General features: G+C 40.7%; 3 protein-coding genes across 11 annotated transcripts in view; 2 read left to right on the top strand and 1 right to left on the bottom strand.

The window, feature by feature from the left end:
• The window catches only part of nkx2.2a (NK2 homeobox 2a), a 15,583-nt gene extending 6,573 nt beyond the window's left edge, over window positions 1-9,010 (top strand). For 4 of the 5 annotated variants that reach the window (XM_033643607.2, XM_033643605.2, XM_033643606.2 and 1 more), the window contains exon 3: window positions 1-6,904. This exon is cut by the window's left edge. In XM_033643607.2, coding sequence (XP_033499498.1) covers window positions 1-433 — 433 coding nt within the window. In that variant the 3' untranslated portion in view covers window positions 434-6,904. Of the gene's footprint in view, window positions 6,905-8,562 lie in introns of those variants that run through there. The other variant, XM_078174990.1, reaches the window with a different exon arrangement.
• A 13,937-nt stretch (window positions 9,011-22,947) lies between these two features.
• Window positions 22,948-91,360, bottom strand: kiz (kizuna centrosomal protein). Of its 4 annotated transcripts, none has more exons than XM_033642936.2 (15): window positions 91,204-91,360; window positions 90,607-90,669; window positions 89,876-90,038; window positions 88,477-88,551; window positions 86,533-87,148; window positions 86,191-86,449; window positions 83,109-83,228; window positions 82,245-82,409; window positions 80,953-81,103; window positions 78,765-78,921; window positions 78,236-78,298; window positions 76,828-76,914; window positions 75,638-75,707; window positions 68,679-68,725; window positions 67,451-67,766 (listed from the first exon to the last, which is right to left on the bottom strand). In XM_033642936.2, the coding sequence occupies exons 1-15, from the start codon at window positions 91,350-91,352 to the stop codon at window positions 67,690-67,692; spliced, it is 2,262 nt and encodes a 753-aa protein (XP_033498827.2). In that variant the 5' UTR covers window positions 91,353-91,360; the 3' UTR covers window positions 67,451-67,689. The 4 variants fall into 4 exon arrangements, with proteins under 4 accessions (XP_078031114.1, XP_033498827.2, XP_033498829.1 ...); XM_033642938.2 differs by lacking the exon at window positions 91,204-91,360 and adding an exon at window positions 90,758-91,054; XM_078174988.1 differs by lacking the exons at window positions 67,451-67,766; window positions 68,679-68,725 and adding an exon at window positions 22,948-23,021.
• Window positions 24,382-26,834, top strand: nkx2.4a (NK2 homeobox 4a). Of its 2 annotated transcripts, none has more exons than XM_033642335.2 (2): window positions 24,382-24,886; window positions 25,473-26,834. In XM_033642335.2, the coding sequence occupies exons 1-2, from the start codon at window positions 24,517-24,519 to the stop codon at window positions 26,132-26,134; spliced, it is 1,032 nt and encodes a 343-aa protein (XP_033498226.1). In that variant the 5' UTR covers window positions 24,382-24,516; the 3' UTR covers window positions 26,135-26,834. The 2 variants fall into 2 exon arrangements, with proteins under 2 accessions (XP_033498226.1, XP_033498225.1); XM_033642334.2 differs by having other exon boundaries at window positions 25,446-26,834.
• Window positions 91,361-127,500: the final 36,140 nt, after the last annotated feature.

Raw genomic sequence — 127,500 nt, 5'->3', positions numbered from 1 at the left:
GAAAAGGAGGGTGTTGTTTTCCAAGGCGCAGACCTACGAGCTGGAGCGCCGCTTCAGGCAGCAGAGGTACCTGTCAGCCCCGGAGAGGGAGCACCTGGCCAGCCTGATCCGCCTCACCCCGACCCAAGTGAAGATCTGGTTCCAGAACCACCGGTATAAGATGAAGAGAGCCCGGGCCGAGAAAGGTATGGAAGTGACCCATCTCCCTTCTCCCAGGCGGGTGGCCGTGCCCGTCTTAGTCAGGGATGGAAAGCCTTGTCACACTCTTAAAGCTCAGGACTTGGCGGCCACTTTTCAGGCCGGGATCCCCTTCTCGGCTTATAGTGCCCAGTCACTCCAACACATGCAGTATAACGCGCAGTACAGCGCCGCGGCCACGCCACAGTTCCCCACAGCACATCACTTGGTGCAAACGCAACAGTGGACTTGGTGAGAGAAATTATAGAGACTTGGCTTGGAGGCACGATAGGGAGTTTCACCACAAAGCAAAGAAAAAAAAAATAAAACACAAAAAACAAAAGACTTTTCATTTTTGCAGCTTGACTCATATATATACTACCATTTTTATTCGGGGCTCATGTGTGCGCCGTGTTTACATGTTTTCGTTAAGAGAACTGGGTCCGAACCTCTCCCTTATAGATTTTATTAAGAATGTCAATGCTCTTCTTGTGAAAATTTTTTTGTAAAGTATGTTGTGTGTTGGTTGTAGAGATGTTTTCCTCTTTATTTTTTTTTCTTTTGTCCCTTCGTGTTATTATCAGCACGTGCAAACCACTTTATAATTATAGAAATTTTAATTTCTTGCTTCTTTTATGGACCGAAAAAAATATTTATGGCCATGAATAAACACTGGCAACTTTGCAGCTATTTTCCCTTTTGTTTTTATTTCCTGTAAATAATTTGTGGCAAATGTTTTAGAGAGCTTTCGGGTGCGTAAAGCTGAAGATCGGCCTCTACATAGGCTATTTACACATTTAAAAAAAAACAATGGGGGAGTTTTTTTTAATTCTTGCTTTCCTTTCTTTTTTTATTTTTTTTATTTTTTGGCAAAACGTTATGGCTGCCGTGTCAGATCACATATGTAAATAAGCGTGTGGCCGCGCGGTGATGGCTAAATATCCCAAAATTTTTTATAAGGATTTTAAAATAAAATGCTGTGTTTTGAAATGGAGGTTTTTGGTTTATATAAGTGTCCTAATCGATTTGGTCCTCTCTGAAAAGACACCGCTAAACACCACAGTGAAAGACGAGGAGCTAAACACTATATTGTGGCACAGAATGGAGCTTGACTCTGGGAATAAATCTCCAGCGCACTTCACTCCTTTCTTTTTTAGGGCAAATTTAATCCGGAGAATATTTTTTCTCAATCCCAACACCTCACCAAATAAAGAGCCTAAAGTCACTTGTGAAATGGGACTAAAATCCACTCACTTAATATAAGAGGGCTTCTTCACATAAGAAGCTTTTGAGTCAAAAGCTCTCCTTTTTGTCAGCGTCCCCAGCCACTCCCCACCTTGGGTGCAAAGTGGTAGGCTGTGGGGGGAAAAATCGTTTAATGCAATAAATGTTTTGTTATCTTGTTAAGCGCTAAACTGCAAATAGAGCAGGAATAATCAATGAGTCACCAGCCTTCTTTGTTTAACCACGGCCAACGGTCAACTAAAAATACGCACGGCTTTAAGGGGCTTTAACCGCCTAATAAAGTTATTTTTCATTTGATCACATAACCTGATATTCCGCATTAAAGCACACTTTGCCACATTAGTCACCATCTTCTATAAGGTGGAACCAAAACAAGCACAAATGGCTCCCCCAGTGATCCGTAGCGCACTGCGGATTATCAGACTCCAGTCAATATCTTGGGTAAATATGATAACCTAGTAGAAAAATCTATGCGTCGTGTTTGTCCCGGGACAAAAATCCCACAACAGATGTTAGAGTCGCCCCTATCATCACTGAACAAACAGCCAAATTGGGCAGATTTGCTAATTATTTACAGAATTGAGTCTCAAGGGGGCTACTGCTTTTGTGGGGCGACACAGACTCAATTTGTCCCAGACAGAAAGGTTTTGTGTTTCACCACTGGTTGAGCTTGTAGGTCAAATAAATCAGCAGTTTGTTTATAGTTTTCGTTTTTGATGCATTTGTGGGGAAAGAAGGAACACGCAGCGTTGCGTATGGCGTGCCAATAATCGCTTAGAGGTGTGAGGAGAAATGTGATATTATAAAGTGATTTGCAGAATAAATTGCTGTCGTTGGATTTAAGTGAACTCCATCTGATATTTTGGCTTCTTTAGAATAAAACTTCACAAACTAGACTCGTCTTAAGACCAATATTTAAAACCTCAGCAGTAAAAGAAAAACGTAGACCTTGTTTGGCTCCTTGCCCTCAGATTTCGCCTCTGTGATGAGGCAGTTTTGTGACTCCATCATTGCATAATACAGTACACACCACAACACAACACACAGACAAAAGCCCAGGCCTGGTTTTTACTGGATGTTAGAGGCGTGCATGTTAACGAGCAGCAGGAGTGGGGCTGCAGACAGTGTAGATAGAGAGACTGACAGAGTTTCTTGGTGCTGTTCAGAGTCAGGGAGATGTATCCTTGGGCTTTTTGTCCCGCCTGTCACTTGGTGCCATTGTGATCTTTGCTACACACGTTGTATCCCATATGGGCAGCTGGGCTCGGACAAGGAGAAAAGGATCTCTCACAAGCCCCAAATTGTATCAAGCTTTCAAATAAAGCATTGTTGTCTCTCAAAGAAAAACGAATTAAAAATTCGTGCTATATCTATTCTGGTCAAAAAAAGAAGCCCCATTCACAGATAACAGGGAGTCCTTCTTCCTTGATAGAGCTGTGCCAACAACAGCCTTCTCATTTCTCCTTTCCCTCTCTCCCCCGTTCTCCACAGTGAAAGGCTGATTATTGTCTGTCCTCAAAAAAAAAAAAGTCGCTCGTCGAGGCGCAAAAACTATTTTTAATAGCAGACAGTGTTCTTCCTTATTTGCTTTGCTGCTGGTATGCGTAGGCCTGTTTCTAAAAGAGGCTCATGGAAAAATATTTGACACGGTTTGCCCCCATTAGAGTCCGGAATCTGGATTTCCGCATCAGGTGTAAAACTGAGCTGCTTGGTGACATTCTGCTCCAATTAAAGATTTGGATTTCACACCCTGGATTTTTTTTTTTTTTTACTGTAACTTATATACCAAGGCGTTGCTCGTGCTGGTAGCAATTACAGAAATATGCAAATAGTGAGATTGATTAATCTAAGAGGTAAATGTTGAAGCTGCCATTTGCATTCTAATTTTATTGTGAATCCGATGGTGTGGAAGTGATGCTGTGGGATGCAGATGTTTTTCCATGGGAACAAAAACTGGGGATGTTGGCAGGTGTCGTGGACTAATGCGCCAAGAACTACTGCCGCTGGAAAGACTGCAAATTAAGTTATGAAAATGGCTCTTGTGTTTTTAAAAATCATATTTTAATGTGTGTTTATTTTCTAGATTTTTTATTTTATTATAAATTATATTTTCAGGAGCCCCACTCCACCACCTCCAAATCTCATGCATATTGAGTTTGTTTGTCACCAAATTTATTGCAGTTTTAAACACATTTTTAAGCTCAACCCAAACAATTGATATGCGCATCCAGTCACGCTTTGTTGTGTTTGCCCCCAAACCGAAGCTAAAAAATATCACACGCGTAAAAGCCTTTGTGATAAACTTTTTACGGTGAATACCATTCGACTCGCACCCGTGTTTTGTCATTAACGCACCAGAAAATTACACCATCCCTCCACCAGCTCAGCAACAGGGTCAGATTTATCGGAAATTGCTTTTGGCTGCTCGGAGGGATAAAGCAGGCGACGTTAAAACAAGCATCTCGGCGCGCAGCATAGTTCAACCTGCGTGGATAACACTATTATATACCTTGGAATACAATACTTGAGGAAATATGCACTTGGGACACCATGGATCTTCGTCATCCTGCCCATTTGAACCTCGACATGAATGATTTTTTCCTCTATCACGCGCACATCGCCAAATAAACGAGGATTTCAAAGCTATAATAAGCGGTGCTTTTCATTTAAAGGAAGCTATCTGGGTTTTATTGCCTTAAAGGAGATCCAGATTAGATTCGCCACAGTGCCGATATTAAAGAGAAAGGGGAGTGATGGAGGGGAGGAGGAGGAGGCAGAGGAGGAGGAGGAAGAGAAGGTGTTGCGCTGAGCTGCCACAAGATGGAAGCAGAGGTCTGTAGTTGGCGTCATGCAGCGTTTACCTGCAAATGTCTCACAGTCCAACTTCAGCTAATTCCAGCACTGCAAATCACTGCAACAAAATTACACCACAACTGCTGAAATTAACGTGTTTTTTTTCCTATTTCCCCTCCTTTTTTATAATGAACAGACATCTCAGCAAACTGTCTTTTTAAGTGCATGATTGCGGTTTATGACATTGTTATGGATCTTAAGAGCATAATCATATCGCTCTTCAAAACAAAGTAGACTCAGCATAAACAGTCGACAGGCAATTAGCACAGCTTCCATTTCAAACTTAGAGACAGACACAGAGGGAGAAAGACAGACAGACTTAGAGAGAGACAGAGAGAGGCTGGGTATATCCACGGTGTGGCGCAATAGGATAGGGGGACAAATATGGTGCAGATTAATTCACTTCAGTGAAAGTGAACAATGGAGCTGAAGTGAGGTTTTCCAAGGAAAGTCTCAGCTCAATCAGTGTTCTTCACAACAAAGAAGACTCTGAGTCAAATGTCCTCAGCAATATGAAAAACTGAATCTTTATCATTTCTACTGAAGCTGATCAGAGGTGTTTCTTTTGTTAATATTTAACAAAAAAAATGGCAGCAAATATCCTCCTGGAGCAAACTAAAACAGAAGATCTACGTGGATTTAAAAACAAAAATAATCACACAATCTGCTCACTTGCAATATTTAATATGTCCATCACGTCCTGCATGTTACCCAGACTTTACTTCCAAGGCTGCAAAGTGCCCCGAGCACCATCATTTCCTCATGCGGGAGTATGCAAAGCACTGCAAAATGGGTTCAAATGACAAAATAAAAGGCTACCATCTTTATGCACCTGCTCAGTTCAGCATCAGTGAGCTTGCACCTGTAGGGGGCCTCGTTGGGTTAGACAGAGGCACCAGCAGGGGGTGGAGGGACACAGGACATGATGGAAGGAGGAGTAAGTAAAGGAGGGGAGAAATGTTTAGTCTGCAAGAGTTTTCATCACTTTGATGAGGCTGGTGTGGAAGAAAAGAAAAGATACACAGACAGACTAAACAGTTTGCAACAAATCTGCACAGGGCAGCGAAAAAACATATCCAGATACTAATATTTCAAAAGTCTGGTGCAGGATTTCTTTAGTTAAATGTTTTTGGGGGACACAGAGGTGATAAAATCTCATTAAAATATATTTAAAAGACAAGGAGTTGTTCATTCGCATGGTGCTGTGTGAAACAAAACAAGTCCACGCAGCAAATCCACAACTTTCAGTGGGACAGAGCGTCTGCAGAGCATTGTTCACACCAGCCTCCCCGTCTGCATGAGAAGATCCTGGTGAGCTGAGAGCTGACTAACACACACACCAGTGTCTGCGGTTTAAACAAGGAAGACAGAAGAGCTGCAGCTTGGTGACCGTTTTCTGTGGAGCTTAGAGGAGGAGAGGAAGAAAACTGCAGCATCTTTGAGCATCCTTGACCTCTGTGGTGTTGTGTTCATCTAATAACATGAATAAAACTGGGATGTTTTTTTTTCTGTCACTGTATCCATTTTGAAACCAGAGAGCAGTCACTTGGATGTAACACAGGAGAAGCTAGCATGCAGTCTGCAACAAGTCTGTTTATTTCATGACAAGTGAGGAGTTAAACAATCAGTAATGCAATGTATTTGTCAAATGCATTCACAATTTGTAGATGGCTTATTTATTTATTTCATGGAATAATCAAAATCTATCTGCTTCTAATTCACACCTGTCTGTTGGGATCCTGCACAAAAACTGACTGATGTTCATTTGACAATTTAGTTTGAGTTGAACTGAAAACATGCAACCGGTAAATCATAAAATGACTGTCGTGCAGTTTTGCATACCTCATATTCTACATCTGTATGACGTGTATCATTTAAATCATTTGCATGTATCCTGCAAATAAACATCCTGACAATGTTGTTTAATTGGGTTTTACAATTTTGCAATCCTGCTGCTTACTGAGGTGTCATGACACTCGCTTTTAGCTCCTTTTCTTCATCAGCCGTGCACAATGTTGTTCTTTCACGTGCAGTTAAAACACCTCTGAGAGAAAATGCAGAACCCATTTGCTTAAGTGTCCTTGTCTCCATGTAAGGTCATTTTCACAAACTTCAAGTGTGAGGAAATGTAGAAAGCAGGACTGACTAACACGCTCCATTATGACATTTCCCTGGATATTAAAATTGCTGATAGTAATATTTAACAGTGAATGAGATCTTGCGAGTGCTTCACATTGAAATAAACATTAGCTTTCTGTTCTCACTGCTTTGAACAAGACAAAACGTGCAACAGTGTTTGTGCTGAGGGAGACGCTGATGGTGCAGTTCTTAAATTGTGCTGGCACTGGGTCTGAGTTTAAAGTAGTGCCGATGTCCAGCAGCCAGTTTAGAGTCATCTTTGTGAGAAAGCAGCCAGTGTCAAGGTTCTTGACTCTGCTGAATACTGAGATTAGGAAAACAGCCGAGTCTGCAGAGTACACACAGACACTGTCATGATCTGATCTGGTAGAGTGCTCAGACAGTTTTTTTTTCCCTCCCAGGTACCTTTCTCCACCTGTCTACTAGTGTTGCACAACTGTAGCCATGTGAAAATATCATGGTGAATGAAATAAAGGACTACAGAAAACCATACTGGCTTTTTATTCTGGTCACTTTTTTTCTGCTGAGTGGATTTATAATGTGTAAAAGAGTCATTATTAAGCAAGGGCATGGGTTTTGTTTCAGGGCTGGGTGGGGGACACATGAAGTGGGGCGTCCTCTGCTAGGAAATGTGGAGTGTCAGAGACTTGATTCCTGCATTCTGGTGGATTTTTCTGCGCCAATTTTGTATTTTCTGCATTAACATGTGGTGGAAAATTCTTTATTCATCAAAATAAAACGTTAATATTTTTGCTTGGGGGGCACAAATGCACATGTTCTGGACATTTAGGGTGGACGTGTCCCCTGCATCCACCCTAAAATCTACATCTATGTTATTCAAATCTAAAACTTTATGATAACTTCATGCATGACCAGTTCCATAAGATTATCATACATTTAAGTAATATAAAGCCTGACCAGGTGTATTTATTACACATCATTTCCTCACATTCTAACAGTATCTATTCCTCTGAGAGTCAATGACAAAGCAATGTGAAAGTCAGTATAAAAAAAAAAAGAGGTTGTTGAGAGCTATTAACAACTAAATGTGTCTCAAGCAGGACTGTTTCATTCAGCGTCCTCCTGCTCTTGCTGGTGTGCAAACTCTGGTGCATTAGTGGAGGAGGAAAATTATATGAGCGTTCATACAACACTACTGAAGCTGCTTTAATTTACAAGGAAAAAGTCAGACAGGTATGGTAAGCATTAATTAGTTTTATGTCATGACCCTCCATGTCGATTGAGAGTCTTGATTTTGGGAAGTTAGTCACTGTGTGTTATTTTAAGAAGGTTTGTTCATTGTTTAAGTCTTCTAACAAATAATTCTTCAATAGAATAACAGTTCAGTTACACTTGGTGGTGCTCATACTGCTGAGTGAATATACTATAAATTTAAACAATGTTGAAACCTCCTTGAAAGAAAGCATTTAGTTTGAATGAAGGTCGCAGTGCATTATATTTCTCACACACTCTTATGGTTGGCTAACACACTGGCTCATAGTGACAAAGCAGGCTGACAGTGTCATACAAAGGACTGAGTTTTGCACAAGGTGACTTTGTAGTGAATATACACATTATAATATTAATCATAGACCGTGAGAGGTGTTCATGACACTGTTGTAATGGACTGAAACAGTGACTGACAGCAGTGACTCGATGCTTACAGTCTGCTGGATCAATCTATATTTTAGGAGATGTGTTCATGCCTTATGGTATTTTAGACTTGATGTATATGTGACGCTTTAAAAAGTGGCTACATCTTAATATTGTGCAGAAAAACTAACAAACTAACTTGTGTTTTCATCCCAAATTGTGTAAAGACATTGATATTATTGTTATTTTTGTAAATGATTTCCCCATTCAATTATTCAGTAGATGTGGGCTGCTCGAAGAAGATCAAAATACATATGACACACATGTCATGTGCTGAAATGTTAGTAATGTGGTTAGTGTAAATTGATGGGCTTTTGTTATTTCTTGCAGGCAAATGCATGATAATCAATATTTAGAGCAAACTCCTCTCAAAGTGCTCCCTCTCTTACATCTGTGAGCCCTTCCTTTAAAAAGTTGTGCTGCTGTGTTATGATATGCAAATTGCCATATGGTCTTATTTCCCTTTGTCTTCTCTTTCTCAATGTTCCATCTTAGGACTTGAATTGTCTTGTATAAAACCCACAGTCCGCTGCAGTCAGATGGGCTGGATGGGGGACAGCGCCAACAATCAGGTTCCCAGAGTTGAGTGTTTATGCCTTTCACTTAATGGATTGTCTCACCTTCTTCAGAGGATGAACATGAGGTGCTTGAGATGCCAGCACTGCAAATGGATCCTGGGGCTTTGAGCCTCATAACAACCGGCCATCATCTGTTTCAGACATGCTTCAATCAGCACGCGTGGTGATCAAAGAGCAACAGTGTGGCAGCAACGCGTTTTACCAATTCAAGTTGCCTAATTAACTTCCTGTTGAAAGAGGATGTAAAAAATGTGTAGCAAGTTGTGCCTATCATGTGTTTGTGCACTTGTGCCCTGTGATGAATTTATAATGTGTAACTTCACTGAATGGAAAATAAACTTAAAAAAAAAGCTTCTCTGTGAAAATTCTTGCTTTGCTGAATGGGTGCAGTATTTTTATATGGCAGAGCATTGTTTTGTATCGTGCATCACATTCAGTCTTCATGCTCCTTGTGATGCATGTGAAGCAATGACCTTCAGCTTATTTATTTTCTATAGTCACAGATACGATCCGCTGACCATGTATTCATCCACACAAAGAGGATGCAGTGGCACAAACAGCTGCCCATCACCCCACTGTGTTTTTGCTTTACACTGTAAATCAACTCAAATGAAATAAAAATAACCACAAAACAACTACTTTTGTCCATATTAATATCTGAAACCTCCCCTTGTTTCCCTGTGTGATCAGCTGACCAGCACAGAGGGGTACCCCAGCTGAGCCACTTAGAAAGGGGGGTATAACATTCATGGCTGCCATTGCCAAAACACACCTGAGCAAGGCACAAAACCACCACTCTGTTGCAGGGCCCCACTCAACCTCCGGGGCCCCTCAGATCCTCTGTCTACTGTCTCCTCTCCAGTCCATTGCCCCATTTAAAATCCCATGGAGCTGTCAAGCATTTTCCATTGTTGCCTGGAATGTGCAGCTTATTCTTTACTCCCGGGTCGTCTTCTGCTGCTGCTGCTGCTGCTGCTACTGGTATTTTATTCATTCTTCAACCCCACTGTACATTTTTACTTCTGGGTCTTCACAAACAAAAAATGAAGAATCTTTTATAAAAAAAAAAAATCTGTTTCTGTGTACACTGCTTTTTGTATTTATTTATTTCAACAGTGTTTTTATTGTCATTTTAATTGATCTAAATGTATTTTTAACTTATCTGTACAGCACTTTGGTCGAACTTTGTTCCTAAATAATGTACATATTGATCACACCTGTTAAATAAAATACATGCTACCATTACAATCATTTGCTGCCTTTTTTTTAAGGGTTACAAAAGTGGCCATAGGTGTAGATTTCACACAGGACATGTCCACTTCAATATTTTGAAAAAAAAAAAGGAACACATTTGCACCATAAATTTATGCAGAAATAATTAAATTTGTGCATAAAACTTCATGTGAATGCAGGAAATTAAGTGTTTGAATTTTTTGCTGAAGCACCCTAAACCCCCCATTTCATATGTGTGCCCTCAATAATGAAACAAAACTCACACACTTGAACCATTTTAATCACAACTAGATGGGTCATCTAGTACTGTAACTTTATATAATGCTAATAACAGAAGTCCCAGGTGTATTTATATATTAACATGAACTGTATATAAGTATATTTACACAAGTACTGAACATGGTATTTTTGCTTTTACTCCTCTACAGGTCAGGGTTTTTAGTTTTATCTGACAGCAGTTGCTCCTCATTGCAGAACACAATGTGCCACACACAGGATACGTTGCTGTAGTTTAAATGACTCAGCAGTTCATGCAGTTGTTAGCCTGTAGGTGAAAGGAACATCTACAGCATAACCAAACAGTTTACTCACTCATTAACACATTTTAGCACACACTGAATTGACCATTGTTTAAAATGAATGCCTTCACACGTGACACTAAAGTTGAATCAGGCTGCACATTGTTTATGTTGGTTAAAACTTTATTGCATTGTATACTGTATGTAGTATGAAGTATTTTTACATAGTGGTATGACAACCTTTACCTGTGTATGGCGTTTAAATTCTCCCTCAGTAAGTAAATGGTGGCTTTTGTAACACTGAGTTGTGTGCCTTGCTGGTTCAGTATGAGACCTCTATTCTTTTGAATTACCTGAGGTGTACACACGTCAAAAACAAACAACTCATGCTCAAGTTTAGCACCTCAAATTCAGTAAACATCTGACTCCAGGTTGAATAATATGAATATTTAAATGAGTTCCACAGAATGTCACTGAAGAAACACAGATATATAGTAGGCTATATAGTGTAAATTAGTTACTTTGGGAAATAAAGAATAGAATTTGGATTAAATGCATTTGTGTCTTTTAAAGTAATACATGACGTTCATAATCCAGTGACACTTAATTTGAGGTCCGTGGGCTACGTTTTGCCCATGACAGCAGGTGTCCCACCCACCGTTATCTAATTCACTAAGAAAATTAATTGATACACTTTTATTTTTGTTCAAAAATCAGCATCAAAAGAGAGCTTGTTTGTCAAAAACAGTGCCAGGGGATACCCACAGGCTCAGCCTAGAAATGCCCCTGCATGCATCTGACCTGTGTGGCGCTGCTGCGACTGGGTTTGCCTCTTGGCAAAGATGAGTGAGGACGTTAAAAGGTTGAAAACAGGCAATTCATTTTATTCACCGATAAATATAATTGTTTGTTTATTAACTTACCCTTGGCAATTTTGCAAAAGTGGCCTCCAGGCAAAACAAGTTGAGCATCCCTGATATAATCCCTAATGTCAGACCATATCAGTAAAGACAAAAGGCATATTAGTGTAAAAGCACAGTTATTTGAGAACATTTATTTTGGAACATGCAATGCAACTGGGCCAGCCGTCTCTAACACAGGTACATCTGTAAGCAGTTCAGATCCCTGGATGAGCTGGGAACACCTGGGACAAAAATACTCTGGTGAGAGGAGTCCCCTCCCTCTGCAGAGGCCACTGAGATGCTCTTGAGCAAGACACTTCACTTCCCCACTGCTTGATGTCCAGCAGCAGAGCACTGCACTCCTTACTCTGTGTGTGTGTGTGTGTGTGTGTGTGTGTGTGTGTGCGCGTGTGTTACCTCTCCACATTGTGAGCCAGATTGCTGCCATGTTCAAACAACTGCAGTTAACAGTAATGAATTAAAATATTAGAAACATATATTTTTGTTACATGGTGAATCTGGCTGCTTATTAGTGTTTCACTTAGCATATGAGTGTATCTAGGGAGTAATTATAAAATATACTAGGGGGACACATCATCCCCAAATAGTCACATATGCCCTCCACAATATATTGATAGTAAATATAAAGAAATCAAATTTGCTTTGACAGGTAACCATGCACTACTGCCTAAAATAATAATTAGCAAATGTAATCAGAATCATAAATAAACTAAATAAATTGCCATTATTATTACTACTGGCTCTAGTGTTACGGTGGACTGCAGTTCTGTGTGTGGTTTGTGCAAGTGCCGTTACCGTATCCTAACAGAAGCTGCCTGTCGCTTGTGGGTAGATACAATCAGTGTCAAACTCTGCACTGTGTCTCTGATTCATTACTTTAAAATGTATTATAAGTGGAACACTAGAAAGTAATATGAGTGCTAGGTAGGATACATCACTACCAACTGTTATAGTTTTTGTAAAGTGTTAGTATGTCACAAAAATGTCATTTAAAGGTGACTAAACAAATCATATATAGTGCACTTTTCATGATCAGTCATATGGTGGTTTCCTAAAATGACAGTCAGTCTTTAAAACTTTGAGAATCTTAACTGTTAAGTGTCCAAAAAATTCTTCTCGGGGGATTTTCCAACCCAACCCTCCACGGATGTCCTTCCGACATCATCCCCATAGTGTCTGTACATCCACTGAAATCAGAATAGCTAAGAATAGTTCCTGTTACCTTCGTATTGCCAGTAAGAGGAGTCTTGTGAGAATAAGAAGGCTTAAATACATGTTGACGTAACTAACTCAAATGGCAAAAGACCATGCAGGTAGTTTACACATGTGACAGGCTGCATTCTGTAAAAAGAAAGAAAAACAAAAAACAAAAAAACTAGACTTCTGTAAAATGTACCTGTCTCAAGCTGACAGACAACATTGTAACTGACATTGATTATTTGTTACAGTAATTGCTATATTATATCATACAATAAAAAAACTTGTGTAAAATAGGACCTAAATATTGTATACATTTAAGGTGAAGTTCACAGTTTTTCAAGTCAGTCTTAAAATATCAGTCAGGTGCCCATAAGAATGATGAAACACTTTTTTCTTACTGTAATTATTCCTCCTGCTCTGACTGACCAGTAAAAGATCCTCTCCTGACGTGCTCTCAGTGGAAGTGATGGGGGACAAATTTCATGGTTGTCCTTTTGTGAAAAAAAAAAAAAAAAAATGAACTCCATAGTTTATCTGAGGCAAATAAGACCCCATCTTTTACAGAGTTCATCTGTTGTTTGTGAACTGCAGGTAAGAGACACTAAATGAGATGAACACAGTCACTGCAGTGTGTGTGTGTTAAAGGGAAGGACCACCTAAATTAAGGATTCCAATATGTCATTTCCATGGCCTGTAAGTTCAGTCAGAATTTGTGGACATGAGCGACTCTCTCTAAAAGCCAGAAACCAGAGGAGTAAGTCTCAAACTTGTGATGTCATCAAGTATAAAGTCTGGAGCTGCTCCATAGCCAATGAATGGGAGCCTGATTTTTTGGACACATAGAATGTTTGTTTTCTTTTTTTTTGTATATATCTGAATGAGCTTTATTCTACTGTATTGTTCTCAACTGTGAAACAGAAAATGTACGCATATACTCAAAACATTCCCCTGGGTGCTCTCAGTGACATCTAGAACATGTTTCACCATTCATTGTCTATGGAGCAGCTCCAGACTTTATACCTGATGACATCACAAATTTGAGTTTAAGTACTGTAGTTTTTGATTTGGCACACAGATGTTTGAACAGTCTTAGACCATAGGAATAACATGTATGAGTTTTGAAAATTAGTGTATTTCCCCTTTAAAGTTCAGGATAAAGTTTGTCCAGCATGGAATCTTTTGTTTGGTTCGATGGCATTTTTAGCAGTGACTTCTGCTTTCAAGCACTGACACAGTTCACTGCACTCGACACGGCACATTTCACAGCAGACCTTTTGACTTGCCATATAGAAGGGAAAGCACAGGTACTACTGATAATATTTACAATGGCCATGACAGTGAACCAGAATGCACATTACCAGTAGCCCAAAACTGAAGCAGCAAAATGGAATAGCCATTAATATTATTTGTGTTTACACCTGTGTTTCTCCTACTGTAATATGTCGCAGTGCGCTCCATTTAAAAGGCCTACTGTACTTTTTTAGAGCAACAAAGCAAAGTTATGTATCAAAATACACAGAATTTATTTTAGTACAGATTGATTAAGTGGATTTTATTCTCTTCTACAAATGATGAAATAGTAAACATGGGTATATTTCCAAATAAGGCTACATTCATGGATTAAAAATATGCTACAACACAAGGTCAACATCTTCCACATCACCACAGTGCTTATGATGCATAACAGCATTATATTTAAAGCTGCAGAGAGAGATGTTCAGTGATACCTACGTGATTTAGAAGCAACAGAAAAGTCTTTTCTATGTCTAGTGACAAACAAAATGACCCTGCACGAGGTAAAAGCTGTTTTTAAATAACTTGTGACCATTAGATGTACTGGGATATTGCTGCAAAATATCATACACTACAGACATCAATAAATCAAATAGAAGCTTTGAGAGGTGAGTGGTGGCAGGCAGCTGAAGGATGTTTTGTGTGTTTTCCCTTTGACTGAGCAGCAGTCGTCCGAGTGGAGGAATCTTTTTCTAGCTCCTGCACACATGGCTGGAGGAAGGAGAGAGAGAGGAGGAACAGTCTGCGGCATTTTAGCACACAATTTCATGATGGTTTCAGAGAAGAGGCCAGCCAAGCATTTCAAGTGGCGGAGCAGCGAGAGGGCAGCATTGTAGAGGAGAGCAGGTAGTGTAATGATCAGGTAGACAAGATGACATCAAGCGTCCTCAGGGATGGCCAGGCGCAGAGCGCTGACATCCTTCCAGGGAGAAAGAAGCACTGAAACACGATGAGACAAAACCAACAAACAAGAAAGCCATTAGCCCCCAGGCAGACTTGTTATTACTGTACAGCTGCAGGAAGTCAGACACTTGGAGACGAAGAGATTTAAACACTGTAGGAAAACAACTAAACATGTCACCCTGTGTGTTATTGCATTGGTGGCACGACACAAGAGAACAAACATATGGGGAATACTGTGCTTTGCTCACCGTCGCCTGACAATGATAGGAGCTAACATTTACATTTTGAGTACACGTCCTTCATCTCCCAAGATTCTAGTGTCTAAAGAAGTACAGTGGAATTGTGGGAAATGTAGTATGTGTAAAAGGGTATATGTCATATCATTAAATACCTTCTAATACAAATTTAACATATAGATCTGATGGTAAATATTAAAACATGTGAATATATGAATATTAAGTGTAGCTGTGTGGTTCCACTTTTGGGACTAGACTATTACAGTGGTTACAAACAGTGGCGGATCTTCCTATGTAATATTTTGGACCTTTAAGTAACGGAACGTAAGGGAAATGGTGGAGCAGAGTGGATGTGGAGAGCATTAGACTAAGAAAAAATTTAAAATTCGTATTATTTTTTATTTCTGTTCGTAAGCTGTTTATTTACGTTGATTTCTCTGTAGCTTTAGTTCTTGTAAGCAAAATATACAAAAAATATAAAAGCCAATAATATAATGACTACTTTTTTTTTTTTTTTTTTTTAGACAGGGGTGGGGGTTGGGGGTCACTAGGGGAAGCTACCCAGGGCACCGAATAGGTTATGTTCAACACTGCTTACAAATAATTTATGTTAGTTTTCTGTTTAAATGAATAAAATGTATGTGCTTGTGATTTTTACAATGTCATAACAGATATGCGAGAAGAGTGCAGACTATACGAAAAAAAAATTATAATATCTTATGATCATATATTACCACATATAAATGCCAGTAAAATAATAACTCCAACATGATGATAATAAAGTTGGCAGTGAAACGATGTTAGTTCAAGGTGTTGACTGAAATGAATCACAGTTGAGACCATTTTACTCAACACTAACTTGCTTTGCATTATGATCAGCAAGTCATTACAAAATAAATAAAGAAAGGAAATAAAAAAGGTACCAAGGTGCACTGCTTTGCAAAAATTTAAAAAGCCTGAACACTGAGTAGAAAATTGAAGGCACTGAGCCAATTTCTTAAAGGCTTTTTAACTTTTGCAGAATAGTGGGCCTTGGTACATTTTGACTATGACTTTCTGAACACAAAGAAAAAGTCTAACCTCTATCTTCATTTTTGGTCTCATGTGTCCTTGGATTTAAGGAGCACCTTTCATTAAGAAGCACTCCTCAGGCAATCTGCCATAAAACTAAATCATATTATTTACTTTCCGTATTATATTACTCTTGCTTTCCCAAGTTCAGGATCTATTCTTTCAAATTACACCATTTTCACCAGGTGTGTTATCTGACTTTGTACATATTTTTCTCCTGCCACTTACAGGCTTTGAGCCTGTGAGCTAAATCCCTCTCCAACTAGGGCTATGAAGCTAATAGTATGCTGCGTTTAGGGACTCATCAAAAAGAAAAAAAAGGTTGCATACATATTATGTCACCTTATTTAGAATATTAACCCCTTCCCCCATGCATTGATATCATTTTAGAAACTATACTTGTGTTTTCTTTTTTTAAAGCCATGAATAAAAAGATAGAGATACACGCTATGACAAATTTAAAAAGTAGCATGACTCACAGCAAAACCAAAACACTGATTTATGTCACTGATGACATGTCACCTAGTCGTGGTTCATATTTGTGTTTCAGATCATTCAAGCCGCCATCATTTAGTATAGTTTGATACTACTCTTTTTTGTTTGCAGTTCTTGAGACTGTTCTCTGTTGCATTAACAACTAAACTGACACCGCTCTGCTTTGGCTTTTAAAAAAATCATCTTGTGTTTCGGGACAGTGTGCTCCTTATAAATTTCACCCTGAAGAACACAGATAAATTTACACCATTGCAGTGTATCAAGAAAAAAAGTTTAGATAGAGTGCTGCTGCTGGAGTTATAATAAAGGCTTCTGATATTAGTAACTTTGACCCTTTTTTCTTGCTGTAGTTCCTCTGATGGCCACTAAAGAAACAGTGACAGAATTCAGCAGGACATTGCTCTTAAATGTTGTGAAAAATTGTGTATGTCGTGAGTGTGGATGTTATAATTAAAGAAGGGAACACAATCAGACACAGCTACATGTCAGCTTTGCATTTTGACTTTAACACAAACATTTTACACAGGATCACTGCTTTTGCTTTGACTTACACTGAAACCATTAACAGCTGCTGTTTGAGGCACACATTAGTATTTTCTAACTTTGTCTTGGGGGTAAGTGAAAATATATTATTATATGTCTCCTTGAAAATAACAACAGGGTGTTGAGTGAATTTTTAACTTACGTCCAGTTGTTTAAAAAAACAGCTTTCTGACTGTCGCAGCAGTCATTTGATGATTGAAATTAAAATGTTGCTGGTTTGATTCTGTTCTGTTTGGCAAACAATGAAAACCAAATATGGCCTTGAGCAAGACATTAAAAATAAAATGTCCCACTTCCATAATGACTCATTTTTTTGTGATTGAAGTAGTAATTGTGGTCAACATTTTGAAAAGGGTTTAAGACATCAAAATTATTCTCCAGATATAAATAATCAGTGAACAAATATTGTTTGTTTTTGGGGGGGTGTTGCTGTTGATGATTTTTGTTTGTTTATTTGTTTGGTTTTTGAGAAATGATTAGCAGGAGTGAAAAGGATTAATGACCATGACTGTGGTTAGGACAATAGAATAAAAAAAATAATATCAAGTAAGAACAGCAATAATGACTTTACAAAATAATGCTGGAATAAAACAAAAAAAAAGCAGTATTAAAGCAGTGTTTGTTTTGTGAATGGCAAATATGATTCACAATTCTACACAAGATAAAAACCATTAGAAATTAGGTGGCAAAGATAATTATGAATTCAGCACACAAATAAACTATTTGTAATTAATATTCTGAGGTGATTCTGTTACATTTATATTCAGTACTACAGTTATAATTATAATAGTGATAATAATGTGCACATACTAGCAATATGATGTTAAAACTAATTTACTATATATAAATACTTCAATATATTTTGATTTACCCTCTGTTTTTACTTTTAACCATTTAATCTTTAACTCCCTGAGGTTTAAATGGCTCTCCCCCTTCAGCAGTGCTCATGTTCTGCAAAGAAATGAGCAGAAATGAAAATTCAAATCTTTTTTACACTCTGCACTAAAAAATGGGCTTTGACTTTATATTTTAAATTGCAGCACGTGGTGCGTGCTCGTACCTGTCAGGATCAATACATTCAGAATTTAAAGTAGTTCTACGATGTGTTTATGTGACTTCATCTAAATAATGGTAGGCTATCAGGTGGCCTACGGGATAAAAGCATCCCAAAGTGGGGATAAACAGACAGGTAAAAATGCCGCATTGATATGCAGCTTCTGTTCACATTTCCATTGTTGAGTTGTGGAGCCATTTAAAAAGTTTCCATCACTGCATACAGCACTCAAAGTGCTTTGGAACTTTTGATTAGAAGATGCATCTCTTGACTGATGCATGAAAACAAGCTGAATAAATGAATTCCTGGCATAAATGGACATCAGGAAACACTTGATACAGATTGCAGCTATTTGCATGCATTTCAGGTGTAAAACCACATTTGATTATTATTATTATTATTATTTCTTTTAGTGCACACAGTGCTGTGAAAAATCCTCAACTTAAATAGTGTCCAGCAGAAGTATGTCTAATGCATGAAAACTCAAAATCCCCCAAAGCAGCTGAACTAAAGAAAACGCATGCAAATTCATGAAAAGGCCAGTTTGCTTTCCAACTTGCCTACAAGCCAAAAATATGCAAAATATTAACAATAATATTTGATTAAAAACTGTCAAAATTACAACAAGACATCAAAAACAACTTTATGCCCAATCTGCTCTTAGTGTGATTCAAATTTAGCTAAAAAAAATACTATCAAACTGTTCTAATGCTGCTACAAAGGCTGCACTTTGATGCCAAGAAAAACAGTTTATATCTAAATCTATAATTTTAGCACTTAAAGACAAGTATATTTTCTTCTGCAGTGAAGTGGAGCAAATTTTTGTATCTAAATTTCAGGACGTCTCATCAAACAGGCCTCATCTTACCACAACAACTGGCTGCCAAAGGCAGCTAGACACAGAGGAAAGATTGGCAGAGACATTTTGCCATATGAGTAACTGGGTGACAAAGCTGGAGTGAGCCGTGGTTGAGTCACAACCATACTCTCTAACAGCTTTGTTTACCTGCCCTCACCGCCGCCACAATTAATGCAGCAGAGAAGTGGACGAAACCAGGTACCTTTGGAACCCTGGTAATCTGCATTGATCTGCTGCTGTGTTTTTTTTAATTGTTGTTACAAAAGAGAGCAGCGATGCTAAAATGCTGCCACTCAAAACAATGCAGAGGACAGCGGCACTCACAGAACCCTGAGTACCTCAAATTTCAGGAGGCTAAATCTGTTTCAGACCCACAGAGGTGGAATTTGCTGGCTTTTTTGTCTCCAAGTCTCAAGCAAGGTGACAGAGTATCAAATTGCAGAATTTATTTATTTATATGTATATGTATTAAGTTATTTATTCATCTATTTGATGCATGTTTACAATATGATCTATAAAACAGATCGTATTATAGTGAGAGCTTATCAACATAGTACCCAACCTGTGTTTGAGTTATAGCTTGAAGATGAAGGTTAAGGTATGATTTTCATGTCTTTATATGTCTCAGCTTGGGATTTAAATGCAACACAGTGAAATCTGATAACCCAAAAATATATAGCTAACACTTGTGTTTGCATAAGTGCAGAGACAGCTGGAATATGGCTGAATCATTTTTAAAACAAGAGAAAATAACGCCTCACCTGTGAAAGAGTATCTGTATCAGTTAGTGGCTTCTGCACACACTTGCACTTTAAAATAGTCTTAAACTCAAAATATATCATTCAAACATTTTTGATTTTTACTTTGCACTCTAGACTGATGTTTCCAAAGTAATATCAAACTATTTATATTGTGTTTTTGTGGTATCATCTCTTTCAGAAGGAGTATAACTATCAGCAGTTTTGTATCAAGCTGTGTCACATGATTTTTTCCTTTGGTGCTCTGTGCCCTTGATAGCTGAATAAATAGTTTCTTTCAGGGAAAACATAGACGGGAATTTAATAAAATTTAACAATCTGACTTTGACTGCTTCCAGAGGTTTAACAGACAGTGTGTTACACAGTAAAACTCCACTTGTTCCCAGTGGAAAAATCAGTTTGCTGCATGCATGCAACATGGCCTGTTATAAGCTTCCTCCCACAGTCAGTGCCCAGTGTCTCATTATAACACTAACTGTAACTTAATCAAGAAAATGAAGTGCTGCACGTTATGCAGTGGAAATTAAACTTCTACACTCTAATCCAACTGCAAAATTGAATTCTCCACCATTTTCCCCAACTGCCAGATTATGGTCAGCATCCCATAAAAGCCCATATTCTGTTTTTTGGCGCCCTATTAGCATCATTTCGTCCATCAAGCGACATTAATTGTGAATGAATGCAAACTCCTGCAGAAGAATACGGTCTTCAAGAGGCCTGTCACATACTTTCTCCACTTGGGAGGACCTTTAACCTACTTAGCTGAGGAACCGCAACGTTTCAAGTAGTGCAGCTGAAAGATATGCACCTGCCCGCTTTTTACTCTCACACTGCTCGGAGATTTAAGAGGAGAGAAAGTATTTGATCTAAATGGTACTACACTGACTTGCAGGTGTGGAATTTTCTCCACAAATTTCTCGATTCAGCCACCGAGCCGACCACAGTACAGATCCCAAGTTTGGAGGGAAGAAGACAATTCATTTGTGACGCAGTGTCACTGTTCAAAGTTCAAAATGGAATTTCTGCTTGACGAGATAGTAAACATGCTTGTTATATTTCGTGCGTAATAACGCACGAAAAAAATGTTTCCTTGGAAGAAAACGCCTGACACAACCACAGACATTTTGCCTTTAACTTAAATTTATATCGCTGGTAAATCGCTTACTATTTGATTGAAAGAACAGTAAATGATTTTCACTTTTTTCCATTGCCAGACATTTAATTATTTATAATGTAAAACCTGAAGGATTTCACATCTTCTTGTAAAATCAATATAATCACATTTCTCCCCAAATTTAGAAATAAAATAAGAGTCCAAAAAGAAGCCGTTTAGTGTGTGATCACACTTTTACAGAGCACATCACACCATGATTTGTACTTTGCAAGTCTAGCTTTTTTCCTACAGGAACCATATCCAAGACGTGCCGTTTTCTTTCCACGAGTGCCTGATGTATTGATAACAAATCCCTAGAAATCGAATAAGTGCACAGTGGGGCCCCAGACAATAGAATAAACACGTGCCAATGTCGTGCGTAAATTACGCATGCAGAATTACACCTTAATTTTGGTTTCATGATAGCAGTGCACTGGCATTCAGAATCTAATCTTTAACGCAGCGTGTTTTCTCTATTACTCACTTGCCAAAAATCATCTAAGCTGCACAGAGAAAAAAGAAAAGTGGAAACACCTTACCGTTTTTGGCATTTGATTAAATCGCATGTTAGAGAAACGGTCTTAAGTAAAGTTTAGGATTTAAGGCCTTCTAGACTGAATAAATCCAAATGTTTTCTGCAGTTTGTGCTCGGGCGGTGTGTGGCTGAGGTTGCAGGTCAGGACCCCGGCTCTTCAGCCATCTCTCCACATCTCTCAGGGTATTGAACCAGCAACGACGAGATGGAGAAAAGCACTTTAGTAACCAGGTGCTTTGGTGTGCTTTGGTCCATCTGCTGTGTTGTGCTAAGCTGAGGGGGGTGATGATATAGGTCGTCTGTATGATACAAACGACATAAATGGGTTGCTATTTTGTTCTGATAAACAACACTTTGATGGTCCGACGACGCGTGCACATCATATATTGGAAAATTGGTTATAATGTCTCTATAGGAAGCTCGCGCTGTTTATTTGGATAGGGCGACTTTGCACCCATAAGTCGTTTCAATAATGCAAACAATACCAGATGATTTAGTCACTGGAGGCAGGCAATGCTTGGTTCATAGCTCAAACAGAATAACACTTGGTTGTCATTCTTTTATTGCACACTTTAATTTGTATGTTAGCATTAAGTAATTTTTATTTTTCAGCTGAAATTATCGAGAAAGTTTGACAATTTAGCAGAGTCAAAGAGCAGGATTTTAAAAGCGTGTATTTACAGGTAAAAGCAAGACAAAGGAGCAAACCGTCCCGTGCGTAATTCTGGGGATAATATATATTTTCTCTCAACACTAATTCTCCTCAGGGCGGCAAAGGTCAGTGTAGGCTAATTCAAATGAATATATTGCATGGTGTTTGTCAGCATGCATCACACACGCTGATTGTATCTTGCACACACACAGCAACACGATCTACCCAGTAACAATTGTCTTAAACAGCTGCAAAAGGCTTTGTCAGTTTTAGGTATTTTCTCTGTATATGTGACAGATTTATGAACAAACCTTTGCTGGGCCTTGTCCACCTTGTCCTTGGCGCGTCCGTGTATCCCGCTCCCGCTGCTTTGGCCACATTATATTCACTGGATGTAAAAGAAAAGAAAGTTAACTTAGACTGACAACTACATTAATGTGGTGTATAAGCCCTCATACTCGTTGCATGCAGCCAACCAGCTCCAGATTTTTATGGGATCCTAATGTGGAGGGTCTGTGGACCAGGGTCCTGCTCTCTGACTCAGTAATCCACAAGGTTGAGAGGTTTGCCTCATTTACATAATGTTAGAGGTCTGGGCCGAGGCCTACCTTTCTTTCGCCCTGAAAAGACACCATGCTGTCGCTGGCAAAAGAGTGAAAAAGGCGCACGGGAGTCTGGAATATTAGAGGTATGAAATATTACTTTATATGAGAAAGGAGTTGATTTTCTTATATTGATAGGAAATTTACTTTTTTTTTTAACTGAGAGCATTTGGTTTACACCTGTTACCCGCCTCTCGTCAAACACGTTTCATTTTTGGATGCTTTTTCTACTTCGGCGTCTTTCTGACAACTCCAGCTGACTTTGGAATACGCATGCATTGTTTGGTTTACCTCAACAACAACAAAGTCCGACCACTTCACAATAAATCCGCTGCGGAATCCAGGCACCTGGGGATCAAGACAGGGAGAACAAATGTGGGCACTGAAACATGCACAAGAACAATAATTTATTACAATCAGGCCATCAACTCCACCGGAGATTGGCATTCTTGATATGTCGCTATAATTGATGGCTGACCATGTCACGTCTTCAATTGCTCAATTAGGGTAGGTAGCTACTTGCTGCCATGCCATGCTAAATTACATTAGTGGCTTCATGGAGACGAGTGTTTCCTTCCTCCAGTAAAAGGAAGATGGGAGCACATTTCACGTCTGGAAAAAAATAACCTCGACGCACAACACCTGCTCCTGCTGTTGCTGTGAGGTGTTGGTAGTGATGCAAAACATACAAATATCATCATGATTTTATTTATGAGCAGCATGATAGCAACCCCTCTCAATTATTGGATGGTTATGAGCCATAGGCGCGGTAATATGGATCCATAAAGGACACATGTTAGGCTGTAATGGGAAGCTACATTAACTGGTGTTCATTATTGCAATTTGTAGCAAGTCTTTTCTCTTTTGACCTCCCCTGTTGTGTGTCTCTTCCTCTGATTCTTCCCCTGGCGCCAGACAGTTTGCTCAGAGATTACAATGTCAGGTCAAGACTGCAGAGTGTCATTAGTGCATGGTGACCACACTTGACGGTTTGAGGCTTATAACATTGTCTCCAAATTCAGTCAGATGAAACTGTTTTGTTTTATTTTAAAGAAATGTATAAAATTGAGATTCACCCTGAATTAAATCCACCAGCAGCAGAAATTTGGGTCAGGAAAATTGCACTAGTGGTCACTTTTTGGCAAAATATAATATATATAAATCCTGTGTATTATATTCCACAGCTGATGATGGATGTTGGGTGGTGATATACTCACAGGTTGGATCCCTATCGCCGCTCCCTCTCAGCATTTTTGTCATTTTGAGCTTATTTGGACTTGTGCCTTTCTGTTGGGGCCAAAATGATGCTTAAGAAGCATAAATGAGCCGGTCATACAACTTCATTGTGGCTCTTTGATGATACTCGGTGGCCCCTTATGTCTGTTCAAAGTGCTCTCAAAGTTTCTAGAAAGAGTGGAATTCCCTACTGACGCAAAATAGTCATATGTGGTCATACCAGCTGATGTGCAGCACATAAGGGGTTATTCTCACCTGTATATCAGAAAGGACAGAATCATAAACATGTGGCGTCGTTTTATTCATGTATATACAAGTTAATATAAAGCAAAGTGTATTTTCATGAATTATTTCCCTAAAATGTCAATGACTATTGTTTGCTGGTTTAGGAGTTTTGCTCCGCCCCCTGTGTTTGTCGTAAACCTGGCTCCTGGCTCCAATAAACCCGGGCTAAGAGCGCCCTGGGCTCGCCTCCTTCTCCAAGGCGATCAATAGGATCTCAGGCGCTCTACAAGCACTCTCTTACGTAGACATCCACCAAGGAGAGAGCCGATACAACAACACGGTTGATCTGCTCAAACACAAAAATCTACCTGCTTTCTGAATCATGTCGTTGAGCCCAAAGCACACTACGCCTTTTTCAGTGACAGATATTTTGAGTCCAATCGAGGAGACCTACAAGAAGTTTAGTGGCATGGACGGCGCAGGGAACCTAACCTCTCCACTGGGAGCCTACCGACAGCCTCAGGTGTCTCAGACCGGCATGCAACAGCACTCCATGGGCCATAACGCCACCGTGGCCACCACTTACCACATGCCGCACACCGTCTCCCAGTTCTCCCACAGCGCTATGGGGGGATACTGCAATGGAAGCATTGGCAACATGGGAGACCTCCCGTCGTACCAGGAAAGCATGCGGAATAGTGCAGCAGCAACAGGGTGGTACAGCGCCAACCCTGATCCCAGATACTCCACAAGTAAGTTCTTTATTCTATTTATGCACACTTTTCTCATTTTATTTCATTGTGAGGGGAAAGAAAAAAAAAATTGACATTTCAGGAATGAGAGAGGGAAATGCGCGAGAACAAATGTGTATCGCTTTTAACAAATATTTAATTCATGTTTGGGTGCTGACGATAAAAAAAAAGTTTATGCAAATAGTGTACATTATTTTAAGAAATCTTTCATTTAAAATGAATACTTCTGATGGTTAAACTGAAAAGGAGATCATTCTTTCAAGTCTGTTTCGACTTTTTTTTTTATCTTTGGCATGAGCAAATATTTACAAGCAAGATCTAGATATTTATTATTATTATTATGATTAATAATATTATTTTCATTATTATTATTATTATTATTTTATCGTTATTACTACTGTTATTATTATTATTATCATATGTGTTTTTTAAGCTAATGCTTTCTAACTTTAATATTTTACGCATATAACAGTCAATAATCAATAAAGACTACTTCAGGCGAAACAGTGTTCTCCTCTTCTGTTTATTGAACGCACGTATATGTATGTATATTTTTAAGTTTCTAGATTCATGGGACCTTCCACAGGTATGAACATGACCGGCATGGGGAGTCTCTCAGGAATGGCGGACGCCACCAAATCCATGCCAGCTCTCCACGCTGCGCCCAGGAGGAAACGGCGCGTCCTGTTCTCGCAGGCTCAGGTCTACGAGCTGGAGCGGAGGTTTAAGCAGCAGAAATACCTGTCGGCGCCTGAGAGGGAGCACCTGGCCAGCATGATCCACCTGACCCCGACCCAGGTGAAGATCTGGTTTCAGAACCACCGGTACAAGATGAAGCGCCAGGCCAAGGACAAGGCAGCGCAGCAGCTGCAGCAGCAGCAACAGGACGGTAACCTGTGCCAACAGCAGGCGCAGTCCCCGAGGCGCGTAGCCGTGCCAGTTCTGGTGAAGGACGGTAAACCGTGCCAGAACGGCTCCAACACGCCGACGCCGAACCAGCAACAGGTACAACAGACCCAACAACAGAGCCAGCAACAGAACGGAGCCGGAGTTGTGCTCGCATCCCCGACCAGCAGCCTCACCCAGCATCAAAGCCAGCAGCAGGTGAACGCTTTGGAGCTGGAGGAGATGTCGCCCAGCCCCCCCTCACTGCACAGCCAGCTCAACATGGCCCAGATAGACACATCTGCTGTAGATTACACCAGTAACATGGTCAGCTCAAACCTCCTCTACGGCAGAACGTGGTAGGACTTAATACAGTACTGTCACTTTTCACTTTTTCTATGTGAACCTGCGGATGAGCCCATGCAAGAGCAAATATATATATGTGAACATATGTCTATATATGTTCATACATATATGTTCATATATAAATATATATGAAGGCTGAACACGGGGGCCCTTTGGTGTTGGAGGGGACAAGGCGCACAGAGGCGCACCAGCTGATCAGGGCACATTTTCTTGACATCTCTGAGAGGGGAGTCTATTTTTGAACATTACAGAAATGGCTGCCCTTGAAAGCAATTATGTCGTTTCTGGACCTTTTGTAATCCATGTTTTGGACCTTCCTCATGATGTTTTAAACGTAGTCTATGTTGTTGAAACAAAAAGGAATGCTGCTTCACTTGAGTTCGGACTGGGGAGGGGGGTGAAGGTGGGATCAGGTTTGAAGTACACTAAGCCACCACTCCTTATTTACGGTGATAACCTGGTATTTTATCATATTAATATTGTAAACTAATGTATTCATTTAGACTTATTAAATAAAGTAGGGACTTGTATATTTGGCTAACACACAAGAATGCGTTTAACTGTATAATAATCGTTATTGCGTCCACTTTTATGTTTTCTTTATTCTTTTGTAAGTTAAAAAGGAACAAATGCGTGATGGCTGCTGTATATGTTTCAAAACCAAGTGAACGTTAACAATAAATAACTTGAAGTGTGAGAGCTATTCCTGAAGAAGTAATTTTTTAAAAGGGATCTGTTTTGGAGTGCATTTTCATTATGTTGTGATTGAGACCAAATTGAGCAGGAAAGCAAGGTCGATGAGGGAGCCAGCATTGTTCAGGTGACATTTTGGAGGGCTGCCTTTCATGGAGGATGTCTGCAAGTCTCTGAGCCCGGGAAATCACCCTTTGATAAATCCCTATCACTTCCCACCAGGTTTTATAGTGACTTTATTTTATGCTTTCAAATATTAATTATGTTTCCTTTTCGACAAATTCCCCAAACATATTGATCTTACTTTGTTTAATAGGCCCAGACCTTAATTTTGCCGCAGTGTGAAAGAGATTATTATGAATGCGAGCTTCCATAAAAAATAGACAATGACAATTATTGCAACAACGAATATCTAAAGGAATGGAGCACATGCCTCGCATTATTATGATGCTACATTAAAGTTAATTACACTCTAATCATACGGTACATTTATTATTATCATTATTATTATTATTATTATCATTATCATTATTATTATCATTATTATTATTATTATTATTATTATGCTGCACAGGCCTCAGTCGTAAAATTAAACGTTTATGAAAACAAAGGTCTCTAACACCACTTTAAAATATCACATACAAATAACAAAAGAAATGTCTCTTAATTTGTGAATTTTATTTTATTTTATTTTTTAAGATATTTAATTCAAATTGCTTAATTTTTCAGCTTTTACTTAAATTGAATTTGAGCGCAAGTTGAAGCTGGATGAGCGTCAGTTCCTTTTTTTTTGCGCACTGTTGGTGATAAAGAATATGGTATTATTATCTGGATTTAATGCAATGTATTTGTTCAAAAATGTTTCAGAACCCCAAAGTTAAATCTCAGTTATTTCAAACGTATTTCTTGTTCTGTATTTCTGACCTAATTATTGTTTGACATAAATATTTCACAACCATTATAACAAAAAGATTTTCAAGGGATGACACTAAAGTTTCAACAAACACTGCAAATATTTATGTATTTTGTGTTATATTTTTATTTTAAATGACAGATTCTTTTCTGATGCATTTAAAAGGCACTACAAGCAAAATACCCAGCAGCACTTTGCCACAGTTTCTTCACACACACACACACACACACTTACACACACTCACATACTGTACACACACACACACACACACACACACACACATACTAGCCTCATTCTGATCAATCTCTTTAGAAGATGAATGATTTGTGCAAACAAACTCCAAAGTGTTTAAGGTCATCACTTAGCATCAGTGTCGCTCCCCCTTTGCTTCTGTCCTCCTATTTTACACCAGCAGTGGCTGATAATAGGATCTAACATTTCATTTCCTGTGGTCATTTAAACACGTTTGGAAATTACTTCTCAATCTCCTTGCTGATGACACCCTGTGATGATGATGATGGCTATCAGTGTGTCTCAATGGAGACCTTGGAGAGCCCCTATTTCCAACCCCTTCACATACCTGGCAGCTGTATGTATATGTGCTATCATCCCTACACTCGAAGGAAGCATCAGAGCCAATATGCACCTGACATTTGGAATTGAGCGCGGCAACTCCATCAGAAGGGAGTTTGATAAGAGCATTAAAAAGAGAAATGCATTTCACAATGTACACTTTGATGCTGCAAGGTGTTCCTGACAGATTTTGTCTCCAAATTGAGGGCATGAATGAGCTGTCAACAAAGATTTATGATGGTGTACCACGTGAAATGAAAGTGGAGGTGAAGCCATTCTTTTCTCTTTTCAATAGCCACAGTTATGGCGCACTAATAGGCTATGCTTGGTAATCACTGGCTATTGTGCCTGTTGCTTCTCTCAGTTTATTGGGGGGTACCTCTCTTTGTAAGGATATATGAGACAGGCTGGGCACTGTAATTGGTGCTGGCATCATCATTTCTGTCTGGAAAGTTTTTTATTTTTTTTTAGGCTGCAGCCACTACTGTGTGGTGTTACTTCCATGTATGTAGTTGCAGAACACCCACACACACGTGCACGTGCATACACATAAGTAGATGTGCATGCACACGCAGCTCCACATTCACAAATCAAGCAACAAATGAGTCATACATTATCCAAATTGTACACAAAGTGGATATTTTTATGAGGGCTGGAAGGAGTCTGTGACTACTTCAATGCCATGTATACTGTTAGAATACAGCACAAAGCGGAAGGTAATCTATTTCACTGATGTAAAGAATTTTCTAGACTATTCTTTTCAGGTAATTGCAGGTTGCACCGCATAATGTGAATGTGGAAGGAAGCCTTGCTTCAGACTCTGCATCCCCCCACCCCAACTCCCGTCCTCCCCATTATTCTACTTAATATGTCAGAAGGTCTGATCGTAGAGAAACCTTTTCAAGTCCTATTGATGTGTTCCTCAATTGACCATGGCGACCTAGCAACCTAGAGAGTGCTAATTGGCAAGGGCTTAACATTATTGGCTGCATAGTTTACACAGAAACATAGGCCAAACATATAACCCTCGTCATACACAGTTCACCGTTTTTGTTAAGTCCTGCCCGGTACAACAGGTTGTTTTGTGCAGTTGGTCTTAACTAAAAAAGCAATTAAGACAGAAAGCTAAAAGCATACACTGGCCTAGTTTCTGAGTAGAATATAGTGGATGAATAAGATTTTCCCTGAAGACACACAGGTAAAGGAAGAATCATGTGGCTGCACTCTACAGAGAGGATTTTCATATTAGTAATGGTATTTTGTATGATAATGTAAATACATAGATGTGAATAGATATTAAGCCTAATATCCAAAGTTTACTCCCAAAAATTCCACCACCTCCTCTCTCCTTCCCTCCCCAGAAACAGTCCCCAAATCTTGCCCCACGTGAAATGATTAGGAGAGGCAAGGTCCGCCTTTCATTTCACTGTGCGAATGAATGCATTGAATTGGCAAGTTCTGAGAGACACAGAGCGAGATTTTTAATTAGTGTATTGCCCTCGCATTCTGCCAAGGAGAGACAATCTCTCTCCTCTTTTCTATGACAAACCTGTGCCTGCTCAATTTGTTTGCTTTCCAAAAAAAGAATGAGTCACTGCAAGTCTGCAAGTCTTTTCCCCAGGAAGCAAAAAGTTCCCTAATTCCAGTCATTTTCAAATGGAAAAAATAGCCTGCAAATAATCATCTTCCTACAGAGTGAAAAAAAAAAAACATTTCAAGAAGGTCATAGGACTCTGAAAGCAATTCTCCCTCTAATAGATTTCCATGAAATTAAATACATGAAACCACATTTTTGCTGTTGCCTTTAGTTTGAGGATAACATGAACTCAAATGAACACACACACATGCGCGCACACACACCGTTATGCTATTCCAGGACTTGGGCTGGCTAATTCCATTGCTTACTATGAATACCATTTTAGCAATATGAGGCATTGCAGGGCCAAAGCAACCTTTTGAAGACTATTCACAAATGTCTGTACTGGGGGGGGGGGGGGGTGAAGGATGGAGGACCAGGTTAGGAGTGAGTGTGTGTGTGTGTGTGTGTGTGTGGTGGGGGGGGTGCAGCATCCCTTATTAGAAAACCATGTCACATTCTCTCCTGCGCCGGCCGGACTCGCTGCGCTGCCAGTAATCCCCCCTCCAAGTCCCCCTATGCATGTTATTCAATTCGCTCATAAGTAGTTAGAGAAACTGTTTTCAGTTGCCACTAATAACTACTGACCTCCAGTGACACAGGCCAACAATAGGTTTGTCAGGCCTGAAACGCACAACCAAAGAAGCTGATTAGGAACTCAAGAGGTTTGAAGCAAGAATCAATGGCTGCTCTGTCCTGCCACGGTGCTTCCAGCATGGCACTGATGATTGTGGGACCTCCATTAGTTATGCCTCATTAAGTCCCACAAACTCTTCTTTAAGAAAATTAGTTTAGCCAATTCTAAAAAAATCTATTACGGCTATGGAGCCCCTACTGAGGTGCAACTGTGTTTAGACTCCAAGACAGGAGAGGCTGGAGAGAGATCCTGCTTTAGTGTGTAGAGACGTGTAGGAGCCTGTGACATTAAACACATTACACTCAGTCCATTTGTGTGCTCCGTCCTTTGACTTCAGTACATTTCAAGCCCATAATTAAACATTTTTGCCTCTAAATTCTTCATCTACTTCTGTTTTTCCGTCTTCTGTCATTGACAAAATATAAATGCATCACAATGAGACACAATTTAATGTTTTGTGACCCTAAAGAAAGGATTTCAAGCACAAACTAGATACAATCAGCTATGTGAAATGAGACCACGGTGACAAGTAAGGAAGGAATTTAATATATTTTATTACTTTATTATGTTTATACAAAATATCCAGCATATTTTTGTCACAAAATGAAAGATTTTTTAGTATGTATGTCATTCCATAAAGTCTAAATTTCTGTCCTCAGACGTCAAAGACCAAGTAATATGGCACAAAGACTTAACTTGCGTTGAAATGGCTGACTGCAAACATCAGTAACCAATATTTTTCATGGCATGAAGGGAAAGCTTCTGTAGAACAGATTTGTAAGCCATTCAAACTACTCCCGCAGTGTGGCCCTGTCGACTCCTATCGACAGGGCCACACATGATATAATTATACTCCATCCTTGGAATGGATTTCAATCTGCCCGCACCAACAAAAAAATTTCATGCAAGCATAAAAGGCATTTTATTGTCACCTCCAAATATGTAAAGAGTTGAAGTGAAAATGAATAAGAAATTAATTTTTGTACTCAGAAATGGGAAAAAGACATATTTACAGGACAAAAGAGTTCATCTCTGTCCTTCACAACACTCCTCTTTACTTTTGAACCAGCAAGCAGTTTTGTCCCAGCTCACCGTTGCCACAGTAATGGCCAGCTGCCAGTCTGCGGATTACTGGTTAATAGGGCCAGGGCTGAAGAGCAGTTCAATGAAAGTAGGCAATGGATAAGATCAGTGTGTGTTGGCTAGGGCATAGTTGTCTATGAGTGTGTGTGTATGTGTGTGTGTGTGTGCCTGTAAGTGTGTTACTTTGTTTTATTTCTTTTTATTGTTTCATTTCTTTTCATGGACACATTCTTAACATATTGTCAGTGTGTTTAGATACACACAATCATGCATTTTAATTTGAGATAAATAGGCGAGCATGCCACAAACACATAAAACACAAACACAAAAGAGAGTCAGGGTTTGTGCAAGTTAAAAAATGCCCTGGAAAATTCAAGGACGCTTTAAACATGCTTGTAAAAAAAACACCTGAAAAATGCTCTCAGAACTAGTTAATGGGGGGCAATGATCCAGCAGCAAACAGCCAAACACAGACACACACACACACACACACACACACACACACACACACACACACACACACACACACACAAATCGACATGAATGGCAAAAGACAACAGAAACAGCAGCCGCTCAATGGCTACGTCTGTCAAATTAAGCCCAGAAGGACATAATCGTTTCTTCAAATATAACATTCTGTAATCTGCCCCCTCCAAAACATGCAGGCGTCTCAATATATCTGTCCCAGAGGGCCACAGGGGCCAAAGAGGACCACCCACTTTCTTTTCAATTATCATCTTGCAGCAACCTGTCTCCTCTCCAGCATTCAGCAGGAGACACTGACTGCTCTCCAGAGGGAATTACAATTAGACTGCTGTTTGTCCCTCGAATAAACTTCCAGACTGTAGCTGACAATCTTAACTGTGTGCAGCATGTGACCCTGAGGACAAACAGGATTACGCCCCAAATCCCATGTTCCTCTACTCTGTCTTTTTCCCCTCTTCCTCTTGAGTTGCTGTGGCCAGGGGGTCTCAGGGTGGAGGCAGGGAAGGGAAATGTGGGCAGCTACTAATACTCTGTCTGCAAATACACAAATTACTTCAGGTGTAAGTGACATCAATGTAATCTTATAGCCATTAACTCATTTTTTATAATAACAGAAATTTCCAATGCCATCATACAAAAAGTGATGGTCTCAGGGTTCGACAATATGCATGGCCCCATAAAGTTACTCCATGGCCACCAAATTTAGGAGTTTTGTCGCTCATTGGGATGGTGCATAAAAATTTGTTATGTATCCCTGAATACACCATATGTTTACAAAGATATTCCTTAGGCCTATTGTGTTCATTTCTTTTCATTTATTGAAGTGTGTCAGTTAAGGAAGACCATACGAAGTTGCTTTAATGGCTTTTTTTTTAACATAACTTAACATTTGGGGCATTAAAACTATAATTTGACCAGGCCCATTGGGCTAGTGCTTAACAATATTAGTGTCTATCACTCGGTTTATTTTCTGGAATATTACTACAAGATTTGGCTCAATATGGGGGGTTTAAGGTTATCCGAATTTTGGTTAAGTTTATGATAAGGGTTCTGCTTAAATCTAAAGCAGTGGTTCACAACCTGGGGTCGAGATCCCCCAAGGGGGTCACATAATAAATCTGAGGGGTCATGAGATGATTACTGGGATAGAGGAGAAACAAAAATATATTTTGTCAATATAAAACTGTTTTTCTTTTTTGAACTTCTCAGATTATTTTCTTTTTTCCCTTTAGGCGATAAAAATGAAAAAGTCGTAAAAATCCCTCTCATCCACTGACGAAATAAACCTGTGACGTGGGGTCACCTTTCTTCATTTTAAGAGGGAACATGCCAAAAAGCTTGGGAACCACTGATCTAAAGGCCAACCCAGGCCCACAAAGTCCATAGCTTTTCTGCACACAAGCCAAAATGTGGCTTTTTTTTTTTTTTACACAAATAAGTGTATATGTATAAGATTGGGCACTAGAATATCCTACAAGTTTAGGAGAAACTGAGATATTGTATTCAGCTCAATGATTTGATCAAAAAGATAAAAAATTTAAAGACAAAAGCACTGTATTTTACTAAAGGTTTGGTTTATTTTAGGAGAATTGCTCCTTTAAATTTGAGTTAATAAATGATAACCTTCGCATTTTTGTCTTCAACGATTTGCATCTCCGTTGTATTTAATGTTGAAAAAACAAGAGGAGTCTCCCCCTATTTTCCAGCAGGCTAACATTAGTCTATTATTTACTTGTAACTTGTATCTTCTGTGTATTATCTGTCTGTTAAAACCTCATCAGTGCAAATAACAATCGCACTAAGAATTTGTCTGTGGGACCCCAATTAGGGCACAATTCACATGGGACAAAGGCTCTGTGTCATATGGGAGTCACACTGGCCAGTGGACCTGGAGTGTTTATTTGCCCCGCTGCAGCCAGCTGGTCATACGAAGGCACAGAAAGGGTACATTGACTCCACCCTGCAGGGGGTAGTGGCACAGCAAAAGGGAAATGGGACTCTTTTTCAACTCTCCTCTACACAATACAGCACACCCAATCAAAGAGCCCCAGACCCTTTTGTGGGGGTGGTGAGTGGACAAGGGAGGGAGGGTGGGGGTGAGTTTGGGCTGCCAACCCCTCCTCCTGCTGCTGTCCTGTCTGTGCGGCCAGCCACACTTCACAGCTAATTAGCGGTCAGATCCACTGGCCCCTAATCAGCAGGACATGTTAAAACTGCCCTAATCAGGCCTAATCCTGGCTTTGTGTCACACACACAGCCTTCTCCTGACTACTTACTCCGTCTGCTGTATTGATTAAGGCATCATTTGGGGATTTGGTGGTCAATACACTGCAATCTGCGATGGGCCATAGGTGTGTCCTGGATACCATTGTATAATGTTGTCTGATGAAATTTAAAGGTAACGCTCCTATTGGAGGCATGGGTGGCTTTCCTACCTTTCCAGAAAGGGATTCAAAATAGAAGCAAATGAACTGATGCTGTTTCATCTTCATATTAAACTTAAATAAAATGAGGAAAAACAAATTTAGTTTATAATGTAGCTGTGGGTGGTGGCCAGGAGTAGTGCCAGTCTTTGAAGCCTAATTGACATAGTGACCAAACTAAGCATTTACACCTTCGGGGTCTGTCACTTTTTTTCCATTAACTCCCCAGCACAAACACTCCAATGCTTACATTTTTAAAGGTTAACCAATAGCTGAATCCAAAATGATTTTCCCAGTCATTAAGGTGAGTGAACCCAAGACCAAGCAGTAGGGAGGTGAGGTTAAAGGAAACGTTAGTGCACTTGCTCCAGGGGCCCATTGTTGAAGAAGATAGGGGTAATTTTACACCTGGAAATCAAACTTTTTTGGCTTCATGTGCCACTTAGCAACTTTTATAGGACTGAATGGGGCCCTGTCTCCAATGCTGTATCCAGTTTTATTAATACACTCTGGACAGGTCAAGCAAACCAGGCTGTTCTCATGCACTGTTACGCTATCCCACGAAAAGTAATGGGCCAAAATTCGTACATATCCTTGTAATCACGAGCCACTATTTCATGCATAACTCACATATTTTGGAAGGCTGCGATCATGTGACCAATTCACTGATACGAGTGAAGAAAGAACAGATCACGAGCGGTTCCATATGGAGGTCACTGGGAAGTTGGTTGGGTCACGAAACACAGAACTGTTCTCCAGGGGACTGGTGTTCGGACTCAGGTGAACTTGAGTTATTTTAAGGTGTGTTATCACCATGTTTCTTTTCCTAAACCTCCACAGTAACTTGCCAAAACCTAACCTCCATAACTTTACATTTTTTATGTAATGTTACATAATCTACGTTACGTAAAGTATGGAACGTGATTGTTAGGATGCTAATTCATAGGATATCATATCTTGTATGGTGATATGTTAAACAAACACAGGATTTTGACACAGGAAACAATGGTTCGTCCCTCCTGTGGTACCCAAAGTCAGTGCTCAGTTATTTTAAGTTACACAGTGTTACGTCACGTCACGTCACGTCACGTCACGTCACGTCACGTCAGGTTATGGATTCCCAACATGATTCTTTTTTGTCTCAACCCTACCAAGACTGAACAATTCAGCTCCTTTGTGCCCACCGCCATCAGACTGTACGATAGCAGTTTAGCTTAGACTACATCCAGCCCTGAACTGACAAATTTTGCATCTGGTCAATATGATACTTTATCTGCCAAATGTCACTTTATTTTATTCAACACTTTCTCTGCCATTTTTAGTCACTTTATTCATCTTTATGTAGCAATTTTATTTTATATAATCTTTTATCTTCATTCTATTTAATGTCTTTTTTGTGTCTTGTGCTGCTGACATTTGAATTTCCCCTGTGGGGGGGGGGATCAGTAAAGTATAGCTTATCTAACGTTAGCTGCACTAATTTGTACGATATCATACAAACTTTGTGCGTTACTTTACATTAGATATCATACGAACTGCTGTACACTGAAAAAATGTTCTATCAAAAAACACAATTAAGTTAAATAATTGAACTAATGTACCTCTGCACAAGTGGAGCTGCTTTACATTTACAGCATAAGCTGCACATACTAAACTGTATACACTGTGAATGATTCTGTCTGCCTTCTGCCTTATCTCCTATTCAGCCTTAGTCCATCGGAGAATCAGCTGTTTTCACATCATTTGTGTGGAGTTAGTATGGACCATGCTTGTGCACATAACTGAATACCATATTTCCATCATAATATGAATATAAATCCTGAACACATGATGCCACATTGCATGTATTCTGTACTGTGAATGGATGAAAAACTGTTTTCTTTCCCTGTGAAACATTTTATTTAAAAAAAGAATGTCCTTTTCCCTTTCACTTGATATGGATTTAAGCTCTGTTGAACGTGTAGACCATAACCTTTAACAATGTCTTCAATAAATGAGAAGTATGTCATGGAAACTCTGTGCCAGAACTTGATTTTCTTGTTGAACTATATTCATCACTTCCTGTACTTTTTTTTTAAGTGTGCTGTTCTACTGCCTACCCAATAAAACACTTGTTTTGCTCATTCAAATGTTGTAACTACTAATTTCATGTATTAACTGAATTTCTGCACAGGCAAATTTGTTGCATAAGAGGTGCTGCAATTAATCACTTATTTTAGTCTGTTAGTCATTAACTGGACTATAGTCTTGATTAGGATGTGATGCACAGACACTCAAAGATGGGCATGAATAATAATAAGCTTTTCCTCCTGCAGATTATTCCATAGTCCTCCATGAGTAATGCCAGAGCCGACAGGATGGAAATACAACCATGAGTAAGTGAAATAAATCCAAACATCTGTCAGAGTATTTCATTCAATTTACATTCAATATGGTGTTTGTACAGCCTTTTCTCCTCATCTTAATGTCTCACCACTGACAACATAAATGACGGCTGTCCTATTTGCTTGATTCAGTCGATTCAGACACTACTTAGAAACTTTAAGCAGAAAAATGAGGTCATCAACACTGACAGTATGGATGAATTTTAATCCAAGTGCTGAACTGTGGAGAATAGATTAGGTAATTACCATACTTTTCAGTGATATAAGGCCATAAATTAAAATCTCCAACAACTTCTCAAGTGACAACTCATCTAATCAGGGGGACAATCACGGAGAGGCCTTGCTGTTTACTGATTGCTCTAATCAAAAATGGCTTCTTCAAACACAGCTAATTGGTCAGTTTACTCACGGAACGGGGAGGCAAACGTAGAGGGGCTACTGTCGTGATTTGAAGGACCCAAATATCTCCCATTTGCATTGAGTGCCACCAGAATACACTTGACTCCCACAAGTTATCAGCAAACCAGACAATTATTCATCAGGCACAAATTGGCACATCAAAGTCAAATCAGAGAATTACCGACAGGAAGACCCCAAAGCAAGGGCTGAGAGAGGAAAGGTGGCCTTTGATTGACCGCGTTGCCCTTCGCTCAGTCTACCAGCCCTATACTGCCGAGCTTGGTGCCTTCAGAGTGCTTCACAAGTAAAACCACACAAGTCAAAAAGAAGAACAAGAGAAGGAAAATCAAAGTACACTAGGACATCAAGGTGGGTGTTTGTTTCTTCTCTCTTCCCAGCAGTAACATTGAATAAACTGTATGTTGGGTCAAATATAAAACCTCTATTGCCAGCTTTTGGGAGGGGATGTGACATGACATGGTTGAAGCTCCAGTGATGTGGTGTGATATACTTAAGTACACCTAATTTATCTCTTGGACTTTTGTTTTTAATCTTTGTTTGTTAGAACACTACACAATGAAGAAGAAGGGAGGAACAGACTTTTAGGTCACATTCAATTAAACTATAACATATGGTAGATTTATTGGTGGTAATTTACTGTTTCAGTGCTCCTCTTAGCTTGCGAACATGTTTATTCCTGCTGATAAATTCAGCATTTTAACGTGGGTGTCTATGGGGATTAACTCGCTTTTGGAGCTAGCCTCAAGTGGCCATTAGAGGTACTGCAGGTTTTGGCGCTTCCCAACTGGCGTACTATTTTTCAGCCCCAGAGGCTGCCGCTTTGTCTGCAGTTCAGATGTGACTTTAAAAAATCTAAAGTTTGACAATATATATAATGATTCCATATTAAATGTTAAAGGAAGTTTAAAATCACATGCTTTAAAAGGTCCAGTGTCACACTAGTACATTAAGTGTGTATTCTTCTACTCTGAGCCAGGAAGTGTTTCCACTGGACAGATGGGGCTGCCATTAAGGGCATGGGAGAACATCACTTACAACAGTCTGCAGTTTTCCAGCCAGGCATTTCACCTGGCAAGCTCACACTTTTTTCATCTTTACGCTATCACTGGCCCAAAGACATATTCACAACATCTTTCAGCAGGATAAGAATTAGGCTGAGAAATGAACTTTTAACTCATTTAATGTCTGGCTTAAGCTCAAACTACTATTCTGTAAGTTTTCTCAAAAAGCCCCTTAACCACTGGACAAAAAAAAAAAAGTCAAAGTCAAAGTCAAAGTCAAAATTTATTTATATAGCACATTTAAAAACAACCTCGGTTGACCAAAGTGCTGTACAGTTCATCCAAAGAGTGAATGAATAGCAAAAACCACAAAAATTATCAATAAGATCAACAATAAGTTTAGACAATAAAACATCAACACTAGAGTACAGGTTAAATACAAATAAAAGCTGTAAAAGACATATCTGTCTCAACTAGAGGTGAAAGCAAGCGAAAAGAGGTAGGTTTTTAAAAGAGATTTAAAGTGTTCCAAAGTTCGGGCTGCCCTTATATGGAATGATAAAGTATTCCATAGATTTGGCGCCACAACGGAAAAGGCTCTGTCACCCTTGTTTTTAAGTTTAGTTCTGGGACAGGCCAGCAGCAGCTGGTTGCTTGATCTCAGTGCTCTGGCTGTCGTGTGAAGCTGAACAAGCTCAGATAGATAGGATGGAGCTAAGCCATTCAGGCTTTTAAAAACAAATAATAAGATTTTAAATTGAACTCTAAACTGGACAGGGAGCCAGTGCCCCCTAACATGGGGCTTTTGTATTTAATGGGAACTGTTAGAATCAGCATCCACTCCAGGGACAACTGACTATGCAGTAGTCATGGGCATTTATCAGCTCTGGCTCCAATTGGCTTCAATCAAGCGATGGAAATATCCCTTTACCTGCACGATGCAATGAAAGGCTGCCACAAATTACCATCCATCTCCATCCAAGCAGCACTCAAACATTGTTCAGAATTAGTGAGGGAGAGACTTTATAAATAAGAGAAGTAACCACTGTAACATTTTCATTGGCCTTCATATTGCTTTCTACCATTTACTAACCTGTTTTCCAGCCTCTTTATGATGTCAAATGTTACAAAAAAAACCAGAAAGTATATTTCTCTGCTGCAGAGTACACTGTTCTAGTCTGTTGACAGTGATAAAGCAGTTTGTTGCCTGTTTTTAAGAGATTTTATTTCAAAAGAGTTTCCTACTGATTCTATATTTCATTTCTGTAACAGTGCCCATACTGTCCCATAATGGACAGTTTGACAAGTATGAAAAATCATTGCATCTGAACCAGAGATGTCATCTTTTCTATTCCACACATTCTTCTTCCTTGTCAAAGCTTGGCGCCTACATTATCCACCATGCAACTCAACTGCCAACAATTTGGTTAGATATTTAGGTATATCATGCTAGTAGTGGCTAATGTAGCCTTGAGCTGCTAGCTTCAAGCAAAGATGAGGAGCAAGCTACAAAGGTCTGGTAAATTTTTTGACTCTATGCATCCAGATTGGGTTTTTTATAAACTTGTAGTCTTCAGCTCTAACTGATGGAGACTGAAGAGACATCATTTGAGGCAATTTATCAGACTTAACGCAGCTCCCTCTGAGGCCACAAAAAGCTTTAGACAACTTTTTTTACATGGTATGCAGCAGTACTCCCTAAAGCTGGACTAATACTTCTGTGTCGAGCAACGCTGTAGCCTGATGTGCTCCTCCACAGAACTGTAACTAGATGTCGCGGCGACACAGACTTTCTGTCTATTTTTGTAAGCTGAAACCATTTCCCTCAGTAGAAACAAAGCTTTTATTTCCTTTTATTTCACACATCAGAAACAATAAATTGTGAAGAAAGCAAAGCCTCCACATAGTAGCATTTTAAGTCCTGTGTGTGATTTATCCTGGCTTCATATGGGTAGAGGAAATGTCTGCTAGCCACTAGGCTGATTTATATGATATAAAATGCCATAGGCTCGTGCTAATAACATAAGTGTGTTGTATTTGTGGCAAAACTGTGTCCTGCAAAAGACAAATGCTTTGTCTGTAAATGCTACGAGTTATAGTGAAGCCGATTTGTGTACTTGTGTTTAAAATTGTCACTATTAAGCCATGTTTAATGTGTGTTTTGGGTGCATTTTAAATCAACTAAACTTTACAGGACTTCACAGAAACCCAGACACATACTAGTGTTTTGAAGGTGTAACTGAGTGACACAGACAGACCAACAACATAGACCACATGCATAGGCTACAGCATAAGCTTTACATAGAGCTCTACATACACTGAAGTGGCTTGTGAGCAAAGATGCATATATGAAAATGACAAGAAAACAGCACTGACTAAGTGCAGCCTGACTTGTACCAGGTCAGGCTGACCGGGTAGTACTGCCGTCTGCAATACTGCACTGCAAAACATAGACATAGCGCAATATGAAATCAGAATCAGTAGAGCTCACAGCGGCACTGACAGCCAGTCTGAGGCAAACAGTGCATCAGTGCTGGTGGTATAAAATAGACTGTGCAGTTAGTATGTATGAATATGGTGTATTGTGCAGTGGAGGTGAGTTGCCTGGGAGACAGTTGCGGTGGGGGGAGTGGGCGGTGGGGGGCAGTGTTATGGAAGGTGACAGCTCTGGGAGAAGAGCTGCCCCTTAATCTGAACACTTCAGCTAGATTCTCATTGAACATGTGACCTGAAGTCTTGGCAGTACTAGCTGACAAATATACAGTTAAATAGGAGAGTAAATAGGGGTGCAAACTGTGTTAAAAGGGAAATCTATCTAATTTCAACCTGTGTGTAAAGTTTATTCTGCTTCTAAATATGTGGTTATTAAGACTACATTGAACAAATTACTAAAGTATTATGCTTAGTTTAATTAAATGAAGCCATGAGGTACATTTTTAAGCACTGCATTCTGGGAGTTGTTTGGCTAATACCCAACTTTTTTCTTTTAACTGCAAGACTGATGCAGATGTGGCAAAAAATGAGCTGGGCTGCAGGGCAGCAGATCATCCTGTTGCGTTGTAGAAATAATGCCCTCATACAAATGCAAGATTTATTACCAGCTGCTTTTAGTAAAATGCTTTAAGCTTGATCGCTACTTGAGCCTATCCCAGCTGGGCGAGAGGCAGAGTATACCCTGGACAGGTCGCCAGACTCTCGCAGGGCTGACACGTTGGGCTCTAGTTTCGCAGACCTGGCGAGGCAGGGGCGCAGCGCACCTGTGCTTTGCCAACTGGGTGTGGCCAGGCAGATTTTGCAAGTTTGGCACACCGTGCGCCCTGGCGCAGCTACTCCTCTTTCCCACCTCCGTCCCTCCTACCTGCGCAAGTCGGAAAGAGGGAGGAGAGAAGGCGTGGAGTGGGTTTTAGACACATCACACCAATCAAATGAGCCCCTCTCCTCACCCTTAAATGCGCCGCGCCAAGGCGTAATGAGAGTTTATTCAATTCGCCATGGCAGAAGAGAGCAGCAGCGTCAGACGGCCAAACTTCTCCCAGGAGGAAACTGATGTTTTGGTCCGGGAGGTCCAAGCTCGCAGTGTCCGAATATACGGAACTGCGAGCAGACCTCCACGGGCTGATGATGCAAAGGTAGCCTGGGAGGAGATCACCACAATTGTAAATCAATGTTGTGTTTCTCTCGTGCGCGCGCGCTCTCTCTCTTTCTCTCTCGCAGTCTCACTCTGTTTCTTTTCTTTTGACTTTTCTAAGATGGCAGATGCTGAATATATACTCCCTATCTGATGCTGTGGCTGCTTGTGGTTGGCTGAGAGGGATGTGAACTCATTAGTTTGCAGCTGTGTTAATCAAATCAGGTTGGGTTTCCATTACGCGTGCCAAACGTGCCAAACGGTGCCAATCCCCTTTGATCTGACATCAGATGTGACGGGACAGTCGGTATAGAGATACATTTATGTGCTGATTGCAGATAGTTGCATTGAATAGTGGTTTTTGTGGCTATTTATTGCATTGTTAATGTGCCTGACACTCTGGAAACCTGCCTGTGAGGTTTTGGTGACGTGTGTGCACTGTCCGCTGGTCAGCCAAACTTCGGCTTACACCAGCTGCGCTCCCCCTGCGCTGACAGTAGACCTGGTTTCAGCTGGTGAGCTTTTAGCGCACCTTCGGCGAAGCCTTTTGGCACGAAACTGTCACTGCGCCAAGCTGCATCTGTCAACACTTCCCCCTGCTGCGTCACCACACCCATCTCAGCACACCTCGGTCTGCCAAACTACCAAACTGAGCGCGCCTTGGGTTGCGCTGCTCGAAACTAGCTCTGCGCGGGGTTTGCCACCCTGCGCCACCCTGCGCTGCGCCGGGAAACTAGAGCCCATTGAGACAGACAATCATTCACACTCACATTCACACCTACGGACAATTGAGAGTCACCCATTAACCTATCCCAGACCTGCATGTCTTTGGACTGTGGGAGAAGCCGGAGTACCCAGAGAAAACCCACGCTGACACGGAGAGAACATGCAAACTTGATTGAACCAGGAACCCTCTTGCTGTGAGGCGACAATGTTAAACAACACACCATCGTGCCGCCCTTAAGCAAATCAAATGATAATTTTAAAAAATCATAATTACATTTTTTTAGCTGACAATATGATTATAAAGACATAACTCCATGTTTGATTGATTGTTTGTTTTTTCATTTTCTTTGTCACTTTATTCAAGAATTTATTAAATATCATCTGAACTGTTACAGCAGCTTGTTCACCTTGTTGGTTGTGTAAATTATGTTACTAATGTCAACAGGGTATTTTTAGGGAAAGTGGTGGACAAATAGTTTCATATCTATGACACAGTTGGTATAAAGTCAAAGTTACTGCTAAATATTACTAAAGTAATGTAACACCTGAGACCCACTGCTGACATTTTCAGTGATATAGCTCTAATTCTGAGTGGGAGAGCTTCTGACACGAGCAATGAAGGTAAGTGTTTGTGGCACCAGGGTACCACAGGGGGGGCAATTGCAGAACATGCATACAAAATTCACATTTATTGAAAACTCAAAATCTCTACCATGATGTAACCTAACAGCAATGTAAATCTTTATTCAATATCATGGTAAACTTGAGTGTGTGCAAGAAAATAATTTTGGGGGTAATTCTTTCTTCAATCAAAACACACTAAACGCACTGTATAAATACAGAAAATGTTTGAAGGATGACCAGTTTGTTGTGCAGAAAAACATAGAATCTTGTTTATTTATTTTAATGAAATTGCAGAAATATATATACATATAAATACATATACGTATATATATTTATATAGATAGATAGATAGATAGATATATAGATAGATATAGATATAGATATACATATACATATATACATATATGTCACCTCACAGCAAGAGGGTTCCTGGTTTGAACCCATATGAACTTGGGATTGGGGATTCGAACCACAGGGTAGGGGAGCCCTGCTGTGCAGGCTTTGCATGTTCTCCCTGTATCAGGGTGGGTTTTCTCTGGGTAGTCTGGCTCCCTCCAACAGTCCAAAGACATGCAGGTTACATTAACTTTCATGATTTGGTACATTTTCAATATAGCAAAAAAGTAGAAATGCCAGAGGAATTTACTTGATTTTAAAACTGAATGTATGAAAACTAACTTCTTATTTTTGTACAAAGCAGAAGTTACAGTTCGGTTAAAACTGGCTTGTTAAAGTCTGGGTAAATCAAAATCAGTGATTTCTTTCTGCGGACTATGTTGCAATGTTGAACTGTTTTTCATCATTTCTGTGCCAAGGATTTTTTGGGTGGGCTTAAGCTTGCTTGATGACGCACTGGACCCATCCTAAACATAACCCCACCACTTCTATATAAAAACTACGGTACTACTGAAGTCAGAGCGGCAACACATTCTCACTCCAGCCTTGTCACATATCAGTGTGTGGTCTTGGACTCTCCATGTCCAGATCGGACGTGCAAGGTACCCTGGGTGCATGGGTTGTTGACGTTCTGGGAAGCCATGTCAAATTCTGCCTGTTACATGGATTGTCCTTTTTAAAATTACACTTCTGTTTTCACAGGAAATTTACCGTAAGATACAGGGCTCTAGTTTCCCGGCGCAGCGCAGGGTGGCGCAGGGTGGCAAACTCCGTGCAGAGCTAGTTTCGAGCAGCGCAACCCGAGGCGCGCTCAGTTTGGTAGTTTGGCAGACCGAGGTACGCCGGGATGGGTGTGGCGGCGCAGCAGGGGGAGGTGTCGACAGATCCAGCTTGGCGCAGTGACAGTTTCGTGCCAAAAGGCTTCGCCGAAGGTGCGCTAAAAGCTCGCCAGCTGAAACCAGGTCTACTGTCAGCGCAGGGGGAGCGCAGCCGAAGTTTGGCTGACCAGCGGACAGTGCGCACACTTCACCAAAACCTCACAGACAGGTTTCCAGAATATCAGGCACATTAACGATGCAATAAATAGCCAAAACCACTATTCAATGCAACTATCTGCAATCAGCACATAAATGTATCTCTATACCGACTGTCCCGTCACATCTGATGTCAGATCAAAGGGGATTGGCACCGTTTGGCACATTTGGCACACGTAATGGAAACCCAACCTGATTTGATTAACAAAACTAATGAGTTCACATCCCTCTCAGCCAACCACAAACAGCCACAGCATCAGATAGGGAGTATATATTCAGCATCTGCCATCTTAGAAAAGTCAAAAGAAAAGAAACAGAGTGAGACTGCGAGAGAGAAAGAGAGAGCGTCCGCACGAGAGAAACACAACATTGATTTACAATTGTGGTGACCTCCTCCCAGGCTACCTTTGCATCATCAGCCCGTGGAGGTCTGCTCGCAGTTCCGTATATTCGGACACTGCGAGCTTGGACCTCCCGGACCAAAACATCAGTTTCCTCCTGGGAGAAGTTTGGCCGTCTGACGCTGCTGCTCTCTTCTGCCATGGCGAATTCAGTACACTCTCATTACGCCTTGGCGCGGCGCATTTAAGGGTGAGGAGAGGGGCTCATTTGATTGGTGTGATGTCAATGGGCTGTGTAAAACCCACTCCACGCCTTCTCTCCTCCCTCTTTCCGACTTGCGCAGGTAGGAGGGACGGAGGTGGGATAGAGGAGTAGCTGCGCCAGGGCGCACGGTGTGCCAAACTTACAAAATCCGCCTGGCCACACCCAGTTGGCGAAGCACAGGTGCGCTGCGCCTCCGCCACGCCCGGTCTGTGAAACTAGAGCCCACAGTCTCTTTGAAAATAAACACACTACGTCGGTACAACACTGCAAATTTACTTTTTTTTCCCTAATGCACGTGGTTGGGATTAGGTAACAAAAACACGTGGTTGGGTTTAGGGAAAAAGAACAAGGTTTGGCCCTATAATCTTACGAGACACGAACAATGCTCTAATGGGTGAAGGTTGGTGTTTGTTGGACCCACTCACCACCCCTCTACCCGCCCCACTCAGACTTTCGTTGCCTTAACTTTCACACCATAACTTGACATACTATCAGTGTTTATTCTATTGCCCACTGTGTGACAGTGGCAGGTTTGCTACATCCCACAAGCTCTCTTAGCTCTTTCAGTCTCATAAATACATGTATAAACATCTCTGTAACCTAACTTTCAGTCTTTCTGGCTGAATCGGCTACCCTGTTCTCTGCTGTGGGTGTGTGCTTTGTGCTAACGTTAGCTGCTAGTAGCTGCTGAATGAGAGGTTATAGCCATGCAGCAGCTCTTGTTCTCTCGTTCAGAGGGTGTGTGTGCTGTGACTGCGTGTGCTACCTGGTCGGATCCAAAAGAGTCTGTAGCTGTGCGGTGGCTAGTTCTCTAGCTTGGTGTGTTTTTTATCCACCCTCCCTCGCCATCATCCTCATAACTGACAGTGAAACCAAAGTGGCTCCAAACAGCAGACCTGCAGGTTATTGGAGGATCTTCTATTTATAATGGTGGTGTATGGGGAAAATGCCTTTTGGGCCACAGTGATTTTTTTTTTTTTTTGCTGCAATACGACAAGTGGCCACTGGGAAAAAAGGTAGTGGATTGGTAACAGCCAAACATGTACCTGCAACCAGGGGACTGCTGTTAGCTTCCCGTGTGAAACCAAAAGTCAATGTCGTTACATGACTCTACAGACTTTACATAACTACGCAAAGTATTTTACGTCAGCTCTTTACATAACAAAGCAAAGTATGTATGTTTACATCACTTGCCTCTCATTTTTTATTTTAACCAAAACCACGATCAATTCCCGATCTCAAGTACTTTTTTGTTCTCTTGACCTAACCAAGAGTTTTTCGTTCCCTAAACCTAAATTGTGATCATTTCACAACAAATCTGCAACCGTTTGTAACAGACTTTGCATTGGCATTGCTTTTGTGTTGGCAGCATGTAATTTTAACACATTTTGTGCCCACTACTATGTAATGCATTGTAAAGAGGTGAAATATTTATGTGAGATTAGGTTGCAGCACCACAAGTAAATACACCTGGTATCAGAGGACTGATACTAATGTTTTCCTAAAATAAGATTATCGTTTTACGTGCCATGACTCAATTCATTTTTTATTTCTATGATCCTGATACAACTTGTAGATACAGATGACTTCTGTAAGACTTTACATCATATGAAATGTCTGCAAAAGATGATTCAGTTGTAGATTTTAAAATGAAAATTTCTGTCACAGTGTACTTGTAATTCAATTTCCAATAGTGGGACACCATTTCACCAGCTGTCTTTCTTTGCCACAGAATAGGAAACATTGAGTTTGAGGGACAATCAATGTCCCTGACATTTTTTATTCAATATTACTTTAATCTACTTCTTCACCAATAAATTGTCACAAACCTTGCACCTTTGAAAGATTTTTTCTCCAAATGTTATACCATTTATCCATTTTGACAAAAGCAAAACAAGAAAACTTTATTATTAGTTTGGTATTTTAAAACACACTAAACTGCATCCTTGAAAATGTGAGCAACATGTCAGAAATTAGTAATGACTTAATTCATATTATATTGAATTAATTCAATAATACATTTGACTTTAAAAAACGGATACCTCATTTGGAATGAAACAACATTTGTCCCTCAGTTTCCCTTAAAATATTGCTTGTCAACATTTGAAGCATTGCTCACTTAAACCACAGGACATGGCAATCAAGGTTAACAAGGTGGCTTTTATGAAAAAAAAAAGGACACATCTAATAACTTGTTTTGAAGAAACCGGTGAGTGAAATTAAACATTAAATTATCCTTTAAAATTCAGAGATGGAATCATTAATCGTTTTAATAGTTTACATACCTTTATATTTTAATTCTCAACCTTTATGCAGTAAATTGCATGGTCATTAGTGTCTAAGGACTCATGGGCCAAATAGAGCAGCAGTACTAAGGGACAGCAGCCAAATTCAGTCGGATGAAAGAGCTCACATTTAATATTCTGTTTAATGAATCAAACACAAAATCAATAAATGTTTTTCCCCTTTTTTGTGTTCTTGAGGCCTGCGGTGAACATTTTGCTAATATGCTTAAACAATTATTGGATGGAGTGTAGCAAAATATTTGGCAGACATTTGTGGTCACCAGAGGATGACCCGTAATGACTTTGGTGATCAACTGACCGTTCAGTTAGCACCACCAGCAGGTCAAAGCTCTCGCACATTCTCTAAATTATCTCAATATCTACCACATAGGCTGGCACAATATTTTGTACAGTACTTATGGTTCCCTACACTGACTTTGGTCCTCCCCTGACTTTTTCTCCAGTGCCACCAGGAGGTTTATATTTGTGCTTAATAAGTTACATCTTAAAAACTTTTTGATGGATTGCCATGTAATTTGCAACAGATAGTGATATTCCAGACTCAATTAACTTGAAAAACTTGATCATTTCTGTGTGCTTCTTTAACTTTCCATCTTGTGCCAGTGTCAAAAATGTGTCTCATACTTTGGTTTATGATCACATGGCTGCAAAACTAATGTCATTCCCATCAGCTTCAGCTGCCTTTTGTTTTAACTGCAAATTAGTAAATTTTAGTATGCTAACATGCTAAACTAAACACGCCAAACATAAGTGCTAACATCATCACACTAGCATTGTTATTGAGAGCATGTTAGCATGCTCTGAACAAAGTATAGTTTCACAGAGCTGCAAGCATGGAGTAGTCTGCACTTTGTACAAAATTCATTGGAAAAAATTAATCCACACTGTCAATATTTTTATGAAGCACCCACTTTACTGCCAGCGCTAATACGTAACTTTGTCCCTGTACAACCACTGCCTAATTTTAATCCTTAATACCCATTGTAACACTCTCTGGATGCATTGTAGGAATAGCCTTAGCAAAGTCTTATTTATCTCTGAGTTGGTAAATCTTGCACGAAACTCTAATTTCTTAGATTGTCTCTGTTTTTCTTGGATTAAAAACACATTCATGTTCTGTAGTCCATCTTTCACACAGTAGCCTACTCATGCATACAGAAAGATAATACTAAGACCTTGTCTTCATCGTACATGTTATTTCCAAGGTCAGCATCATCATAATCATATATGGAATAAAGTAATTAGCAGTACAGTATGGGATTTTTTTATGATGAGTAAGGGATTACAATTAGACATTCATTAATAGAGTGCTGCAGGGATGATGTTTTCTATAGGCCAACACAGAAGTTAATGTCGCCCTGGTTGCCTCATCAAAAAACTAATGGGAGTTTTCCATTGGATTTTTGGATCATTGCAGAAATTAAACTCTGTAGCAAACAACAGTTTATGATACTTTAAGGTTTGTTCATGAAGATAATCTTCATAAATGAACATAAGTTTTATGATTTTAAGGGGAAATTGCCAGAAGTAAAGGCTACACTATGGTTGCATGACTTAACGTTGCCACCACAACAAGGCTGTAAAATCTTGTTGACGCTTTGTAGTCCCATTTAGCCACTTGTTAAAATCTTCAGAATTCACGAGTGAGATATTTGCCTACGTATTTTATGTTGTAGAACAAAAGGTAAATGCCTCTGAAGCTTGTGTTAACCACAGACCTTATTTCAGGCATACAAAACCCATTCAAAAAACCCACTGATTTCGAGATAAGGGAAATGGGAGTGGGCAGCATGGTAGTGTAGTGGTTAGCATTTTCTTATAGTTTCCTGGTTCTAATCCAGGGTAGGAGGTTCGAACCCTAGGGTGGGGGAGCCCTTCTGTGCTGAGTTTGCATGTTCACCCGTGTCAGCATGGGTTTTCTCCAAGTTCACGGGCTTCCTCCCACATTCCAATGACATGCAGGTTAATTGGTGACTCTCAATTGCCCGTAGGTGTGAATGGTTGTCTGTCTCTATGTATTAGCCCTGTGATAGCCTAGCGACCTGTCCAGGGTGTACCCTGCCTCTTGCCCAATGCCAGCTGGGATAGGCTCCAGCCCCCCATGAGCCCCCTACAGGATAAGTGGTTACAGAAAATGAATGAATGAAAGAAATTGGGATCGCTAAAATGCTAACTTATTTCTGGGTTTTTAAGACTCTGTTCACTCTGTTCAGCTGCAGTTGCTAATACCAGTAAATCAAATCTGGGCGTCTGTGTGTTTGCTGTCTTACCGGGAACTGAATGGAGGGCAGACCAGGTCCAGTACATGTTAGGTTGCCGCACGTGCTGAAGGCTGCTTTGCTAACGTTAGCTATCCACAGGTAGGCCTACATTTTAGAATCACCTGGGTTTATCTTCAGGGTTGGAGGTTGTGTGAAAGCAGCAGCTTCACTGAGAGGAAGGACTTTCCCAAAGCGGGGTGCAGTCATAGGCTAAAATACAACAAGCTCCTGAAGGGCGGTAAATATATCCAAACTGTGATCAGGCTGCATATTAAGCTGAAATGTCTACTTTTTCTATTTCTACAGATGTTAAATATATATGACAAGAGGCTCTGGAGTTTTGGAACAAAAGTAATGTAACGACTAACTGTAATGAGAAATTTATGTTTCAGTTAACACTGGTAGTTAATACATAACGAAAGATATTGAAGGAAACCTCATATTTTTCATGGCAGCAGAACCTCATGAATTTCTTCTTTACGCTGACGGACCTGAGGCTGACTTTGTTAAATCCAGCAGATCCACAAGCTGCCTCCCCTAATTCTATCTTCCCTTCATGCTAATTCCAGAGTGATGATGAAGACTCTGCAGCACCATATTTTTTCAAAGGGGGATGATCCATGTCGTCCTTCTTAACATGATGCATATGACTACTGTAGACTAATGAGTAAATTCACTGATGGATTGAAGAATGAATATTTCAATTATAGTGGAGGTCATCTGATGTAGGGATCTTTGGTATAGATCTCCACCAAGCTGCCATACATGATGACATCTGCCTGCCTGATGGGAATATGCTGCTACATTGCTTCAAGATATTTAATGAGACAATATCCAAAGCCAAGAGACGGTTGCAACCGAGGACGTGGGTGGGTAAGATACTTTTCTACTGAGACAAACTTGCACATTCCATTCTCACATTATTTTGCATATTTTACATTTTCAAATATGAATCAGTGCTACACAAAAGCAAACTAACTGTGACAAATGAAGCAGTGTTTTCATATTCAATGCTGACATAAATATTTAAATGTATGAAAAAAAAACAAAACACTGTTTCAGACAACCACAAAATCTGTAAATACAGGTAATGTAGCACTCAAGGGTTTGTACTTTCTGTAATGTTTACTCAAGGACCTGTCATTAGTTTGTTGATCTGAATCTGGGCTACCTTTATTCTTACTGAATGATAAATTTGCCCATGGACTTCTTTTTCTTCTTTTCTTTTTTTTTTTGAGGGGCATTATCCCCATATAGTACTGAACAAACATATCAAAGCAGGGGGCTAATGAATAGGCCTACTGCTTGGCCTTCCTTTGCAGAATATGGAGCTTTTGAAAAGAGAGCTAACTGAATGACATACATTGCCGGTTCATGTCAGTGTTTGCATATAAAGAGCCACACTTGTTTCCCTGTGCCTGACGGACTGTGCAGCCGACCAAACAAAATTTCCTTGAGTCTGCATTTAGATTTATACATTTGTTATACAAAAGATAGTTCAAAATCATTCCCTTTACTTGGAGGTCTAAGCATCAGCTGAATAGATCTTTTAACCTGATATCACCAGTCCACTTTGAATGGAGAATGTCGGTGTGCTGAACATTAGAGTTTAACATTAATGTGAGCTTTGTTTGTCTTTGATAGAATAGACTTCTATCTGTCTAATCTATCTATCTACAGCGCAGTTGCTCAAAGAAAATGTTGGCATTGTACACATCTCTGCAACTACAGATATGCTACATTTCTACATTTCATACATATCAGCGTTTTTTAAAGCAGAAGTATATGAGCTGACATTGTCACTGGGAGGCGGAGGTGATGGTGGTTGAGACCAACAAACATCAAAACCTCTTTATGGACTCATCGCTATGTTTCCTGCGGCCTTTTAGCCAACATACTAGTTTTTTTTTTTTTTTTTAGCAACCCCACCTGCTGTGTTTCACCAGGTAAAGTGCTACAAAAAGCCTTTGTTTAACAGACATGTTGCTGCCAAGTTTGTGCAACCGAAACTGTGTATTTCAAGCCAAAACAAGATCTTTTCTTAACCATATCAAATTGTTTTTTGTGCTTACAACCTAACCATACGCTACCCACAGTGTTGCTGAAGTATGAAGTTTCAACATATTCGCTGCAAAATAACATAAAAATCATGGACTGCCTAAAGTAATGGACATAACCACTGTGATGTCGAAATGAAATTAGCTATGGAGGCCAAAACCACTTTTTTTATACCAGGCTGTTCACACATTTGTTTATTCCTTCTGTTAAGTTGGGCACTTTGGAGCCAGCCTCAAGTGGCCATTAGAGGAACTGCAGTTTTTGGCATTTTTGCACTGGTTTCATTTTTCAGCCCTGGAGTTGCTGCTTTGTACAAATTATTCTGGCAACAGGGTATCTATCTATCTATCTATCTATCTATCTATCTATCTATCTATCTGATCAACTTATATGGTAGCTCCTTTTTTGTTGTTTATGTATTTTGTTTCATAGAGGTGCTCAGTTGTCCACCCATGATACAAAATTTGAATGTAAAGTCTATGCAAATGCCCCAGATTGTCAAAATGACAATCTTTATGTTCACTTGACACAAAAAGTCATCCCCTGTGACATATTTTTTTAATGTTTAGTCAACAGATTTTGAGTTTTGACTAAAACTTATAAAGCTGATTTTGCCTAATTAGTTTAACCCTTTGAAACCTGAGCAAATTGTCCTGATTTCTTTCTTCTTTGCAATGAGCAACGAAAAAGAAATGACTAAAAACATTAGCAAGACAGTAGTGAAAAGAGAAAGTTAAACACAAATAAACATTGTCTTTTTTCCCATGTTTTTTAAAATGAATCACACCAATTTGCTCTGGGTTCAAAGGTTTAAATACTTGTAAAAGGCATCTGAAAGCAGTTTCCCAGCATGCCGTGAGACAATGTGTGTAAGGCTATAAGCCAAAGAAAACTCTTTAATTCTAAGCCACTCATGTTACCCATTACGCAATGATTATATGGAATAGAACTGAATGCTCAAACAACAACAACACAAAAAGTAATTTTATACTCACATAAAATCAGATAAGGGTCGTGTGACACATGAATTTTGTGTCAGGTGTGCTCAAAATGTTATATTACTGTATTGTACTAACTATAAGTTTTGAGTGCAAGCTGTTTCCAAAAATTATTTTAAGTTGAGTGAGCGAATTGGGCCTTACAGTGTACATGCTGTATTTATTGCAAATAATGTTCTGATGGTACATCATACCTTGTTTTTCTTTTAGGCTGTCCAAACTCTACCCTTGAGCTATGCCAACTGCCAATACGTCAGCACCTGTTACATAGGAAATGTAGTGATTGCTAGTAAATCAGTTCAATAATGCCATATACCCCCATCTCATAGTGAAGGTGTGTTACATTTCTGCTCTGTCACTTATCAAAGGAAGTGGTAGCCCTCAGTCTGGGAACAGCATGTGCGTGTATTGTGTAACAAATATTGATAGCACTCATGTTTTGATGCCGAGGGAACCAAATTCATAGGGCTAATTGTCAAAATACCTCTTCCACCTCAAGCACTGCAAGACTTGAGGGCACTTGTTTGCCTCTTCTGCACTGATGATTCAATAACTCCAAACAAGTTTGCAGCCTCAGGAGTGATGGCTCGTACTTCCTTTTATCACTGTGAGATGAGGGGATGTGTAAAGCTCTCAGCAACACTGCTGTGATCTAATAGTGCATTCTCACCTTTGTGTCACACTCACAGCTCGCAGTGTTTGTGATGCTTTAGGTCAAAATGTGTCACATGAAAAGCCAGGTTGTACATGTGATGTTAGGCTCATACCTGTTTTATAAAGCATGCGCCTTGTGACAAAAGGTCATTCCTTGGTTATGTTGTAAGTGACTTTGCATGGCCTAAATCAACTACCCACAAATCTTAGCAGAGCAATAGTTCACCTGTTTGTGTCACGACTAATAACGACTTCCAAACCTCAGCAGTAAATAAATGGTCGCAGGTAGTCAGGGGTCTGTTGATTCAAGCTGAGCATTAGCATTTCTACTCCACACTAATGGTTGACCCTTTCTTCTCCCCAGTGAGGACTAGTGAGCGTGCCGGCTCCCATATAACAGTCTGCGTTAATGACAGGGAGGTCCAGCCAATCCCCCTGCTGTGTCTTGGGCTAATCTGCTTTGATCACCTTTGCTAACATCTCTATTATCAACAGATTTCAGCCATCAACAAGGAATTACATTAATGCCACTTTCTGTGACCCAGCTGCACCGAGCATGGATGTGTGTGTGCGTAACTTTGTTAACATGTGTGTTCCCTTGGGGAGAAAGGGAGAAGGGAAGAGGTTGTGAGGGTGAAGATTCTCTAAATGCAATAACATTCACCAGCCTGACATTATGCATTGTCTTCATTTCAGAGACTCGTACGCGGAGCAGAGGCAAGAAACTCACCCAGAGATCACCAGGTTCCCGCAAGGGTAGGTATATAAGACACCGCAACAACTCCCTCAGATCATTTAGTATTATTTGTGCATTCGGGGAAAGATGCAGAGCAGGAAATCTGTGGATGTGTGGCAGGCGGGCACAGACACGTCTCTAGTGGCTGTGGGAGAGCGTACCATGAATAAATTTAGCGCTGTCCCCAGGAGATTGCCTTCAATCACGAAGCATAAGGTGTCAATGCTGCGCCCTGTGTGCATGGAGCACCAAATTACCTTCCACCAGATTGCTGAGCTGGGTCTAATAGGAATTGGGAAACGGACTGTTGAGGACGGACTGCTAATTAATGTGGCCAAAGTCAGAGCCCATGTCCTGGGCCCGCTGACAACTGGTCAAGTTGAGGCGAGGGATACATGTACTGTCAGATGAGGCAGTGTTTCAGAGATTGAGTGGATGAAAAAGTAAGCCTTGGGAGAACATACTAATGAAAGAAACTGCACACACTGTACACACGGATTTATTCATAAAAATCTTTAGAAAAAAATAATCAAATGTGTTTATTTGGTTTTGATTGTGATATCTGTCACTGTGTGGTATAAACAAAAACAGCATGGTGCATTATCTGTCCTCAAACAAATATTTGACTATGAATTTGACATAATCAAATATTTATAACCTTTGTTATGCTTTGCAAAAACTCCGAAGCTATGGTAATGTGGATCCATAATCATTAAAGCATTTTATGTCGCGTAACAGCATCAAATGTTCCCAGTGAATCCTATGGTGTATGAACCATAACATTAAAGGCCATATCCAATATTCAGCACAAGCTGAAATATTAACATCTCAATTTACATACAAATTTCCATGCATCTAAAAGCAAAAAACTCTTTACCAAGCCATTTTCCTATTTTGAATAATAGGTGGTTTTCTGAGATCCAGTTGATTGACTAAACAAAGACATGACTAGTGCATTAAAGCAATTGTTTATTGCCACTGAATCATGGCGTATGTATAATTTTGCTGTAAATGGTTATTAACTGATACAGAAACCATGGATTTGTATAATAGCTGGTAATCATTCTACCTCAGGATGTGTTTTCACCCTCATACACAGGGTTAAAGAATTAGAGTGTAGTCAATTACATTTAGCAGGTCACAGAAATTGATTTACTGCCTAAGGAATGTTTTTTTTTCCTGCTGGGCTTCGGCTCTGTGGTGGCATTCTGCTCACATAATCAAGAATGAGCGTTGCCTGTCTACCCAATCTACTACTCGGTCCCACAGGGAAAGATGACTTGCAACAGGAAAACCTGCATGAATACTAATTTACCTACTTGGCTTTAACAGCTTTTGCAAGCCAATCTCATAGGAATTTGTAGAATATGATGCCTTTCCATCTTTCCATATTAATTACCCCAACTGAAAATAGAGACAGCAAGAGATGGGGACGGAGGAAGTGTGTGTGTGTGTTAGTGTGTGTGTGTGTGTGTGTGTGTATGAGAGAGAGAGAGAGAGAGAGAGAGAGAAACATGGGAATAGCTCTAAGCAGGGACTCTCTGCTCTCCATCCTAAATGCGGTTAATTATAATGTGATTTGAAGCATCTCAAGCAGGAATCTGGCAATCTAGATTTGGAGCTCTCTGACCACAGCTTCAGTTTGGGTCTCTTCATTATGGCTCAACATAGCTGGCCCTTCTCGTCCCCTCAGCCTGAGGATCACAGAAATGGACTAGAGGCAGCAGTAAAACTGGGGCATGTTGGTTATGTCCACTCCAGGCCTGTTTGGCAGATGATTCTGACTCCTGAACTCTTACCCCTTTGGTTCATTTCAAGCGGGCAGGTGAGAACCATGCTTTTAATTGGAATTTCAGAATCCAGTACTGTAATTAGTAAATCATGTATTTTGAATTAAATAAAGGAAAAAAATGGTACTCACAGTCATGTGAAACACATACAATATAGCACAAGCAGATAAAGGCTATGTTCACATTACAAGCAAATGTGGTCTCAAATCTGATTTTTTTTTTTTTTTTGCATTTATATGACACAGGTCTGATTTATTTCAGAAAAGTGTGGACACAGAAATCTTTTTTCTCCCAACAGAAAGCCCATTTGTACGACAGCCTGTTGTCCCAAAACCAAACCCTCATTCTTCTTTTCTCCAAAAATACGCTGCACACTCTCCCAAACAAAGCACATGGCTAATAAGTATGCAGAATGACATCATCTATCCTTCCTACTGTAGTGTTCATACTGGAAATTAAGGTTGCCCGCAATTTATTTTTCCCCAATTGCCTGTCTCACAAATGTGGTGTTTTTTGTTGTTGATTCAATGTGCGTGTAACGTAATTTGTTGCGTATGGGGTGTTTCCAGGCAGAGATCTGTTCACATTGCTATCAGATACTTGTCACTTCAAAGATGGTTGTGAATGGGGTGGATCTGAGGAAATATTTGGAATTTAGCATTAAGCCCTGTGATGTTAAAATAGCCAAAAGGATGTTATCATGGCCTAACATGGCGTTTGCTTTGTCGCATGTAAGGTCATAGTAAGGTCCAATTTAGTAGCAAGATGACAAGCCAGCTGCAAGTTTTGGTGGTGTTATCTTGTCCTGCTGAAAGATGTGGATAGGTTAGATTTCCCAAACGCTACTGAAGTGCTGGTCTCCATAAAGTTTGTTTAATTGTCATTGGAAGAGCCTGAGGGACAAACATGATGTAGAGACTTAATTTATGTAGCGTCATGGCTGAACCATTTAGTCTCAATTAGTAACTATACACCTGAGCAGACTAACTTAATGTGTGGGGTTCCCCAAGGCTCAATCTTTGGGCCTCCTTTACTTAACATTTACTTTATGTATTTCAATTAGGCCACGATATACAAAACAGTAACATCACCTATCATAATTATGCAGACGACATCCACATTTACTTTGCTGTATCGCCAACTGACTAGAGTCCTTTAGATTCTCTCTGCGAGGGAACTGAACAAATATATGATCTTCCTGAACTTTCTCCAGTGAAATGCAGACAAAACTGAAGTTATTACTTCTCTTTGCTCAGGACTCAAGGTTAAACTTTTATGGCCATGTCACATCAGTTACAAAGTCTGCATTCTACCATTGGAAAAAAAAAACATAGCAAGAATCAGAGGATTCATGTCCAGACACAACTTAATCAATGCTCTTGTTTCTAGTAGGTTAGATTACTGTAATGGTCTTGACTGAGGTATCTACAGAGACAGACAACTTCATCCTATGCTACTGTTAGGATATCACACCAGTTCTCAGATCTTTTCACTGGCTTCCAGTGTGTCAGACAGTAGAGTTTTAAGTACTGCTTTTTGCCTCTAAATCTCTCAGTGGCTTAGAAACAAAATACATTTCTGGCTGTCTGGTACAATATGAGCCCTTTTAATGTTTTTATGTTGTTGTTTCTACTTTACATCTTAATGAATTATGTAAAGCAATATGAAATGCAATGTAGAAATTAACTTGTCTTGCTTAGCCTTCTGTCGGTGTCCTCCTACACTGGAGGTAACAGCTTGGAAATAATTGATTTAGTTTTACCCTAAATACATTTATTATTTTCAAGTCCAAGGAGTTGTGATTTGTAATAATTGGGCGAATAAAGTATATTTTAGTGAGAGAAAAAACTGATTGTGGTATTCATTGAAAATTTCCCTAATAGTGTGTTTTCACGCACCAGGCACTAAAAATATCTGCCTGAGTCTTCTGGATAGCATTTCTTCTGTCAGTCTCACAATAGGTAAGAAGAGTGGGTAAGTCAGAATATCCCAGCATTTGTAATAGCTTTTGTTAAGAGTTAAAGACATGCTTGAATAGCTAGTCAGGCACTGAGACAGGCAAAAACAGGTATAAGCACAGTGCAATCAGCAGCACTTTTGACTTGCATGATGACCATTGTGAATTTTTGTATGCAGTTAGCTGAATTTTGACTTTTGTCCTATAGTTTTTGTAAACTTCTGGTTGGTATGAAATTCAAAATTTGTTATCATGCATATTTTACAATAAGCTGCTGCCTGTTTACGTGAATTTAACTGAAGCAGAACTGTTTAGTAAATGGATCATTTGGTGTGGTACTGCTATGTATGATATAGGGCTGCTTTGAATGATGGATCTCATGATTCGCCATTCAATTTTTGTCTGCATGTATGTGGGGGTAGGGCCATGCATATAATAATTGCATGCATATGTTTCAGGTGTATGTAATTGAACAGTATCAAACTAAATATACCAAATAAAAGAAAAACACCAGCATCATGTAAAATATTTAAAGAATTCTGTCATATATTGAAATGTAGGTGATTCATTTTTTGTTATCAGTTTACTTATTTTTTTGCAACACAGAGGACAAATGAGATGCACATTTTTTGCACAGTGGGAAAGGTTCAGGTAAGTTTCATCTTGGTTATATATGTATATGTATATACATATATAATCTTCTTCTAATGAAAAGATCAAAGCCCTATGAACATGTAACAGCAATCCATAAAGACGTGGTATCCAGCTGTAGACAGGGGCAACTCAGAGCTTTTATATACGTCCAATGAAATCCTCCATAAAGCATCACCATAATAAGGGTTTTAGGCGTCCATGCTGAACAGATTTTCACTTGGCCCTTTGTGTCGGAGAATCTCACCTGGTCTTTGGAGTGGGGGCAGAGGGGAGAAAACCTTCCTGCCCCGACTGTGGAGAGACAGCCTTCCTCTGTAACCCACTCTCATTCACAGACATCATTCATGTGCAAATCATCCTTGGACCTATTGTTCACCCACTGCGCTTTCAGATACTTGCTGAATCAAGTGATAAATGCAGTGGCAGGGCTGCAGATATGTTCTATATAGTGAACAGGAATAATAAGACTTAATAATAATAAGCACTTGAAACTAGCTAGAACAATGGCCAACTTATTATGAATGTAATACTAATATTTCGGGTTTTTTTTGTTTATTTGGCAAAGGGGGAATACTTTTTTAGTGAAATACTGAAAAATCCAAAATGTGTAGTTTCTGTGCAGCATTAATATAATTGAAGAATCTCTGGAGTGATTATTATGGCTATTATATCAAGACACATATTGTGATATTCAGAATGATTATGACATACTGCATCAGTATACTATGACTGCTTCATTAGGAACCATATAGAAAACAGCTGATAAGGTAAAAGCTCCTTATTAATGAAAAACAAAACCTTGTCAACAACATTTGAACAAATAAAAATGTCCACACATAATAAATCAGCTGTAAAAGTAATGATAATTTAACATAACAGATAGGGAATATAACCATATCTAATATTGCATAGTGTCTAAAAGAAAAAAAACAACATCCACATACTGATCCTGCATTCAAGTCAATTGTTACTATCAGCTAAGTCATTTTGCTTTTCTTGACCATAAAAAAAGGCCTTTTTCATGAGACACTGGGTCATAGTTGGAAAAGTAGGTGTAAATAATGACATTAAGGATGGCTGAATTCCATTTAGCTCTTTCTGTTTCAGGTTTCTAGGCTGTGTCCAAAGTCACTCCATCGTTCACTCAGTCACTCTTCCCTATATGATAGACACTAGTTTAGTTTAACAGTTTACTTGTAAGAAGCAAATTGAGGTTTCAGACACTTGTAAATCATTGCAATATTGTATGAGACAGGTGTAGTGTGTCTTCGATTTAAATTTTGATTCGATCAAATGTGACACATTGCATTGTGGGATTGTTAGCAGGAAGTACTGAGCGTGTCCAGGACACTACTTTTCTTTTTTGTTTCGTTGTCGGAATGTTTGAGGGTAATATATGCAGCATACATTTCACCCTCAAACTGTGACGAATAAAATGGCAGAGGGCACATATAGTGCACTATACTATATATTCAGTAGGGAGGAATTATGGACACAGCCCGGGCATTGAGTAGACAGAGCCAGCGTTAATGTTATTAGTAACACCTGTGCTTTTTCTGCTACTTTTCCTAACAGCAGACATACTCATAATATCTGCCCTGACAAAGACTTATCTTTACTACAAATAAAGGCTGAATTAGGTCTGAGGGTGACCTAAGTGTAAAGCAGTGGTTCTCAACTGGTCGGTGTAGGTCGCGGGGTCATTTTGACTGGGTTGCGAATTCACAAATCGTTTATGAAATATTGTAACTTTTTTCCTCAAAATTTTACGACCTTTTTCTCAAAATCTTACAACTTTTTTCTAAAAGTTTTATGACCTTTTCTTAAAGTTTTATGATTTATGTCTCAAAATTTAATGATTTTTTTCTCAAAATTTTATGTTTTCTTCCTCAAAATTTTACAACTTTTTTCTAAAATTACTTGACTTTTTTTTTCTAAAAAAATTACAATTTTTTTGCAAAATATTGCAACTTTGTTCATGTAATTTTACAACTTTTTTTTCTAGAAATATTTTCTAGAAATTCTCAAAATGTTAGTCTGTATATTACATACAATAGTCAATGCAAAGATGATGAATAGACACGAATACGCGCCAAAAGACTATTGTATTTCATGAAAAAATTCATAAAATTTCAAGGAAGTGTCTGTGAAATAGATTTGAGTGGAGAGTCAAAAATTCGGGTCACGACTTAACGACTGAGGAAAAATGTGGGTCCTAAGGATAGACCAGTTGAGAACCACTGGTGTAAAGGACATGTTGATACCTAAATCTAATAGGATTCATTCTCTGTAATGAGGCAATTCTTAGGTATCTGAGACACACTGATGGTGGCTGATGAGAATCAGAGGTGTTCTGTCATGAACTGAAGAATTAGACAAAGTGGGAACTTCATACTGCTGGTACACTTAAAAGTCAGGGATCATTAAAATCATTCATCCTCTGTGGACAATAAATGTGCACTGAATGGCATGCCTTTCCAGCAAATAGTTATTTACCACAGTGTTGCATCAACAGAACAACTGACTAAGATTGTCATCCCTGCACCCATGACGCTAACATAGCCAAAAGACAAAGGTGCTATGCTCATGTATATTGCCTGTGTTTAAAAAAATGCTGTTATTTAGGATTTAGTACTGTAGATTAACATGATTTAATGTTACAGTTCCAGGTTGAAAAGATTGAGCCTGTCTTCTTGTCAACAGGCGACCAAATTGGGTGTAGCTGCAAATAAATCTCTGAAATTCATGATGTAGCAGTACGGCATGACACATGAAACACAAGCCTTGGCGACACGGCTCGATTAAACTCTGCAAACTGAATTGTTTTTGTTTCAACATCCAAGGACAAATTCACTTATCCTCGCCAAAGTAAACATTTTACCAACAACTCTGTTGATCAGTGGAAAAAGATTGTTTAACTCTATATAATGGCGCCTGATCTCTTTGAAAAAAAGCCCAAGCTTGTGTAATCAAAAGCACAGCCTTTTGTCTCTTTAACACACATACCAAAGAAGCTGCCGAGGAGGCCGCATCAGAATGAATGAATATTTAATTGAGGCCTATTGAGGCAGAAGATCAAAATGACCTTGCTCTTAATGATTATTCAGTGATAAAAATAAAAGTAGGCTAGGGGAGAATGGAAGGCGCACACTCGAGAGCCTTGGTTTGTCCAGCAGGCAGGAATATATTACACAAACATATGAGAGCAAAACCATAGAATTGTGGATGAATGTGTTTATCTTTGCTACTCGCTTTCATCTATGTGTCCCCCCACTTACTGATAAGATTAAATTCTTACTGGAACAGAAATCCCAAATGCACAAAAGACATTTTAAAATCACTGACAGCACTGGCAGACTTTTCAAAACCATTGTTAATTATTCATCGTGATTATTTATACGTGGTATGTATGAAGTCTACTATCATGGAGAGATAAATCCGCTATTTCTGTTACTAACACAAGTGTCTCGGGTGAACAATTTAGACGCATGCGGGAGAGTCGAATGTAAGACACCAATGAAAGAACAGTGACCCCTTCTTATTGGAAGTTGTCTGGACAAAATGCAGGTCAATCTGGCTTGTGAAGGAGCAAGACCCTCCTCTCAACTTTCCAGACACTCATGGCAGCAATTGGTGAGGAAAAAAAGGCTGAATTGATGTGGACCGAACATGAATGGCTTTAAGCTCGGTACTTGATAGCGTGCCAGGCTGAAAGGAACAGGCTTTCCGTACTCAAAAACAGTAGTTGTTGCGAGCTCACATTCAAAAGCATATTTGTGCTATTTTGTGTATCACGTAACCTTGTCTGGTCTCAGTTCTTTGTTCCACAATTGGTGGGATCACTGCACTTTTTATGTACAACACCAAAAAATGACATTACAGGCCACGTTTTCTGAATACGGATGGCACATCATGTTGACAATATGCTGCACTGTATGCACTGCACAGCTACAATCAACTTTGATTACAGAGAAATGTGTCATCGACGTAAACCACAACTGGAGGTGGAAGAAGTACTCAGCTCTTTTAAGTAAAAGTTGTAACACCACAGTACAGAAATACTGTGTTACAAGTAAAAGTCCTGCATTCAAAGTCCTACTTAAGTAAGAGTACACACATGTCAGCTTCAAAATATACTAAGGTGCAAAAAGTAAAAGTTGTTATTATGCAGAAAGGCTCATTTCAGAGGTATGTATGACATCATGTTCATCACTTTAATGCTGCAGCTGCTAAAGAAAGAGCTAATTCTAATTACTATATATATATACTGCTTTGTAGTTTTATCTATTAAAATACATCAGAAATTATTAGTTTAATTATATTTTCTAGTAATAATCTGGATCTGCAAAGTAACTAGTTACCAAAGTTATAAAATAGTAAGTAGTATAAGTAAAATATTGTTCTGTGATTTGTAGTGGTGCAGATGTACAGTATATCATCAAGTACATCAAAATTGTACTTAACCACAGTACTTAAGTAAATGTACTTAGTTACACTCAACCACTGAATATCACTAAAGACATAAAATTTGGCTGCAAAGAAATGACTATTTTCTGTATTTATTAATTGATTGTTTGGTATAAAAAGTGAAAAATGCCCTTAACAGGTTCTGAGAGCCCATAAGAGGACCTGTTTTGTTCCAGCAGCGGTCCAAACCTGAAAGATGGTCAGTATATCATTAAAAAACCTTTAAAAATAACAGAAAAATTCACATTTGAGAAGCTGGAATCTGTGGAATTTCACAATTTCTGCTTTAAAAATTAATCAAAAGGCTAATCAAGTATCAAAGTTGCTGCATTTTAACTTTGTCAGTCGACTTACCAGTTGATTTCTTTCAGTAATTTCTTTTAAGAGCAAGGGTTCATTCAAAACTCTGGCAATGGTGAACCATAATGCAACCACAAGATGTGAGGTTGCATTATGTTTTGAATATTGAAGGAGACATGTCCCCTATGTCCCCTGTGTCCCCCTCATAATCTACACCTTCTGGAAAATGTGTAAATTAATTAAGATAATCGAGCAAGCAGACATAAAGCAGTTCATGGTTTTCCTTCAGTTCACCAGAGGCTGAATACACTATTATTCGATATCTTCCCATTGCTGCCTGTGATGTATGGTTCACCTGTTGTATCACTACTGAAATACAGTGTTGTCAAACAGGCGGATGTGTATTTCCACAGACATTGTGTTCGTATGTTTAACAAAGCTGCATAGTGTCAGACCTTGACCTTTGTTCCATACAGTAAACGTGGAGCTCTATGGGCGCATAAAGAACGAGTCAGAGCATTTAGCAGAAACATGAGATGCATTCACACGTTGCCAATAGACGAGGTTGTTGTGCGTGTTATTGTTATGCTTACTCATTTTTCTAAAAATTCATTTCTCGACTGCTGTGGAAGCGTAAATGAGTTCCAGTACATCATTTTAAACGCTGCATTAAAAGCTCGACACATTGCTTCAGAAATCAGCTCAGTGATCTAAAACATCACTCTAAATTGTTACTGATTCAATTTTGAAGCCAGTGATGAGGAAAAGGTTTTCTCTCTCTGAGCCCACACAGCTGCTAATATGCAGCAGATTTGACAGAGACTTTTTTTTCCTTTTTTTTCCAAAGGTCCTCAAGGAAAGAGAATCTGAAGTGAAACGTTTTGTAAGTCTGACATTGCTTCTTACAGATGTTCCGTTTAGGTTGCTTTGATAATTTAGCTTTTTATTTTCATCTGAAAGGGAAATGTGCAAGTCAAGCAGTCTCTCCGCCCTTTGCTTTCACGCCGAACCAGTGGGAATCATTTCAGTGTTACACCTCTCAAGGACAGTTGAGTCTGACTTTTGTGACACCTTTGCATCTGACAAAGAGACAAAACCTTGAGTTTCTCATTTTATAGAAACACACAAGACAGTAGTTTAAAGGTATTCTTAATGGGCATGTTCATAGTGAATGGCATAAATCGTAATGAATACAATGAGATACTGAGTTTGTGGACCGTGTTTTCTTACCAGTTATTTTTAGCATGAAAATAAACATCAACATTGTCTACTGTGTCGACCTAAATTGTTTTTATATAGCCTCTCCTCATTAAGACCTGGATGTCATTTCAAGATTATAAGAACTGTATGAATTCAGTGTCCTAAAGAATGTAAGATATTTTTTTTTTTCACAACACTACAATCCTGTAACTTTCTCCAGTAACTTCTGAACATTCCAGTCTCACCAGAATTAAGTGCAGCTTAGGGGTTGTGACTGAATCATCCAAAAGGTATAGGTAGGCTATGGCAAGATTGAAAAGATTCCCATGTTCTTCAAAGCTTAAGTGTTTCCTATTATTAAGAAAAATGCTCCTAATTTAACCCTGTCAGGGACTGTATTATTTATTAGACAAAGGGGGTGGCTGGGGTGTGACTTTATATCTTCACCCTCTCAGAAGCTAGAGCTCTGGTAAGACTATGGGGGAAAATGCATGACCCTCCCTCCACAATAAATAACCTACTTTTATATAGGTATTGCAGGTATTGGAGCCAATGCAACAGTATGAGAGTGAGAGTTAGCACAAAAATAAACAGCTAATTTCTTATGCAAAATGCAAATCCTCCTTACAAACTTACATCACTGCACAAGCTGTCTGTGCACTGCAGCAGGATATGAGTGCACGACAGCCACCCATCATTGGTCCTACCACACAAAACCAACAAATCAATAAGCCTTCACAGCACGCACAGAGCTGGCACCAGCAGCATGTAATGACTGCTTTCCCAAGTAAACTGTGCACAACTGTGGCGATATCGCTAACTAGGCATTGTGAATGTTAGCCTATTAGATTTTAAAAACTCACTTTCTGATTCTTAAAAATTAGAAGTTAAAAACAAAATCCCAGAGTTTAAAAAAGCCTTGGTTTTTCAATAATGTCATGCATGCAGGAACACGGTATCGATTTTTTTTTATTTATTTATTTTTTTACAGGAACTAGTGAAAAGGGTTTTTTTTGTTTTTTTTTTTTTTTAAGAAAAATTCTAAATGTGACATTTTCAGAGGGAAGCCTTTATTGCACATGATGTGTTCAAGGACTGTTGAAAATTTGAAAATCTGCTGGTTATTTAAGTATTTACAATTTTTGTAATTCTGACAATTACAAAAAAGCACCATTGAAGCCTACCAGCTGGATTTGGGTTTGTGAGGGCATAAAAAAATACCCAATGCAACCATTTCAAGTTGTATGTCCCTCCCCAAAGCCAAACAATAAAAAAACAGAAGCATTAAAAAAAAAAATCATTTGACATTCCTCCCGTTTTTTGCACCACTTCCATCCCCTCAGAAATAACAAACAGTCCCTAAATTATTTTTTAGGATAATGAGAAGTGTTCAGCAGCAAAATTAAAAGAGAAAATTATTGTCTGCATTGAAATCACAAGTGATAACCCAGCACTATCATAAACAATATAGTTGTTTTCTGTCCTCCCCACTCACAGGCACAATCTAATCAGTCAAAATAAACATGGATCACCTTCACATAACCACTGCTGAAAGAACTGACTTTTGCCTGATGTCAATCTGAACATGATAGTTCAATTAATGAGGCAAAGCCGACACTGTAATTGAGTCAGTCACTGTAGGGATAACACCCTTTAAATGGAACATAAAAACCTTTCCACGTCCTCCTGTGACAGTCTGACTACACACGCTCTAAAAAGAACAAGCCGAATATCGTCCTCATGGTCTCTCTGGCACGGAATCAGAAAAGTTCTTTTTAAAAAATGTTATTGTGTTAGTACACATTAGTACAATATAACTCCATGAGCTATCTGTCGCACACAAGTATCTGTTGACATGCTCCTTAACATGGATATTATGTTAGGGAGCCTTTTAGCAAACTCCAAATTATTCTGCCACAGTCCCTTTTCTGTGGTGGGTCAGGGCTGTCTGAAGCCATTATTGGTAATGAATGTGGAGTCCTACTTTAAAAGGTTCAGGCATGTAAAGTCACCTAAAGCTGACTAATGGAATCCTGCTGACACTGAATGCCAGGGGCTTTTACCACATCCCAGAATGGCAGTTTTGGAAATTTACACTACAGACATAATGAACTATAAATGTAAACTTGGGAATGTAGCCTCCCACACAGCAGCTCCGAGTTATTAATAGCTACAGAGCGTTCAAAGTGCTGCAAAATGATAAAATGCAGAAGACCATTGTGTGGTTTCAGCAACAATCCTGCTACTCGTGACTCATTTGCACAATAATACAGAGGAATTTAGACATGCGTCTTTGTGCTCCTGTAGCATGAGCACAATTATTAAAGAAGCAGCTGTGAAAATACGTGTAGAGCGTTTGTCGGAGGTTCTAAATATTCTGAGTTTGTTTGCGCTGCAACACTTTGTGCCTTGGGAGATGGGCCTCTTCAGCAGGTTCACAGGTCGTGCAGCAGCGTGCAGAGTGGCCATTGTGCTTTGTCATTTCACAGGTGACTCACATCACTACACTCGAGCATGCTGGAGGTAGAGCACTCGGAGATGCTTGCGGCATTCAAAATGCATGATTTTCAGCCTAGTGCAAACAAATCGCTTTAAAAGATCAGTTTAATCTATTTCGAGCTGTTATTATGAGCTGGGAGAGTTGTTCAGATAAAGAGACTGAAGCAGGGTTAACATCAGAGTGTTGGACAACTCTTCACATACTTTACCCAGCGTGAGAGCTGTCAACTTTATTATTTGTTTTTACGATACAGTGTGCATATGATTTACAATGCAGACCACTAAAATAATGGTCGGGGGGGTGAATTACTGCGGGCCAAGCTGCCTGAAATTTTTGCAGTGATATAATATAGTGCATTTAAAAAATATGTGCAGGGAAATATCAGTCGCAGAAGTCATCATTGTCATCTTAGTTTGCGCTGAAAGGTCGAGGACGTAAGGCCGCTTCGATCTCGGAGTCGCCGTCATCTGATTCGCCCCAGAAAGCTACACAAAAGGGTAAAGAAACACAAGTTTACATTATTAGAGCAGAGCATTTTACCTTTCACGCTCTAAATGAGGTGTAACCTTTTACATCATCTTCACAATTCCTTTACCCCGTCTATCTTACACTCTCTTTATCCTCATTCAAGGTTTTAGAAAGCGCTGCATCTACAGCTTACCTTGAGTTTGATTGCACAATGAAAATCTTAACACAGCTTTTAATAAAGTGTTAAATATGTCTTGTCCACTGCAATGAAATGTATATTGGATGATTTACTTACACCTGTGAAAATGTAAACACAGATCTGATTGTAGCACCCAAAAGTCCATACATTAGAATTCAAACGCTCAAGCCATATTCAGAGGTCAGTGAAGTTTATTTATTTAACAGCACAGGGCTAAAGAAACTGATGTGATGACTGAATGTATTAAGTCCAGTCTATTTAGCAGTGAAATTATATAAGAAGAGCTGAGACGCAATCTGACATCTGTGGTCAACTGCAATCTGCCTCTGCTTGAACTGTTGGATGGTTTTGGATTCTATGAAATCATCATAAATGTCACTGCAAAGAAACATCACTAACTCAAAAATTTAGAGCAGTTGTCTGAGGTTTGATTAAGTGACGTAAGAACACATAGTCCGAAGGCAGGACTGCTTTGGTTTTTTATCAGAGGATTATGCAGTGCTTGCTGACAACACAAATCTAAGCTTTTGGTAACATGGATCTGGCTTCAAGGTCATTTTTTTGTTTACACAACTTCAAAAGGCATAGCTGCACTTACAGAGAAATTTAATCAAACAGTTGGTGCTCTTCTGAAGCTCAAAATTCACAACAATTTCATGCATGTGAACATATGAACCTGTAATTAACCTTTTATGACACATGCAATCAAAATGACTTTGTCTATGCTCACCTTTTGACTGTAGAGCAGAATGAGCCTTTGAGTTAGTCTTCTCTTTCCTTGAAACACAAAGACAGTTTTTAGCCTTGTAAAGTTATTACCTTAGGGTGTCTTTGAAAGAGAGACACTATTTTACACCAAAAATAGCTTAATAAAAAAAAAAAAAAAAGGGGGGGGGGGGGACAGGCAGACAGTGCAGCGGAGGAAGCTTCCTTGACTCCTGTTCTAATTGTGCCAAAGGACTTCCACAAGGCCCTCTTTATTCAAAAATAGTCCAAAGACAGGGTTGCCAGGTTCCCATAGCTCTGGTGATATCGCTATGTAAATGTGTGACCTCCGAAAAGGCTTTGATCTACCTCAATGCATATGCAATAAGGCCCCCCGTTCCACTTTTAAAGGCCTCCTCTTTAATTTACATCATCACAGAGCCTATTCACAACCCCACAATATAGCCTCATCATCTCCCAGGTTAGCATACATATCCATATGGCTTATTTGTTTGGACCTTCTCTATCAGAGCTGTGTTGACGCTTTTCTTGGAAATAGGAAGAAAAAAAAAAAAGATGCTGAGTTTTAAGCAGATGAGCTCTGGCAAAAAAACTGTTGTGTGGTGTGTTCCTCCATCTGCATCAATTCAAACCCATGACCTCTTTGATTGTCATCCTCTCAATCACCCTCATCTCCTCATCTCTCCCTCCGCTAAGTCTTGGCACATGTGACTGTACATTGAGTATAAGGACCAAATTACTCTGGCTGCGTTCCAACTGCTGTCTTCTAAACTATATATTGCTGCTTTGCACCACTCAAGGCAGAACGAGAGAGGGAGAGAGAGAGAGAGAGAGAGGGAGAGGGAGAGAGAGAGGGGTGGGGGGGGGGGAGAAAGATGTGCAACTCCCATTTCTAACTCTGAACAGATTGCTTGGGTGCTAAAAGCAATATACCATACAGCCAGTATAATCATTAGAATATAACCTTTATATTCATATGCTGATATGACTTCCTGCTGGAACATTTGGATGATTCTTGCATCTGTTCAGACAGCATGCTGAACCTCAGGCGCTTAAAATGCTAGCAAATCAAAAGCAGAGGCTGAGTAAGGAGCGCAGTGCCAAAAATAAAAACTGAAAGCAAAGACACAATGACGGATAATCAGCCTATCTGCTTGCAAACTGAAGGTGCGCCGCGTATGACGGCGAAACAGAGAATTTTGGTTGCCAAAATATGTGCATTATCGTAAATGTATAATCAAACCCTGTAAAATGCATGCATTTTGGAGAATGGAGAGCAGTGCAGATGGTAAGTATTTTTCTGTGTAGCTTATTTGGATTCTGAAATGATGGTAGGTACTGTTTTTGGCTTGCAATATCTCCCTACACTATGTTATGTTCAGGAATATGAGCTTCTTTACTTGGCAGAATCATTTCCTACTGACCATACTAGACTGACAGATGGCCATATACAAAATCAGTTCAGTGAAAGAAAATAATATCATAGCCACTAGTTTTTGTGACTGCACTGGTGGAGGTAACACTGAATATATGAGTCCTTAAGTGTTTCAATATGCACGTGACATGCACGTTTTTGGAAGGTGAGCATAAAATTACAAGTTGAAACTATAGCACAAGAGTCATGATTGACAGATTTTGGAATGTACAGACACATAAAAAAAGACATCCACCTGCTATCCAGCTTTTTCAACTGAATAAGAGATAAAGTACTGAAGCACAACTAAACCACGAGGACGGCTGCATCCATCCATTTACAACTGTTAGGCAACAGACCCTGCAGCAGCAAAAATACAGCAATAATCTATACGATTACTTCCTCTCCTTTGCCACAATAATAGCTGTTACGGAGAGTAAATTGGGCTTTTCTTTTCTTGAACTTCCCCCCGGGGATGGGAATGGTCTATCAGCTGTTCCACTTCAGTGAGGGACAGGACTGATTTCAAGACAGGGCTATTACCATAGAGAGCCCAGTCTGGATCTGACCCCACCAATCTAATATTCCGTTTCCATAAACATTTATGCCAGTTCATCTTCTGCTGAGTTTCCCTTAATTGAGGCAAATGATCTGAATATGTAAGACTGGGTTGGCCAGTGTTTTACAAGCTCTGGTAGACAGAGGTGAATGTAATGTGTAAAATGATGCAAATTACAGCTATTGTAATGTCCTCCTTTTTTTCCCCCCACCAAATGCCTCGCTCATTCTCTTTCTCTGGCCTTTACAATTCATATTGTTGTTTATCTCATGTTTTAACAGTTTTGTGTCTGCTATGCATAGCTGAGTCCACGGCGACCTTTAAAATTGTATGATGAGTTTTAGACACATTACAAAGTTGGAATTGGTTGTCAGTGTGGTTCTTTAATCAGATCTGTCTTGTTTGGTCAATTTACACCAAACTAATGTTCTATGAGCTGAGTTAAAGTGTCTGAATTTACATATTCTGATGTTCAAATCAGGTTGTAAAAAGACAAGAGCAGGCTGGTAATGCAGTGACATACATTGTGCAAATACCAATTACATGAATAAAAACGAGGACAATCATGTTACCACATGTCATGCACAGTGTATGCATAGAAGGCTGAAATTGGCACCACTGGTCAGGAATAGTGATGTGTTTCTTTAAGAATAACACAATGATTATTCAGCTTCCTGACAGCTAAGGCACTCTGATCTAAGTTTAGAGTTCTTTTGAGGCTATTCTCTACATTTTTAGATTGGTGTAGCACTCGTCATATTGTTCTTTGTGACAAATTTGCATTGTCTTTCAGTCTCTTCACAAAACTACTACTGTTATTTCTGACAAATACAAGCGAGATTACAGCTGAGATTACAATTTTAAATTGTGCCAAGACAGACCTGTTCAGCTGAAACAACATGCTACATTTTCACTCTCTAAACTGGGTTTACTCTAATGTCCATTTTATCACAATGTGTCCAGTGCTGTAGTTATATATTGGCAAAAATATGCAGTAGCACATGGACGTCTTCCTATAGAACATACTGCTCTTTTAAAATGCAGTCTAAAGTAAATGCCAAGCGAGACTAGGTTGTGTTTCTTGGACTCACTGAAGACAGATTTGACTCATAATCCCACAGTCACATTAGGGAATGTGAGCACTGACAGAGGAAATAATGCTTACCAAGCATTTAATACTGCCTTGCATACACAGATAGCGAGAAAAAACTGCTTTTATTTACCCCGGCGTTTTTTTTTTAAGCTCCTGCCACCCACACACAAATGCTAATAGCACAATAGCACTTTTGCGCAGCGGTGCTTGTCTAAAGGTAAAGGGAGACCCATCACCTCATCATTCCCATCAACTCCTACTCCCATCCCAGCTATGACCCCGCAGAAACATTGTTTAGGCTCCGTTTAGATGTACTCTAACGGGCCTGAATGGTAGCAGGATATAGCGCTCAGTGGGGGCAAACAGTGAGAGGCAACTGTGAGTGCACTGTGAGTGGGCACTCTCTAACATGTGAGTGCTCTCTGCTGGCAACGAGTAAGTACTGCAACTCAGAGGAAGAGGTACTGGGGGCCAATGATTTCAACACAGCGGGCTCTCCTCCTGACTGGTGGCAGTCTAGTGGAGACGGCCAGTGTAAGAGATGGCTGAAGGACGGATCATTCATCTCATGTTGCATTTTTTCTGTGCACTATAACCTGTTTGAGGGTAAGCTGATATTTACTGGCTCGTCCAAAACACACACACACACACACACACACACACACACGCATAAGTGTCTATAAATGTGGAGAAAATATGACCAAGGTATGACATAAAGTAATCAACACCCCCCCCAAACAAATGAAGCACATAAAGTGTTTGAACTCAATATCTAACAGGGCAATCAGGCATCCTTTCTGGCTTGAGGCAGCTCATGTAGGACAGTGACCTCCTCTGGTTGGAGCCTCTAAATGCTGCCTTCCTCTGCAGTCAGTCTTGTTTGACCTGCTGTGGCCTGGTTGTAATCTTATTATTAAGGCTAAAAGTGAAGGAGATCAACTAATGTAGTGTCAAATGTAAAAAGAGAGGAAACAAAACAGTCAGTTCCAAAGTTGTTGCCTGTTTTTGAGAGGATGTATTCTCCAAATCAAACATTCACACAAGTACAGACTCAGTGCTGTCACATGCACGTCTATGGATCATTATTACATTGTCTGTTAAACTGTTTACATGTGTTTCCCCACATCTTTCACTCCCTCTTTGTCCGTAACTGTCTCTCTGTCTCCCTCTATCTCCCGCTCTCTCTTTCTATGCCCCCCTCCCTCTCCAGTCCTTTCTCTCAGCTCATGTCCCTCTCACCCCTCCATCCCTCCTCCTAGTGAGCTGTCAGAGATCCACACACATCGCCTCCCCATGAGAGAGAGGGAGAGAGCTTCTGATTTTGACATTCTGAGTGATTTGAGGTCGAATGCTTGAGCACATCCTGTTGTCCAAGGCAAAGCTGTAAACCACTAATTGTTGAGTCAAGGTTTTTGTCAAGCAGGCACTAGGCACAACAATCATCACACAGGCTGATGGCTGGAGGATTCTGTTTTGTGTTTATGTGTGCGTCCGTGCACATGTATTCAAGCATTTTTGAGGATCAAAAACGGGTGTTGGGGGCCGGGAGGGGGGGAATAAAAAGGTATTAAAAACCCAAAATAAAAATAAGAAAGGAGTGGCATCTGAAATGCCTACAGTAGAAAGGAGCACAATGATTCTTTGCACGAGAGGAAGCAGTGGCATGCACTCGCATACAAAGGGGAACAAGTGGTCTTTACATGGAGTGCAGCTGCTTATTAAGACTCACTCCGTGCATTATTCCTTTCATCCCCACTCAACCACAAAGTGATTTTACTTTGCCACTCACAAAGACAGCAAAAGATTTCTAATGGACAAATCAGTCGCTTCCCCACGAGTTATAATACAATAAACAGCACATTCTATAAAAGTATCTGACTGAAAAACACTGTGTGGGAGAGAGCAAGGAAGAGAGGGAGAGGGAGAGAAAAAAGAATATGAAAGACCTCAATTCTCTCCAACGCCATAATAGTGAAATGAGCACATATAAATGTGTTAAGAGTATCTCTTTGCATCTTGTATAGACTGCATGTATTTAATCTGTAAAGCTTATTAAGGCCCTAGTCATTGCTATGCAAAGCAGCACCCAGTGCTTTTCTCTCGCTTTTCAGCCGAGTGCAGTGTTTGGCCAATAGGACTGGCCCCCCGCCTCTCATTCTGCATTCATAACATGCAACATTTGCACAATGTATCTCTCAAAGGCCCTGAATAGAAGGCCTTAATACTCATGTAAACAACTGCAAACCAATTACTTAATGAATCGGGCCCACACATAATGAGGAGCCTCACAAAGGGCTATAAATGCATTTTTTGCACCAAAGCCTCTGCTTTAAACTACAATCCCTCTGCTGTAGTCTAGGCTTAACTGGCAAATCATAATTATTGTCTAAGACAACAGAGAGGAAGCCATTTTTGTATTTTGAGTCCAGCTCCATCCTCCTTTTGATGTCACTCATCAGCTCGCTGACAAAATAAAGCAAATAATTAACAAGTAGGATGGAGAGGAGGAGGGGGGGAGGAAAATACAGGAAGACAGAGAAGAAGAGGGGCAAATAGATGGAGAAAGGGCAAGAGAGCGAAAGAGAGAGAGAGAGAGAGAGAGAGAGAGAGAGACATACACAGAGAGAGAGAGAGAGGAGAGAAGCAGGGCAAGAGCATGCTGCAGTGTTATGCTTCTGCTTAAGTGCAGGGCTTCCAGACCACTTGTGGAAGCAATAAAGCGCAAGAAGTGACTGTGCTAAGTGGAATGCTTAAATCTAAGCGTCCAGGAGAAGCAAAGAAAAGACAGGGGAAATCGTTGTATGACCATAGAAAGGATTACGGCCATGGTGACCAGTAACTCTGGGCGCTGCTCCCTTCCTAACCCCAGTGAGATTACAGTGTCAGGCATGCGCAACTACCCATTTGTCCAATTTTGCTTGTGTACACAACTTGTGTCTCATTGCTGCTCACGAACGACATTCTCGGTTTCTGTCAAATTTTTTGTCCTGCAAATTTTGTTTAATCACGTATATTGCGGGCTTCCCATGCACATTAATGACAGGAGGACAGGCACCATCTGAGAGGGTCTGGGCCCGAAATTGGCTCATGTTTATTAAAGAGGGTAGTCACTGAGGCTAGCAGTGGCAGACATCAGCAGCTATGAGGACCACAATAGAGCCAGCCCATTAGGCCCTTCCCTGGGCTAATAGGCAGACTGGGAGCGCCTGCTTGCCAGGCCAGAGAGATACAGACTTCAGCCCTTGTGTCAGCGTGGTGCCCAGTAATCACATGAAATCAGAGAAGATTATTCCTCATAACGTTTACCCAGCCATTACGACAGCCCAAATGGGTTCGCAGTGAAGAGGTGCTCTGAGGACCCGACACGCAATTGCAGATTTGATGAAGTCGTGTTGATATTCAAATGTAACCGTGATGGTGTTAGCTTCCACCAAGCTATTTATCATTAGGTCTTCTTTTCCAACCCACTTAGGGCTCTGATTTGAGCAGCCTAAATGCATTTCAAGGGTGAAAAATGAAAGGACATTTGTCCTTGTCAACACTTGAGTCTCCTTCTTCCAAAACAGTTGTCCCTGATTCTCTTCTTGACATGATCTGTTTGCCTTCTGACAGCAAGCATGACGACAGTGAGATTATGACTCCAATTTTTTTTGTTTTTTTTTTAATGTGGTAGCCGTTTTGTTTTTGATTTCTAAAACCTGGCTGAACCCGGCAAACAGTGAGTGAGAGGGGCTTTGGGGGCCTTTTGTCTTTGTAAGCGAGTTAATGGGTGGCGCCCCCTTGATCTTATGGAAATGAACAGGGAATTATGAGAGCGGCCATGCAAATGTACATCAACCACTTTGGTGTCTGGTGGCCCATTTCCTGTGGCCCGTTGAATAATAACAATGTTCTTACCGAGGGTAAGGGTCTTGATGTGAGGAGCGTTTGGCCCTCCCCAGGTCCTCTTCATGGCCATGATTTATTCCTTAAAAGAGCAAACAGGGCCAGATAAAACCATTTAATTTGGACATCTCATCACAAGCTAATCTACAATGCATATTAATAAAGAAACTTATGGTGAGGTTTACGAGAGGCCGGGCATCTCAACCTTAGTGTTGGAGTCTCTTGATGTGTACAGTAGACATGGGTATGTGAAAATACTAATATTTATATTATATGTTGAAGTCTATGATTATAAAAAATTAGAATAGGAATCAAAATGAGGTTGAGAAAACCTGGACTGATGGCTTTGGGATTTGTTTGCCATTTAGCTTACATCTATGTACAAAACATGGTCTTTCTAACAGAGGTCGACCAAATTATTGGTTTAGGTGATTAATTAGTGCCAATAGGACATTCTACAAACAACTGTTATCGATGGAACTTGGCTGTGAATGATGGAGGAATGGCGTGAATGGTGGGCCTCCTTCACCATTCACACGACGAGACGTACATCATCGATGGGAGCTGAAGAGGGGAGGGTTGTGTTAAATGATCAGTGGGTACAGCTCCAGAGAAATCAGGTCCCTTCAGCTGTCAGAGTGTGTATAAGTGTAGTGGTCTTCATTTTAAGATAAAGCTTTTGGCTGGATAGCAATGACGAAGACAACCGGGGACAACTTCCTGTTTCAAATTAGAAGTCCTCGGTTTAAATTGAAATTTTCAGCCATGTCAAATACTGTACCAATCAGAAAATACTCAAAAATAACTGAAATACATTTTTTAAACACAAGTAACAGCTGATTGTACCCGGAAATCTCATGTTGACTTTGAAGAGGGGAAAATAACAGCTAAAAATAACTCCCATCTAGATTTTTTTAACAGTTATTTTGAGTTCAAGTCGTTGTTTGTATATTTATTTAAGTATAAGTTTAAGTGATATCAGCTGATTAATTGACTATCGGCTTTTTCCTTCTCTACTATCGTTATTATTATTATTATTATTATTATTATTATTATTACATCGGCCTTTAAAAATCCAATATCGGTCGACCTCCTCTTCCTATGGTGTCCTTATGTGGTGTGAGAACATATGGCCAGTGTTGACCAAAGGTTAGGCTCATGGTGCTCGCTACTTGCCTGGTAGAGTGGACTGCATCTCTTACCTGAGAGGCCGTCATCCTCCTCCTCTTCAGAACTCTGCAGCCTTTCTTGCATGGCTGATTGTTTAAGTAACTGGTATGCTTTTGTCTCTGCTCAGGGACACACACGTGCACATGCACACACACGCACACACACAAAGTCGCTGTCAAATATTTGCTTAAAACCCAGGTTTCCAACTTTCAGAGGTTTCTGTGTTTGATGAGACAACACGCTCCAGTAGCTGAGTCTTTTGGTCTCACCGTTGCACAGAGTGGATGAAAACACCGTGCTCAATCAGCTAAGCTGTTGATTCTAGCCTACAGTATGTAGCAACAGTTTCCATGAGACAGCAATCAGCATCTCGCATTATCTCAGCATCCCCTACCAGGAAGGCAATGATTGATTTTCTGTTTTAAAAACACTCATAATTACTTTCCGGTACACTAAGGTGGGTATCATGTTTGAGAGGAGCAAAGAGAGACGGTGCTGGCAAAAATCAACAGAGCAGAAGTACATAATAAAAGGGCCGTTGTCTCAATGATGCTGCTAAAACACACTCATACCTAATCAAAGAAAAGAGCAAAACTGTGATCTTGTATGACCAAGTCCAAACATTTTTTTACTTGGTTTCATAATAAAAGTACCACTTCTAATCATGTTCTAAAACTCATGATATTTACAGTGCTTTTCCACCCACAATAGAGGCATTGCTTTTACATGTATTCTAAAAAAACCCCATTAGATATAAAGACGTGCATGTCTTGGCAATTATTATTGGCTCCAAGGTCATGGTATTTGATTGTGACATTGATGTTGCTCACCACAGCAATCCCCTTTCCTTGCAAAATCTTTAGTCATGTTTTCCTTTTTTCTTTTTTACTGGTGATGGCTCTTTTGATTAAGTTCAGCGACTGGACTCATTTTGCTGGCTGTGCACCTTAGGGATGCAGACACATGAAACACCCCGTAGGATATCTGATAGCCAAGGGTAATATATGATTGCTTTACATTTCAGAGGTGCAGCTTAGCGATGGGCACACCAACTGCTTCCAGGATGCCTTCACATCTAGTATTTTTCAAGTCCAGCCTTGCCAGAGCATTGTTTAGAAGCTAATGAGAACCGATGACAGATCTCTCGCGCTTCCCACCCTGGCGTCCTGACAATTAAAGCAGCCGCATTATGCCGGAGCCAGCGAATTATCAATTTTGCCAGAATGCCTCAGACCAGGCTGAAAACATAGCTAGTGTTTTCTCGGAGATAATTAGAGAGAACTAGCACAGCTCTTCAGGTGGGACTTTGACCCTGGATTCACCTTGATCATCCTGCCTCAGCCATTGCGTAAAAGAGCCCATTATTCACTGCAGTGGGAGGAAAACAAACCACAACATAAGGACAGTGTGAATGCTGGGGCACCGGCGATGCCTTTTTACCTCTAATAGGAACACTTTCCACAGGGCTTTCGTCCTGGCTGTCCTCTTCAGTACTTTGTAGTTCTGTAAGAAAGGGAAGCGCATAGTGAGAAGCAGTGGCAGGGAGGAAGGGAGTCCAGGGATAGAAATGGGAATGGGGGGTCTTTCTTTAGCTCTGAATAGAAGCCTGTAGGAAAACTGGGCTGTGGGGGATTAATAAAAAAGCTCTATGGTGAAATTGATTTCTTTCATAAAAGCGAAGTTTTAGTTCTCTGCAGAGGTGGTTTGCAAAAAAATAGCAGCAGTCTACATCTGTTCCTGTTAATGGTCTTGTTTTATATTACTGTGCAAAGACAGACTTATCTCAGTGTGGGATGTTTGTGGGAATCCTCTAGCAACTATAACAAAGCCCTTGCTGAGGGGAGAGTTTTTGATTGCTGGAAAATGCATCCATTCCTCCATGACAAATAACCAAAACCCAGCATTCAAGTATTTTGTAGTCTAATTAGAATATTCCTTGCTTATTTTAATACTTATGATCTTCAGTAACCTTGGATCTGTTGCTCCTGTACCGGCCTGGTGGGCTTCACATCACCGTCAGCCAGGAGAGAAGGAGGACCACACGAAGAAGACAAGTCACTCTCGTCCTCTGCTGAGGGGCACTCCTCACTGGACCGGGACACAAGTGTCCTCAGCAGCACTTTGGCCTGTGAGCAGCACAAATTAAAACCACACTCTTAATTGTTCCCATTTTGTGAAGGAAGTGTCAAATTGAACTCTCGCCGATTAGGCAAGTCATTTACTTTGGCCACGGCTGCTCGCACAGAGGTGCAGCTGTTCAAACGCCAAGAGAAAATAACTTCAAATTCTCTCACTCGTTTAACTAAAAAAAGATTATTTCGCACACTTTTGCTCCCGCTCTCCCTCTCAATCACACTTTTTTCCCTCCCTCTCTCTCTCCCTCTCTTCTCATCCATGAGATTAGAGAAGCGCCTAAAGAATGCAATCACCCTGGCGTTAATGTGCAACACGTTCCAGATATCTCCCCTCTTGGCTGAGAGAATTGAGACAAACTGCTCTCTTCCTCCCTCTCCAGCTCATTTTTTATCTCTGGGGAGATGAGGATACACAATTAAGAGGAGCTGTTCCGGGAGATGAGGAGCAGGGAGATGCCACACACCGATTTCCTTTCTCTCCGTTTTTCCCTCCCCCATATCAAATCCTGCCATCATCATCTCTCTTTTGTGATCAAAGACTGCCTCTCAGCCTCAGATGGCCATTTGCAACTTTTAATGAGCACTAATAGGGAGGGGATGATCAGGAGGATTTTGACAGTGACAAACTTTAAGTACATTGTAAGTTGTTATCAGTAGGTCGCAGTGAAGATTGACAATGTGCATGCTTTCATTTTCTTCGAGGGGAAGAGAGGCAAAACACATGCCAATCTGAGCTTGCCACTTGGTATTTGATGTTGCTGCACAATAAAAACTGTCTTGATCCTTGTCCCCGATATCCGTCTTTGTTCTTTTTTTAGATTTAGTCAAATGTACCGTGGGTTGAGGGCTCTCGCAGACCCACTGCATTTTAAATATCAATGAATGCAACTGTTAGCACTTGAATATTCAAAGGGCCTCTTTGAGTGTGTGCATGCGAGCTGCATGCTCCCATTTGTCGGAGTAGCCGGGCTGTGTGGCATTACGTGAATGGAAATTTCTGTTTGCTCTTGTGTGAGGAGAGTAAGCTGTTGTATGAGAGGACAGAGAGGAAAGAGAGACAGGGAGAACTAAGGGGAGAGAAGGAGAAATAGAGGAAGAGAGAGAGAACTAGATGGAGTAGATGGAGAGGGAGAGATAAAGGGGGAGAAAGATTTTCACTCAGGCTTTTCCTGATGCACTTGGACACAATGATGTAGATGGCAGTGCCTCTCTTCCTTTTGTCAGTTCATATTTTCAAGAGGCTCTACAGTCTCCCTCTTTGCCTCTTTCATTGCGTCGGGGACACTGGAGCAAGATCTCCGAGCCACAAGAACCCCCACAAGATGAGTCCGCAAAAAAAATTAAAAACATAAAAACCTGCATGTCATTCCTGCAGTACATTTTCTAAGAAAAAAAAAAGTGGGATTCCTGACCAATCTCTTGACATTATCTTTGGGTTTTAAGTGTGAATATTAATTGTAATTTCTTTCTTTGTTTAACAGAGCATGAGCCGCGTGGGGTCAATGAGTGGGAAATTTAAAATAATCTTGTCCGTTGAGGAGAAGGTCCAAATGGCTCCCTTATTTCAATCGGACCCAGCTGATGGCTATACTTTTGGCTAATGCCAAATTAAAAGCAAGTGTTTCTCAGATGAATACAACACGTGAGATGAAAGAAGCCAAGCAGAGGCTGTAATTTGCGATTAGCACATGGGTCAGGGTTTCCCTTCTGTCTGGGTCAACGTGTGGAGCAATCTGATGAGTCGGCAGCCAGGGCTTGGTTTCAAACACCAGACACAAAGAAGGCACTCAGTAACAACTACAGTTCTCCTCAAAAAAAAAAGAAGAAAGAAACATGCACAGAATCAAAAACACAAGCCTTCTTGGAAAGAAGAAAAAAGAAGGCATTTTACTCCTGCAGTCATATGTGTGTGTTAATGTCTGCTTGCTTTTGGGAGTGGGTGTCACTGAATGCAAGTGTGACCTCCTACTTGTGTGTGTGTATATAAGTGTGTAGTGGCTGTGTATGTGCCTCCAACGCTACCTGGTGGCCGTAGGTGGCATGGCGCTCTAGCAGCAGCGGCGTGAACAGCTGGACCAAGCGCTCAGTGCTGAGGACACGGCGCTCCTTCAGCAGAAGGGCGTGCTTGAACCAGCGATCCCACAGCCGAGCGGCATCAGGAGGGAGGCTGGTGCTGTGGTGAGGGTGGGGGGTGGTGGGAGAGAAAAAGAGGCTTTCTTATTGAATACACAGTAGGACATCTGTAAATAAGTCACAGTTATCCCTCCATACAGTGAAATATTCTTTGATTGCGAAGAAAATTGAGATACAAGTTCAATCATTATGTGAAGAAGTTAGAACATGATACATTTGTTGCACTTTTTTTTTCATAAAGCTTTCTGAAAAGGCTGCTTTCTTGTCCTTCTTAACACTTTAGAAGATATAGATCATTAATGAATTCCAGTTAACACTGAATAGACACAGACAGCAATATAGCTCCTGGTTGAAAACTAGACAAAAAGGTCAAAGAGCCAATAGGCATCGCCACAGGAAAGAGAGGGACACTGCTAGATGTGTTTCTTCAGATTGAGTACATAGCAGGGGAGGTCTCAGTGAAATCAATAGAGTAGTGAAGCAGAGCATGGATTTGGCTCACAGTATAACTACTCATTATCCAAAGGACTGGAAGTCACAGATAGGGCATTTTAATTTACTCATGACATTCACCCGTGCAGCGTTACCGCACGAGGTGACACCAAAGATGACCTTTACATTCGTGGACAAGGGAGACCGTATCAAATGGTAGTGTGCAATATCTCCGCGACTGCTGTAAGTGCGTGCCCTCTCCCCCACTGTCTGGTCCAAAAAAAAAAAAAAAAAAAAAAAAAAAAAATGCACAGGCAGCTATCCACTCTTTGTCTGAAAAGTGGAATTCACATTTACTGTAAGTCTGTTCTCTATCTCCATGAAAAGAAAAGAAAGGTCTATTGAACCCTGCAGCCTTCAGGGCATTGATATTTGTGCTCTGAATTGCTCCATTGTAGCACTACTTATTAGGGGAGTTGAAAATGCCATTGTCCATACAAAACACACACTATAATACACTATAATATATCCTATAACTATTTTTTGTAAAGTTAAAAATCAGCCCTACATCACTTGTACAGTGTTACACAAATGATCATGCCATGGAGATTCTTTTTAAAATCCCACAATCACAAGTTTCACGAGGTGAAAATAAGCACAAATAAACAAGCACAAACTACAGAATTTTTAAAAAAATTACTGACATCAGTCGTTGGTGTTGGAATCACAGAGAAACCAGGAGGCCTTACCTCATTTCATTAGGCTCAGTGCTGGACTGGTGAGCACTCACTAGATGCTGTGGTAGCAAGCAGCCCTTTGCTGTGCTCCATGACAACCTCTGAAGCTCATGAAGGATGACTGCTCCACATGCTTCAAGATCCTCGTCATTCAAGTCCGCTCCACCGTTACAAAGGCTGTCCAATATATAGAGAGCAGTCAGCTATTGCCATGGAGCCCTGACCTCAGCCTGTAGGTCAGGAGCTCAAGGAGTACATCCAGCAGCTGCTAACACTTCAAGCATGCACACAGTATACACATATGATCATACACATCTATGCACATACACACTTCTTCACATGATATCAAAGGAGACTATTTATTATACTGAGGGTCATGACCCAAGATGGCCATTCTCTTTACTACTGAAGATGCTGTTGACATCATTAACACACACTTGTGTTTGCATAGATGGGGATAAACTGGGTTTAAAAAGAGCGAGGATGCTTTAATTTGCCAGACATTTATCCGTACTTTACAACAAGAACTCCAATTATGGTAAATTAATCATGCTATGAAATATAAAAAGGCTTATGAAAAATAAGCCCGGTCTAATGAAACACATTCTCCATCCTCCATCTCCCTGACTCCCCAATAACAATTCAGCAGGGCGGTTACTATAACAATCCCATGTGTTTGAAAACCCCTCAGAAATAAAGACGTGTGCATGTTGGTGATGACACTTCATCTAAAGTGAGAGCCCTTGGCAGAAGGATAATATGTTTTCCTCATCTGCACAAACTGCTCCATGGCCGTTAAAATAAATATATGCAGAGTTTAATTTAGACAGGGAGGGATGAGATTGTAAAGTCTGAAGAAAGACAGAAAGGGCGTACCTGATAATTCTATTGAATTGTCTTCCATCAATCGAAGAATCCCCATACACTCTGGTCCGTTCACCATGGAGTCGTCCTTCGATGCTGTCTAGCAGATTAAAGAGCCCTTCCTGGGAGAGACTAAATACACATCACCCATTAACGTGGTGAAAGGAATAGAAATAGAGGAGGCCATGTGATCGATGGACCTGCTATTTGTAAATTCCACAAATCTGTGATACATTTTTCCAGGCAATTTCCTTGAGGTACTCAAGGACTGCTGGAGGAATCTGATCATTAAAATGGCACTGTCAACTAACAGGATAACAATTTAAAGTGTGTCTGGTGATGGTGTCATATGCAATGACAGGGTGTATAAGAAAAGTCTGAAACCTGGCATTCAAAACTAGTCCTGTTGGGTAAAACTTTAAATACATAAATGGCAAAATAAGCATTATAAATGTGAAAATATGTAAATGTAACATTACCACTACCATCATCTCATATTAAAAAGTATAACAAAGTAGGTTCCAAAAAAACAGGGGCCTCAAGATGATTTCTTTTGGCGAGAGATTTACACTTTAATCTGGTCCTGTGTGAGGCTGCAAAATGAGAAATGGATGCCTAATGCATGTGGATATTGGGAATCCATCTCTTTCTTGAACATTAAGCTCTGGGTGGCCCTCATTGAATTCTCCCAGAAACCCCAAGCCGAGAGATCCTGAGCCCCCTACATAAAAGGGGCCAAAAAGAATTTATGACAATCTGTAATGGGCTCCTGGGTTAGGGGTCAGCAAACAATTGCTCCTTCTTTTTTGCAGGTTGTTTCCTGGTAACATCCTGATTAAGCTGGCAGCTTGAATTATATCCATGACATTCTGTAGTGTGCAATCCGTCTGTGCTAAGTCCTCTTCAGTGTGGCTGAAGTAGCATAGGCAAAAGCTCTATCTTTTTTTTTTTCTCTCTCTCCCTCTCCCTTATCGTCAGCGTGGGCCTTGAAATAGTCATCTTTCTCTTTCCACTTTATTTGTCAATGCTCTTCAAAAAGAGACCTTTAGAGAGGGAGAAAGTGAATTAGTTGTGTTTTTCTGCAAACCTCTCTCTCTCTCTCATTATATTGTTGCCAGCTTTCATGTCAAGGTCTCCAACCTCACTTTAGATGCTGCCGTTGTCCGCATGTCGACATCATCAGGAGCCTATTGTTAGCTCGGAGGAAGGGGTCAGCCTCTCTGCAGCGATATTGCTCTACAGTGTACAGTACGGGCTCTGGTGTGATTTACCACACCGAATGGTCTCACCGTTGAGTGATTGGTGTCAGAAGAATCTCACCGTGGTGGCACCGACAGCAAATATAGCACACAAAGGAATGGAAACACAAGTAATAACAAGACATTGTGGGAAAGGATTGCCTGACTAAATCTGGGATATTCACATCTCACTACACTGTGAGCACACAGTTTACAAAGGGCTCTGTGGCAACGTGCATTAACAGCAAGACTGAATAAAACCAGGGAAGTCCACTGAGGAATCTTTGTAAATAGCTTGATGCTCTATGATATTCAAAACACCTACATTATCTTTAAGCCTATACATTTTACATCCTACCTCTATACTTGCATTGTATTTACAAGAACTTAAATTGTACGGCACGCTGTCACCAATGAGACAGAACCATCATGCAGTTCAGGGACGACACATTTGAGAGCAGGACACAGTGAGGCCATTATGATGAGTCTCCAAGAAAAAAAAAAAAGAACCTGGAGGATATTTCAGTCGTATACCCTCATTCACCCCAGCCATGCTGGAGGAGAGATATAATGGGATAATCTAATGAATTGCCCAGGCTTGTTTTTCCTGACTGTGAGCTGAATGGAGGGAGCGATATAAACTCTAACCTTAAGAGAGAGAGAGAGAGAGAGAGAGAGAGAGAGAGAGAGAGGGAGAGGGAGAGAGGGAGAGGATAGAGACTGGATGCTCTCTGAGCTTTACATCAAAGCCCCTGGTTTTCTCCTCATACACAGAAGCCCTCCGTGTTAACAATGAAAGCTGCAGCCCCCACCATCGTCTCCCTGGCGCAGGCTAACTGCAGTTCCTCTTGAGGTCACACTATAAACAGTATATTTAGACCACACAGAAACACCGTCATGAACATGCTAAACTCTCAAAGAGAAAATGAAATCCTTCATACTACTTGTGACACATTTTTTAAAACAATTTCATAAAATACACTCGACCGTGCTCGGAAATAATGTGTTTGTTTTGAAAAACATCATCGTGAGCTGATGTGCAACTGGGTACATCATCTTCAGAAGGTATTAATTTGTGTATTCCAAGGACAGGAACAACACAAAAATTAAAACACAGGGACTGTCTGTAAAAACAAGGTAAAGAAAAAAATTACAAATAAAGTTTTCTTCTTATTTTTCAAGAGCATGAGAGGTCCTGTTCATAAAATACTGTATATTGTAGGGAAAATGCAGAGGCTCCAGGCGCAAACATTCACATGGGATTTTCTGTGGCTCTAACCCCATCCAAAATGATCCTTCAACTCAGAGGCCATCATCACGCTAAGGATTTGTGGCTGTAAGTGCTGTCCACATGCCCACCCTCCAGAACACTCTATGGTGCCACAAATTTCCTCCTCCACTGGGGACTTCCTGAGGTCTCTCAAGCAGAAAATTGCTCTGTTACAGCATTATCTTGGATTATGGCAATATTGTTGGTGACAGGTCCTGAGCTCTCCCTATAAGATGCATCACTGCCACCACCACAGCTGCCGCTGAGCTACAGAGAACACGGTGGCATGGACCGTGACTCCCACAATCCTCTCTGTCAGCCTCTGATGTGATGGTGGCAAGGACTGTACGGTGTCTTCACCCGCTCCTGTCATTAACAGCCCTCTGTGGTTCAGCATGGCTATGCAGAACATTCTCCTTTCTCAGCTTGCTTAGCCTTAAATCTTAGGGGGGGGGGGGATACTGACTGCATTATGAATGTTTTAAGAAGTGTGTTGCCTTAAAGCGGTCAGAATGTTAGTATTTTTCTCCACTGACGCACTTTGAAAATTCCAGACAACAAAGTACTGAAGTCAGACATACTGTACCTTTCCAAGGTCACCACTGGAGCTGAGGACTCACAGTTTAACTGTAGTGTATTCTTGGACCTGTCAGAGTGGAGGGACGATTCAGGACTGTGTTGATCGTGATCATCACTCTCTCTAGAGGTGGCATTCATCTCAGGTGCCACACCCTCTGGTAGATCCTCATCCAGCTCAGATTGTGTCAGAGAAATGGAGAGGTCACTGGCACTGCTCTCTGACAACTGCACATCAGAGCTTGGTGTGCTGACACTGTCACGTCTACCTGAATGTAAACACATTAAAGATTTCAGTAAAGACAATACAAAAATATTACAAGGTAGTGAAGAAAGGAATAGTAGTGCAAACCTGGCATATCCTGAGCTTCTTCTCCAGAAGTAGTCTGAGGCTTAAAATGGCCGAGACCTCTCTCTCCATCTCCCATTATGGGTGAGTGATGAGCCACCTCTTGGGAGTCAGTGTGTTCTGCAGGGGAATTCTTAGCCTTCATGAGTCTACTGCTGCTGGGAGACAGATTCTTCTCAGGCCCCGTCAAGATCACCAGAGGTGAAGGTTCTTGTTCATCATCACTTCCAAAAGGCACATTGCCAGCTGCGCCTGTTAAGGCACGAACAGATGGGAGCACCGCCATCGTTCTTTCATGTTTGTCACTCAAATTACAGCCGTCAGGGGAATCGTTTGAGCCTGAAATGTCATCTGATAAATGTGCTCGGTTGCTGGCAGCATCCTCTCCGCCAACTCTGAAGTCCTTCAAAAGGCCACTTGGTAGACGTTCGCGGGAGTGCATGCTGCGATTGGGTGAACGATGCAATGCTTGGTGTGAGTGTACACTTGTGGTGCCAGCTTCAGCGTCAGACCCTCTGGAGGTCTGGCGGCCCATAAAAATTACTGCTGGTGGTTGTGTAAAATCCCTAGCTGGGTGAGAAAGGGAGTTGTCCTGGTTCAGTTTATACACAGCTTCAACCTGCAAATATGGGGAGGGGGGGAAATCAATGAAATATATTCATCTTTGGGAACAAAACTTTCCATTACCTCTTTAAAATGATATTTCTAAATAAACAGAATTCTTCAAACACTACAAATTTCTTGCTTAGGTTGAAAAAGCCTTAACAAAAAAAAAAACAACAAAAAAAAAAACCTCTAGTATGTTAACTATCCACTTTACAAATTTGAATAAGTGTAGCTTATTTGGGCCAAGGTCAGAATTCTTTTCACAGCATCTTTTAGAAGAATGTCTCCGGATCAATGTTTTAACTTTTCATCTTATTAGAAATCCTTTAGACAAGTTTTGATTCATGTCTGCAATGTCACCAAGGGGGGGAGAGAGTGAAGCAAAAAAGCCTCCCTCCAAACATAATAACAAAAAGCATGGCTTCTGTTTCTTTTCTGATAAGCGTCTTAAATACCAAACAGTTAGCTGCTTAATAACATTCACTGTAAACCATGCAGCCTGCCCAGCAGATCCACAAAGTAGGTAAAAAAAGAGGAAAAGTTAATTTCTTGGCTGAGTGATTCCATCGGTAGCTGCAGGGCAAAGTAGAAAGTGTTTCACTAAAGTAGCAATTGATTCTTCTATCAATCTGCGGCACGCGTGTGCTCTTCCAAGGAATGTATTAAATATGAAAATCATATCCCGTTATCATCTGTCTCCAGCTTTCAGCCCGGTAAGCTTCCCTTAATGAATGCTGCAGCCTGAGGGACATGCACACTGCCAGCCAATGGCTTGTATGCATAATGGAGTGACGGTACCATTTTGCTCATTACAATATCGACAGGCTGACGGGGGTTTTGCACACAGTTACAAGTGACTGCTCTAGACAGCATGCTCCAAGTTATTATGAGATGTCTTAGACATTTCATCTAAAAGAGCTTTAACTGCTTTAAGTGAAGGGAGAAAGCAGCTATGGACTTGAACTACATCGCTTGTACAGATGCACCAGCTAGGATTAGACACCTGTGCTATTACAGATACACAGTTTAAATGTAGACTCCTCTACAGATTTACCAGGCATAATGTCTACTTTCCTTTGTTATTCTAAACCTGAAAACACAGCTTGATAGAACTGAGATTTGCATAAACCTTGTAAACATTTCAAAATAGAAGGATCCAACATAAAAAAAACAAGTGCTATTTTTCAACCATAGAAAAAAATGTGCAAAAACATACATACGATGAGGTTTCACAATACAAAGTAGAAGATGTGACATGATATACAACAAAATTACTTCAAATCACAATGCTATTCTTATTACTATACTTTATATATTTTATGTTGCACATACTAGCATTACCTTTGTTGTGTCAAGTTTTTTCTCCATATTCGTCTTTGCTTCCATAAATCTGGAAATCTTTTTGACAAAGTCAGCCTGCAAGAGTAATGTAAAGACAGAACGATGCCCAAAGATAAGAGCAGAAAAATGACAGTCCTAATATTTAACTGACATGTGACAAGAAAACTGACAATGAATACAAACACTAGGAATTGTCTGTTATAATGCTGTGATAGTGTTGTTGAATATTATCTGCATGTGGTGTGAAAGCAGAAGGTATGAAAGCAAAAGTGACAACACCAAGCATCACTCAATCACAGTCAATCACAACAGGATTTCCCAAATGACTGTCCTCTGTGTAGCTGCTGCTGACACCCTTTAACGTTTATCTGACCAGCCAGACAAACTGCTTTAATCCCAATTCCAATTAAAAAGGCCTAATGGTCATTTTAAGGGCAATTGGATTAGCTGAAACATGCCAACATCTTCTCATCAAAAGAATGGCAGACATTTTAAAAGACAGCTTTCATAATTTCACATTTATCCACTCTTGTATTTAAATGTTTTGCAGAACCAACACTAACAAAGATTACGCTACAACTGTCATAAATGCATGCACTACAGCATGTGTACATGTAACTTCACTCAACATACTGTCCATCTGAGAATTAATGTTTTTCATTGTACCAAAAATATCAGAGTTAAACCAGAAAGGTAAATTGATTCAATAGAAACAAAGAGCAACAGGACAACCAAAATAACAACAAACATGCAGGACTCATAAAGCATCAAGAGGAAATAAACCAACTGCTTGAGGGGAGAGAATGACTAAACCTCTGGTGCACTTCAGAGTCTCTATATTGGGCAATTAACTCAGCGAGTCATAATTAGCCAATTTTGTTAATTTGATATTAAGCTGTCAAGCACTGTCGTTGAGTTTTAAGTGATAATCTGACTGGCTCATTGTTTTCTCCCTCGTTCATTTGCTTGTCATGATAAATTGCACAGTTTGAGTGTTTACTATTGTCACATCAAGCAATTGCAGGCAAATATTTCTGCTCTGTGTTGAAATTACAGCATGGCATTAAGGCAAACGTGTATGAACATGCTTTATTAATAATAAACATACAGCCGTTGAGAAATTACAGTACATATTGTAGGTCAGTGATTTTATTGTTTTTTGTTCTCAAGTCAGTGTACATTTGGTAACCTGTTAGAACAAGTGTTCTTCTAAAAACGCAGTATAAAAAATGAATAAATTATTATTATATTTAATTAATCATTTTAGAAAAAAAGCTTACTTGTCTAAACCTGGATAAACATCAGTGGGCAGGGTGTTCAGATTCCTCTTAATAATGCCCCATAATTAGAAAAACTACTCCACCAAACAAACGAAATTGTGTGTATGTGTGTGTTATACCTTTTGTTGTTGCAGGGGGCCATGGTCAGGACTATATTCCTTCATGCTAATTTCTATGCACTCCACATCTCTCAGAAGCTCAAGGTTTCTCATTTTCGCTTGTGCTTCCCTGTCACAGATTTCCTTGAGATAACTGCGCAGTTTGGAACACTTTATCTGTGAGCTGAAGGCAGTGGAGAACTATTATTCCAAAGAAATATTATCTTGGAGCATTGTCAAAAAATAAGAGCTAGACTTTTCACAAGAAAAGGTTAAGCACAATATGTTTTAAATTTAAATCTCATTCTCAACTCTCCTATCTACCTGAGCTTTGCTGTTTTGACCTGGCATGTTAATATTCATGAGAATCAACTTAGGATGAAAACAGGCTGTTCAGCCCACATCCAAAGGTGCAATGTGCTTGTAACACACTTGAGTGCTATGGTTGTATTTGTTTTATATCAGATCAACACAAATGCCAGGGTCTTTTTCCATTCAACCAAAGAAAAATACTACCATGATTATGCAGCTATACAGTGTGTATTCTTTAAATGTTATAGTGAATTTGCAATAGTAATTTATTTAAAATATTAGTAGTTATATAGTAAGGGCTCTCTAATTACATGTCTCATATATCAACGTCCAAGGTAAATTTGAAAGTCAATATATATGAACAAGGTAAGGTTATCTCTTTTTTATATATATATATATATATATATATATATATATATACAGTAATGTGTATAACTTACATTCTACTATCAGATCTGGAGTAAGCAAACAGTTCCCTCTCCAGCTCCTGTCTCCGTTTCTCACTGCATACAAAGTAAGAGGAGCTGTCACCCACACAGACCACAGCAGCATCTCCGTAATATGCAAGGCTAATTATTAGCATGTACTCACCCATTCACTCATTAACAAACAGTAAAGCGTGTGCTAATGTTGATATGCGAATTAGCTACGTGCGTATGTTAATGTCGATACACGAGATAACTAACGTACACACATACATACATAAAAACAATAGCATTAGCGTCTTGGTAACTATTACGCGGACGCTAACATTTCACAGTTATGTCAGGTTAGCCTTCCATTCATTTACATGCAACACCAGCCCCATTATTACTGCTGTTAACTAAAGGTAGCGTCGGAGCTAACAGGCTAATTATGCTAACTGACTAAGTACACGGCATCTCCGTCTGCTTTGACTCTGCTGGTTAGCTAAGTAGCTAGCCTGTTAACTCACTACGGCAAGCCGCAGGAGGAGAACAGCGGGCGGCGGGGATCACATCTCGAGTCCGCGGTCTCAACCAGGCCGCGCCCCGCCAACAAAAACAAGTAAACCTCACCTTTTATTCATGCTCTGCTGAAGCGACTTTATCTTTTCATAATACTGCTCCTCGCTGCTAGCGCCGCTGGCCATTTTTGTTCGCTTTGGCGTCACTGCAGAGCCGAAAGGAGGAAGAGGAGGACGGTCGGTGTTTACATTGGTTACCATGAGCACCGCTTCCCAGAAAGCCCTGCTGATAAACACAGGGAGCACGTGGTGCGGGTACGGGCGCGAGCCCCCCTTCAGTATTGCTGTTTTAATACTAGTGGTACATGGTAAAATTATGCTGTCTACGACGAAAGAGTGGTCCTGTTGACAGTGAATTCCTATTACAAGTCGGGTAAGAGAAACTGTGGTGTCTTTTTCACCAGTAAACTCTTAATATTTACGGAAAAATACCCCTTAGAAAGTGTAAAATTAGATATAGGCTACTTTAAACGGTGTTTAAATGTCATTTCTTGCTTTCCAGGGTAAGTTAAAATGAGGTATAAATTATGCTTCCATGATTAAATAGGACCTCATTGTTCAGAAAAGCCCACCGTTTGCTGACAAAAAAATGTCTGAACCTGACTGGGCTAAATACCAGCTTTTTAAAATGTCTTCTTTGTCTTTATTTGATAAGCTCCCCCCCTCTATCAGATACAGATTGATGTCTCATTTACCCAGATGGATGCTGTATCATCCCCTGATCCTATCTTACATTTTCAAAGTTCACCACTGACAGTTCCCATAATGTCATGTTTTGACTGCAGCAGCATGTCATTTTGTCAGAGCGACAACACAACACATCCTTGCTGGGATTCTGAAATTGACAGCCCCATCCAAATGCACACCCTAATCAAGCAATTTCCCCAATTCCAGTCCCATCAAATTGCTCTTTAGCTGTTGAACTGGGGAGTTTTGTTGTCCTTTTCTAATGCTAATCTGCCCTATTCAGCATCTCTCTATGAGGCTATTTGTTGTGAAATAAATCCCCTTGTTTGCCTCCTGCATGTATAATTGATATTGTTGCCAGGCTTTTTGTTTGTGCTGTGGAGAGCTGAAAGGCGGTACTTTGGAGGTGATGAAGAAAATTGGACTTGCAGTGTTGCATCCTAGCTGGGCTCAGCTGAGGTTGATGGCAGTGATCAACCTTTGGCGGATGTCATACCGTGCATTCGTGATTATTTTCAGCTGATTATGAGACAACATTCACATTCAGTTAACTCATGATGCTCTCCTGTACTTTGTGTATCAGGCAGAAACCTCATCAAGATGTACTTGCACCATGAGTGAGATTGCATCAAAATTAAAGACACTCCAATTACAGTAAATACATATTGGTGAGTATGATTTCAGTCACTTTGCATAGATAAATGCATAGAAAAACTTCAGGGCTCATAAACTATCCTTTGTCCTCTTCCACACTGTTTTCTTATCTGCACGCTTCTTGAACAGCATTCTTTTAAACTCTACAGTGAATTATCTACAGTAAAGTTCTTCCTGGTTAGAAAAACATATACAGCCCAAATGGTGCAAAACAAAAACAGTTTTGATGATACAGTAGGTATGGCCGTTTATCAGTAAAAACAAAAAAGAGCCATGCATACATTTTTTTCAAATTGTACTACATGAATGGCCGCACTGAAAATATTATTTACCCCATCTGTAGTTTTATACAGTGTTTCTGCACCGTTTCTGCCTGCTGCTCCTCGGAAGACATACAATGTGTATGGCCAATGATATGCCCTAACAGAGGTCACAATTTGCATGAGAATTAACAGCTAGTAAATTAAATTGATATTCAGTGCACATCTCCATTGAATCCTTCAGACCTTTGTTCCCCTGCCTGGCAGAGCCCATGTTCAGCCCCTAGCTAGTCAGAAACATCTGTGCAGTTAATAATTTGATAAACAGCTTACACAAATGCTAAATTATCTTCTCCGCCCCCTCCCTTTTCTTCCTCCCCTTGTGTGAGACTTGGAACAGTTGGCTCACCTCTCAGTGGTGTTGGGTTTATCTGTCTTTTGTGGCTGTTCTTCCACAGCTCTGGTTTTCATGGCTCTCCCTTCACTCCTTTCACTATCACTTAGATACTGAAGCAGTGTTTGGGGTTAATGCAAATCCTCAATTCTCATCTATGAAGAAAAAAGGCGTAGGAGTTGCCTATTGTGGCGAGTTTAAAATGAACTTGGTCTGAACATTTGTTATTCATTCACAGCCCTGCCTGGTTAGCATTTACAAAAATGTTGAAGAAGAACTGTGACATTTATCAACACATTTTAACATTTACAATGCCATTGTGCTTCCATTGAGTTAAAGCCTATTGTTTGCCCAGAACTCAGGTGACTCCCTGTGAAATTGCAAATTAAGGTCTGACATATTTTTTCCAGAGAGCATTCTACATCAGAGTGCAAAAGCTTTCAAGTTCCATGTGTTAATTCAATGGTCACTTGTTTCTATAATTGGCTGATACCACTAGCGAAAGAGATTTGACCGGGCTTTTATAATCGTTTCAAAAAGTAGGCACTTGTAGTTGGCACAGGTATGGTTTGATTTTCACAAAGTTATATTAAAAAGATTAAATGTGTCCAGATGATGATATTAGTAGTATCTGTTCAGAACCAGGTCTGATTAAAATTTTAAAAAGGATACAAAATATCACAGTCTAATCTTTCTATGTTTGTGTGTGTGCACACATGTGCCCGCATGCCTGCATATGGTTTATTTGTGTGTCTGTGTTTTGTGAGTGCGTTTTTGTCTATGAGAGGACAGCAATTAGTTAAGTGCTATCAAGTGGATGAAAAGCTGCAACAAATCCCCTTTATAATTTCATGGAAAAGAAAGCTGACAAAATAGAATGGGGTGGAGGGGAACTAGTTTCCAATGCTTGCCTTTTCATTTGCGACTTAAGAAGAAATTGAACACCAAGAGGCTGTGCTAAGCTGCGTAAAGACACATTTTGTACACCTTTTTTTTTAAATGTAGTGTCGTTTCTTTTTGTATATGTTGTCTCTGCTACCACTAAGGATGAATGAGGAGATCAGATTCAGCATGATGCTGCACTTGTTGGTTATTTGAATAAACATCAGGGCAGTCTCGAGTGCTGTCTGAGAGCACAATGCTTCAGTGTGGTTTTGAACAAAGACTCCCAGGTCTAATGACAGTGGCCTGTTGTTAGCACACACACGCCTTGTGATGTTGTAGTTTTCAGAGTGGATTCATTCTCTATTTTCTTTTTTTTTTTAAATTCTTTCTTCTGGACCTCTGCCGCTTTTCCAATCATTTTCACATGCTTGCCATCCTCGGGCAGATCCTGTCAGTGGGCGAGAGAGACAGGAAGGAGAGGATCATCTCTCAGTTTGACAAGAGTCTGTGAGCTTGGAGTTTGACCGACAGCTGATAGCAGGGGCGGTGTGGTACACAGCGGCGAATAAGGGCAGTGTGTGTGGTTGTCAGATGATGAGATTCATGTGGGCTGGACTGTTTGGGTCAGGCATCTGACAGCCAGGGCTTAATGCTTGCCCCTGTAGTGGACCTGGTTGGTTACACTGATCCCTGGCCTTGTTAAGACGGTGCCCCACCACCTCCGTGTTTACTAGCTCAGGCTTGATAGTAGTGAACCGGCTGTTGTACAGCGGTGACTTGCACTGGAGTGAACCTATTACTGATGCTGAACTAGCTTGTGTTGTTTTTGTCCTGTCTCACTGTGCATCAGTATCCTGTGTGTTCAACTATTGTCTCAGATTTTGAATACGTTACAGTAATGTTACACCTGTAGTGTAGACGTTTTGGGTCTGTTTTAAATGTACCTTGCAGCATAATTGCAAAATCATACACTGTAAAACTGCAATAATCACAGATAGGCCCGCCATGATAGCTACTTTTTCTGGATGATATTTTGTCTCAGAAATAATTGTAATAAATGATTTTATTGTCATTTGGAGACCATTTTATGCCACTTATACGGTTTAATGATAATATAGGTTAAAAGCATTGAATGCACTTACACCCTTCAAAGAGCATTGAACTTTTAATTCTTAAGAATATTCAAAGATTTTTATTTGGAAAATGAAAAACATGAGTAAATAAATAGATAACAAATTTAAAAAAGTAATTAAAGGTCTATTGTGTAGGATTCTGGGATACTTCAAGACAACATGGCGGACTCCATGGAAGACAACCCGCTCCGTCTCAGATATTAAGGGCTCATTGTATGTTAGGAAAACACAACTTACTATCAGGTGATTAATAAAAACATAGTAATGAATATTATGTACCATTTCTGCAAAAAGATGCCCCTAAATCCTACACACACAACACATTTTAATAAATACAATAAAGTATATATAAAATTTAAGTACCTATATACAATAGCCCAAAATAACTCAGTTTGAGACTAAATACAAAATTTGACCAACCGAAATAAACCAAGCGATAGCTCTTGCGATTAAAAGACAAGCTTAACGAAGCTCCAGGAACACAAAAATTACCTCCATAATCTGGCTGGTGTGCTGCAGTCGGCTCCCGGGGAAGATTTATAATGGTCAAGGAAATCCTGCTGTTAATTCTGGCGTCACGTTGGCTTAAATGTTTGTGAAATTATTATGTAAACAAACATACATGTAAACACAATGGGCCATGTTGAGGTCAGCAAACTGACTGAGGTCATGTCCATATGTTGTATGATAAATTGACAACATAATTATCGTGACAGGCCTAATGGCAGATATGATGAGCAATTTTGATACAACATCCTCCATGCAGTACCAAGAAGATCTGTTACTTTCTGTCTGAGCTACCATAATAGACGAGCAGCCAGGAATAGACAGCTCATTATGTGAGCACCTCTTCCTACACCCAAAGAGCCAATCCAGTCCTGGATGGCCCATTTGACCTTCTTCTCCAGGAGAGGCCCACGGGGCACATGTCACATCCACATTAAGGCATTAGGGAATGCTTTATTTGTTTGCGTGAGGGGCATCATCTTCCGTCTCTTCCGTGGGTCACACTCGGTTGACACTGCTATATCATTGCGCTTATGTAGGTTTAGTCTTCCAGGTCAAATTATCCTTCAATCTGAACTGAAATTGGGAATGACAGAGGCAAGGATCAGCTCGGGGCTCAGGCCCTCTCCTCTGTATTAAGTCATCACAGTGTCATAAGGCGAGTTCATAATGAACCCTGTCACCGCTACCACTGCACCAATATCCCCACAACACAGCGTGCATATTGATTGCCGATTGTCAGTGCGAGAACATGTGCGCGTGTGTGTATGTATGTAATGTATGTGTGCATGCTCGCGCAGGCTCACCTTTCTCTAGCAAGGAGCAAGGGAATCGTGTTTCTCTCTGACTGATTAGAAAGCTCATGCATAGGAAATCACGACAGAGACACTGCTCCCCATCTGCCCGCAGTGCAGGTGAAAACAATTTACACATCGGCAGGCTAATGGATACATTCATAGGGAGCACAGACAGAGGGAAAGAGGGATCAAGGGGGAGAGGGAGAGAAAAATGGAGAGAGAAAAAGAGAGGGCTTGTAATGGGCCCAGGCCGATGCAGGCCAGTGGCCCTGCTCATGCGGCCAAGCCAGATAGCAGCGTATCAGATAACACATAATCACCGGGGTCAGGGACTAATGAATGCGGTCGTGGCCCACCAGAGCAGGCTTTTGCCCGCACTAAAGACACTTGTAAACAATTCGGCTGGGTGAAACATGGCAATAATATGTTGATTCAGCAGGTAATGAGGTTCCCCTGAATCAATACCCCCGGCTAACCCCTCTCCCAGGTGGGCCAGTGAAGAGCAGAGAGCCAGGTTGGTGAGCGCACACCTCTGCCGATGACCTTTCCGTGGCAGTAAGGACACGAGGCAGTCTGAAGAGGACTATTCTCCTATTGCACAAGGCGCTGAGTGTCAGAACTTTCATTCGCAGCAAGCAAATGAACAGGCAGGCGCTGCATGCTAATGAGTGGCAGGCTATTTTCCACCTTTTTTATCTGCACATTATGCTCTTGACTTTGGAGAAGGTGGGAATTAGGTTGGACCTCAGTGTCAGGCTGCCTGATGGCTCCGCTCAGGAAAAACTGGTAATTGAAGCCGATGGCTGCCGCGGAGGAGGTCTGAATTTGGAAATAAACAGTTTCAAGCACTGCACGTCATTTCTAGAGAGATGACAGGGGGAATGGAAATGAGCTGTCTGGATCTAATGTGCTTTCGCAGCAGGGAAAAAAGGGGGCCATCTTTCAGACAACAATTCCACTCATTAGGACTTCAGTGCCACCGTAATGACGAGAGACCAAGTTGCTAAATTCAGAGAGGACAATTAGGAAATGTTGGCACCCAGACAAACCAAGTAAACAAGAACACATGGCTCTGAATTCTCCATATACTGTGCCTCGACATTGTGAGATACATCTAATGGCTTTTAAGGGGAGTTAAACAAGGAAAAGCAATAAATAGCCTCCCACTGTGTAATTCTTGTTGCAGTTGCAACTTCATTATTATTGCTTGTTTATTAGCATAATGGAAAATAGACCAATTAATTCCCCTCTCATGTGTAAAGTAAGTTGTTCATGCTTATTAAAGGAAATTGGTACAGATTAAAAGCCAGTGTTTTATGCCAGGCAGTTTGTACTCAGATTTGTTTTTAATACTTTAGAAGAAAACATCTGAATGTATACAAATACACACTGTACTGGAAACTCAGCCTCCTATAGCTCTCTTCCCATTGATCACAGTTTATATGTTTGGTTCAGTGGTTTCAACAGCTAAGCGTTTTCTACGTATTTACAAAATGGCAGATGCTAAACTGTAAAGAAGTAGTTGTAGGAACAGCAGTGATGGTAAACAACGTACACTGCAACAATAAACAGAGTGCATGAGACATTGGTAACTTGAAAGCTCATTTTTCTCTAGTACACTCCTCTGCAATTTTGGCAGATGTGGCCTCTTCACCTTCCTCTCACTTGGCTCCAATCCACTGTACCCCCTGTGGCTACCACCAACTTCTCAGGCTCTGCAATGCTCTAGTGTAGCACTGCCACGTGTGTGTCCACTGCATCGCTCTCCCTTAGGAGCCACTGCCTCTCCCTATTTCAATTTCCAAAGGATTACCAACAACAATGCATTTCCTCAACAGTTGTGCAAAGTTCCTCCACTCCCCTCCTACACCAACTCTTCCCCTGGTTGGCCAAACAAAGCCCTGAACCCCATAATGTAACTTGTGGACTTTTCAAGCAGGATTCCATGAGTTGAATTATGGTTGGCTCATTAACATCTTTTGCTGCTGGGTTGATCTCTCTCGCTGCATTAGGGTAAAGAATTTGTTTATATACTTTAAAATGACAGCAGCAGTTAATCTCTAATGCTTTTTAATGTGGCATGTAAAAAAAAAAATTGCAACCTTCCATGGACGCGGCATGCAACCTTGATGTAGCGGGCGAGACCACAGGGGTTTCTTAGACTCCGATAGCCTTCATGCTCATGAATAAAACAGGGGGTTTAGGGGGCTTCCTGTGCAGCTAATTCACAGTGCCGAGCTTCCAATCTGTTTTTATGGTACTTGGGCGGAACAATTTCTCTTCCCCTGCTTCAGGGCTGCATACAGCACAGAGAGCGGATTCTCGGCAGCTCGTACAGGGATAGTAATTTGCCATAATCAGTCATTGTGCACTGGTGAGTTCAGCACAAGCTGAGACACATGATACTTTGTGGTGTTTCTTCAATTTTATGCAAATAAACAAAGCAGCACAGCTTCTAAAATTGCCCTTCATTTCTAACATGAAAGTGTGTGTTGGCATGTAACTGCCAACACAACTTTCATGTAGCTGTTAGGTATGAGTGATTTATGTATTAGCTAAGCTCTGCTGTTCTTTTATACGATTTGTGTATTTGGCATTTCTCATGAAGTACGGAAATCTTTCATGACAAAGACTGATTTTGATTAACGCTGTATCCTTTCATACCGAGCCTCTTGCTAAAAGCAACACATTGCCATCACTCACTGCAATTAGTAATGAGAAACGCTGTTCTCTTCCTCGCAAGTCCTGTTTGCAGACTCATTACCAGGCCCTGCTGGTTTCTCCAGCACTGAGAGGAAGTTAAACAAAGCGCCACTCACGCGCAGCCCCTCTGCAGCGACAACAGGCTCCAGACCCGTCGCCAAACGCTGAGAAGTGAAGGGCCTGCGAAAACAAACCACTACGACACCCTTCACTCTTTCTTTTCCTCGACCGCACCCTGTCACCACCCAAGCCAATCACTACTACCTCGAGCTACGTTAAGAACTGAGACAACAAACCACTGGGCAATAAAGCCCCAAACCTCTCCATCTTAATTCTGCCATGCACCTCATCATGTCACAGGTAAACCAGAAGTGTTACTGCCCCTCCTTCCAGTCTTGATGTGAAATCATTTCATTTCTGATTATCCCCCATTACAACAAAAAACAAATTGTAATTTCTAATTCTGAACTTGTACAGACAAATATATGCAAATACACAGAAGTGGTTGTAAAGATAGAAGCAGATGTACATATTGATATACTGCCTGTGTGTGCACACACACACACAGTACACACACACACACACAAGAGGCAGAGGGGACCTAATTAAATGCAGACAGTGACTGTGTGGACTGGCGTACAGTGGAGCTGGGCCCCAAGCTACCACAGCAACAGTTCATCTTGGCCAATTAGATGTTGCATCAAAGCCGGGGCAGCCATAAAGCGGTGGGTTCACAGGCGACATTGTTGTGTGCGTGGTCAGCAATCAGCAACGTCCCCCGCTGAGATCTGCCGCCGTTGAAGCCATAGAGAGAGTCACCTGACAACAGCCAGTACAGCAGAGGCCTGCCTGCCTGCTGTGTGATCTTCTCCTGATGTGTGTGTGACTGAACCACAGGCCTCTGGGATGGAAGTAATGCAGTGTTAACAAAAAATAAATAAATAAATAAAAAAAATAAAAAAATTGGAACCCCCCCCTCCGGCGATTTGCCTCTGTATTGATCCTCTTTCAATCAGAATATGTGCGTGTTTGATCCTCACAGTACCTGAGTGCAATGCAACCAAGCTAAGGATAAAAAGTAACTACCTTTGCACAAGTAATTAATAATACAAAACTGTTGAAACCCAGCAGGTCTGCTCAATGCGTTACCCTGTGTCTGCCCAGGTCAAGACATCCAGCGATTAACTTCCTGTCATTCACACTCACATTTTTTGATTCAGGAGTCCTAATTTGCATGGTTAATTTTCCCTTTGACTTTAGAGAGAAAATTAGCTAAGAAAATTGGAAAAGGTTTTGTTCATTTTTTTCCACCGTTGCATTTTTGTGCAGCTGTATATTCTGGGCTCGGATAAATGATGACAGACATTTAATGTAAGTAATGACACAAGAATGCCTGGTGTAATTTTTGCCATAAAATGAAATGCATTTGCAAAGCTCCACTTATTCTCTGGCACTCATATCTCAGTAGTCAGCCCTGTATGTAGATACAGGTGATCCTGTAAGAGCCTTAAGAGCCAATAGAGTGACAGCAGAAGGAGTGTAGTGTAAGAGTCCAATGTTTAACCTGTTGATGGGGACAGGTACATTGAGTCTCCTGGTCCTCGCTGAGAGTGAGCAGCAGCAGTTGGTCCATTTCTCTCCTCCACCCTAAAGCTGTGAGTGAGGTGGGAGTCAGTCCAGGATGGGTTTCCCAGGATTAGGAGGGGGGTCAAGGCTGGAGTGCTGCCACTCTCCCTCTCAGCAGCCGAGCCACAGCTCCCTCATTATACCTGAGGAGTCAAAACATTACCCATGGTGCACTGGGGCCTCTGGGACAGGCCCACCCCTTGCACCATACAGGGTGGGGTGGACTCATTTCCATAACAGTGACAGGGATGCAGATATTTTTTATACGAGCATTGCTCGTATATACGAATTTGCATGCTGTTAAGAAATAATTCCAAAGAGCAAGAAATTGCATTTGAAATCGGTGAAAATTACTAAGAGCACTTGAGAACACACCCTCTCTTCTGACTCCCCCTCTCCATCGCTCCTGTGAATGTGTCTGTTGTGGGTCACAAAGTATATTTCAGTGTATACATGGCAAATAGACCTAGCCTTCACGGCATTTAAAGGCATCCATTAACCAATCACATCAATAGGCTTTTGTTAATTTATGTATAGTTATTTATATATTTCGTCCCTTTCTTTCAGTGAAACATAATTACAGATTATGTAATGTTTAGGCCTGGCATGTTGATTACTGTCCGGCGTTTGAAAGGCTGCAGTTCTTAGTGAATTAGAGAATGATTAGTGCATGGCAAATCTACTTCATTCTAAATATGTTAATTAACAGTTTATGCAGTGGGTGCAGCAGTTAAAAGCACTAGTAACCTCACACAAGCTTCAAATGTAACCACACTCTAAATTGCTTGCCGTGGGTTTTCTTTGAAAGGCTATATTTAATTAAATGCCATACAGTAGCCATTTCGGGGCTAATGGAACTTATATTATATGTAAGAGATCTGGTGAGGAGTCACTTAACCATCCATTACGACTGTGGTTTCAGTTCTGCAGCACTGTTTTCTCACCACATGTAAATGACGGGGATTAAATCAGCATTTTAATACAATTTAGCTAAGATATGTGGATTGAGAGGGGTTGAGGTAGATTTCATTGATCGATACCATTGTTTTTCTTTGCTACATTGCATTTTAACAGACCATACTTTCTACACGATGTGATTGACAATGATCTACAATACTGATTTAAGATGGATTGTTTTTTAATTCTATGGTGTGATTTTTTTCATTTAATTTCAGATTCAAAGTGAGATGAGGACAGTAGCTTTTGTAAAATCTTCAGTTTGTAAACACAGGACCAATTCAGTAAGACTGAGTGGCTCCTCAGGGCCACTAATGGAGCACAGAGCCACCTAGTGTTAGCACTCAGCACACAACACACTCCTCCAGCAGCCTCGGGTCATACACTGTCACACTCAGTGGCCAGAAGGCACACTGGCAAATGTGTTTGAGTAAATATGGGCTCTCTTGTATGATACTTTTCAAGAAAATTTCATTCTAGGTTGATCTCACAGCATTTCGAACCCACATGCAGCAGAGTATGCTGTTAATTTAAACAAGCGTATTTGGTAGCAGTGTTTGTACTGTTAAGTACAGCATTTCAACTTTTGAATAGTTCTGAGCATGGCAACAAACATTCCCAGTCCTATCTACTCCTCCTTGTATCATCGTGGCAAGCTGCTCCACTAGTGTAGCATGGTTTCTCATATCTTGGTTAAGGGTGCCCCCATCTGGCCAACGGCTCACTAATGTGTGCACAGATTGTGTGAGGCAGGTTTAGCTGCTCCTTTGGTTCCTCCTACCCCACTGCTCAGGCTTTGTACTTATTCCGATCATGGAGGCTGATTGTTAGATAATATGGATGGTGTGTGTAAACTACCTATGCTTATTTTTGCGTTGACATAAGGTGATTTTAATCGTTTCAGATGTGTGACCATAAGTGTTTATACAGTGAAATTTAAGAGAGCAGAAAATAACCAGGAGTTGTGGAGGATTTTTTTTTTTGCACCAGAATTTTTACTGTCGTTTCTCTTTCACACACACACACACACCCTCAAGGTCCGAGCAGCAACAGTTGTTTGGGGGGAGTCTTACTATATTGGGTGAAATAAGGGTGGCGGTGTGCGGCGGTGTAATTTGCAGCCTTGCCGTAGGAGCCCATTTCCTTGTGCGTGGTCACTGGGCGCTGGCTGCTGTTCATCAGTATGGAAGTCTATGAGGTTGAGGAAAAATTGTAATGATGGACACTGAGCGGTGGGAATCAGCTGCTCAATAAGCCCCCCTAATTGCTTAGCAACAGTGTTCCAGGGTCTCTCATTTGAGATCAAGAGTTTAGTGGACTGAAGACTCCGCTTTGGAGAAATAGAGCTTGTGCCATTCGATAAGACGGCGGAGAAATGGGCTCTATCTTCTACTTCCTTTGTGCCCTCCCTCCCATTCCTCCACCCCCCTCTTCTCTCTCTCTCCTTCTCTTTCTCCCTCCGTCTCTCTCCCACTGACCCCCCCACCCCCCACCCACCCCCCTTCCCAACCCTTCCCTACCAGGATGATTATGTTACTTTCAACTGCATGATGTATTCAGTTCACTAGATTATTTTCTGTCATCTCAGTTAATTGAATTCTGTCCATCACATATAGATGTTTTCACATTTGCATAAAGGTTAGAGTGGTGAAGAGTGTCAAACTTCAATTTAGACAATGTCACTCAAATAAATATACCGGCCTCTTTCTCTGTCTCTCCCCCTCTCCTGGCTCTCCGGAGGTGGGTATTTAGGGATTCTGTCTGAATTTAAATAGATCTGTATTCCTGGGATGCGCCGGCTCTCATATACATGTAAATATGAATATGAAAATGACCGGATGGCTCTCTGATACGGGGTGCGTGACCATGCGTGGTTGGGTGTGTGAATCTTTTCAATAATCTGTGCGTTCGGACTTGTTTGATTGTACGTGTGTGCGTTCGTCCACATGGCCGCCCTCATGGCAGGTTTGTGACACAGACAGTATGTGGGCATCACTATCCTCTACAGAGGCTCTCAGCAAGCACTTCCTCCTACTCCCCTACTCATTGTCAAGTGCCTCTAATGTCCAGCCTACAACTGTCATGTGAAAATGTAGGACCATGGTGGGAGGAGTAAGAAAAGGACCTACCCGAGTATAACGTATGAATGTATTTACACATGTACCTAAAAGCATGTGGTTAGATATATATACGCGCATTCATTTTTACACACAAGTCCCTCCACTGAGATTTTAAAGCAGTTCCTCCAACGCAGGCAATCTGTTAAATGGCTACGACTGACAGAGGGAAACAGAGCATAATAACATGTCACACAAGGAAACATAGCAAAGAGGGGGGAGAGAAGCAGACATCTCTGACAGACAAGAAGACCCGGGCCAATTCACATTTAATAAGTGTCCCGGAATATCCAATTATGTTTGCTTTTGAAAATTGATTCATGTGTCTTTAGCGGCAATTTTCATATTAGCTGCTTTCAAATAAACATCTATTAAGTTTATGTAGCACATTGGCGTGTGGCGACAGCATACAGCCAGAGCTAAAATAAGTCTGTGTCAGTTAGTCAATAAATGGGAGCGCGAAGACGACGGACAGATTAGAGTGCTTATCTCTTTTCATCAACTCTGAATGCCAGCTGAATTGAAGGTCAATATCTGAGGATTCTCCAAGCCGAGCAGGTGTCTGGAGAGTATGGATTGGCTAGTGCTTGCAGCGCCTCTGTCCGTCTTTGTAGGCAGGCCAGGGCCAATTTCAAATGTGTCACAGCCCCATTTGAGCCAACAGTTACCTGGACAAAACGACTATACATTATACTACATTCCTCTTTAACACTCCTTCCCCCACTGCTCTCGTCTTCATCCCTCTTTCTTCCCTCACCATCTCCAAGTCCTCTGTGTTGGTCTAGATATGTCACACTGTGGTGCTTTGTCACGCCTAGTGACACATGGTGTGAGTTATCTGTGGAGACTTAGGAAATGTCTCCTGAGACAAGCAAAGGTGGGTTATTATTTATGATAAGGCAAAAGACAATTGTGTGCTGGTATTGACTAGGAGATTTGCAATCTTTTTTTTTTCAGGAACAGATGCAGTCAGGGGCACGGCAATGGGGGAAACTTCTTTTTTCATTGTAAATTAGAAAACTAAAAATATGAGGGGAAAGTATGGAAGGTGAAAGCCTACCTCTTGTCAATAGGCCATCTGTTTACAGCCATTTTCAAGGTTGTTCATTAATGATTACATCTCTATTTCTCCCGGAGACACAGTCCAAAACCACTGTAGATAAAGAACTATTTAAAACTTACTCAGGCAGTGCACAAGTCTATCTTGCTTCTTTTCTCTCCCCTGGTTTCCAATGAATGCAGAGGTTTTCTTGTTGGAAATGGACAGTGAAAGCCGTGATAGGCCGTGAACGGGGCAGATGGCGCTCTGCTCTCGCCTCCGGCTCCCAGTGTTTGTGTTTGAGCTTAGCACTCTGTTCAAACTCTAAAATCACACAAAAAACAGGAGATAAAACAACATCAGCACTCGTGTGGTGCCACACATGAGTGTATGCAGAATGTGTGCACATGTGTGTTTGTGTGTTTGTGTGTGTGTAGTTGAGGTTGGTTACGAGGCTGTGGAGGTGGCGCTTGTATATTGAAGGGTCTTGTCCAGTGTGTCAGAGGGCCCTTTCGGCTACTCTCTTCTCAGACAAAGCTTTGGTGAAGGGGCTCACTCCAACAGGACATGGCTGCTGGGGGGGAGAGAGCAGCAGCAGCACTCCAGACCTACTCGCCTGCAGGAGGAGGCTATCTCGGCCACCTAGTCCACTCCTCAGGCTGGCCGATACCCTCCACCGCCACCACCAACACCCACGGGGAAGGCCATATCTGACCTTATCTCAGCATGTGTGCAGCTGTCTAGCAACACACACTGGAAGAGCCACAGAAAACAACCTTTCATGGAGAGTGTAGGAAAATCACAAAATTGGCAGCGCTTAAATGTGTACACAGCCCAGCCAGTCTTGAAACTGGATATTACAGAGTGAGAAAATGATATTGGACAATCATTGGTCTCACAAAATCAGTGCGAACATTGAACACGATGAACTAAATTGTTGATAGGACATGAATTCATGTTTTGTACTTTGAATTAAACTGCACAAGAAATTCATATACTTTCGGTGCACTGAATAAAGAGCAGGCGCCTGCTGCGTATTACAAGGAAATGAATGGCTGGCTTTATTTGTGTATGCATCTGTAATGTTATTGTGGGCATTTATATTCACACAGGCAAAGTTGTGGGCTCACCCTTGGCTTTTATTTACATGGTAGTCTTTCGTCTGCTCAACGGGAGAGCCTAGCAAGCTGTAGATAGGTCCTTTCAGATACTTACAAAGGCCGCTTCAGCAGCTTTTTGTTGCCGTAACTACCTCTTTCTTCCTCACATTTCAAATATCTTTGGTTCAAACCTGGTGGCCTTGATGAACAAGGTTCTATGGAATCAATCAACTGCTTCTCTTAGAAGATCTTAACATGGTTTAATGTTGGCCTTGCCACATTGTCCTTTTGAGATATAAACCTCATCTAACTTACGCCTGAGATCCAAGTTTCTTTTCTGAGGGGTCTTTTTGTGTAGAGTGGATTTCAGCGCGGCCTCAGTGTGTGTGTGTGTGTGTGTGTGTGTGTGGGGGGGGGGGGGGGGGGATGCAACCAGAGAGAGAGACAAGCAAGGCTGAGGCATATTGTTCTCACTAATAATGAATGACAGCATACCTGAAGTATTTTTGTGACTCATTCATTCACCGCAGTCAAAGAAACATCTTTAAATCAGTCATGTTTAATCAGAGGCGCAAGGTAGTTACAGCAGGCCCCGGTGCACACTATTATGACGGGCCATACGGTAAGCTAGGTCCTTGTTATGCACCTTAACTAGTTACCATAAAATCCTATTGTCACATGATAAAATAGAGGCTTGACATTGGACAACACCAACATATTACCCAGAATCTAAATATATATGACTACCAACGGAAAATAAGAGACTGTTATAGTTTTTTTCTATAATTTATGTAGAGTAAACATATTTTGTTATAGATTGCTACTGGCTGTTTACAACAAAAAATGTATAACAAATGGCAAGTGGAGTTTTTCCCTTTAAAGAGAGGTATATTTCTAAGGTAGCAATCTAAATTACTCACAAGGACCTGTTATCTACCTAACATATAGTTGGAGGGCCCACTCTCTTATGAGCCCCCTTACCCCATGGGCCCCAGTGCAACCGCCCTGCCTGTACTGTCTATATTTACGCCCCTGCTAATCTGTATTCATCTTTATATGCCAAAAATAGGAGTGCATGGCTGTTATATAGAATAAATGCATTTAATTATGTTTAGGTTTGACCGCAATTCACTACTTGAATCCCGTACTTCCCCTTTAATGTAAGATTTTCAGTATAACCTCCAATACATAAAGACTACCGTCAGTTACATCTACAAAAAATTGTAATATCTACAGCGATGGGCTGACAAAACAACAGATATGTTTTGTGCTATTACGCTTTTACCGTATTTGATCAGATAACAAATCACACCTGTATTTTCTTTCTTTCTTTTTTTTGTCATATGCGTCGGGAAGCATTGTTAGTGAAACAGACAGCTATTCATGGTGGACATATGTGCGAAGCACCATCAGCGTCTACAACCTCTCCCAGCTTCAGTAAAACAGCAACATCTGCCTTCAGTTTTTATAGCCCACAACATATGTCCCTTCTTTGGTGACAAAGCTGGCGAAGGCTCTCATGCTGTTCCTGTCCCCTAGTCCAAACATACATCTTTAGATACCTGTCAGCCTTTATTATTCCGTCCTCTGTCGCTGCAGATAAGGGAAGTTAAAGTTTAATGAAATGCAGCCCGGCTACAGAGGCCTGGCTTTTATAATTTGTCACAGGCTGGGTGCTGGGAGCCCACTGCTATGTAAACACGGAGGCAGTGGTCACGGCCATTACTTCTAAATGACGGAACATGAACGAAGTGGCAGAAATGTCACTCGGCACCAGCCATTTTCCTGTTGTTGCTTTGCGCTGCTGCGCTGTGCTTCCCCCATAAACCAAGATGGAGACATCAAAATTTGAAAAACACAAATTCTAATAAAGCCAGCGGCAATGTTTTCACAGCAAATTACCCACAGAAACTGTATCCAAATGCAGTCATTTTCCGTCTGTATTTTCACATAAAATTGATAGCCAGCATGTTGCTCAGGCTGTGTTCCAGGTAGTCCCGGGTATAAGAACAAATGTGGTAGTTGTAGGTGTGATAAGAGTGTTGAAGCTTCCAAAGCCCTGCAGCAGTGACTGTAGTCATCATGCCACACTTGGGCCTGGGGTAGAAAAGACAACCTATTCCCTGTTTCACGCACTAGGGCCACAACAGTACTTACTCTGTCTCCACCTATATAACCCTAATGGTAAATAAAGAGAGCCTGCAGCTATGGTGGTCAAGGAGCTCTGATGCACTTTCACTGTAGTGAAGAGTGTTATAGCTAACTGCCTTGAAGTATCACATATATTCTGACCATTCAGGTATTACAGTTGGGTTTAAACAGAGTGGTCATTGTCCATTGTTAAAAACTACTTGCCATTCAAATGGTCACTACACCCAGTCAAAAACAGTGTTATTAGCAGTACAGTTCACTAGGCCGTAGACAACGAGCAGCGCAGTGTGACATAAGAGAGAAGGACCAACCCTCTTCACTGGTTTGTTCTGCACTACACAGAACTCTAGGAAACGGCTTATTCTGCCACTTCCATTTTGAGCTCCATTTTAGCCTGGACTGCAGTCTAGCTGAGAGCAGGGGTCCACACAGCAGAACAGACACACACACACACACACGGAGCACACAAATACATTCGCACTTCAGCAGCAGTTGATGTCTTAATACAGGCAGGATCTAATTTAGCTGATCCTCTGACATTTATCCTTTAGGTAAACTCTAGCCCTCCCCTCTCAGTCCCAGTAGCACCCGTGCCAACAAAACGGCACAGGCATATTTTAGAGCACCCGCTTCACACCTCAAAGTGCCCTCAGGAACACTCGGTGTCTCCTCTCTGGTTTTCTAGTGAAATACTCCACATTTGATGTTATTTCTCGGGCCCTTTGTGATCAGGTAGAGGAAGTTAACTGAGAGTACACCCTCGATGAAAAGAGAGGGGCTTTTTATTTATTCTTGGCTGCGACCATTTTCAGGTGGTGCAGAAATTGATGGGCAGCAGTACACAATAACATATGCGCTCACTTATGGCAAGGCGCACCAACAAAGCTGTTGAACAGACATGCGCAAACATACTCAGAGGTGGGCTGTGTGTGTGTGTGTGTGTGTGTGTGTGGACTGGTAGGGGCGACAATCAGTAGCTCTGTGACATGTGAGGGAGGTGGTGGCTGGCGGGAGGGACAGAGGGACAGGAGTGATAACAGATTGAGCGACTCTGATAAACTCTCCTCTAATGGTTCTGCCTGTCCCTCTCCCCCTCTTTCACTGGCGGCGGATTAGAAACCTGGATAAGGAGAAGCAAACACTGGCAGCTTCTCAGAGTAAGCAGCAGAGAGAGGGAAGCGGAGGAAGATAGAGAGAATGAGGGAGAGAGATGGGAGGAGGAGAGACATGAGGAGAATGAAGGACAGAGGGAGAGAGGCAGAGTGGGAAGGGAGCCGGAGTGGATATTCAAGGAGTGGCACTTACCCACAGCCATCCATCGTTTCTCCTTACACCCCACCCAACCCACCCCATCCCGATCCCCTTATAGCCTCCTGCTTTATTTTTGCTTTCTTGGCCCTTGACAATGCAGTAACTGCTTACGGAGCACTGGAACTGCTCTTTGAGCCTGAAGTCGATGATGGGTTCAAGTGGCGGGTTGCAGGAGGTGTCAAACACGGCCTAATTCTGTGTGGTTAACGGCTAGGCATGACACGTGCAGGACAGTGTAAACATGGATTAGGTTGATGTCTCAATCACAGCGTGGCAGACTGACAGACAGGCTGCTGACAGTGGCAGCAACACAGGGAGGACGCTTGAAGTTTGTGCAGCAGTTCATCACACATATAGTGTCCCTGATCAAAACTGAAATCATCTTCCCTTCAAAAATAACAATAAAGGCCTGGTCTACCATGTGGACAAATATCCGTGTCTCATATGTTGTTGTTTTTTTGTCGTAAATAGTGGGTTGTATTTGCCTTAACTATGACAAGTTCTAGAGAAACGGGCAAAATTCTGTACCTTCATTTAAGGTCCTTTGGCTTTGTTTCATAGCATTTCGAATGCTTTGTTTACCCACACATGAAGTTACTTGTTTTGTTGTTGCAACTTGCAATTTCAAGGGTTAGAAAAAATAATATTGTAAGGTTTTGTTTTTATTCATTACTAATATTAGTTCACCCAGTTTAACCCTAATGACGTAAGCTGATAATATACCATCAAAAGACAATCAAAGTAAAGTGATTTTAAAAAACCCTAAAGATTGATCAGTCTATTCTTATTCATATTAAGTGCATAGCTTCATAATGTATCACTAGATTTTATCATCAGGTCATAATTATTATCATATAGTATATTGCTAAATGTAATCAACAGCAAAGTGAGAGATCAAATTGAAATTAATGCCTTTTGCCTCGGCAAGACCCTTTATAATTTTGCAGACAATTCGAAGGCAGAGTGCCTTAACTTCCGAAGAAGGGTCAAAGGTCAAGTTTGAGCTCAAGATTTTATAACTTCATTAAAAGAAAAAAAGGAACTGCCACATTTTAGATATCATGCATATTTATTTAGTTGGACACCAAAAATACTTAAACATCTTTTATATTAGTTCTACCCTCTAGTGAGTTAAAGATATTCTATCCAGGAAGTATACACTCTGATAAAAGTAGTCCCTCTCAGTCATCAGTTATGACCCACTAGAAGTGTGTGATGCCCTCTGCCTGTATTTTTTGATTTCTTCTTATTTTCTGATTTATAAAAAGGTTGTGTCCAGGTGCCAGATTGCAGCATTTGGGGTTATCTTAAGTTTCACTTTTGCCGGTGAGCGTGTTTTTAAATGATAACCAAAAATCTTGAATACTGCTATTAAATTTATTGCCATTATTTCGAAGCCCATCCTCCTCCTCTTCTGTTCCCCAGAGTTCAGCATTGGCTTGGAAAGCTTTACATAATTCAAAGCAGCATTTTGCACAACTTAGATCGTTTATTTTTTACTTTACAGAGTTGAATAACTTATTATTGCTGTACTTCGAATATTTATGTAATTGTCTTGCATACATTGGGTTGCTGTGTATTTGTTATAGAAGGGCGGGAGGGGAAATCAGCACTTAATTCTCATAAACACAGGCTTCACAAGATTGCACCTAAATGCAGACCTTTCAGTTATTGTGCGCTGTCAACTGCATTTTCCACAGACATTTGAATGAAAGCAATATTAAAAACTCAAATATGAATAATACATCTTTGAAAGAAGCAAATGAATACAGATTTTTCTTTTTCTTCAAAGGAATGGGGCGATTCTGTTTGAATGTGCCTCCCAAATAAATTCTTTCTACAGTAAACACAGCAGCTTCAATTAACAGACAGTGACTTTTACATTTGCGGCAGCGACCACAGCGTGACCCTCCTGAGCATCAGTAAAGAAGCAGATATTTATTAAGTGAGATGCTGTGTTTTATTGAGTATGGATGGGTGGAACTCAATGTCTGGCTACAATTCAACTGAGACCAGGCTCAAAATAGAGAGGGATAATGTAACCATGCAAAACGGAAAGCAAATAATTATATCCAGCTTTAAAGCCTCTATTAGTGCAATTCCGTGCGAACAAATGGAAAATTGCACACTTAGTAATTTGTCCATTTGATTATGACTGCTGAGTATGTGTGATTAAAATAGTGTAATTATATCTACTGTATTGCATTCATGCTCTGAACAAGACATTGAAATATCGGACAACTGTAGTGACAGTTTGATTGACTGGACACAATAGCATATACTGTGGTAAATTAATAGAATGTTTCATTTGCTAAATTGATCCATGAAAAGGATTTACCCAGAGGAGCTGAAAGTTCAAACTGCACACAGCTTTTACACTGCAACAGGGGTTAAACTATTAAAAAGACAACTATTGACTTCTACCACAATGTTTCTTTTCAGATTGTGCGAATACGAAGCATTAAAGCACCACTCCAGACATCAGCAAAAAAAAAAAAAAAAAAAACTACCTTTAGTAAAACTCTTCCTACAATGTCAAAGAAGAAATGACAGAAATTGCTATACACTGGTGGTAATTATGTTGAGCAGCATCCTAGTCGACAGGGTCGTCTTTCTCTGCACACAAGACAACGTCACACTTCTGAGGACCAGTGAACTTGACACCAGAACGTGAGGCTTCTCTCAGCCTCACGTTCTGGTGTCAAGTGCTGCAAACAATATACACTCACAGAAAGCACTGCTCGACTCCGGAGACGACATGCTCCAATGATTGTGCCTTTGCCACAACTATTTGTGATTGACAAAGGCCCATGTAACTCACCATTGACTTTACCTCAGAATCTGGTATCTCTGGATATCTCAGCGTGAGAGCAAACAAACGAGCAGTAAATAACTCGCTCACTCGGTCCCCGTGGGCCGTCAATCAAACGGACAAGTGTACACTACGCTGTGTTAGAGAGCTCAAAGCTGAACTAATCCAGTAAATACAACAAAAGCCCCGACCTGAGAAAAATCCTGTGTGAAGATCCAGTCTCAAACCACAGGAGGAAAGCTGGGAACACAGAAATCTAATGACTCCAAAGCAGGCATGAAGTGTGAAATCCTACTCTTTCCAAGGAACAGCTGAGCCTGCATGTGAGACGAAGCTAGTAACATTTGCAGTGATAGATAATCATATTTATTGATTCACTGAGTGGAGTCATTAGTTAGTTAACAAGTCGCTACCAGAAATATTAGTCATTACAGTGTGAAAGCTAAAAGACCGTCACTTGAAATTCCTAATAGCCAAATGAATGCAACTATTGTTGGGTATTGAAGTCTTTCAATAGCTGTCTCGCCATCATCACACTCATCATACCAATGCATTACACTGAACAAAAGAGCTAAAGCCCAATTATTGAAAGATCCACACAAACTAGCGAGCTAGCTGAATATTGTCAACTCCAGCCAAATTCACAATCTTCCTCTATTAATTAAGCCATTTAATCATCCACCACACTAATTGCATAATTAAATCACTGCCTCCTGGGTGCTACTGATGTGCAGTGGGTAATCTGGCGCAAAAATACCACTCATCAACAATGTGGGCTGGTTGATAATGGTAATGGATGGCTAGGACCACAGCAACTCACTAAGGACAACTTGCTTCGTAAATACACAAAAGGTTATGGTCAGTTTTTACACCATTGTGATAGGAGCTGGATATGATGTCATAGTAAATGTTGAGGAGGAGGTTTTGTTTATTGTCAGACTAGTATGCCGTCCTGCATCTGTGATACTATTCATGTTAAAGAAGCTATTCGATTGATGAACAAAAACACTGTGAATAAAGAATACCTTATTTTGTGTTTAATAATTACGCAAGTATGTTTGACCATGAAATATTAACCATTTTCTTAGTGTTTTTTATTTTTCATCGTCACACTGTTAGTGTAGTGACAGTACTTGAAATAATGTATTGACCATGTTTAAAGCAACCTACAGCCTGAGGGAAATAGTATGCCTCCTGTCAACATCTCTAAATGTCTGAGACAGTCTGAATTTGGCTAAAATGTTATTTCAAACATGGACACTACGTTTTTCCAAAAGGTTTAAGAGTCTAAAGACTAAAAACTACTTTGTATAAACACATTCAAAACAACAAAAAAAGACACCTATAAAAACATTCCACTGCACAAGAGATAGAGCACCCTCATCCAAATACAACAACAAGCAGTAGCCCTCCAATTTAGCACAATTGTGGTCAGTCAACATGAGTGTGACCAGCACAAACACCTTGTGTGTTGGCATTGTCGGGTCCGCTCGTCTCAGCACAAGACTCAGCGGCTCCAGCCAAGTGTTTAAATTCCTGAAGAGCCTCCAGAAGAAATTAGTATGTAATGGCCACACTCGGCAAGAAGAAAGACCCATTATGGCTTTCCACTGACTGTACTTGGCTTTCATTTGTGAGCTAAATGGATGCGCGTGAAGGTGAGAGTTCACTAGCCATTCAAGTATTTGGCTTTAACTGGCTCCAGCACTCTTGCTTTAATTCAAGCAGAAGGACAAGTATGAATAATCGCTCTGGATAAGACTCATCACAACCAGTGGCATGAGCCCCGCCGCTGCCGCCACCAACCCCCCCTGCCCCCCCCCCCCAAAAAAATGGCTGCTGAAGCTTAATGACAAAATACCATTTACATCATGCCTTTTAATTTGCAATTTGCCAGCTTTTGTTGCTGCTATCTGATTTTGGTTTGTTAGCTGCACACTGTATTATTTTGATGCAAATTTCCTCCCAGCTCATCTCAACTGGTTCTAATTTCACATTTGTTTATCAGAGCTAGAGAAAATAGCTAGGGAGAAATGGGTAACTCTAATCAATGTAAAATAGAACACAAAATATCCAATGATTACGAATCCATGAAGGCTGGCAGACTGTGCAGAGAATTGAGACTGTAGGATGCAATAGCCCATGTGGTATTATGGAGACAAAGAGACCACACCCAGCTGACACCGTGGGGATGAGTTGTAAAAAAAAAAATTGAGGTTTTGAAGAGAAATGTCTGTCAGTGGGCCCAGAACGAAGGAGTGCCTGAAATACACAGGAGTGTACAGCCAAAACTGCTAATACGAGGCCCCAAGGGTGTTCATCTCATGTAATATATGCACAGGCTAATTTATTACACCAGGACTAATTTCCATTGCTTGTGCTTGGAGTTGCCTTGCTAATTATGGAATGTTTTTTTCTTTTAACCATTTTTTCCCCTCCCTGATTCATAATTGCACATCCACATTCAGGGGCAGCGTCTTTGCAAATGAGATGAGGCCTTGCCATTTGGCATTCACGGCCCCCCACACCCAGGTTAGCCCACAGCCCACACAGGGCACAAGCAACGCTCCATTTCCTTCCAAAAAACACCCACCCACCCAATCACCAAGGCTTGGATCTTTGATGGGCTCTGCCCCCAGAACTGCTATGACCATCTCAGAAATATCAGATAGGCTGGTGTGTAATTAGACTTGGGACTTTAATTAGGAAAAGTTAACTGTTAGATGAAAGCTGTCACATCTGTGATACGTACTGCTGGTTCAGTGGATGGATCCCAGGGGGGTCTGCATCAAAAGGCCCTTCCCTGCTGAGCAGGCCCACTCTAGCATGTTCTCATGCGCCAAATCAGGCCCTCTGAGTGGCAGCGGATGTGAGGGGATGGAAAAACAGAGGCACATACACAAGTTAACTGCAAAAGGGGAGACGAAGAGGAGGAGGACGAAGGAGAAGGGAATGGAGGAAAAAGAGGAGAGGGAGGGAGAAGAAAGGGAAAATATTGCAGAGCCGCTCTGCTGCTTTTTTTTGTGTGTGTCTCGTTAAATGGAGAACACAGCACAGACACAAAGGGATCTGAGAGAAAACAATGTCGCTTAACAAGACATCACTGGCTCATCATTAGCAATTTGTTGAGGGCATAATTTTCCCCTGCCCCTTGCATAATAGGTGCCCTGGGATATTGCCGACGCTTTTGTGTGCCCTCATTTGGCTGTTTATTTACTTGGCTGGTGTCACAAAAGAGATCTGGCCACCTCGAGCGAGAGCCAAGATAACGGCGTTATGGCTCCACATCACAGCCCTATTAAGATGGAGCTCCTTTAATTGACTCCCCTAGCTCATTGCCTGACCTGGACTTTCACTGATCCCACCCAACCAATAAGAGGCCTCGTCTCACAGGGCAAAGCTTAGAGCGACGTGGTGTTTTGGCTGGTGTTGTGTCAAATGGCCTTGTTATAGGGTGCGCTTGTTTGTGTTTATGCACAGCGCTCTGAGTTAAGGTGCTGAAAGAATAGTCAGGAGCTATTTTGTTTGAGCTGCTTCTGTCTTGTACTCTCTCTCTCCGTACTGGAAAAAATACAACAGCTGCAAACTGCTGTAGCGGTGTTAAATATGGTGAAACGGCTTGACGGATATCACTGTCATTAATCACAAAAGCGAGGAGAGCGAAAGAGAAAGCTTTATAATTTCATTGTGTACGTTTCCTGTTTACCCATCCTCACAGATGGTACTGCCAGCGCTCCACAGTGGAGCTCTCACACTGTTGTTCCATCGCGCCCTGCTTTTCTGTGGCCCTTTTGTGACAGTATAGACACAGAGCTGTCATTTACGTTCAATAGACACATACACTGGGGATGGATGGATGGTCGAATGGATGGATGACCCGAGTCATGGCAACAACGTAGCTATTTGGAAAAACAGAAAGCATTTTTTTTTTTCCCGGAAATGGAAAGAAATTGATGATGCTAGGTTCGGTGCAGCGCTGACAGATTGCGATGAGTATAATGATGCGCATACACTATCTAAGGACCCCCTGACTTCCTGTGGCTTGCCCCTTTTTCCACCCATAGTTCTTTTTGAATGACAGCATTCACATCGGTCTAACTGTAATAGGATTGTCTGTGTTGTTGAGGAAATGAAAATCAAGTATTTGACCTTTGTATCTTACAAGTGGCTTAGTGTTGCCCAGCGGTGGCCTTCAGACTGATGGTGCAGCAGCATCCTCTCATGCCGCCACTCTCTCTTTATTTTTTCATAATTGTTAAGCCTTCATATCGAGACTAAACAGCTTTAATGTATTCCGTCCATAGCATAGCTAGAATTTGCATGAACTTATCAGGCTTAAAGCCAGGCTGCCTGTGCTTAGCCCCAAGTGTGTTAAATGTACGCACATGCACACAGCAGCCCTGTGTTTGCTGCTTTGACACAAGACTGTGCTTTGGCAAGGCCAAATGAGAAGATAGTGAAATCGATTTCCACATTGTGTTTCACACCCTTTCATCAGGCCCGGCCCTCGTGGCTGGAATGCTTGTGATTTCAAAAGCACTTAACATACGCCAGCCCCTTTGTTCAAGAAGCAAACTACTTCTGAGGAGACATCAATGCAAATAAAACCAACTAGCAGAGCGAAGGAAAACTCAAGCTGAAGAACAACCAAATTACCCGTAGTTAATACGTCTTCATTACAATTTCTCCCTCTCTCTCTCTCTCTCTCTCTCTCTCTCTCTCTCTCTCTCTCTCTCTCTCTCTCTCTCTCTCTCTCCCCAGCATACCAAAGATTCTCAGCGCTAATGATTTTCTGGGTATTAAAGAGGCACCCACTGCTGTCACTCTGGATATGAAACAAGAAAACAGATTATTGTCGAGATCACCCACTGTGAACACCCAAATGATACTTAAAAAATAATGATGTTCTTAACCATACTCATTAACAGCACAGTGCAGTGAAAGAACAATACTCTCCTCCAGGAAAGCCAAACAGATTTCAAATTAGAGCATAAAGCAGAGAGGCAATCAGTTTGGAAAAAAACACTGAGGATGGAAACAAAGCAGACGGTGCAGTGATATTCTGTTCCCACGCGCGGGGATTTGTGTTCGCTCGCAGTGGTTTAAAGTGAGTGAACATTTGGCCGTGGTTATTGGTGTAAACTCTGCATCTTTTGTGTTCGAACACATGAAAGGCATCTACTGAAAATATAATCCTGTATAGTAACTTGCTGCAACAAATGTCGACTACCTACTATGTGCTTGATGTGCATATAGTTAATGCCACATCAAATCATAGTAATAATTATTGTCCCCCCACTGTTCTTCACTTCAGACATAGTCTGTATATATACTGTATATTAATAAGCATCTGTTAAGTTTCCCTGCTGAAATAATTGGCACCATACGGTAAGAAGTGAAAAGTGTACCAAGCGTGGCATGTAAGAGAATTTTTTTTTTATTTGTCTAATTTAAAACTAAGTTTAGGACTCACAGCTTGACAGGAAGTTCATTGCAACAAGTTGCCAATGAGTAACTAAAGCCTAATTTCCATTACATAGGAGAACGATTCAAATGTTGGCCTATAAACAGACAGTAAAGGAAGTCCAATGTTCCATAACTCAACCCTTGTAATGGCGCACTTTCCTGAATAGGACAACTAGGGACACAGTGGGATTGTTCAGTTCTCGCCAAGCCAAAACGATTCTTTGTCAGCCAGGCATAAATAACATAGTGTTGATTGTTCTGTCAAAGTTAATCTGACAGCTCGGGGAAGCAGTCATTTATCTAATGACAGAGTTTCTATGACGACAATCGATCCTCCTGCAGCCTGGGGAGTGTGTGTGTGTGTGTGTGTGTGTGTGTGTGTGTGTGTGTGTGTGCGTGCGTGCGTGCGTGTGCATGTGAGTGTGTGTGTGTGTGTGTGTGCGTGGTGTAAAACACTTGCCTTGGTGGGTGTGTTACTTGAACACAGTAAAACACATTCAGGAGTGAGATAGAGATGCTTTGTTGTGATTGTTCATAAAGGTATCACTTTGAGACATTCTTCAGCTACATAAAAGTTTCAGTGTGCATTCTTATACTTGCAGGATGCACAAAATTTGAGTGTCCACACTAGTAACTTTGTCACAATAGCAATACCACTGTTTCTTTTTGTATTCTGTCACACCACACTGTGTCCAGTGTCCACCAGTGAATTTTACCTGATATTCCTGATATATTATAATTTATTGTCCAGTGCTTTTTCTAATTGTCTGCACTCACTGAGGAAAATGAGCACTAATTACTTTAATTCAAGTGTAAAAATGTAACATTTATTTTTGGCATATTGTTGTCAAACATCTATGTTCTTCCATCTTTTTTTTAAGCTGTGTTGTAAGAAGCATCCAGATCATAAAAATGTGTGTATATATATATATATATATATATATATATATATATATATATATATATATATATATATATATATATATATATGTATATATATATATATATATATATATATATATATATTTTTTTTTTTTCCCTAATATCATAGGGGGGAAATCTACACCAGTCACTTACATTAAGTTTGCAGTGATACATAGAAACTTTATATATATGTAAATAAACTTTTGGTTGCCTGGTAGAATAATAAAATCAATTGCTTTTTCAGTCCTCCAGAAACATTTTGCTGCAATGAAAATGATTGAAGTGAAACGAACAGACTGAAAACTTCATCTTATTAGATGAAACAGATGTTGACAAGTTTTCCCTTGGGGACATAATTTACAGTTGAAAAAAGGTAATATATTCTAGGGCTGGGTAATATGGAGGACAATATCACAATATTTTTGACTAAAGATGTTGATATCAATCTTAATATACTTTTGCAAAATATTTACACAATGAGATTTGATAAATAATCATCAGTAATGTGGATATAATGACTAAGCGGGTAAAGGCAAATAATAGAACAGCTAGAACAGTCTCGTAAGATTTAAAAAGTACATCACTGCACTGTAATGTAGCCTTTAAAACCAACCAGGAAAGACAATATTTAGGATATTACAATATCCAAAACCTAAAACGATATTCAGTCTCATTTCACGATCTTGATATAATATCAATATATTGCCCTGCCCAAATATATCGCACTCTGTTATCGCAATACTCAGCATATCGCAAAAAGTTTAAAATCACAATAATATATATCATGTATCATGACTTAAGGATCGTGATAATATTGTATCGTATCACATTCAAAAGAATTATTGCTTAATTCCATGATAGTGTGTTGTGCACCCCTGCAAAGTCTAAAGACTTGTTTTTATTAAACCACCAGTGTGAAATAATTTGACTTTTATAAAACTGTGTGAGGTCCGTTCCTTTTATGAGTCCTCCTCTTTGTACTTCTTCAGTCATGACTGAGGTCACTGTAAAACAAATCACTCCTGTGAATAAACGACACAAAAGAAAGCAATTTAATGGTGACATTTTAGCGGTTTAGGGAGGCTGGGTGTTGTGTGCTGCCGGAGAGAGAATATGGGGGAATATTTAAGCAGCTCATATTATAATTTAGTACTCATCTGTAAATGGAGTCAGAAATATCTCCACTCTCGGACTCTCCAAAACACTTATCTAAATTCTCGCTGTTACATTCTCATTGCACTGCACAGGTCACTGCTCTGGCTCTCCGTGCGACCTTGGTGCATCCTAACAATGGCTACATGGTTTTAGGTAGTAGCTGAGAATAGATTGGAGTATTCTTAGTAAGGTAATGTCCTTGGATGCCTCAGTTGTCAAAGAATTGCATTTGATATAAATTCATCTTTTGCTTAGAGTCTTATTGCTCGTCCCCAGACTAAATTAACCACAGCTAGAGGCAGCACACATGCCTTTATGATGATATACATCCCTCATAATGAAATGCATTAATGTCGTGAGAATGCTGGACGTCGTCAAATGTATTTTTGGATTATAATGAGTTGAAGGACGTTGTGGAGCACTGAATGACCCAGTAGCACTGGGTAATAGCTAGCAGCAGAGAAATTAAAATATTTTCTTGGCAGAAGTCTGGTTGCATCTGCTTAGCTCTGTCAGTACTTTTAACGTCCTATTACTCTGAGGAACATTCAGCGGAGTATCCATTTAAATTCAAAAACTGCACCGCTGTTGTTTCGTTTCTCTATGAAATGAGGAAATTAAGGAAGACTCCCTATCTGTGTCTGCTTTAGCTAATGTCCAAGTGTCCTGATACCTTGACAGAATGTGTCAAATTGGGTACGTGCTAGAGAAGGAGAAGAGTTGAGGGAAAAAAAGAAGAGACTAAGACAGAACCTTGACAAATATCATCCATAACATTAAAATGGCCCCTATTGTCATTACGGACAGAGAGATTAAATTCATCTCATCAGACGTAAGTATGACTGGTGCCTCAATAGGCTGATGCCAAGCGGCAAGCCAAGAAGATTAGCAGGGCACTGATATCATTATTTCCGCCTATCAGGGATTTAGCAGGGAGGCAATTGTAATTTCTAGGCTTATTAGTTCACACTCGGAGGAGAGAAAGCCCAGTGATAGAGCCGACTGTGACAGCCGGGCATTCCAGCAGCAAGTGCTGTCACTGTGACACTGACCAAATGCCAGTGTGCCTCTGTCCCTGTAATCCTGCCTAATAGAGGTTAACACACAATACAAAGAGGTCCTCATCAATGATCACAACAATCCACACATTTGCATTTTTAAGTTATAAGAGCGGTCACAGAGAAAATAAAAAATTAGGGAGGCGGTAACTTGTGGAAATGAAGAGGAGCGGAGAGAGAGGAGGGAGAGAGGGAGGGAATTTATTGCGCGGAGATGCGAGCGCACACATGCACCCATACACATCAAGTGTGTTTTAAAGTTGTGTGGAGAAGTGGAGCAGCAATCTTGAGGGTGGCAGGCAGGCAGATCCTCTTGGCAATTCGAGACATCTGCCTCTCCTGCCTGGGCAGCCTGTGCCAACGCTGGGCCCCTGGAGAGAGCCCTGTTTCCAGCACACTAAAGCCCAGAAGTGTTTGTCTAGCCTAATAAATATTGCACAGCGCTTCCTCTTAATCTCATTAATGTTTGTGCATGTCTGTTGGTGGCTGTAGATATAAACAAGGGATGAGCATTAAGCCCTTAAAAAAAAAAAGAGTAGGCTGTCATCGACGCTACTGGCCTCCTCCCTAGATATACAACTCTGGTCGGCTTCCTTTAAGCCAGTGAGACACAGAGCGACTGAAAGACTTAAAGTATACAGGCATTACTATCTGCTCCCCAACACCTGAGTTCATCCCCAGTTTGATTTGTCTCTGTAAATCCCGGCATGGGATTGGGAATGCTGTCACATTTGGGCCAGATGAAGATATCTGCGCCTCTGTTTGGCAACATGTCTCCTTAATTATGCTTAATTTGTAGACCAAATAGCCGCTTATCACTCCCACTGTCTGTGACAGCTTAATAATCTCTAACCTCAGTGTGGGTGTGTGTGAGAGAGAGCCAGGGGAGCGTGACCGGGACCTTAATATGATTTGTGTGTTTTGGTGTCATGGTTTAACAGTTTTATAAGCCAGCCCCGGTGATAAGTATCATGTTATTAGGGAGTTACATATTTGACTTTATTTTTCTCAAAGGAAGCCACATTGTGACCAATTGTATTACAATAATGGCATTAATCAGGGTCTCCGGGGAAGGAGGAGAAAGGTGATTTGCATTGCGGCAGCTGACAGCTCTCTGTTAATATCTTTGTATGCATCGTAGACTCCCAGTGTACGCTCTAGAAAAGGTTATAGGGAGAAGAATAGAGGCAGCGTAAAGGGTTTTGAGCACCTTCCTCAGACTATAAAATGTCATTGTAGTCGCACATGATGACAAATAGTGGTAGGGGGCTGGTGATTGCTTTAAAAATCATCAAGTTGGGTTTTTTTTCCTCCTCTCTTGATACACTCCTTCTTTCTCCACCATTTCTTGTGTGATTGTGTGTGTGTATATATGTGCGTGTGTGTGTGTGTAACATAAGGAGGGGGTATGGGAATGGAAGTAGAGGTGGGCGAGAGGGCCCTGATGGCCCTGCAATGAAATCTGCCTGAGCTTGCCTCTACCAGCTGCAATTATCATTAAGCCTCCAATGGAACTGGTCCACTCCAGAGACACCTAAAAGCTGCCGTAGACCCACACATAATATTGTATTAAATGGGACCAAAAAAATCAATACACAATGCAAATGAAAAGCAGGGGAGTAGGATCCACTCAGTATGCATATTTCCTGTCAAGTACACTTTCTGACCCGCTGAACGCCGTTCGCGGCGGAACTCAGTACTTTTGAAAATTACTGATGATCTCTTGTTATGAGCCCCTATCTGCCTGCCTGGCACTATTTGTGATACGCTTGTCTAGCCGCGTGTGCTGAAAACCTGCTCGCTTCCTCGCTGAATTAAAAGAGTTTGTCCATGAACTGAGGAGAATGTGCTGCTTATGTCCTTTTTGTACACAGTAAATGGAAATGTTGATAAATACCTCCTTCCATGAAGCACTTGTTTTGTGGTGGCTCTGTGCGGTGCACAACGACACAAGAGAGCTAATTATGAGAAGGATGAGCCGGGGTGAGGAGCAGGGTGGGCAGCTACTTATTTTGCTGCCTTTCTTTCCATTGTATGGAGATATTATTTCTGGGACGTAAACATTCGTGCTGCATTCGTGTGTGTTCGCCCGCACGTGTGTGCACGCATATGCACCATTGGAGGGTGCATAGTACATGGAAGAAATACTCCAGCAGGAAGGAAGGGAGCGTCTGAATGCATGTGCTCCGTTAGTGCAAACAGATAAGTGCTTATCATATACCTGTAGCCAGGAGGTCATATCCAATATAGCCAAGCAATTCCTCCAAGCTCACTTCCCCTGGTTGAATTTGCAATCTTAACTGGTCGGGTGGCCCCTTCTATTGTGAACAGGGCACACACTGGGTTGTCAAGGTATTCTCTCAGAGGCCCACATTCACTCTGTCCCATAGAAGCTATTTATTCTCTCTCTCTCTCTCTCTGACTCACTCACACACAGGCACACACTCACACACACACATTATGTCAGACACAAGTTTTGATTTACAGGAATCATTTTCAGATATTACAGTTTGATATCATACAGCCTGTGTGTCGCCCCAAGATGTAATAATATTATTTTTCCGTAGTGGACCGCGTGGCATGTGTATTAAAAAGCTCAAGCTTGTAGCGATAATCTAAAGTATGTGGGACAACTTGGAGAAATGACGCACAATTTCTGAATGCACATGTGGAATTATAAGTCTGCAGGGTTTCTCGATGGGGATAAAATGTGTCACCAATATGACTAAAATCACAATTATTACAATTCCAAAACCTATAATATTTATTCCACTTTAATTGTTCTCAGCTTTTTTTAAATTCAAATTTTCTTAGCTTTTTAGTTGATGTCACATCAGCAGTGTTGGGAATTTTACTTTTTAAAGTGTAATAGGCTACAGATTACTTGTTAAAAATGTAATGAGTAACATAGCAAGTACTGTTTTGATTACTTACATCAAAGCAATGTAATTATTACATTTAATTACTTTTTGATTGCTTTTTTAACAAATGTTTTAAACTGGGCAAGAGAAGTGATCAAAACCAACGTTAAACATTTTAGCACACACTGCAAAATGACTAGAGCCTTGCTGGACATGGAGACAGTGTCTTAGACGATCCAAACATGTTATATTCTATAGATAAGCCTTTTTCCCAAAATGAAAATAATCAGATGTAACCTCTCTGTAATCACCAACATTGATTGCATATTTTTTTCTCAGTTCAGTTACCGTAACAGATTTAGTAAAAATATCACATAACACTGTTACATGTAACAAGCACGGTAAACATCCCAAAGTAAGTGGCAGCATCTTTATCACACAACAATTTCATCATCACAGAGCAGAGACGAGCTGTTATCTAATTAGCCCCCAGCTAACACACTTGTAAAACGGGACTTTACACAAGACCACTGTTAGTCACACTGTTTCCCTCCTGCTCTCTTTCTCACGCTTTCTTTTTTTATTTCCAACTGCACCGCAACGCTGGAGAACATTTGTGAATTTGTTTTAGGTCAATGGTTATGATGTGAACTCATTATAGGAAAGGTCAGACCCATACATAAATGTATACTAGGCTACGGCAAGCGTGGCCCGTCTCCGAGGAGGATCTCAGGATACTTAGAGGACCTCGCCCTGGGAAGAGAGAAGGGCAGACCTCACAGGAGGTTCACAGGAGCTGACTGTCTGTCTCAACCAGTCAGCCAATCCCGTGTCGCACTTCGCTGATTATGCACACTTCCCCAGGCCGCAGTGGAGATACTCCACAGGGAAAGGAGCGAAAGAAGCAGGGTTTTATACGTTGTTGTGTCTAAATAATGATGTTGGAGCCATGAACAGGGGTGCCCGCTATTCCCTGTAGAGTTTTGGTTCACGGCCTGCCGCCTCTCTGGTTGAAGGCTCCTGTCTCTAATGACCCATGTCAAAGACTACCCTGCACTGCTGTAATGATATATCATACCTTATCACTTACACCCCACACTGACAATTATAATCATATATATAGCTTTCGCTGCCAGATCAGGCCACTAGTATGACAAATTGATATGGTGATGAGAGATGCTGCGGTAGGAGAAGGAGCAGAGGAGCAGGGCAAGAGCGGTGGAATATGTCCAAGCACAGAACGCAGCGATGAGGGATGACTGAAGACACCTAGTGAGGAATTGCAGTATCAGTGTTCCCTACACAGGGTTTCATTCTTCACACAAGTTATTGTTCATTCACCCCCTTGCCCCTTAAAGAGTCATATCCTGCCCTGTTTGGCTAAAGAACACTTTCTGTCTGTATGGGCCCTGTCATTCCCCTCTTGTTTCTTACAATGGGGGGTTTTAAGCTGCCACACTAGATGTGTAAAACCCTTTCCTTTCTGATGGAGCTAGGGCAAGGACCACCAGCATACTTGGCCCCTCTGCCCCGTGATGCGCCCAAAACAAAAGTGCATTGAGAGTCTCCCCGTTTTTTGTTCCTCGACCTCGAGGTACCAACACCCACAAGGCACTGGACTCACTTCCTGTGCTACACTTTGCAGTACATTTATTACCCTGTTCTGCCAATAACATGCCCTTCAAGCTCCAAGATGGATGTTTGCTGAATGAGTTAACCTTGTGTATATTTGACAGTGGCTATTGGTGGTCCACCTCTTTGAGGCTGTCTTGGCACAAAGGGGCTTTTTGTTCCTGATTTTTTTTTCTGTGTCTCTTCCTTGTGTTCTTCTTGTTGTCCTTTGTTTCCTGCTTCCCCATCTCTTTTCCTAAAAAAATAAAAGAAGTACCCTTAAGGGCAGGCTTTTCAATTTAGCATCTTTTTATTCCCTTTGCTGCACAATTTTTATATTTCCACAATATCTCCAACTAGTCCCAGCCCCCCAGTTCTCTATCCTGAGCCCAGCCTCCATGCCCCAGCCCTGCCTGTCCTGCAGCAGATTTAGCTTTTGTTGGCTAGTGTTAATAGGATTAAAATGGGTTACTAGCTCAATCACAGAGAGCTTCAAACCATCCCTAAATGTAAGTGTCTCATGGGGGTCGGGGGGCATTGTGGTTCTGTCTTTCCCCCCTCTGGCAGCCCTCCTGATCGGAGGAGAGACCCCAGGCATGATGGGGGTGGCAAAGGTTTGGCCTCCAGGAAAATCCGCAGGATTATGTCAGCACTCATTACAATGTACACAAAGACCACAGGATCAGTAGGAGCACAAACAGAGCAGTTAAGTCAAATAGGGTGGGCCAGGGGATTCTCCGCTTCCACCCTGACATTGATTAGCCTTTGTGCTCTGGGACTCCCCACATTCAGGCTAGCTGGGTTACTGATGGCAATGTCTAAAGTTGGTGCTACACTGCCTTTTATACCAGCTAGAATCTCAGGCTTGACGCTTACACTTTTCCATTTGAAATATGTAAATAAAGCTGACCTGTTATCATGAACTACAGTATGTAGTCTGATGTTTCAGTTGCAGATTTTTCCAGAACAGACAAAAACAGTCGGCCAGCAATGATAAAAAATCAAACCTTGGTGAGGTGGATATTGTGGGTATAGTGCACTGTGCCCAGCACACATACATAATTAGACAGTGGATGAGAATAGTGGGGGATCTATTGTGATAATGTGAGGTCACATCGCTCTTGAACATCCATGATAATGACCATATCCAATGAAGTTGCATCCATTAGGCACGCTGAAGTGTCCAGTGCTGCATTCACACAGCCCTGAGACTCACACATACACACACGTGCATATACCTCATTTGCATAGTGCTTAAACAAAAGTGAAAAAAAAAAAAAAAAGAAACATAATTAAAAAAATAAAACACAATAAACAGTGGGACGGGATTAATATTCTGCTTCTCATTAAAAACACCACAGAAGCATCCTGGGTGGAGCGTGTGCGTGACTATTACAGTGTCGCCTTCCAAGGCTGGAAACACGAAGGGGGCCGGCCAGCGATTGATATTTGTGTTCATTTGAATAGGTATTCGGGGGCAATGTTCCACCCTGCGTTCAGCATTTCCATAGGTGACGATAACGCACTCATCCATTCACACATGTACACTCACTTGAAGACGGAAAATACATGTTTTTGTGTTTGTGCACACATCTTCTACCACACACAAATGCTTTTGTCGAACAGCGTGCACACTCGTGTTAAGCTTTCCAAAATGGCCACATTCACACTTCACTAGTGCTTGTGCATGCTAAAAAGGGCTGATGTGCCAGCAGTGTGTGTGTGTTTGTCCACATCACTGCAGCGATGTTGCAAAATATGCACCGAAGCTGAATCTGCTAAGAACATGGATTCATTTTACTGACCAATAGCTATAACACAATCTCAATGTACCCCCCACGCCCAGGCCATTGCACAGATGTTGCATTTGCCAATATGTCCTGGCTAGACAACAGGAAGCCATTGAAGGGATTTTGTTTCCATTTCTGCTGCATCAGGTTAGAAAACAATGCACTTGGTCCACACACAGAGTACACAGTGATTCCTGTTAAAGTAGCTTCTCAGTAAAGATTGCTGAGGTCCTTTAAGAATATTACAGCCATATGGGTTTTCCCTCCACACATATCTGTTTATTTATTTACCTAGATTAGATCATAAAATCATGAAATTACCCTAAAATTGCTTTTTCGAGAATGCACACA

The sequence above is a fragment of the Epinephelus lanceolatus genome, chromosome 15 (genome assembly GCF_041903045.1).
Source record: "Epinephelus lanceolatus isolate andai-2023 chromosome 15, ASM4190304v1, whole genome shotgun sequence".
Lineage (NCBI taxonomy): Eukaryota > Metazoa > Chordata > Actinopteri > Perciformes > Serranidae > Epinephelus > Epinephelus lanceolatus.
This window is presented reverse-complemented; position numbering and strand designations above follow the sequence as displayed.

What these genes read in the sequence shown, in the direction of transcription:
- nkx2.4a (XM_033642334.2), top strand. Translation starts at nt 24,517, where the DNA reads ATGTCGTTGAGCCCAAAGCACACTACGCCTTTTTCAGTGACAGATATT. An exon ending in TGATCCCAGATACTCCACAA is followed by an intron (nt 24,887 to 25,445) that starts GTAAGTTCTTTA and finishes TATATTTTTAAG; the next exon opens with TTTCTAGATTCATGGGACCT.
- kiz (XM_033642936.2), bottom strand. Translation starts at nt 91,352, where the DNA reads ATGGTAACCAATGTAAACACCGACCGTCCTCCTCTTCCTCCTTTCGGC. An exon ending in ATGCCACCTACGGCCACCAG is followed by an intron (nt 78,922 to 80,952) that starts GTAGCGTTGGAG and finishes TGCTGCTCACAG; the next exon opens with GCCAAAGTGCTGCTGAGGAC. An exon ending in CATCAAGACCCTTACCCTCG is followed by an intron (nt 68,726 to 75,637) that starts GTAAGAACATTG and finishes TTGTGTTTCAAG; the next exon opens with GAAAGAGAAGACTAACTCAA.